Source organism: Heteronotia binoei, chromosome 14 (assembly GCF_032191835.1).
Source record: "Heteronotia binoei isolate CCM8104 ecotype False Entrance Well chromosome 14, APGP_CSIRO_Hbin_v1, whole genome shotgun sequence".
In the NCBI taxonomy this organism is placed as follows: domain Eukaryota; kingdom Metazoa; phylum Chordata; class Lepidosauria; order Squamata; family Gekkonidae; genus Heteronotia; species Heteronotia binoei.
In genome coordinates, this window is record NC_083236.1 from 46647574 (window position 1) to 46766106 (window position 118533).

Sequence of the window (118533 nt, forward strand, 5' to 3'; positions counted from 1 at the left end):
TACTCACTCAGACAGGGGTCTATGAGTATGGAGCACAGGTCAGAGTAAAAAGTACAGTTTAGGAACACGTGTTCTAAAGTTTCTATCTCTGGACATGAACAAGAGCACAATCTGTTGGCATAGGGAGTTTTATGGAATCTTCCAAGAAGTATCACAGATGGTAGCACACTCCCTAGCTAGTGAATAGGCTTTGTGTTGCCAGGGGGCCGTTAGGCAGGTGAGATATTCACCCCTTTACCCAGGAGGTAAAACCCTAGTTTGAGGTCTTCAGTATCCCCATGTGGATATGAGAGCAGATGGGGAACTGGTCACTTGATGCTTCCATCTTGTATGGGAAAGAGCATTTGAGTAAGTGGCAGCTTCTGTTCCTAGGGGTCGCAGCTCATTTGTCAGGTGTTCAGGTGGAAAGCAAAAGCAATAAGAAGCAGCAGCCACTGTTCTCCTGACTCTCCTCTCTCTGTGTGTCGTGGTGATACCAGGAAGGGGTTTGCTGGACTTGCCAAAGGCCCACACAATCTAGAGCTCTCCCCACTTTCCTCTAAGCCGGGGTGGCCAAACTGCAGCTCAGGAGCCACATGTGGCTTTTTCACACATATTGTGTGGCTCTTGAATCCCCAACACCCCATCGGCTGGCTTGGAGAATGCATTTTAAGTTGCTTTCTTTCTACCTCCCTCTCCCATCTATTTGCCTGCCTTCCTTCCAGTTCTCAAACACCTGACATTCATGTCTTGTGGCTCTCAAACATCTGACATTTATTCTATGTGGCTGTTATGTTAAGCAAGTTTGGTCATCTTTGCTCTTAGATCACTACTTCATATATAGTTTTAATCTATGTGTGTGTACACATGCCCAGATACATATGCAAACAGCAGAGGTTAAAGGAATTAAAATGTATGCATCCCCTCTGCATCAAGTAGATAATGTATATATGTAGCCAGGGCTTTTTTTTTTTTTAAGAAAAAGCCCAGCAAGAACTCATTTGCATATTAAGCCACAAACCTGGCATCACCATTGTTTCACATGGGGCTTTTTTGTAGAAAAAGCCCAGCAAGGACTTATTTGCATATTAGACCCCAACGCCAAGCCAGCCAGAGCTGTGTTCCTGTGCATTCCTGCTTTTAAAAAAGAAGGGGGAAAAGCCCTGTTAGCTAAAAAGAGCATATTTGTGTGTGAGTGTATTTATATACATATTCAAGTAAATTAATCAAATAAAAGGTAAAGGTAGTCCCCTGTGCAAGCACCAGTCATTCCCGACTCTGGGGTGACTCAACGTTTTCACAGCAGACTTTTTATGGGGTCGTTTGCCACTGCCTTCCCCAGTCATCTACACTTCCCCCCCAGCAAGCTGGGTACTCATTTTAACGACCTCAGAAGGATGGAAGGCTGAGTCAACCTTGATCCAGCTATGTGAACCCAGGTTCCGCCAGGATTGAACTCAAGTTGTGAGCAGAGAACTCGGACTGCAGTACTGCTGCTTTAATCAAATAGGCTTGTGCAATTGCTTAATAACAGAAGACTGTCCATCATTATGCTGAGCAAGATAGCAAAGAGTTAGTGCCTTACATTTAGTTACAGGATCCTGGTATACAAGATATTAAATTTCAAGCCAATCAACTAGATTTTAGAACTGTTCTTTCTCCTGGGGATTACAGTTAGCTAGTCGACAAACTGAAAACAGCCTAGTATGGATTATGAAAAGCTGTGTAATTGTATTTTTTTTAACAGTGTGAGGTTTGCCATGGTTGAAATGCACATTTCAGCAGCAAACTTGGGCCATAATGAACAGCTAACATACTGCTGGCATGGTTTCATTTCATCTACCAATTGCTTGTTCAAGTCACGTCAAATCAGAATAAAAAGGATCATATACTTCAACTGTAGACTGTGTTTATTTGTCTGAAAATTCCCCCAAGGAGCGCAGTGTGATATAAGTGGCTCTTCCCCTTTCCACCTCAACAACCACCAACCACCCTGTGAGATACCTCAGGTTCAGAGTGTGTGAGATCACCCAGTAAGTACAGCTGAAAGGAGGGATCTGAACTCTGGTCTTCTTGGACCTAACCCAACACTCTAATCATACACTGCACTGGTTCATTGTTTGATAGACACCCCACCCCCCGGAATTTTCACACCAAAATAATTACATCCTCTGATATTTTTACTAGTGAGGGTTGATATCCTCTCAGCTCAGATCTAAACGAGACACCAATTATGAGCAGCATCCGCAGATGCTAAGTTCACCGAAAATTCTTATTCACATTTCTTCCACATGCACATTCTCACGCATGGGGGAATACGTCTTGTTTCTAAAGTCACAAGGGGGGCTGCCAGGTCAGCTTGTTTACACACCCACCAACCCCAGTTGATCTCTCAAGACTGAAGGGGGTGTAGTATTCTTGAAGTGCATGCTTAGCCATTTTTAAAAATTGGTTTGTAGGTTTGTTGTTCTGAAGGAAAGATTCCCCCCGCCCCTAGAGATATAGAACAGCCCTGGGGATACATGACTTCTGTGACCTTGATGATGACACAGTTGCCGGATACTGTTCTGTAAATTACATTCCTGCTTACAAAAAAAAGAAAAGTAAAGCTCAAGACGCTTTTGGCAGTTCCACTGAGACCTAACAGAGGCTACCAGCTGTTCACTGCCTACTCTGGCAACAAGAGGCAACCACACAGCTGCAAGAGCAGCACATGAACTCAAAATACATCCAATGTTATAAAAGAACACAGTAATAAGGAAAAGAGGGCCAATTTCTGATACAAACCAAGTATTACAAGCTGGAGAAACTTGAAGAGGAGGAGGAGGACGACGAGAAGAAAAGAAAAGAAAAGAAAAGAAAAGAAAAGAAAAGAAAAGAAAAGAAAAGAAAAGAAAAGAAAAGAAAAAGAAAGATTGGATACCCCACCCTTCACTACTCAATGGAGTCTCAGAGCAGCTAACAACCACTTTTCCCTTCCCCTCCCCACAACAGACACCCTGCGAGGTAGGTAGGTCTGAGAGAGCTCTAACAGAAACTGCTCTTGAGAGGAACAGCTCTGCAAGACCTTGTGATTGACTCCAGGTCACAACAGCATGTGCAGGAGTGGGGAATCAAACCCAGTTCTCCCAGATAAGAGTCTGAATACTTAACCACTACACCAAACTTGCATTGTGGCCCTGATCTATTACCACTTCAGTATCAGTTGTCTTGGCAAGGTTTGTATTGCTCATACTATAAGATATGTCATGATTTAGCACCTCCTGTTTATACCCAAGGATATAGCGCACATCTGAAACTCTGCACGTGCCAGTCTGTGCAAGACAGACCTGCTGATTTCCTCCAGAGAACAGCTAGACAACAGCTCACTGTGCTCAGAGCTTTTCCACTGTACCTCTACAGAACTTCCTGACCACAAAAAGGAGGCAGCGTGTGGAGCTCCATACATAAACTGAAGCCCCAGAGGCCTTTGTATTATGGTTGTTCTACAAAAGTAATTTCCCACATGGTCAGACTCCACTCTGCTTAGTATCCAAACTCCATAACATGTACAACCTTGACCAAAGTAATTTGGTCCAAGTGGCTCAACTGACGCCACTATTTTGCATGACTCAAAGTGTCTGCTGAGTTTGGATAAATGTGTCCTGAGAGAACGCATGCCTGAAGAAGCCTTTTGGGAAACGGCACGGTACTGATAGCAATCTGTCACATTAATTTTGTGTACGGGGACCATTAAGATATTACATCAATTTCAACGTCAGCACATTGAAAGGAACAGGAGTTCCATGGAATGGACTAATACATTGTGTGTGTTATTGAAAGTACATTTCTTTTCAAGTCTGCAGTGGATTTCTATAAGATACAATATATGGAGTTTGATTGTGTATGCTTTGAAATTTTTGAAGAATCTTGTTAAAAATCTTATACATTGTTTCTTTAATTTCTCATTGCAAGCAGTTTATTACAGTTCTTGTTACCGTGAGCTTTTTTCCTTTTCACAAAAAGGCAGCAGCCCAATGTGTGTGGAGCTCCATACATAAACTGAAGCCCCAGAGGCCTTTGTATTATGGTTGCTCTACAAAAGTAATTTCCCACATGGTCAGACTCCACTCTGCTTAGTATCCAAACTCAATAACATGTACAACTTTGACCAAAGCAATTTTCATTTTCAGAATGGCAGTGCAAAGTGCAGCATTTCACAGGGCACTAACCTCTTACAGCTGTGGGACTGCAAGCTCCACTCCTGTTCTTTCTCCTTTGCCTACATGAGGAAACGCAGAAGTTATCACAGGGAAATGAAAGGAGAAATGAATTACAAATGATGCAGTAACTCTGCCTAAAACTGCTAACGCTTTCTTGTCAGCACAGCAGAACCCACAAGAGCCAATTCCAAGAAATGTAATAAGTGTAAAAATCTGATGGCAAACCCAGGTGCCACATAACTGAGCTATATCCAGTAGCACAGAGCTGGATTCAGCCAGGGTTTTTCCCACTCAATCTCACCTAATTCTCCTCCTTACTACACATCCCATCCCACATGGCTTTTGTCCATGCAAGTCCCATGATCCCCAGTATAGACTTTTTGGATGGTCAACCTTTTCACCAGTGGGAAAGCTAGTTGAATCAACCCAGCACTTCTCCTTTCTCCATGGCACACCAAGCGGATTGGAGTGCTTTCACCAAGGTTGTACACATTCACTGGCAAGGTGGAGGGACTTCAGATTCCCACCCTGTGTTGAGCAAAAGAAATTATTCAAACCAAATACATGAAAAATTGGCATTGCTTGCAGAAGCCACAGAAATCTCTTTTCATTGGCTTATATTTGGGTTAATTTGATACAGAAATTGAATTCTGCAGGGCCCATCGATACTCAGCCCCAACTATATTTTAAGTGTTGAAAGACTCCAGCCTATCTACTTACCTCTACCTGTAGTGCATACCAACCCTCTTTTTACCACAAGCAATGGTTGACTCATGGGAACAGGGAAAAGATGCAGTGAGGCAGTGATTAAGCAAAAGCCAATGGGAGATTTTATTCTTGGGCTTGCTGTCCTCAGAAATGACCTGCAAAGTTGGGATCGCCTGGCCCTGACAATAAACAGGAAGCAGTGGACTGAACCATTCTCGAGTGGAAAATTTTCCAAATGTTGAAAATGATTGGGGCTGGAGCCAGGAAAATTACAGCTCCTCAGCTGTTCTTTTTTTTATAGCCAGAATCTTGTTATGCATGCAAATATCCGTTTGCTTTACATGCTCGGGATTACCAAGTGTGTGGTCAGGAGTCTGAGGTTGCTAAGCGTTGCTTGGCAACACATGCCACATACTGCCAGCTCTCATTGCTAGATATATCACCCTAGAGAACCACAGAAAGAGGCAAGGACCCCAAAAAACTATGGAAAATTAATGTATACACAAGAAATAGCTACTATTAAACCTAATTCCAAAAAAACTTTCTTAAAAGTGAAACAGTTTGTGGACTGTTGGTTGTTATCTTGTTTGATTGTGAGAGTTTACTGTGATATTTATGAAATAGATGTAATACTGAATATGAATCCTATTTTGGACTGTTTCACTTTTAAGAGTTTTTTGGAATTAGGCTTAATAGTAACTATTTCTTGTGTATGATACTTCGTTAATTTTCCAGGTTTTTGGGGTTGTTCTCAGCTCTCAGTGCTAGCCTTATCCCCACATGCTTATTTGACAGGGTGGGTTTTGGGGAGGCGATCATCTCACCAGCTGCAACAGTGTCCTGCCATGCAGTGGTTGTCTTTTTAAATGTAATACTTTTAAATTTTAATAGGGTCGCTAACGCAGCAAGCACAGTTCTCGGTAACTTTTCAGCAACCAATAAATTCCCACTGCCATAAAGTTTTCCCTTCCACTAAGGTCTGCATGTAACGAAAAACAAAAAATGCTGAGGAATACCCTACAATCCTAAACACTTACACCATAGAAGTCAGTGAGCTTAGAAGGGTACCAAATTCTACTGCCTACGAATCTTGGTGCTTTCATTTACTCCCCAGCCCTCCGTTTTCTTACCTTCATGATTACAAAGATGTACTTGAACTAACAATGCCTGGTGAAATCTCAGAAGCCAGCAAAGTGGTTGAATACTCTTTCTAGAGCCCCATCAGCAGGGCTTCAATTTCCTGAACCTCAGCATTATGAGCAGATGCAGAATAAATCATGTTAAATAAGCAAAATTGTGATATTAGATTACCGGTAAGTTCTCTGATTTATACAAACAACAGAATTCAACTCTTTCAGACAGCAGAACTGGAATAACTTTGGTGCAGAATTTTGATTTTTAGTCTATAGTACACCAGAAGTTTTGGTTCATGCCTAGTTTAGATGTAAGTATTCCTTTTTGAAAAATTCTTAGGAAAAGACCTAGGAACCCATCTCAACAGCAACACTTTAAAAAAAATAGCAACAGAAGACCAGTCAACTGTGCTCAAAGGTGCCTACCCTCCTCAAGAGTCCCAATTCACAAAGGAAAAACAACTTTAGGTTAAATTTTTATTACATTTTGCTTTGACCTTTTACAGAAGGACTGTTGACACCATTTTTTAATTTCCTTGGTTAATCATACAGTTTCCAATAAAAAGTATTTTGCTGATACAGCACATTCCTATTTATACCAGCCTTGCTGAGTTCAGCCAGCCACGTAGCCCATCGAAACTCCAAACCCATTTTCATTCTCCTTAATTTTGATTCAAGAGATGCTAGGGAAATTTCACATTTTCAGGCACCCTGGACTATTCTTGATGTCGTCTGATCGCTGCTCCTAACTTGGCTTACACTAGAAAGGTACTGGAGTGATGGGATCTTGGAGATAATTTCATAAAGCAATCAGCGCTATGGGAAGCAGATGAAAACTGTTTACATTGGATGCAATCCTGCACGCAGTCAGGTATGTACAAGTCAGTGTTCTCCCTCTAAGCTGAGTTAGTGTGAGCTAGTTCACAATTTTTTAGCTTCCAGCTGTCTCAGCTCAGGAAAAATGGCCCTAGAGCAAACTGATTTATGCAGGAGCTCACAAAGCAGAATTTTTGCTCACAAGACTCCACAGCTTAGAGGGAACACTGGTGCAAGTCCCTTTGATTTTAAGGAGTCTTCCATTCAGGTAACAATGCACTGTGAAGCAGCCACAGAAAAGACACAATGAATGGGCTGAAAGGGAAAATTACAGGGAGGGCGTTGGGGGAAGATTGTAATGAAGGGTTAGAGCCAGTGTTCCCTCTAAGCTGAGTTAGTGTGAGCTAGCTCACAGCTTTTTAGCATCCGGCTCACACATTTTTGTCTTAGCTCAGGAAAAATGGCCCGAGAGCAAACTGATTTATGCAGTAGCTCATAACTTTAATGCCAGTAGCTCATGAAGTAGAATTTTTGCTCACATGACTCCACAGTTTAGAGGGAGTATGGGCTAGAGCACATTTGAGACTAATTTATTGATGACTGGAGCAGCGTGGCAGCCATGCTCCCCCCACCCCGTCATAGGATGGATCCAGCACTAACATGAGGTGACTTCCCATGTCAATGTCACTTTCTCCAGAAGCTGGTGATGTTGATGTGCGAAGTGACGCAATAGAGATGCTTTCAGCAGATGTTATTGGAGCAGTGGTGGGGAGGGACACAAGCTTGGGGGAGGGGCACAAAGGGCAACACTATCAGAAGCAAAGAACAGTCCACAAACAGGCAACTCAGTAGTATGTTTTTAAATGAATGTATCAGACCAACACAACTTTATCGACTGTCAATTGTTTGTGTTGTACTCCCTTGGAGGAGCTGTCATTCAAATAAGAGTCACAATATTTTCTTTTTTAAAAAGAAATTAAAAGAGAAAAAGGCACCAATCTGCACACAGTACTTAAAGCCCACAATGGCAACCGTCAGGATAATGACGGCTATTTTCAGTAGAGAAACCATCACACATTTTTAAAAATTGTGCACCCACTAGTCTAAGGTACCAGCAGCCTGGTTTCAATTCTGCCGTTACTAATGTGTTCCAATGCCTTGCAAACATTCTGCCCTCAAGGAACCTGTTCTACATCCGCTTGTTGGCCAAAGAACCTCAGCATCTCTGCCACGGAGCCTCCATACACCGCAGAAAATTCTACAGCAAGTTCTCTGGGCACAGTATCAGGTCACAATGGGCACCAGCAGGACCTCTGAAGTTGTATTAGAATAGACCAAAACTCTTCTGCATACTGTGAAGGAAAAGGTCAACTGCAGTAGACAAATTCTGGGGGAAAGCTATTGGATCCTCCCTGAAGAACTCTGGATAAGCACCTGATTCATCCCAGAGTTCCCCGTAACACAGTTTGAAAATCAACCTGGTAACTGGTTTTAAGGATACAGTGCTTACTAATCCGTGCTAAAGCTTATGGGAATCATGCATCCTTTGAAGGCTGATGATTCCTGTGCCAACACTGGGAAGCTTCTTGGAAGGCAAAACAAATAAACAAATAAAAAAAGATGGTACGTGAAAAGCAGCTCAATGCACAGCCATGAAAAATTGATACAACAACATAAGCCAATGTAAAACCACCACTGAATAAAGGGGCTTCGCTGCAATCCCTCTGTAATCAAAATTTGACTTCTTTTGTTATTGGAGTGGCAAAAAGACCAGAAAAGGCAATTATTTTTTTCTCTGGCTGCAATAGGCAGAGAATCTTTAGTTGTTACTGGCATTTATTGATATCTATGGCCAGGGCTCTTTGTGTAGCAGGAACTCCTTTGCATATTAGGCCACACACCATGATGTAGCCAATCTTCCTGGAGCTTACAGTAGGCCCTGTACTAAGAGCCCTGTAAGCTCTTGGAGGATTGGCTACATCAGGGGTGTGTGGCCTAACATGCAAAGGAGTTCCTGCTACCAAAAAAGCCATGCCTATGGCCACCGTCACAGAAGGGGAAAGCAGATGAGAGCATGGAGCTTTTAAAAAAAGTAATGAAAGGAAGTGATGCTACACGGCCTTGGTTTTTTGTTAAAACAATTTACCCGGGGGCAGTGTAAACATAGCTTTAATTTAAACAAATATTCTAAATTGGCAATAATTGGATATTTCCAGTTGAGCAGTCACAGTAATAATTACTTGTGTCTGGTGCCTGTTTGCCTGCCAGCTGAATCCCCTCTAGAACATGAATGAAAAAGCTAAAAAGCTTACTGTTGATCTCAGAGTGCAGAGAGAAGGGGCTGTCACAAAATAGAACAAACCAAAGGATTTAGGGCAGCATCATCTTGCGACAACCAATCCGCTCTCGGGGTACGAGAGGCCTGCACATCCATGGGTCAAGGATCAGGACTTCAGGCTTTTGGTTCAGTTCCCCGTTGGGGGCTGGAAGCGAAGTCTACCTGCTGCTTCTTACCAGTGTAACTGCTACGAGGAGTTACACTGTGATGCCATGTAAGATCCCCTGGGTTCCTTCTCTCCTTGGTAACTGCACAATAGACTGTGAAGTGGGGGCACCAGAGAGGAATCCTGGCGGATGTAATTATAGTTACTGGAAGAATCACGGTTGATGTGAACAAGAACCATGAGGAAAAGCACCCATTTTCCTCACAGAAGACCGTAAATTTATACCCTGCCCTTCTCTCTGAATCAGAATCTCAGAGCGGCTTACAATCTCCTTTATCTTCTTTCCCCACAACAGACACCTTGTGAGGTGGGTGGGGCTGAGAGAGCTCTCACAGAAGTTGCCCTTTCAAGGACAAGCTCTGCGAGAGCTATGGCTGACCCAAGGCCATTCCAGCAGCTGCAAGTGGAGGAGTGGTTCTCAAACCAGGTTCTCCCAGATAAGAGTCCACACACTTAACCACTACACCAAACTGGCTCTCAGGGAATTAGCTCCTCTACCTGCTTTTTCTGCACCCATATGCAAATGTATCTGCCAACTGAGGGTAACACTTCATGCACCTCACAAAGCAGAATGAAATTTGCAAAAAGTTTATGCCACAATAAAACAGTTGCTCTTTCATGTGCCACGGGAACTATCTTTTTATGACAATGGCCCCATAGCTAGAGATCTTCTCAGGACAGTAACAAAGGAACATTATAAGACCATAAGACGTTTCAGATTGTAAGCCCTTTCGGAAACAGTAACTGAGTCTTTAGATAAATCATGTTTTAAAACTAAACTCTTTTTAATGTGATAATGTGAAATACACTCTCATTGGCTCCAGGTACTGATTTTATTTAAATCTTGCTGTCCGTTTTTAGCTCCCATGGGGATTAATGACCTATAAGAGGCAGCAAAGGAGGCGGATTCGGTTTCTGTTGGGTTATGAATGGTGTGCATCACAATATAACTGAAAATGGTCACAAAAGCCTGTCAGATTCCGACACAGTCCTGTTAGCAAACCAGTAAAGATTCATCGTCGCTGGGGCTGATCTCTGAGAGGGGGGGAGGGGATTCTAGTATTGGCACTTCCATGGAATGGCAACAGGCCGGGTGAATGCCCAGTGGTTCTTCGTGATATGCATGTGGACAGCAGCAGTGCTGGCCCTCCGCCTGCACGGGAACATTCATCGGGCCATCAGAGTACATGGACTCCCACTTTTTAAAGGGCAGCCTACACGGCTCCTCGCTCAGCAGATTACTCCTGTTTGAACTTCGGTTCTCTGCAACTGTCCTTCTGGTTACTAACCCCCCGTGCGGGTGCATTTCTGTAACCCTTTCCGACAAGGGGTCTCTAAATGTTTTTCCTGAATCAACTTTGCTGGTTTGTCTAGCCTCACTGCTAGAGGCGGTGTCAGCGCCCACAGGCTTGTCGCCCTGCCCGTTCTCCGAGTCTACCAAGGCAGCCGCGCAAACGTCTGTCAACGCATCTGAGGGCGGCAGCTCGGCAGCTTCCATCCCTGACCGCAAAGCGTTGCTTTCGGATTCCTGGAGTTCCTGATCCGGGCTGCAGGTCTCCATTTCATTGTTAGCTCCTTCGGGAGAGGGTGGCAGGCTCTGTGCGGTCCTTCCATTGGTGTGGTGGATGATTCCATCGCCCAGCACTGTCTGCGAGGTGTGGGTGGGGTTTAAAAGCGGGATCTGACCTCTCGCTCGTGGCCTGTGGAAGAATCTGTTCCAAAGCCTGCCCAGGCGCCGGCGGGAGGAGTTACGCCTTGACGAGTGGCGCCTCATCTGTCTCCTCATCGCTGTTCGGATGTTCTGCAGAACAGAGACCTGTAAAGATAAATATAGTGGATTTTTCCCCAAACCTTAGCTTCCTCTGAAAGGTATTTGTAAGGCATCCTGGCCAATGCATTTTCCTGTATGGCACCTTGCAAACAAAGTCTTCAAAGCTTATTTGCAGTGTCTCAGCGGGGTTGTTGCGCTATATTTTATATAAACTATCAGTATCTTCTTTACAGTAATTGGTATATAATCTGACACACGTCTAAGGAAAGGAGCTCCAGCCCCAGAAAGCTTATATTGAAACACATTTTATCAGTCTTTAAGGTGCTATTGGACTACTGTGTATTTTGTTACAATGGACCAACATAGCTACTCCACTGGAATTACTGTCCTACTATCTGTACGTTATTTAAAGGTTAAAACGCCTGGGGCTCTTTAGCTTGGAGAAACGTCGACTGATGGGTGACATGATAGTGGTTTACAAGATTATGCATGGGATAGAGAAGGTAGAGAAAGAAGTACTTTTCTTCCTTTTTCACAATACAAGAACTGGTAGGCACTAAATGAAATTGCTTAGCAGTCGGGTGAGAATGGATAAAAAGAAGTATATCTTCATCCAAAGGATGATTAACACATGGAATTCACTGCCACAGAAGGCAATGGCGGCTACAAGCTTAGACAGCTTCAAGAGGAGATTGGCTAAACATATGGCACAGAGGTCCATCAGTGGCTATTAGCCACAAGATATAGATGGAACTTTCTGTCTGGGACAAGTGATGCTCTGTATTCTGGGTGCTTGGGAGGGGGGAGAAACAGTGGGAGGGCTTCTAGTGTCCTGGCCCCACTGATGGACCTCCTCATGGCACCTGGGTTTTTTGGCCATTGTGTGGCACATTGCTGGACTGGATGGGCCATTGGCCTGATCCAACATGGTTTCTCTTATTTCCTTAACTACTACATTTTGTACTTTTCGTTCATTCTCTTACAAGCAGGGATTTCATGTCCGTGATGTTTTATGGAGAAGAAAAACGAAAACCTAAACAAACAGTAAAATCCATCCCAATATCCAGAAAGACCCATCTTCCTAAAAAAATGAAGATGTGAAAGAAGCCACACTTGGAAATCAAAGCAATGAGACAGCTCAGCCTACATTAAAATACTCTTTACCATCATGGTCTCATCACCTCATAGTCTCATACATTCAAGGATTATCATGATTACAGCATTGCAAGCCCTCAGTTTCATGCTTCTTGCAATGACAAAAGCTAAAGACCAACCCCCCCACCCCCCCACCAACTAAGCAAAAACATCGGGCACATCTCCTCAATGCTTGCATAATTACAAACAACGCATCAGTGTAATAGGATCATGCTGCAGAGCTGGTTATATTTAGCTGTGCTGGGGGCAAAAAAGCAAATGTAAGTCAAAAAACAATCATTCATGAAAAGTGTATTTGTAACAGTATTTTAGTTGCCTGTGTGATATCTGACTATATTAATTCACTTTCTGCTGTCACTGTCTTTCCCAACTTCATTCTTCAGAAACCCGGGTGAAGGCTGAGGTGGGGGTAGCGGTGGGGGCAGCAGTGCAAGGCACTTTGTGAAATCTTTGGGTTTTTCCTATGCCTTGGAGCACCACGGCCACCTTTTTTCTTTCCTACAATGAGAATTTTACCAGTTGATGGCCATGTGTCCTGACTGACGCTTTCAGAAATAAATGCAACAAAAAAACCTTGAGCTACTATTTTCAAAGCTGATTTATTCCCGCCCCATTGCATGGTTTTGAAGAATGAATGCTGGAGTATGTGAAAACTCTAGCAGCCTGTACAATTGATAGTGGCGTAACACGCAATCAAACAAGCTTCGCTCTTTACCAATACGAAGGACCAACCCGCTTCCTTTCAACAAAGAGTGGGAGGTGAGAATGACACATCCCTCACTTTTATATAAAATGGTTTCCATGGCGCCTGTCCACTGAACCATCCGCTTCCACCCAGAGCTTTCTTCTAAAAATTAAAAACTGTTTTTCTCCAGCACAAAGGTCATCATTTTCGAAATATATACTCTTAAAAGCACAAAATATATACTTTGGAAAAGCACAACTTAAAATACATGGAGCTAGCCTGTAGTAAGTGGAACAAAATGAAGGACTATCTCCTTCCATTTGTCCCTGTATGCCAAGTACAGTCATTAGGCAGCCATCTGTTGACTCTCCCACCCTTGAGGGTGACCCATCTGGTGTCAACCAGAGCCTGGGCTTTTTCCATCATGGCTCCAGGTCAGTGGAATGGGTCCTTCATGAGGTAAGGTGCCCTACTCCTTGAAGATCTTCAGAAGGCACTGCAAGGGCTGCCTGTTTGCCAGAACTTTTGAGGGTTTTTCAATAACCGGGATATTTTTTAACGAGAGGGAGAGATTTGGGGTTTGCTATTTTATTTTTCGGAAGCAGCCCCATGGCCCAGAGTGGTAAAGCTGCAGTACTGCAGTCCAAGCTCTGCTCATGACCTGAGTTCCACCCCAGCGGAAGCTGGGTTCAGGTAGCCAGCTCAAGGTTGACTCCGCCTTCCATTCTTTTGAGGTAGGTAAAATGAATACCCAGTTTGCTGGGGGGTAAAGTATAGATGACTGGGGAAGGCAACAGCAAACCACCATGTAACAAAAAGTCTGCCAAGAAAACGCTGTGATGTCATGTCACCCCATGGGCTGGTAACAGCTTGGTGCTTGCACAGGGGACTACTTTTACCTTTATTTTATCTTTGCCCTGACCTGGATGGTCCAGGCTAGCCCAATCTCAGAAGCTAAGCAGGGTCAGTTCTGGTTAATTATTTGGATGGGAGACCACCAAAGAAGTCCAGAGGCAGGCGATGGCATACCACCTCTGAACGTCTCTTGCCTTGAAAATCCTAAGGAGTTGTTGGCTGCAACATGACGGCACTTTACATACCTATTTTATCTTTGGTTTTAACTCTTATTGTAATCTGTCTTAACCATGAGGAAAGGCAGGATATAAATGTTTTATTAATAAATAGATAAATCATCAACCAGAGTAAATCTGATCGCAGCACCATAATTTATGTTTCAGTTCCCAAGGGTCTAATCAGAGATGCAGGTTTGCACAGCTCCCAGCATTTTTCAGACTTAATCATCAGGTGAGTGGGGGTTCCAATTTGGACTGGGACCATGACCAAGGGTTGAGTCTGCCTCCTCAAGGACGGAAAACTTGTGAGTACTCCTACCAGCTTCCCCAGCAGGGGGGGGGAGCATTTTCCAATTCAAATTCTACTTATGTTGTGATGTATACATAGTGATTATAGAGGGTATTTTTTACTTGTGATGCATTGTAAACGGGGAAGTCTTCCACTGGCGGAATGAGCCCCTGTGCAATCAATTGTCCATAGGAAGGTGGAGCTTCACGTCTCACGAACTCCGCCTCCAGACGGGTCATCTGGGTTTCAAATGCCCTTGAAGAACAATAGAAGATGTGAGAGTGGAAAGCAAGGGTGGGGGGGGGTTGAGAAATAATATAAGATTGACGCAATGAATACTGGTTTCTGTCTCTAGTTTTGCATTTGCTGACACAAAACTGCATTGCGAATGTCTTATTACAAAAGTAATCATAACATTTTTGGCATTCTGACTGATTTATATGGCAGAAGAAAGCAGGTTCATTGTCATTACACAATCAAAATGAGCATCTGCTGCTTCAACTTTACTTGGGACCCTCTCTCCTTCTGGCACCTTCCCCTTTACTACAAGATAAGTGCTATAGAGCTAAAAACGACCAGTTTAGCCCATCCCTTGAGAGGAAATCAAGTCATCTGTTTATTCGCTAGAATGCTCAGTGTGACAGTTTGAAAACTCAGGCCTGCTTACACTATACTTGAAAAACAACAGAGTAAAGACAAGAAGAAAATACAAAAAGCTAATTGTGGGGAGGGTCATTTCTTACAGATGACTCTGAAGAAACAGACATTCTCAGGTACCGAGCAAACCCACTTGGATCCCCATGTTACCCTCGCCCAAAAATCCCTATTGAAAAGTTAAACAGAACAGAAACTTGGATGTAACTTAAAGACTAACAAAATGAAAACAAAGAAGGAGGGGGGAGGGAGAGACGGAGAATTGGATTTACAAACTGCCCTTCACTTAAGAGTCTCAGAGTGGCTTAAAATCTCCCTTCCCTTCCTCATAACAGACACCCTGTGAGATAGATGAGGCTGAGAGAGCTCTTTTGAGAACTGTGACCAACCCAAGGTCACCCAGGTGGCTGCATGTGGAGAAGTGGGGAATCACACTCAGTTCTCCCAGATCGGAATCCATGCATTTAACCACTACACCAAACTGACTCTCCAGCATAAGCTTTCACTGCATCGAACGTAGCATTCCAGCATCAGCTTTCGCTGCATCCAATGAAGTAACTTCTGCCCTATGAAAATTTATGCTGGAATAAATTTCTGTTAAGTCTTTATGGAGCCCCTGGATGCCTGTTTTATTTTGCTACACCAGACTAGTACAGCCACTGCTCTGGAAGTATTATCTAATAAGTGAACAACGCCCCCTTGATCTTCACCTGTATTCTCTGGTTCGTAAGGAGTATAGCTTGAAGGCACATCCCAAAGCGATCACTAAGAGCAACCCACAGACCAGGCTCCCTATGAGAGCTGCCGTGATGACCTTCCTGGGCACAATCACCAGGCAGTTGTGTTCGTCACTCCCGTCTTGGCAATCCTCTTGGCCGTCGCAGCGCCACGTCTCGAAAATGCACAAGTTGGTGCCGCAATGAAAGTTGCCCGGCTGGCAAGTGAAGCAGTTCTTCTCATCCGAACCATCAGGACAGTTCTTTTGGTTGTTGCACCGATCGAGTAACGAATAGCACAGCCCGCTGTTTCCCTCGCATGGGTATTCGTTCTTCTGACAGGCGGGGCAGTTCTCTTCGTCTTTGCCGTTGGGGCAATGCCACCAGCCGTCACAGCGCTGTTTGTCAGTATAGCACTCCTCATCGTTCCCACAGGGATGCTCCCAAGGCAGGCAGTAACCTTTCACCTGATAGGTTGCGTTGAAACCATGGCCGGTGCTCTTTGAGCGGGCGTGGTATGCTATGGTCAGTTGCCCCTTGGAAGACTCCAAGCTTACGGAGCGCCTGTTGTTGTGATACGAGAGGGTCTGCATCAGTTTGTCACCCCTCTCCCCTAGCCCATCGTACACCTTCACGTAGTCGTTGTACCCCAGTTGCAGATCGAGCTGAAGGAGGACATGGCGGTTGTCTTGGGTGTCCACATACCAGGTGCAGCGGAGGTCTGACCGGCTGTGATCCGACCGGAACAAATCTGGGGAAGCGAAGGACCCGTAAAAGTTGCCGAGCCTTTTGCCGCAGGAAAGATCGGGGCAGTTTTCTTCGTCGGAACCATCGCTGCAGTCTTTGATGGTATTACATTTTAGCTCGTTTAACAAGCACTTGGTGGAATGGCCGATGCTACACTGGAATGTTCCTAACGGACAGATGCTGGATTGGGGTTCAGTTGGGGGAATGGTGCAGTTTTTCTCATCTGAATTATCACCACATTCATCCATCGAATTGCACTTCCAAGAACTGGGGATGCATTTGCCGTTTACACAATGGAATTCATCCGACTGGCAATTAGCCAGGCCAGTTTTTCCTGCGAAGGGAATGAGAGGCGTGGTTACAAACTTTGGGAAGCTCTTATTACTCAACACTAAACCCAGCAGAAAGCCAAGTCCTATTTGGAAATGCTGGTTTTTCAAAACTTCGGAACAGTATGCCTGCAGCGCTCAGAAATTCTCTCTTGCCAAATAAAAGATTCTTCTGCCAACAGTCCCAGCTTGCTCCAGGTAAACTCTCCCCCATGATCACCTGCAGTTTTGACCACCTTTGTTCCAAACAGAATTTTGTAAACAACCTATCTCCCACTATTCTGGGAGATGATGGGAGAAGTCAATTATGAGGCTACAGAGGGCTATCTGGTTGAGAATCAAGTGTGCACCTGCTAGAAAAATGCTCTGCCACATTGTTTGCTGCATGAAAAGCTCGGACGTTTGGCCCAGATTCAGGCCTCTCTCAGGGCTCTGAAATCTGGCCTCCTGCCCTAATGTAGCTAGGACTGCAAACAGCACAGGCACCAGTGTTCCCTCTAAGCTGCAGAATCTTGTAAGCAAAAATTCTACTTTGTGAGCTACTGGTATTAAAGTTGTGAACTACTGGCATTAAAGTTGTGAGCTATTGCATAAATTATTGTGCTCTGGAGTCATCCTTCCTGAGCTAAGACAAAAATGTGTGAGCTGGAGGCTAAAAACCTGTGAGTTAGCTCATGCCAACTCAGCTCAGAGAGAACACTGGCAGGCACTCTGCCTGTATCTTCAATACAAAATTTTCAGTACCTTGAAAGAAGACCTAAATGTTATTCTCATATCTGGATCCATGGGCTGGATTAGAACAGGGCAATATCATCCTGATCTCACCACCACAAACAGATTCATACGCAAAAATAACTGAAAAATAACTGAAAGGGATTGTGGGAAAATAAAAAGGTAAAAAAGGTCCTTTAAGCGGACAAAATGTATGATCCTAAAAAAGAGAATGAGAGGAATAAGTCATAATAAAGGGGGGGGTGTTTCAAGCAATTTTCATGTGGGGATGTGTGAGGTGAACTTTTGACATCTGGGAACTCAAAGCAAACATCCAACTTTAAGCAGCTAGCTGTTTTGAGATTCTCTGTAAAAGCAAAACCCTTCCCCCACCTTCCTCCCCTTCCTTCTGCCCCCAAATTATCTTGACAAAATTATGGCTTTTTTTTTTAAATAAACCAAGAGATCTGTCTACAAGGAAGCAATCCAGAACCAAGCGAAATCAAATCCTTTGCTAAAGACAGGACATCTCAGTGATATAATCCTTTCTAAGAGCTTCCGCTAGAGCTCAGGTTTCCTGGCATCCAATCAGAATCATGACTCTTAGCATTAGAAATCACAAGAGGCTTAGGTCACCTAACCAGACTTCCATTTAGAGCTGTTGGCACCCACAAAGAGCACCCATGGAGTGTTCCAAGTCTCCATAATTTTCAATGGGAAGGGCAGGTGACAAAGAAAAGAGAGGGAAGGGTTAGAGCCTTTTGCAAGCACACAACACCATTTCCCTGGCATTTATTTCTTGTTGGACAGAGTATACTTGCCAACAGCCAGTACCAGTCACACAGACTGGCCTGAAATTTCTGTCCAGGCTGATGTTCATCAGTCTGGACAGAAATTCCAAGCCAGACCACATGATTGGCAAAGCTCATGGTGGCTGCATTTTCCTTCAGCCTGCAGCTTCACCCTTCTTAGAGCAACTGGCTGTCCAATGCATTCACCACAAACAGCAGCCACCAAGTTTAACACGGTTAGAGAAACTCGCATACTTTGGGCCAGCATGCAAACTGACAGCTTCTACTTCTGGTGAACCAGTCAGGATTACAATGAAGCAGAGAGTATCCTCATGGACTGGGAGGCGAGGGGGCACCCAGCTGCCACACTCCAAGTATTCAGCTGAAACACCCCCACATTGCACTGACTGTCTTACTCAAGCTGTCACTTCTTTAAGCCATGCACCTTTACATGCAGGTCTGTCCTAGCCATGTGTAAAGGTGCATAGGGGAGGGAGAAGTGGCTGAGACTGAAAGGGCCAGTGGGGGGCTCAAGAAAAGCAGATGCTGTACACACATCACACCTGTGGCATTACCTGCACCCTTAGTCCTTCAACTAGACACTTTCTTCTTGCTGAGTTCGTTTATGTTACTGGGGCCTGGCTACCTACAGGGACAGATTGCGGGGGGAAAGGCATGGAGAGAATTCAGCCTCACCATCTGGCCCAAGGAAAACCAGCCTTCCTGAAACCATGTTCGCATACATGAGCTCGATACCATCACATATCATTTGGCGCAACGGTCATTTTGTAGAAAAAGAGGTGCCGGAGCTCATTAGCACAACTCATTTCCATCTGTCTGCTTTATGTGTTTTGGTTATTTTCCTATTTTTTGTGGGGGGAAATATTAGAAAGTTTGTCAAATCATAAGAGTTCAGCAAAATTCTCATGGGGGGGTTGAACAATCGAGCCCAGAAGCAAGTACGGAGTGGGGAGGGGTAAGAAAGAAAGTGCACAGTAAAATTTAGAGGCTCTGGAGCTCTGTTCCTGTGAGCTCCTGCCCAAAGTAAGGTCTGGTTTGAAGTCAATTCATGTAAATGGTCTAGTTTGAAGTCAATTCATGTAAATGGTGCAGTAAAGAGTGTGTTCCACTTGGACCAGAAGAGGCAGGTTTGAATTCCAGCTCTGCCATGAAGCCTGTTTGCTAGCTTTGTGTATAACCTGCCTGTCTGTCTGAAGCACACAGGGGGTTCCTAAGAACTCTCCCATTCACACACTGACCACACCCAGATCAGCTTAGCTTCAGCTAGGAGATGACATCACATACCTTCAGACTGTGTCCTGAAACAAGCCAGTCTCTCGGCCTAACCTATCACACAGAACTGTTGTGAGGATAACGTGAGGTTAATACCACCCAACCAGTGTTCCCTCTAAGCTGAGTTAGTGTAAGCTAGCTCACAATTTTTTAGCCTCCAGCTCACACATTTTTGTCTCAGCTCAGGAATAATGGCCCTAGAGCAAACTAATTTATGCAGTAGCTTACAACTTTAATGCCAGTAGCTCACAAAATAGAATTTTTGCTCACAAGACTCCACAGCTTAGAGGGAACTTTGCACCCAACCCAACATATAAACATAACAAATGAGGTGAATGAAAGATGCTTGGTAGCCAGAGCTGATAATTCAGCAAACTAATAAGAACAAGCCAAGCTCTTACCTCGTATGTAAGACAAGCGGAATCCCTGAGCTTGACCTGAACTTGAGGGATCTGTGTGGAAAACTATCCAGACATGATCCCTGGCAGAGATGAAAGAAGGAGGGATGAAGGAGCCACACACTCTGTATTCCTCCCGCTTGGAAGATGGTCCAATCATTAGCCAATCTACTGAACACTTTGGGGAGTCCTCCAAATCAAAGTTCTTAAAACTGCCAAGAGAAGAAAAGCAGCACAAATGAAGGGAGATGCACTTGTACTGATTAGAAATACAAAAGAGAGTCACTCTTGTTTGATTGACTTTATTGAACTGAAGTCCAGAGGCACCTTATAAACTAACATTTATAAATGCAGGATGTAAGTTACTTGTCCTCAGAGGGCAGACTTTGATGGAACTTCTATAATGTGCAGACCACCGCAAAGTAATAGATGTAGAAACTGTGAATGGGGCAAATGATTTTTTGGGGGGTAAAGCTTCTTAGAGTTCTAACATAAATCACACAGAAGCCGTCATTCATTGTTAATAAGAATGAGAGAAGGAGATTGGATTTATAACCCACCCTTCGCTACCCGAAGGAGTCTCAGAGCGGCTTGCAATCTCCTTTCCATTTCCCACCTCACAAAAGACACCCTGTGAGGTAGGTGGGGCTGAGAGAGCTCTCACGAAATTACCCATGAGCAGAACAGCTTTGAGAGAACTTGTGGCTGACCCAAGGTCGCTTTACTCTGCTCTGGTAAGACCTCATCTGGAGTATTGTGTTCAGTTTTGGGCACCACATTTTAAGAAGGCTATAGACAAGCTGGAACAGGTCCAGAGGAGGGCGATGAAGATGGTGAGAGGTGTGGAGACCAAGTCCTATGAGGAAAGGTTGAAGGAGCTGGGCATGTTTAGCCTGGAGAGGAGGCGGCTGAGAGGTGATATGATCACCATCTTCAAGTACTTGAAGGGCTGTCATATAGAGGATGGTGTGGAATTGTTTTCTGTGGCCCCGGAAGGTAGGACCAGAACCAACGGGTTGAAATTAAATCAAAAGAGTTTCCGGCTCAACATTAGGAAGGACTTCCTGACTGTTAGAGCGATTCCTCAGTGGAACAGGCTTTCTCGGGAGGTGGTGGGCTCTCCTTCCTTGGAGATTTTTAAACAGAAACTAGAAGGCCATCTGACAGCAATGAAGATCCTGTGAATTTAGGGGGAGGTGTTTGTGAGTTTCCTGCATTGTGCAGGAGGTTGGACTAGATGATCCTAGAGGTCCCTGATTCTATGTGGAGGAGTGGGGAATCAAACCCGGTTCTCCCAGATAAGAGTCCATGCACTGAACCACTACACCAAACTGGCTTTCAGGAATAGGAAAAGCCAGTCTTTTCACTCAGTCAAATGGCCCTAAAATTTGCCTGCAGCCCAGTCAATTAAAATTAGCCTTGCAAATTCATCAGATATACACTTTGGTTAATTAAATCAATCAAGGTTCTCCATTGTGGACTTCTCAAAATCAGTAAAAATAATGTTTTTCCAGTGGGCTTTTAATGAAACTAACAATTCACTGCTCGGCTTTGATACTGTCTCTGGATAATTTAATTTTGATTCAGCTGGTTTTGGCTGTGACTCTCTTTTTTCAGCAGCCAGGAGGGGGGTCTGTATAGTTATTTGATCTTTTTCAGCAGTCAGGCTGAGGTTTGTATAGTTATTTAATCTTTAATCTTATGCCTGATTTATTATTTTTATCTGCTTTGTTGAGGGTTTGGCTTTTTATGGGTGTGTTGTGGTGTTTCTGCCATTATCTGATTGTTTTACTACTTTGGGGAGGTTGTTATATTGTTTTAATTTGGTAAGCCACTCTTGGTGCCATTGGGGCAGGAGGGCAGAAAATCCGTATCTTCAACAAGCAAACAAGGTGTGTTGTTTTTTTTTAAGTTAGCAGCTCTAAATGACATGTTTGGGAATTGGCAGAAGCTGGATGTCTAACTTGGCTCCCCTATGTGGGGGAGGGAATTATTGATGCTATCAGTAAAGCAACTGTATCTCCCAATTAAACAAGAGAAGTCACTGTTGTCTGCTAGTCTAAGTAAGGGCAGGCTGTGAATACAGCTGAAAATTTAATTGGCTCATTAAAAATGTTCTGACTAACTGTTTAGAACAAGGGAGTGGGAAGTTAGAAAACCTTGGTTGTATTCCCAGCTCAGCTACAGGCATGGTGTGTAACCTTACGCCAGGCACAAAGAACCTGATTTGCAAGCCTGAGGTACTTGAAACTTTTACAGAAGTCCAAAAGAACTGGTGTAAACACAGCACCAGTGTCTGTCTGTCTGTCTGTCTCTCTGTTAAAGTAGTATGGGACAGAATCCTCCAGATAGTTTGTCCAAAGATATCAATGAAGTGAATGACAGCTGCGTAACAATTTTTTTTTAACTGAGAGGATTTTTCCAAAGATACGGTACGATGATTGGGGAGGGGTTGTCAACCATCCCATGGGATTACCTAAAAAGCATTCTTCTGTTCCAATCAATTAACAGCCAGGTACGCAAACAATGAGCTTTTTCATAAAAATCCAATCAGGTGGTTTTAATTATCTGATTTGGATCATTCTGCCATCTCTGCATTAAAAGTTATAGCAAGGAAATGTTTTGGTTAAGGCCTCCTTGCTTAGGAGAGCAGTTCCAGGAAATAAGGCAGGACAACATCAGGAAGTTAGCAGTGATATGTCATACAAAACTATAACCAAGACTGACTATGATTCAAACTGTGGCTTCAATAATACTTCAATATACTGGTATACTTCAACTGAGTATACTATACTATAATTGAGTATACTTCAATATACTCTTAACAAACCAGTCAGTGGAGCATCCCAGATTTGGATGATCACAATAACCACAATTAGTTTAATTAGGGCATGGTATGACAGAAAGAAACAGACAAAGCAACGGGGGAGCCAATGCAAGTGAGGCTCCAGCAGCCTAGAGGACTGGGAGTTAGTTAAGATTTTTACAGCTGCATTTTGTCAGTTGAGCACTGCAAGCTGGCAGCTAGAGGAGACAGTCTGGTGAAAAGGATTACCACAATGAGACAGTGTGCTGAGTACTGTGTCCTGGAACTGTCCTGGAACATAGTTACTTGAACTGAGTATTTTGGATGAATTATAACATTTAACAAGAGTATAACAGAAAGAAACTTGCTTGGAAAGGTTAAAAACTGCAATCCCACTTCTCTTTGTTCATTGTTTATATTTACCTCAGTTGCATTATTTTAAATAAACTCCTGTCTCATTCAGTTTTAAAAAGAAGACCATCACTGCTCCCCTCATCCCTCACTTAACAGTCCAGTCTTGGGTAGGGGGTTTTTTGTACCCAAAAAAGAACAGCCATCTTTTAAAACTTTTATGGAATTCCTTTCTGCTGTGGGGAAGGTAGGAAAGCGATGGAAATCCCAAGGTGGTTCTCACACATAGTTTTGTTATGTCTGAACCAAACAATTCTCCCTGAACCATCAAACTATGGTTTGATCTTTCCCAGAAAACCCAAATTCCAATCTGTAGTCTAATTCAGGTTTAGAATCCTGGTTTGAAGAGGTAAAGTGTAAACTATTCAACTTTAACAGCAGCTCACCACAAAAATAGGCACCTCTAAAGACCATAGAAGAAAAAGAGATTGGATTTATACCCTGCTCTTCTCTTCGGAGTCTCTGAGCAGCTTACAATCTCCTTCCCTTTCTCTCCCCACAACAAACAGGTAGGTGGGGCTGAGAGAGCTCTTTCAAGAACTGACCCAAGATCACCCAGTCAGCTGCATGGGAGGAGTGGGGAATCAAACCAAATTCTCCAGAGTAGAGTCCACAACCACTATACCAAACTGGCTCTCTGGTGAGAGGAGGTGGAGGAAGAACCAAACTCAATTGGTTAGCTCTTAGCGCAGACCTTAAAAAATTTAACTTCACTAATGAAGAGAAATATAAAGTTCCCTCACACATATATATAACGATGTTTTTAATACCAATCAGCTTTTTAATGTCGTTTTACCTGTTTTTAAGTAGACTGTTATTCCTTGGTTTTACTGTTATCTGCCTTTGGTATTATTTAAAGAGAAAGACAGGCTATAAACCAACAGGTCCATAACTGGGCCTGAATCTCCACTACAGAGAACTGTTCCCTCTAAGCCGAGTTAGCGTGAGCTAGCTCACAGATTTTTAGCCTCCAGCTCACATGTTTTTGTCTTAGCTCAGGAAAAATGGCCCCAGAGTACAATAATTTATGCAGTAGCTCACAACTTTAATGCCAGTGGCTCACAACTTTAATACCAATAGCTCACAAAGTAGAATTTTTGCTCACAAGACTTTGCAGCTTAGAGGGAACATTGGTGCAGAGGACTTTGAAAAAAATAAACCAGTCACTGATCTTACCTAATAGTAATCACATCACCCCGATCGCCTTGGATGTACCAGCTGCAGTTGACATCTGGCGGATAGTTTAATGGCCAGGAAGGGCTGTAGATGACTCCACGTCGTTCAGTGTGCTGTTCAGGTTTTCCACTGCAAGCTAATGACAGCAACAAAAATGCTCAGTGCTAAAACTTTAATGCATTTATTGCCATCATAGCTTTCATCAGTCTTTAAAAAATTTTCAGTGTTAGCTTTTTATTATTCTTTCATGCCTTTTTTATTTTTTATAAAGTATCTGTCCTTGATGCAGTTCGACATCTTCTAGAAAGGGATCAATCACCCCAAAGGAGCCAGTCAAGCAAATATAATAATTTTTCACAAACCTGCCAAGAGAAAAAAGTGCTGGAAGCCCACTCATAAACCCACTAGAAATGCCTCCTAGCAACCGGAAGAAATTCATAGCCAACCATGAAATAATGTTGATTTCTAGCCTAGTTCTTCTGCAAAGAGGTTGGTTTTCCTTGTTCCTAAATGAGGGCCTTCAGACTTTTTTTATCAATGATATTCTAAAATTACTTTCAGATGCAGAACTTTTGAGATCTGCTGCTATACTGTTGCTTCTGAATTTAGGGATGGGTTGCTGTAGCTCAGTACTGCAAAACATGCTTTGCATGCACAAGGCTCCAGGTTCAAGCCCCAACACCTCTAATAAAAGGATTTGCTAAATTAGGGAATTTCTCCTTTCTGCATGCTGATGCAGTTGCTACACTCAAGTGGACAGTGCCTTTCCTGCTTCCTCTGCGATTATATACTTACCATCAATAAATAGATGTAGAGCCTAAAATTAGATTGCTGTAATGAAAAGAGTTTCCAGAGTCAGTGCTTGGCTCTGGCATCGCTTACTGCATATTAATTGGGGGTTTTTTTTCAGAACAACTAATTAATTTAGAGGAGTTTCTCTTTTTTAAAGTGATGTGAAAAGCAACAGCACTGCCATTCTGAAGCCGCACTCCACTGAAAAAAGGAATTCACTTAATTCAAACTTTGTTCTGCTGCTTCAGACCAACACAGCTGCCCAATGGATCTGCAATACCAAAGTCATTACACAGGTTTAAAATTCCAGAGATGCCACCTTCTCTACACTGAAGGAGATTTATTAGTTATCACTAGCAAGTGATATCGCAAACTTGCTGAAGTGAAGCAAGTCCAAATCTGGCCAAGGTCTAGTGAGAGGCAACCCAGGTAACCTTAAGGTAAGCCGCCTTGAGTTCCAAGGAAGAAATATAATAAATAGAAACTAGGTATATCCTACCTAATGAAGGTACAGCACTTTCAATTTTCCCAGAAAAGAAGAGATTCACTGTTTTCGAAATACACAAAAAAAAGAAAGAAAGGGGGATTTGTTAGAAATTACAGAGACAACAGCAAAAATTAGAAATATTTTTCAAATTATCAGCAACATTTTAGGATGCAAAGGCACAGGATACAACAACTCTGCTGAAGATCAGTGAGTTTGGCTTTGGTTGATACCTCAATCGGAGTCTTCATGGGAACTCTGGGTATAGTGTCTTCAGTTCTATAATGGCACAAATGTGTAATAGAAATGTAAAAAATAACCATATTCTTCCAACAAGAATTGGCATTATACTCCTCACATGGCCTTTAGAAAAGAATGTATCTGTATATATGCTACTGATGAGACAAAACAACTAATTAATTTTTAATACTGCTTCCTAGATATAGGACAGAGAACAATAACAAACAGTGTGTTCTTAAGCACAGGTACACCCTTCTAAACACATTGCCTTCTCTGGGTTTAGAAGAATGTAACTCAGCTTATGATCACACTGGAAAGGTAGCATTTGCCCATTTAAACGGCCAAAAGTTGAGGCTGATGGTTTGAGTGAGCTCTAATCTACCAAACATTTACAGAGGAATAACATTTTTAGCCTATTTTTTTTTCCAACGAACTAAGTCTACAATTTATTTTTGTTTCAACAAACTAACCCAGCTACGCACTTGCATAGGCTACTTTGCTAATAGGGAAAGAACTGGTTGGGGAAAGTCCATGGTTCGAGAACATCTTTTTAGCAATAAACTCAAAGTAGTCTTAACCAGGGCTTTTTTTTAAAACAGGAATGCACAGGAATGCAGTTCCAGCTGGCCTGGCATCAGAGGGTGTGACCTAATATGCAGATGAGTTCCTGCTGGACTTTTTCTGCAAAAAAAGCCCTGTGTGACAGCGTGGTGATGTCAGAAAGTGTGGTCTAGTATGCGAGTAAGTTCCTGCTGGGCTTTTTCTACAAAAAGTCCTACTGCCAGGGGGTGTGGCCTAATATGCAAATGAGCTCTTGCTGGGCTTTTTCTGCAATAAAGCCCTAGTCTTAGCCAAGCCACTATTTCCTCAGCCTTAGCCACCTTCCCACTCCATTCCCCAATCTGACAGGGAGAGTAATAACCACCTACATTATAGGGTTGTTGTAAGCTTATATGATGTGTTCTGAACACTAATAATTAAAATACTGCATTAACATTAAACACTACTGAGGCACAAAAGGTCACTGCAATTCTTTCTTTCTCGTGTGGGCCCCACTATCTCTTCAACAAGTGTAGTCCACAAACCAAAGATGAACGTAAAATAAATTTTTAAAGCCATACTGGTATATGCATGACAAAATCAAGCATGGTAGAATGCAGGTCTGTATTTTACTAGAGTCAACACTATTTGTAGCATTTGCCCTTACACAGCATGCAAAAATTCAACATTTTTCACATTTGAAACGTCCAACAAGAATAATGACTACATCCACAAAACAATGCCTACTACAATCTCACTGTAAGCATATTATGTTATATTAATACATAATGCTGTATTATAACCAACATAGTATTTTATTATGTTAACAAAAATAATTTGCTATGCCAGTTGCTGACAGATCTGACCACTGGGACAACGCAACAAAAGGATTTTTTAATTCCTCCACAGGATCATATTTATATAAAAGGAAGACAACTTTGAATGTAAGACAACCCGTTCTAAAAAATGTTACCCACAAAAAGTTTATTATTGGACATAAATGTAACTTGTATGCAAATTTAAGACACTTTCTTTTTATGATACACCTTGTAAAAAACCCTAGTTTTGCATCTGAGCAAATACAGTAATTTAAAGGACCACTGCATAGTGCAACCTCACAGTATTTCAGCCCCTATAAAAGAAGACAAGATTTAAGAACTGGCGACATTTCAACAGACAGGGCAGGAGGAGTTGGAAGAGTTGAGGTTGTGAAGTACTAAAATTGCCTTTTGCATTTTCTAAGCAGTCAAGAGATGGAAAGGGGATACAGCAGTGGCATTAGAGTGAGCTCTACATGTTTATTAATTAGTATTATCCATTAGCATATTATTTTATTAGGCAGTTAATGCATATGCTGATGCTGAGCAATTATTTCATTAGATTCACAGCCTATGCTGAGGTTTTTCCCCCTTTAATCACAGCCGTGGTGCAGACTAATAAACCTCTATCCCGGTGAGCCACACTACATGAGATACCCACTTTACTCAGAAATTCTCCAAAAATAATCAAGTCTGCCATCCTTGATCAAGCCTTCTCTCCCAATATCACAGATTTCCTAGGCTAATCAAGTCAGAATGACTCCCTGGTGGTGGAAAGTGCTGTCAAAGCCCCGCTGTCTTATAGCAACCCTGTACAGATTTCATGGCAAGAGACATTCAGAGGTGGTTTGTCACTGCCTGCCCTTGTGCTACAACCCTGGCCTTCCTTGGTGGTCTCCCCTCCAAGTGCTAACCAGGGCTGACGCTGCTTAACTTCCAGTTTCTGACAAGACTGGGCTAGCCTGGGCCATCCAGGTCAGGGCTCACTAGGTTTGATTACTCACTTTCAACAACATGCAGGGGTCGTTTTGTAGAAAAATAGGTGGTGGAGCTCATCTAGGGATTGATATGCAGCTACAGCTATTATTCAATGGACAAGGTGGGGAGGAGGAGGTGGAACCCTCAGAAAGGTTCAGGAGCTGCGCTTCTGTGAGCTCCTGCTGAATCCGAGGCCTGACAAAATGGTTCAAGTGTTAAACAAGAAGGAAGAGGCAAGACCCACTAAGGCTGAAGAAGAAAAGGGGCAGGGTCTAAGATGGTGTAAGGAATGTATCTGTAAATGGTACAGATCCTGTTCAGACACTACATTCTGATCCAAGCATGGTTTGGAGGATCAAGAACATTTTGTTGGCTCACATCCTCTCCCCCAACACACATTCTGCCTTCTATTTCTCCCCTCTCACATGTGGATTCCCTCCTCCTCCTCCCATTTTAGTTGGCCTCCAAATTATGGGAGTGGATCCAAAGGTGCTCTTCCACTAATGGAAGGATTTCTTCTGTGAATCGAAGGGCACCGCTGAACCCAGCTCCACAGTTTTCACTGAAGATATGGTCTGTAAACCTACTTAAAACCACAGTTCCAAAACATGCTTTGGAGCAAATTCTTAGTAACAACTCTTGTTTACTCAATTTTGATACAGAACGAACCAGGAAAAACAAGAGGAAATCAAAAAGTGAGAGACGATTAGGGTTGGTTAGAGATAGTGCCTTGGCCTACAGCACATTCCCACAACATGATAACTGAACTAAGCTTTCTGAACTGAGTTCTAAATTTTTTGGAAAAAATGAGAGAGATCAAATGGGTTGGTTGGTTCATTCTCTGTAGGCATATACTACACGTCTGGAAATTTTTACTCAGTAAATTTTGTGACAAAACCATATTTAAAACAAGATTATTTATAGAGAGGGAAAGGGGGAAATAAAGTTAAATAAAACTCTTTTTTTACTTTTTTCAAAGTGAGAAGACTAGAGAGAACGGGTTTGAAGCCAGTCACAGCAAACACCATACTACTTGAAAACATAAAAGATGGAAGGATCCCCCAAGCAGTAGGTGGCGTCTGAATTCAGACAGCCCACTTGGGTGAGATTCCAGGGGAAGTCCTCCAAGAGTGTTATGCCTACACTATTAGTACAGTGTACAGAAATCCTGACTGTCATTTGGAATAAAAAGAGAGCTGTTCCTCGAGGACAGAGTCAACCATGCTTTGCTGTTATGTATGAATGCAGCTAAAGGACCATTTGCAAAGGTGGCATTGATGTAAAAATTCCCCCATCTACTGACTATTCCATAAGATGTCCCTTAATCTTGAAACCTATATTCGAAGCATCTCTGCTTTAGATGGTGGGAAAGTGGTACACTGTAGGAGGGCACTAGAGCAGAGACACTGTACACATCTTGTTTTTTGACCTCTAAAATACCAATGAAGGCTAGATACTTGCCCATTTATAATGCGGGACCCAAATTCTCCAGTCTCCTGCAAATGCTACTGTTATTTTAGAAACTAATGTATTAGGTTTCTTCTTGCTCGCCATGAACTGGATCCAAAGATACCTTTCTATCAAGGGAGGAAATTTCCACTAGAGAAAAAACTCCTTCCACCAACAGAAGAGTCTTCTACAATAAACTACTTCATCAAAGCAAAAAGGAGATAAAAATTATTAGCAAACACCAATTGTCTTTTCAGCATCTCTTCCAATCTAGTATGTCTATCTTCATGGCAAAGGGAGAGATAGTTAGATAAGAACATTAAGAACTTCCTAGTATATTGGAGGGATTCCTTGTCTCAAAAACAAGAACATCACCAAGAGGCATACAATAAAACAATCAGAAGCTGATAATATATACACTGCATCTTCATTTCATAACTAAAAACTTGCTGGGAACGTAAAATGGAGATTGCTGTAGGCAAGAGGGAAAGTGGGGAGGTAAAACACCCAAAGCAAAAACAGGATTTCCCCCCCATCCTGGTCTACTGAACCATCAATGAGACTAAAACACTGGTTAAATATCACACATCCCATCTTTTTCTAGAACAGAAGATCCCAAACAAAAGTAATGACTAGGAAAAAGGTCCAACTTGCAAAAACTGGGTATAAACTACCTAAGATTTCAGCACTATTTTTATCAACACAATGTCTTTGTTGCCAGCCACCAAGAAAGAAAAAAAATGCATTCTGCTTAACAACTACATATACACTATGATAATCAATGTCCAGTTGCACAAGTTTAACAGACACACTAAGATTTTAGGGAAACATGAAAGGCAGTCTTTGCAAACACTCTCATAGCCATGAAGTCTGGGGACCTTCTTTTTAGATGCCTCCATCCAATTTCACAGGTGACAAGTGACAGAAACCACATTTTTAAGCTGCCAAAAACACATTTGCTTTATTACCTCATGACAGCATTATCAAGAGGCTTTCCTGTGAACCAGCAAACCATTTCCATTCCAAAATGCTTCCGTCTGAGAAATAAATACTATCAGTGTGCATTTCTATTACGTTTAAATGGGCTTGGGGACAATGTTCTATTATAAAACCCTTTTTTTCCTCAATGGATTTTATACAGTGTTATGGGCGCCACATTGAGAAGGCTGTCAGGACAAAGCACACAAACTTGCTTGCAAGACAGAAGTGAGCAGCAACCACCCACCAGGCTATAAGCTACTAACTTTGCAAGATCTGCTATCTCCAGCTGCAACAAGATTAAAAAAAAAGAGCCTCAGCAGTCACAAGCAAAAGCAAGGATCACTAAATCACTAATGCAATGACAGCCACTGTCCTACTGAGCCATTTCCATGCTGAGCATAATCTGAGTGCAGAAATCTACGCTTTCCGTTGAGCAAACAGGGCTGATGTCACTTCATTCTGCAGTATCCTATCATGTGGCAGAGAAAAAAGCAAAAATATTCAGTATGGCCAATGTATACTGAATGCCTGCCCCTGCACACTTTGTGCGTGCACTCTGCCCTATGTGCATATGTACAGCACATCAAAAGACTTCATTCAGGCACCAAACACATTTCTCTTAGCCGGGTGTTATGTGCACCTGTCAATTTATTTATTTAGAGGACTTTTATACCATCTCTCCAGGGAACCTGCCTGAGTCAACTCCCTTTCTCATTCCCAGTTTGTGCGCCAGTCCCACTCCCACCTGCCTTACAGCTCTTCCTCTGGGCTTATGTACAACACTCATCAAAGGGTTCAATTTAAATCCAAATGCATTTCCCTCAGGTGTTATGTCACCCACTTCTCTATGCTCAGTTTGCATGCTGAACACTCCATACAGTATTATCATTTGTAGTCTGCTTTTCTCACTGAGATCCAGGGCAGATTACAAGTACGATATATATATTTTAAAAACTTTTCAGTCAATCGGTAGGTAGATTACACAACAGGATCACAACATATGATAACATCTGAATGCAACCACCAAGATTCCTTTCCTTGTTGCACCAATCATTTAATATTTTTTTGCAGGGCATGAGCTGGGGGTTCTTTGGGGCGGAAGATGTTTCTTTCTCCCAGTCCCTAACTGGGCAGCCAGTAACAGCCAGTCCCTTGGGAGAGCATGCATTTGCAAGCTCCCTCTTTCGCTCACTGATTCTATCTTTCCCATCTCTCTGCCTTCAGCTTGCTTACTTAGGAGTAAGCCCCATTGATGCACAGCCAGCGGGGCTTCACCACCCACCACATGTAGTCATCATGGGCTTGCTTGTGCCAAAGGGGAAGAAGCCATCCTTCATCGCCTACCCCCCTCCAAGCCCTGCTACCGGGACTGTGTGGGAGAGAGAAGAGGCTTCGTTCGTTCTCCCCCTTGCCCGGGGGTGGCCCTGACTCACCCAGGCAGATGGCAGCCAGCGGTCCCAACGTGCCCGGTGGCCGAAGCTCTGCGGACGCCGCGTCCATGGCGGGTCCCTTTGCCCTTCGCCAGGGGAAGACGAGGAGGAGGAGGAGGAGGAAGAAGAAGATGCGTTGCGGCGGCTACGGCCGCTTCTCCCCCCTCACGGCGCCGCCGAATCCGGGGAGGAGGAGGAGGAGCCGCCGGCCCTTGTCCAGGCTGCGGGGCGGCGGCGGCGGCGGAGCACCTCGTCGCCTCCCCATGGCCGCCGGCCTCGTCCCGCCGCCACGGCTGCTGCTGCTTCTGCTAGTGGAGACGGGACACGACCGAGACGCCGCCGCCGTTGCTTTGCCGCTGAGGCCCAGCCCTGCATGACGCCACGGCTCTGAGGGGCCGGCGGAGGGCAGGGCCGGCCGGGGAAGGGGCGGGCGGGAAGAAGCGGGAGGGCGCTCGAGCCGGCTGGGCCTGCTGCTGCTCCGCCCTGCCAGGAGGGCTCAGGTTAGGGAGCACCTCTGAAGGGAAAGGAAAGGGTGGGGTGAAATTTTGTCATGATCTTGTTTTCTTTTGGCTTGCCTGATGTATATAAGCACCGAGTAGTTATGTATTTCTGGGAATGCCTGCTCTTCACAGTTAAAAACAGAGTAAGATGGTTTGAAATTGTGACTGTTGGTACAGATCTGCTTTACAACTACCGCGCTATATTTCCAATTGATCTTGTATTGGCTTTTATGCTTCCGGAGAGATCTTGCTGTCTGTCCCCTGTATGGAAATATTGCTGTCTCTCTGTTGTTTGGTATGGTTTTGCCTATTGAAAAAAAATTGTGATAATAATATTTATGTCTTCATTGGCAGGCTCTCCCTTAAGTAATATCAGCATTCCACAATTAAGAAGAGTACATCTACCCATCAGCCTCCAATTCTGAGATATTTATTTCCTTCACTATGTTTTTTTTCACTATGGTTACCAATTATAAACTAAGTTTATTATTCTTGTTTGGTCCTTGAATCTGTTAAACAGCTTCATTACGTTGTATGTCAATTTGCTGCTCACCCTCTACCTCAGGGGGTCAAACATGCACGGGGGGGGGGGATCAGCTGTCACCTGGCTTCCTTCTCCCGCTCTTGCTTTCTTTTGCTTCACAGCTTGCTTTACCAGGCTTACTCAATCGCACAGCAGCTATAGAGCAAAGCCTCTTATTTTCTTCATTGGCTGAGGCTCCTCCCTTGGGGAGGAAGGGGGGGAGGCAGAGCTTGCTTTGCCAGGCTCTCTCAATCTCACAGCAGAGCTACTAAGCCATGCCCCTCTTCCTTCTGTTGGCTGAGGCTCCTCCCCCTCCTAGTCCCCTGGGTAAAGAAGGAAAGAGCCAAATTCCTTGGATCCCATGGGAGAGATACAAGGAAAGCACCTTCTAAGACCAACAAGTGCTTATGTCCTAATGTTGTTTTTAAAAAAAACAAAACCAAAAACCATTTCATTGTGTTTGTCTGTGCCCTTTATAAAGTTTATATCTCTGCTATCTGCCATTACATTTTTTGACGCACATGACCCGACAAGGTCCCATTCATGTCAGATTCGGCCCCCATAATAAATGACTTTGACAGCCCTGCTCTACCTATATGTATGGACTGGTAACTTCCATTTCAGTGTATCTTAAGAAGTGTGCATTCACGTGAAAGCTTATAGTTTGAATAAAACGTTGTTGGTCTTAAAGGTGCCACTGGACTCAAATTTTGTTCACCTGAACTGTTGTTGCTAGACTTCACTAGTATGAGGTAAATTTTGTTTTAAAAATATCTGGATTGCCTCAGAACACCAACAGATTGGCCCATCTCACTTGGATGTATTATTTGTATATATTATTATATATGTGCTGCCTCTTCAAAGGCCCCCTCGACTCAGCTCAAAGAGTTAAAAAAAATCAAACCATTACAAAACTGGTCAGCATTAAAACAAGTCATAAAAGCAGATATAAAACAACCAAAAATTATATCCTAGACCTAAAATAGTCTTATTGGCTAGAAGAAACCATAAAATTAGCTTTAAAAAACAAAGGTGGAATCACAAATTACATCTTGAGGACACCATAGTGAGCTGATCACCTCTGAGGGGGAAGTCTCAAAGGAAGTGAAGGTTAAGACCCAGGAATTAATTATGCGATGGCGGTTGCTACTATTTTTATTGTCAAGAGCTCAGCTCGCTCATGAAGTCATTTTTAAAAAATCTGGGTTGCCTTTCAGCATGTACAGAGTGCCTAACCACATTTTTTTTAACTTGGAAAATATATACAGTGACTCTCCAGAGGCCTGAGGCAGCTGACAGTAAAACAATGCAATCTAATAATAATAAAAACCTACAACACCATAAAGTTATCACTATCAAAACAAGCCAACATGGGTAGCAGCCTATTATTATATCCATAAAACAGACTGTTGGGCTAGAAGTAGACCATAAAAACAGTTTCAAAGGGGGGAAAAGATGAAATCATTCATTTATGGCTTGAGGACACTTTCATAAGTACTTTTGAGGGGGAGGGCTTGAACTGACCTAAAGGTGACTCCCGGGAACTGCTGCTACTGCTTTTGTTTGTTTATTACCAAAGCTCATTTGTATTAAATAATTTGTTAAATATTTGAATAGCCTTTAAGCATGTACAGACTGCCCACCATAAAAGGATCAATATTAAAACAAGCCAACATCGCATGACCAAATGAAACACACCCTCAGGTTAGAAGCAGGGCATTAAAACAGCTTTTAAAAGATAGAAAGAACTCTTCAGTTAAAATCATGGCTAAAGATACTGCCAAATAACCTCATGCTGCCAGTAGCCAAAGGCATCTAATATGACAATGAGGGGGAAAGGGGCTTCCTCAGACCAGCCAGGGTTATACTTGGCAGCATCTCTTTAAAAGCAATAAATTAATCACTGGCTGAAAGCTTGCCCACAGCTTCCCCATCTTCTCTTCCAAGCATGATGTTCCTTGTTTTTTATTTTGTTTTTGAAAGGGATATCACCACTCCAAAAACTACATACTGCAGACTCTTCTGCTTCTTTTAAAGTGTGTATTGTAGTACATTTTTGCAATACTGTAATAAATCACATTTCAGCGCATGCATTGCCTAATCTAATCAGCCAATTCTCAAACGTTTTATGAGCCCATGATTGTAAAATCATTGCTTGCCTGGACTTTTCAGCAGTAATCTTTAAATTATGGCCCCTAGCAGTAATAATACAAAATACCTAGAGAAAGATAGATTCTCCGTCAGTTAACCCATTAATCTTTGTTATTTATTCTTTTCTATTTTTTAAATCTTTCCTTTAAAAGAAATTATTAATGACCCTGCTATCTACTGGAGCTTTATTTTGCTCACTGGAAAACACAGCTGAAATATTGTAATCACTTGTATATCGATTTTAGCAGAATCAATTCATGTTGCTAAATTATTTACGAGACAAAAACACTTATGACCTGAACATTTCTCACACTCTAGTCTTCATCGGTTCACATAAGGTCAGTTTAAGAACATTAGAGCAACGTAAGAACATTAGGAATCTCTTGTTGAAACAACTTTGATCTGTTTTTAATACAGTATCCTGTTTCCAACAGCAGTTCAACAGACATCACAACCAAGCATGGTATTCTTTCTCTACTGTTTGACTCCAGCATCTGATTCTGGAACATCTAGACAAAGATTCTGCTTCCATGAAAAGAGGTTCAATTTAGCTCTCATGGCTAATAGCTGCTGATAGTCTTATCTTCTATCAAGGGTGTTGACAGAAATGTACTTAAAAGGCTGTAATTCTGTTTAGTATTGCACTGTAAATCACCTAAGGGTAATGGCTATTGTCCCATCTTGTGCCAGTGAGTTTCACATTAATTACACTTGTGTGGAAAATATGACTTTGGTCAGTCATGAGCTTACTGCCAGTCAACTTAATGGAGTGATTCTAACAGAACACTCTCCCAGAAGTAAGCTACACTGAATAGACCTGAACAGGATTCTGAGTAGACCTGCTTAAAATTTCCCTCTAAGGTTCTATGTGCAGTCTCTCATGCATGCTGAACACATCTAATTTTGCCACATGCAGTCCAGGTATACATGCAGTGAATGAAGATAGTTGTACATTTATCTTAATGGATGAACTACACATAGGATAATGCAGTTTTCCATATGGAAGTGACTTGCCTTCAAAGGACATTTTCATGCTTGAATCAGCTGCTATATGTTCCAATGTGTTATTTTTTTAAAAATGGCAACCATATTGAGGTGCATGAATTACTAATTATGAAAAAGCAAACATGTCTTGCGGAAAGGAAGGCATAAGGCTCAAATCTGTTTTCACTATCTATGCTACATAGAGCCAGAATTAAGATGAGCTATACTGTGGGGGTTGCACTTCAGTTAATATTATAGTCATAGAATTCAGAATGACCTTCATGCTGGTATTATTTTAGTAGTAAGAGTTTTAAATGCCAGTGTGAGGAACCGGTCAAGGTCAGCTTGGGAGGGTGACTATTATAAAATTTTCCCCAAACACCTTCCCTCAGTCTCTCAGGCACACACAGAGAAATCCTGTCAGAACTCAAATAAGCTAGGCACCAGACATGTTAAAGTTCAAAACCACAAAAGAATATTTATTGGTTCACAAAAGGTAAGGGAGAGGGATAAAAATAATATTGATTAGATCTAATCAATTACAACAAATAGTTGGCAGGCAGATGGTTACTGGAATAATCAATTACTATTTACTAGAGGTTTATCAGGCTGAGATAACATAAAAAATAAATATAACACTGGCAGGCTTTAGAACTATATAATATCCTAGGACAGGCAGGCAGGAATGCTTTGCAGTTCAGAGGATATAGCCCTCTGATCTGGCTTCTCAAATCATAAAAATAATAAACTGTCAGTTACTCTTTTTCACATACACTGAGAACTCCTAACTGGTGCCAGATTAATTCTCCCACACAGACATACACACTGGCTTCCAGGACTCACACCTCAGAGACCTAATACCAGCCCTTTACTCCTGTATGTCTCAACCCCAACTAGATTCCTTGTCTGAATCTTCTAGCCACCATAATCCAGTCCTCCCTCCAAAGTGTTTGAGTGATCTCAGTTTATACAAGGAATCTGCTTAGATGTGCTAGCAGAACTCCCACAGAGAGTTTCCCTCACAGAAGGTGCCTGGTTTTGCCCCTTCTGACTTCAAACTCTCTCTCTGACAGAAGCTCAGCCCAGCTATGTCTCCACAAGGAACTCAATCCCACTGGCTGTTCCCAGTTCTTTGTCCAGTTGCTTCACACCACAACTGACCAGCCTAAGTCCCAGTCCACACTCCAGACTTTCACTGAAGACTTCAAACTAAACTGAAAACCCTGAGGTATTCCCTGCAAGCCTCTTCCAATTTGCTACATTTCATTTCCATGGCTGCGTCCCAGCCAATTGCTGCAAGACTGTTCCCCAGCTTCCAGGCTAACTTACCTGAGTCCGTCACAGCCAGTAATAAGGTTTTTATTTTATTAGCCGCCATTGAGAAGGTATGCTGTTCTTAATTCCATGCACAGTAGGGCAGGTAAAACATATCAAAAACTTGTGAAGTGTGTCTGAGGTGTCCTGAAAGGGGTTATGCCCTCCACAGTTATGTGCTGTTTCTACACATCCTTCCTGCATTACAGTTTTTAACATGAGTATGGATTAAAGTCTTTCTATTCCTTGGCTCCATCATCAACCAAAAGGGGGACTGCAACCAAGTAATCAGAAGGAGACTGAGATTGGGAAGGGCAGCCATGAAGGAGCTAGAAAAGGTCCTTAAGGATGTGACACCGGCAACCAGGGCCAGCTCGCCCACTAGGCAAACTAGGTGGTTGCCTAGGGTGCCGGGAGGGGGGCACCGAATTGGGCTCTCCCTCTCCCTGTGGCAAATGCCTAGTGTGCCTGCCCCCCCCCCCGCACACCACTCTGAGGCTTGGCCTTACCAGCTTCAGTGCAGCTGCCGCAGCTTCTAATCCTTTGAAGAGTCCACAAGAGGAGACTTCGCTCCCCCTCACTTCTGGTTTCAGGAAGGAGGGAAAGCAAAGTCTTCTCCTGCGGGCTGTTCAAAGGATAAGATGCTGCGCTAGCCGCATAGAAGCCTGTAAGGACCAGCCTTGGCACGGGGGTGATGGTGGTGGTGATGGAGTGTGGCACTGCCTTGCAGCGCCACAGAGGGAGGGAGGGGGCAGGGGGCAGTGGGCAGGGAGCCTGATTGGGGCACCATGTGCCCTTGGGCTGGCACTGCTGGCAACCAAAATCAAGGTAATTCGTACCAAGGCTTTTTTTCTGAGGGAATATGGTGGGACAGAGTTCTGAAAACTCTTTGTGTCAACAAAATTCTCAAAAACACGTTTAAAACTTAATGAGAGGCACCTGTGTGTTTCTCTTCCAATTCTCTCTTGAGTTTCAGCACCTCTTTTTCCAGAAAAAAAGCCCTGTATTCCCCATTACTATGTATGGGTGTGGAAACTGGACAACAAAGAAAGCTGACAGGAAGAAAGTTGATTAATTTGTAATGTGGTTTTGGAAAAAGAGTTCTACACATACTGTGTACTGTCAAAAAGACAAATAAGTGGGTTCTAGATTGAATCAAGCCTGAAGTCTTCCTAGAAGCTAAAATGACTGAACTGAGACTATCATACTTTGGTCACATTATAAGAAGACAAGGGTCACTGAAAAACACAATAATGCTAGGAGAGGTTGAAGGCCGTAGGCAGAGGAAAACCCAATTTGAGATGAGTTGACTCAGTGAAGGAAAACCTGAGCAAGGCTGTTTAGGATAAGGCATTTTGGAGGTCATTAATTCACAGGGTCACTATGGGATGGAAGTGACTTGACAGCACTTAACACCCTATACATAGGGTATAACACAAAAGAATAGTTCTCTGGACTTATCAGAGTGCTCAAGGACAGCCTGGTAAGCACTGAAGGGCAAACAGGATTTATACACCTTCCAGCATTTTCTCAAACTAAAATTGGGATGTACATGGAGCACCCCTAATCTTGTACCAAAGATCTCTAACCCCCACCCCAATTACACTTTGCAAAAAGGCTCTCTACTGCACCTGCTGTATTGATTCTCTCTGCCATAGCCAGCCTTGTGCTAATTTAAAAACAAAGAGGGAATTTTTCTTTTGGTTGAACATCTATTAGAAGAATATAATTGTCCTACAGTGTGTTATGAATAATTCAAAATATTCCCTAGTAGCTGCAGTGCTTGAAAAATGGGAGAATTTACTAGGGACCAGTCCCAGAATATCCAGATTGTATAAACTCTTGGGAGTATATGGGAGGATTGAATAGGGTTGCCAGCCTCCTGGTGGGGCCTGGAGATTTCCCACTTTTACAACTGATTTTTAAGCTGTCAGGGATCACCTCCCCTGGAAAAATGGCTGCTTTGAAGCCTTGAATGGTGGACTCTATGGCATTGTACTATGCTGAGGCCCCTCCCCTCCCCAAACCCCGCCCTCTCCCAGATCCACCTCAAGTCTCCAGGTATTTTACAACACAAACCTGGCAACCTTAACTCAGAGTGGTGAATGTGGAGTGTGTATTTCATGGCAACATAAGAAAGGCACACATATGTCTCCACAATTGCTCCCTTCAAGCATTTTGTAGTCATGTACTTTAAAATACCATTGTTCAAAGCACTTTTGAAGCAACACGAGATGATATTCAAAATATTAAATGGACCAAAGGCTTGGAAATCTATTACGATCTTTGACAGTGTTGCTAGAAATATGTTTCTCTGTTTTTGTGACTAGCATTTTTACAGTTAAAAGTGCTAACCCTCAGCAGTACAATTTCTTCTACACAAGTCATAAAAAAAAAACATTCAGCAAAATAAAACAACAGGGTTGTGGCAATAAAATTAGGGATTACAGCAAGATATTATGAAAGATAGTAATTTTCAATGCAATACTAAACAGAGTTACATCCTTCTAAATCTAACAAAGCCAATGGACTTACAAGGATGTAAGTCTATTTAGGACAGTAGTGCTAGATCATTTTCATGTGCAGACATCCTTCTTCATTGCTTTATTAGACTTTCCCCTTCAAAGTCTATAACTAATTTTGGTTAAGTTCATACCAGTTTAAAACTGTTATCGAATTCATTTCCCCAGGATTCATGAGGGTGGTTTTTTCATAACTTTCCTCTTTTTCCTCATTAAATCTGTATCTTGGGGAAAGTTAGCATATATTACATTTTGGACATAAAGAATAAATCTGAAAGAACAAATATATTTAAAGCTGTGAACAGCAAACAAGCGATTGTATGGTTACAGCTATTTCACTGATAACTATTTTAGAAAAGCCTGCCATTACATATGAAAAATGCATTCTATGAGTGAAGTCAATGTGTGCGGCTTACATCAAGAGAATGAGGTGGTAGAAACAGAATGTACCTTTTTGGATTGCAGGTGATTTAGTCCAGCTTCCTATTTTCTGTTGCATTTTTTTAAAAAAAACACCTCTAAATGAGCAGAGAACAAGTATGGCAGAAAGAAAGCATCTAACCCAGGAGTCCCCATCCTCTTTGAACTGATGGGCAGCTTTAGCGTTCTGATACCATGTAGTGGCAGCAGACACAAATGGCTGCCATGATATCACTGCTGCAAGAGGGGGAGCCAGCTACAAAATGGCTGCCACAGCTTACCTTCAGCCACACAGTGAAGATAATTGTGCTGGGGTCAAAGCTGCAGCCAAAGCAACATAAAAAAAAAATCAGCCTAGCCAATCAAATGCCCCCTGACTTCACCCACTTTCTAAAAACATATGGTGGGCACCAGGAATGGTGTCAGTGGGCACCAGATACCCATGGGTACCACACTGGGAACCCTGATCTAACCTGTCCCCTCCTTCTTTGCTTGTTATGCTGTTCATTTAAAAAAAATGTAGGTTGTTTTTCAACATCCTAAAATGTGAATTTCCATTATCTTCTACTTGGAGTCGGAATTAGAGCAGTCCATTTTACCTGACGTCACGTGGCCTTCTACCACCGCTTTGGCACCTAATTCCACAGCATGTCTAAATCAGGCCTAACTACTCTGGGGTAGATTATTTATCAATGGCAGCAGGGCTTTTTTTGAGCAGAAAGGCACAGGAACACAGTTCCAGCTGGCTTAATGTCAGGGGGTGTGGCCTGACATGCAAATGAACTCCTGCTGGGCTTTTTCTACAAAAAAACCTGTGAAACAATGGTGTTGTCAGGGGTGTGGCCTAATATGCAGATTAGTTCCTGCTGGGCTTTTTCTACCAAAAAAGCTCCGAATGGCAGTAAGATTACATAATAGCTAAAGGATTGGTCCTTATTTGCAGATAGACAGTGCCCTGTCAACTGTAATGTGTTACTTTCTTTTATTTCAGCATACTGTTCGGTTGGTATCCTTACAACAGATACCAGATCTCTGCAGTATATTATTGTAAAATTTCAGCTTTGCCCTTAAAGCATTAAGTAATGAGCTCCTCAATAACCCATACTAACAATTATCCAGCTGTGACCCACTGACTTCAGGTTGCTCAGAAATCTAAACAGCCCAGCAAAATGTATAGTGATGAGCTTAACAATAATATGCTTTTTACAAGTTAAAAGATTGATCTGGACTGCCTTGCTGGCAATTAATGAAAGCTTCTGAAACCTTTCAAGGGATAAATGATCCCCCCCCCCCCCCCCGGCAAGCAATTGCCCTAAAATAATTGCTATTCTAAATTTGGTCTGCTATCATAAAGATGTTTGGCTTGGTGGTGGAACAGTATTTATTGTCCGCAAAAGGAGATGGTTAGGTTCCAGTTTGTCTGATCCAGAACCCTTCTCCTTTTTGTAGAAAAATAGGTGGTGGAGTTCATTCAGGGATTGTTATGCTGCTGCACCTACTATTCAATGGAGAAGGCAGGTAGGTGGTTAGGAAGAGGGGAAACCCTCAGAAAGGTTCAGGAGCTGTGCTCCTGTGAGCTCCTGCTGAATTCAAGCCCTGCTTCTCCTTAATTCTTGCCACATATTTTATTGATGACAGGAATAAATTCATTGCTCACCTGTTCCTAGGTCATGTATTCCAGGATTAAGTCTTGAACACAAGCTTGCAAAGGTCACTTACACCAGTGACAGAAAAAAAAAGAAAAATAAAAGAGCCAAATACCAAACTTCACCAATTCTGACAGCTTATTTATTTTGCAGTTAAAATGCATTTATTATTACCCAGTTTCAAGACCAGTAACGTGACAATACAAAGTGGCCCTGATCTTTTTTAAATTAGTATGTATTTATTGCTTTCTAGGTCCATTTGCAACCCTTTAATAACTAAAATGAGTACCCAGCTTGCTGGGGGGGAAGTGTAGATGACTGGGGAAGGCAATGGCAAACCACCCCGTAAAAAGTCTGCCGTGAAAACATTGTGAAAGCAATGTCACCCCAGAGTCGGAAATGGCTGGTGCTTGCACAGGGGACTATCTTTTTAAATAACTAATACAATAAATACAATTAATTTTTAAATTGCAAATCTTTTCTTCCTCAATGCTACGTAAGTTTTGGTAGAAACCAAACCTGAGTCACAAAAAAGGCTTTGAGTGAATGGATGGATGGATGGATGGATGGATGGATGGATGGATGGATAGATAGGCAGACAGATGGATGACTGAATGGATGGATGGATGTCTAAAACTGCCAGATTTTTGGGGGGACGCCCTGCAACAAGACACTGTTGGATGGGAAAGACTCAGTACATTGGTCCCCTTGCCCTCTATCCCCCTTTCCTCTTCCATTTCCACACAGAAGAGGAACGTCATGAGGAGTGATGCACTGATTTGGACAGTACCTGTGACATCATTAGTGAGGAACAATACACCTCTTCCCTATGGTCTTCTTTCGATAGCCTGGCAATGTTCCTGGACTTTTCCCAGGATCAGAAGTGGTGCTATATCCACTGAGAAGGGGATTGGTACAAGGTTGTTGCAAACAATGTGTTCTTTCAAGAAAATACATTCCCACAGGAGCTGACATTAAAGCAAGCTACATATTCATTGCAAAATGCAGTTAAAAATTCCATGAATAGATCAGTGCAATATATGCAAGTTGCTGTTTGCATGTTGTTAATCTCTCTCTCTCTCTCTCTCTCTCTCTCGGCTTGGCTTCGCGAACGAAGATTTAAGAAGGGTGCAATAGTCCACGTTTGCTGCAGGCTCGCTGGTGGCTGACAAGACCAATGCGGGACAGGCAGGTCCGGCCACAGCGGCTGCAGGGAAAAGTCTGATTTAGGGTTGGTCCTGTAGCAGTGCGATTCTTCCTCAATCTCCTTTTGTCCTCAAGACCAGCTATGCGTGCGTTCTCAAAAGAAGAAACAGCCTGGTGGATGGTGTGCCTCCACGCTTTGCGATCTGAGGCTATGTCAGACCACTGGTGATGGTTGATGTGACAGGTGCTAAGGGATTTCTTCAAGGAGTCCTTGTACCTCTTCTTTGGTGCCCCTCTATTTCGATGGCCGGTGGAGAGTTCGCCATACAGGGCAATCTTGGGAAGGCGGTGGTTTTCCATCCTAGAAATATGCCCTGCCCAGCGCAGCTGCGTCTTCAACAGCAGTGCCTCGATGCTGGTAACCTCTGCCCGCTTGAGGACTTCAGTGTTGGTCACAAAGTCACTCCAGTGGATGTTGAGGATGGTGCGAAGGCAGCGCTGATGAAAGCGCTCAAGGAGTCGCAGGTGATGACGGTATAAAACCCACGATTCGGAGCCATAGATGAGGGTTGTCATCACAACCGCTTTGTAAACATTGATCTTTGTGCCTTTTTTCAGATGCTTGTTGCTCCACACTCTTTTGTGCAGTCGGCCAAATGCACGGTTTGCCTTTGCCAGCCTGTTGTCAATCTCCTTGTCGATCTTGGCATCTGAGGAGATGATGCACCCCAGGTAGCTGAACTGCTGGACTGTCTTCAGAACTGATTCACCCACAGTGATGCAGGGAGGGTGATAATCTTCCTGGGGTGCAGGCTGGTGGAGAACTTCTGTCTTCTTCAGACTAACTTCTAGGCCGAATAGCTTGGCAGCCTCTGCAAAGCAGGACGTCATATGCTGCAGAGCTGATACCGAGTGGGAGACGAGTGCAGCATCATCAGCAAACAGTAGCTCTCGGATGAGTTTTTCCATTGTCTTGGAGTGTGCCTTTAGTCGCCTCAGGTTGAACAGGCTGCCATCGGTGCGATAGCGGATGTAGACACCATTGTCCTCATCTAGATCTACTGCGGCTCTTTGAAGCATCATGCTAAAGAAGATCGTAAAGAGAGTTGGCGCGAGAACGCAGCCTTGCTTTACACCTGTGCCTATTGGGAAGGGCTCCGAGAGGTCGTTGCAGTGTCTGACTTGGCCTCGCTGGTCTTCGTGTAGCTGGATGATCATGCTGAGGAACCTTGGGGGACATCCTAAACGTTCCAAGATTTGCCACAGGCCTTTCCTGCTAACGGTATCGAAAGCTTTGGTAAGGTCGACAAAAGTCACATACAGAGCCTTGTTCTGTTCCCTGCATTTCTCTTGGAGCTGCCTGAGAACAAATACCATGTCGGTGGTGCTCCTGTTAGCTCTGAAGCCGCACTGGCTCTCTGGGAGGAGTTCTTCTGCAATGGTGGGCACCAGTCTGTTCAGGAGTATTCTGGCAAGGATTTTGCCTGCGATGGAGAGCAGGGTTATCCCCCGGTAGTTGGAGCAGTCTGACTTTTCCCCTTTGTTCTTGTATAGGGTGATGATGATTGCATCGCGAAAGTCCTGTGGTAATTTGCCTTGTTCCCAGCAGGTGACAAGTACTTTGTGAAGTGAGCTATGTAGTACTGTGCCCCCATGCTTCCAGATCTCTGGTGGAATTCCATCAACTCCTGCTGCCTTGCCACTTTTCAGTTGCTTGATGGCTTTAACAGTCTCTTCTAGGGTGGGGATCTCATCCAACTCTGTTTTCACCGGTTGAAGTGGGGTGAGGTGGATTGCTGAATCTTGAACTACGCGGTTGGCACTGAAGAGAACCTGAAAATACTCCGACCACCGGTTCAGTATGGATGCCTTGTCTGTGAGGAGCACTTGGCCGTCTGCACTATGCAAGGGACTCTGAGCCTGATATGATGGACCATATACTGCCTTCAGGGCTTCGTAGAACCCTCTTAAATCACCAGTGTCTGCACACAGCTGGGTTCTCTCTGCAAGCTTGGTCCACCACTCATTCTGAATGTCTCGAAGCTTGCGCTGGAGGTTGCTACATGCAGCGCGAAAGGTTGCTTTTTTCCCAGGACAGGAGGGCTGAGCAAGATGTGCTTGGTAGGCAGATCTCTTTTTTGCCAGTAATTCTTGGATCTCTTGATTGTTCTCATCAAACCAGTCCTTGTTCTTCCTTGTGGAGAACCCGAGGACTTCTTCAGAGATCTGCAGGACGGTAGTTTTTAGGTGTTCCCAGAGTGCTTCTGGAGAAGGGTCTGTGGGGCAACTGAGGTCCTCAATTCTTGACTGGAGTTTTGCCTGGAAGGCAGCTTTAACTTCGGCTGACTGAAGGCTGCCAACCTGAAACTTCCTCCGAGGGATACCTCCTCTCCTGGGTGTGGGTTTAAAGTGAAGACGGAGATTGCAGCGTACAAGACGATGATCCGTATGACATTCTGCGCTGGGCATTACTCGGGTGTGTAAGACATCTCGAAGGTCTCTCTGGCGCACCAGAATGTAGTCGATAAGGTGCCAATGCTTGGACCGTGGGTGCATCCAGGTTGTCTTCAGACTGTTCTTCTGCTGGAAGATAGTGTTGGTGATGGTGAGCTGGTGCTCCATGCAGAATTCTAGCAGGAGGCGCCCGTTGTCATTGCAGTTGCCAATGCCGTGTTTGCCAAGTACTCCTTTCCAGGCTTCCGAGTCTTTACCTACTCTGGCATTGAAGTCGCCAAGGATGATCACCTTGTCCTCTGTAGGGGTCTTCCGTACGAGGTTGCGTAGATCAGCATAGAACTTGTTCTTTTCTGCAGGATCTGCTTGAAGGGTTGGGGCATACACACTGAAGAGTGTTGCATGCTGCTTGTTTTGAAGTGGGAGGCGCATGGACATGATGCGATCTGAGTGACCTGTTGGAAGGTTTTCGAGTTTGGAGGCAATGGAGTTCCTGACCATGAAGCCAACGCCAGAAAGGCGGCTCTCAGCCTTTGACTTACCCGACCAGTAGAGGGTATAGCCAGCACCGTGTTCTTGAAGACTACCTTCCTCAGGGAAACGGACCTCACTGAGAGCTGCTATGTCGATATTCAACCTGAGAAGTTCGTGGGCAACTAGAGCAGAGCGTCGTTCAGGGCGACCACTGCCTACTGTGTCAAGCATGGTTCTGATGTTCCAACACGCAAGCTTTAGTCTTTGCACACTTTGTGAGGCAGGTGCATGCCTTTTCTTTGTTGTTATTTTTCGACCGCAAGTAAGGATGCCCGTTGACCGCGGCTAGCCAACTGGGGTGGGGGAGACGAGCTTTGTTTAGGCCACCTTTTCTAGGCCCCTCTCCGTGTGGAGCAAGCAGTGCTGTCCCTAGATAAGGCTGCTTGGTCGTTCAGGGTGCTGCCGAAAGATGCTTTCGTCTCCGGGTTAGCATCAGGCGACCAATATCCTGAACCGCCTACATGCAGGATCGGGACTGCGGCTTCCAGTGGCACCTTCCACCTGCCGTTTCGCCCCTTGCCTATCGCTGCAGGACTTGATGCGTTGTGGGTTGTGTGTGTGGATATGCCCTTCAGGCCTGCGCAGAGGAATTTTTTAGGTGAAGCGCAGTGTGCGCGGTACTGGCTCCACCCTTTCACCTGGGGGTCATCTGCCATGGCCCAGTAAGCCGGGACGCCGGCAGTGAGTCCTCCAGGTGGTAGGTGTTACATTAACGAGCTCTATCTGCCCGGGTTTGATGTTAGAGTTTTCCTTCTCTTAGGCTGACGAGGTTGGTGGGCCCAGCCTGCCCATCCGGTTATACCGCCGGACAATTCGGTCGCACCATGACGTAGCAAACTCTGTGAAAACGGGGGGGACCAGCGAGAAGGTGTTGCTACGGATGCAGTAATGCAGGAGAGGCCATTGCAGTGACCATCTGCCAGGCATAGCCAGACAGTGACCACGCGGCGTTCACTACACCGGGAGAGGAGAGGCTATGTATTGCGCATGCACTTTCCCTGGGGGGGGTAGGATTCCCAGAGGGAGCCCTCCCCCCACCCCCCCCATGTTGTTAATACTTGTAGTATAAAGTTGTACCATTCTTGGGGCAAGGGATCTTTTTGATGCAAATAAAGCACTATGTATACAGATGACATGAATAATAGTCACAATGATAACCTCAGTTCCTGAACTCCTTGTGACTCTATTTATAGCATGCATTTCCCTCCTATGCAATTCTGTCTATTTTAGGAACTAGATGGTGGATTGTACCCCAATGTTTTCTGCATTATCATGCTGCGATATCTCAGTTTTGACATTTTTCTGTAAGATATTTTCTGAGAAGCCACTCAGTTCTATGTAAACACTCCTGAACGTTTTGTATTCTTAAGTGGCATACCTATGCACAATCTAACTTCAAAGGAGTCCTTGAAATTGCACACTGTTTCATTCAGCCAAATACAATAACAATTAGCAGCAATTTCTATCCTATGTTTCTCTCCCTTTGTTCTTGGTGCATATTCACAGGCAATTGATCTTTGGCTCCTTAGCAAAGGAAATTAAAGTCCACTTGAAAAATGCTTGCAAAGCTGTTCTTAATATGCTGAAACACCGATTTGTTTTACAAAACTTGAACAATGCTTCTGTGAAGGTGATCTGCAGGAGGGCCAGGAGCTTCATGTGGACTTCTCAAAAGCAACCTCCCACATTTTGTGTGGTTCTCATAATGACTACCACTAGTCTTTGGAACAACCACAGGTTTCTGAGGAATTCTTTATCTGGATTAAACAACAAAAAATGCATTTTTAAAAACTAAATGTATGCAGAAGGGCCTTGTTAAATGGTCTGACGGTTTTAGGGTTGCCAGTTCTGTGTAGGGTTGCCAAGTCCAATTCAAGAAATATCTGGGGACTTTGAGGGTGGAGCCAGGAGCAAGGCTGTGACAAGCATCATTGAACTCCAAAGGGAGTTCTGGTGATCACATTTAAAGGGACCGCACACCTTTTAAATGCCTTTCCTCCATTGGAAATAATAGATAGGGGCACCTTCTTTTGGGGCTCATAGAACTGGACCTCCTAGTCCAATCCTTTTGAAACTTGGAGGGTGTTTTGAGGAGAGGCATCAGATGCTATGTTGCAAATAGTGCCTCTGCCTCAAAAAAACAGCACACCCCCCCTGAGCCCCAGATATCCACAGATCAATTCTTCATTATACCCTATGGTCTTTGATGACACTGAAGAGGGGGGAGGGCCTCCAAACCACTGGGATCCCCTGCCCCTACCTGGGGATTGAAAAAACAGGAGAGAGGTCACTTACAGATTGAGAAAAAATACAACCACACGGTTATAGTGACCATTTACTCTAGGGGTTCTGTAGGGGAAGATCTTGCCTCACCAACCTGTTACATTTCTTTGAGGGGGTGAACAAACATGTGGACAAAGGAGACCCGATAGATGTTGTTTACCTTGACTTCCAAAAAGCTTTTGATAAAGTTCCTCATCAAAGGCTCCTTAGAAAGCTTGAGAGTCATGGAGTAAAAGGACAGGTCCTCTTGTGGATCAAAAACTGGCTGAGTAATAGGAAGCAGAGAGTGAGTATAAATGGGCAGTCTTCGCAGTGGAGGACAGTAAGCAGTGGGGTGCCGCGGGGCTTGGTACTGGGTCCCATGCTCTTTAACTTGTTCATAAATGATTTAGAGTTGGGAGTGAGCAGTGAAGTGGCCAAATTTGCGGATGACACTAAATTGTTCAGGGTGGTGAGAACCAGAGAGGATTGTGAGGAACTCCAAAGGGATCTGTTGAGGCTGGGTGAGTGGGCGTCAACGTGGCAGATGCGGTTCAATGTGGCCAAGTGCAAAGTAATGCACATTGGGGCCAAGAATCCCAGCTACAAATCCAAGTTGATGGGGTGTGAACTGGCAGAGACTGACCATGAGAGAGATCTTGGGGTCGTGGTAGATAATTCACTGAAAATGTCAAGACAGTGTGCGTTTGCAATAAAAAAGGCCAACGCCATGCTGGAAATTATGAGGAAGGGAATTGAAAACAAATCAGCCAGTATCATAATGCCCCTGTATAAATCGATGGTGCGGTCTCATTTGGAGTACTGTGCGCAGTTCTGGTTGCCGCACCTCAAAAAGGATATTATAGCATTGGAGAAAGTTCAGAAAAGGGCAACTAGAATGATTAAAGGGCTGGAACACCTTCCCTATGAAGAAAGGTTGAAACGCTTAGGGCTCTTTAGCTTGGAGAAAGGTCGACTGAGGGGTGACATGATAGAGGTTTACAAGATAATGCATGGGATGGAGAAAGTAGAGAAAGAAGTACTTTTCTCCCTTTCTCACAATACAAGAACTCGTGGGCATTCGATGAAATTGCTGAGCAGACAGGTTAAAACGGATAAAAGGAAGTACTTCTTCACCCAAAGGGTGATTAACATGTGGAATTCATTGCCACAGGAGGTGGTGGCGGCCACAAGCATCTAACATGGCTTCTCTTATGTTCTTATTTAACAAAATAATATTGCTAGGTATAATAACAACAAAAATTGAAATTGACAACAATAGGAGTCCCAATGAGAAGGGGGTCGACCTGAAACTTCCTCCTTCACTTAGTCATCATGCATGGAGTGCTCCAATAAAGTTAATTCAAAAGACTCCAGTTCAAATCAAAATTAACACTGATATTTCCACAGCATTCCATGACCGCAAGTGACTAATTCTTCATAAGGACACAAAAGTGTTTCCAACAAATTTCAAAAACCGGCACTACACTCACACTGGCTCACGACCCTCTGCACATTGGGACTCCTATTGTTGTCAATTTCAATTTTTGTTATTATACCTAGCAATATTTTTTCGTTATATGGTCACTATAACCATGAGGTTGTATTTTTTCCCCACCTGGGGATTGGCAACCCTAGGTCTGTGTTGGAAAATACCTGGGGACTTTGGGGGTGGATCCGGGAGAGGGTGGGGTTTGGGGAGGGGAGAGGCCTTAGCATGGTGCAATCATGCCCTAGAGTTCACCTTTCAAAGCAGCCCCTTTCTCCAGGGAAGCTGATCTCTGCCATCTGGAAATCAGTTGTAAAAGAGGGAGATCTCCAGGCCCCACCTGGAGGCTGGTAACCCTAGGCCCTTTGAGGAAGTTAGCCTTCTTATATCTGAATGAATTTTGGCATATTCTAACACATTGCAGGGCTTTTTTTGTAGAAAAAGCCCAGCATGTACTCATTTGCCTATCAGGCCACACCCCCTACCACCAAGCCAGCCAGAACTGCGTTTTTGTGCGTTCCTGTTCAAAAAGAGCCCTGGATTTCAGAGATATTCTATCCATTAAGAAAGGAGATTCTTGCATCTAACAGCTAAAAACGTGCCAACCTAGAACATTCTCTCCAATGGGAATAGGTTTACTGAAAGTGCAATAATGCAGCTGGAAACAATTACATCTCCTTGTTTGCTGCAATGCTCACATTTTCCTTTACAGCTCTCTGTGAATGGTGTATTTCAAGAAAGCAGTCTCATTCATTAGTGTTCCTACCAGACTCTAAAATGAATGAGCATATCTGAAAACAAGTACCATTTAGGAATTTATAATGCACAGAACAATGTGCACAAATGATCTCACCAGTTATGACCAGTGCTACCCTCCAAACATCCACTATTCTAGTAATGCAAATGCATAGTGTTGGATTTGATTTGAGAAGACCCTGATTCAACTGACTTTTCCTGAGCTAGCCTGATCTCATCAGACTAGCTAACCAGGGCTGGGCCTGATTAGTACTTGGATGGGAGCAGGGGTGGAATTATAGCAGGAGCTCCTTTTCATATTAGGCTACACATCCCGATCTAGCCAATCCTCCAAGAGCTTACAAAAAAGAGCCTTGTAAACTCTTGGAGGATTGGCTACATCAGGGTTGTGTGGCCTAATATGCAAAGAAACTCCTGCTAGAATTCCACCTCTGGATGGGAAAAAAAGAAGACTGCAGATTTATACCCTGTCCTTCTCTCTGTATCAGAGACTCAGAGCGGTTTACAATCTCCTATATTTTCCCCCCACAACAGACACCCTGTGAGGTGGGTGGGGCTGAGAGGCTGGCAGCAGCTGCCATTTCAAGGACAGCTCTGAATGGCTAACCCAAGGCCATTCCAGCAGCTGTAAGTGGAGGCGTGGGGAATCAAACCAGGTTCTCCCAGATAAGAGTCCGCACACTTAACTGCTACACCAAACAGACTACCAAGTAGGCTTCCCAACCCTCCCGCCCTGGCGGGGAACACCAGGATTTACACCCTCTTCCCCCGCTCTCCAGAAAAACGGAAGCGGGGGGAGGGGGGGAACGGCGCCAAGGAGCGTGGCGAGCCGCCCCATCTCGGAGGAGTAGCTACGGTGAACCGGAGAAGAGGCGGCAGCAGCGCAGCGGCATCGCCCACTCCGCCTCTGAGGTAAAATCAGAGAAGGGGAGGGTGGAGGCAGGCCAGGAGCGTGGCGAGCCACGAATCTGGGTCCTTCTAGGACCTGGACTCAGCCTGAGCCCATCTCGGAGGAGCAGTTACGGTGACGCGGAGAAGAGGCGGCAGCCGCACAGCAGCGTCGCCCGCTCCGCTCCGCCTCTGAGGTGAAATCAGAGAAGGGGAGGGTGGAGGGAAGGAAGGGGTTCAGTGATGCTTGTCACACCCTTGCTCCTAGCTCCACCCCAGTGTCTCCTGGCTCCACCCCAAAGTTTCCTGGCTCCACCCCCAAAGTCCCCAGAGATTTCTTGAATTGGACTTGGCAACCCTACTACCAAGGAAGTCCAGAGTTGCAATGGAGAGTCAGGCAATGGTAAACCACCTCTGAAATCTGTTGCCTCAAAAATCTTTATGGGGTACCACTATTCAGCTGTGACTAGACTGTACTTTCCACCATCTGGTTCAAATGCTTGCTCAAATGTTCAGCTCATGTGATGTGCCAATCTGTCAAGGCCTGCAAAGAACACAACACTGTCATTCTTTCAATTTAATCTATTTTGCAGGATTATTCTAGGAATGCAGTAGAATCATTCTATGCATAATATACCTTGGCCATATTCCCATGGATATTAAAAACAAACAACCCCCCAGGGCTTTTTTTGAGCAGGAATGCACAGGAACACAGTTCCAGCTGGCTTGGCACCAGGGAGTGTGGCCTAATATGCAAATAAGTTTCCGCTGGGCTTTTTCAACAAAAAAGCCCTGCATGAAACAATGGTGACACCAGGAGGTTTGGCCTAATATGCAAATGAGTTCCTGCTGGACTTTTTATACCAAAAAAGCCCTGCAAACCCCTAATGATTTTCTTCCATAACATCCAGGAAAGGCTATTGGAATACTGCATGAACTCAGTAAAACCTTCTTGGATAGATTATTTTCCTGACCAAATCAACAATACAATGCCATACTCAAGGTAGTATAAGGGGGGTGAGTGGCATATAACAGTATCAGAACAGCATGACATGCAAGAACTAAAGGGTTACATCATTATTATGCAAAAATAAAATGTGATTGATAATTACACTAACCATTCACAGTAGCAGTAACTGGTGATACCACAATAGTTTTGCTCAGGGCTTTTTTTGCAGAAAAAGCCCATCAGGAATTCATTTGCAGATTAGGCCACACCCCCTGATGCCAAATGAGCTGGAACTGGGTTCCTGCTTAAAAAATAAAGGTCTGGTTTTTCCGAACAGATTAGCACCCATCATGGCTGAGAATGAGAAATCCAAGCTTGGGGACAGGCTGTCCGATTTCATGATGAATTCTAAAGCAGCAGTTTCAGAAATATCACGAAGATGACCACATTAATATTCCTTCCCCAGCAAAGTCTGAGCAGGTTAAATTATCAGGATTTTGCAAAATTAAGGAGTGAAATGATGCATATTTTAATGTTTAGAAAAACTGGCAACTGAGTGCCAAGACACTATGGCTTTTCAAAATCTCTTTCTAGCAATATACAAACGAGTTACAGTATCTTCTAAACATTCTCTTTGCACTTATGAGTTGCAGAAATGAAACACCCAGAAAATTAGAATTTTGCCAGGACAGGTAGAGGGACTGAATTTTTTTTAAATAACAACAACCTATCTTCATTTTTATGCCAGCTATAATATTAGAGGAAAACATTTTTAGTATTAAAGAAGCTAGCATAAAATACGTATGAAAACGCAAACAAAATAGCCACGATTCAGTCTTATTCTTTAAAGGGTATTTTCTTTGCAGGACATAACACATGCATTGACAAAATAGGCAGGGAAATCGCAAAGGTTCTGCCGAAGGTTCGAACCCAAACGAAGATTGACTTGATGCCTCAAATAGTTGTAGATATTTGGAAACGATCTACGGATGCACATGTGCAGGCTTGACACCATTCTTATGTTTTCCCCCCGTTTGATGTTTGTAATTATTAAAACATTTTAAAAACGACTCGGCTGCGGACTGAAAGAAACCAGCTTGCCCTAGGAGGCTGCACATGTCTCTAGGACAGACCCAGAGCACCTCACGGAACTTTGACCCGGGGGAGGGGTCTCTGCAAGAGAAAAACAATCCGTGATCTGCCCCAGGAAAGAGCAGAGGGTGGTGAGCATAAATAACGCCCACTTCTGGACGTAAAAGAGAAGCAACTCAACCGAAGGCACCGCTGGGATTCGAACCCAGGATCTCCTGTTTACTAGACAGGCGCTTTAACCAACTAAGCCACGGCGCCAGCCGCTGGAAAGAGCCGCAGAGCAGCCTTCCTGTATCTTAGAAAGCGTCCTGAGTGCCGATTTATATTTTTTCTTTTCTATCCGGTGTCGTACCGCTGCTTGAAAAGCAAGGGAAAGGAGGAGGGACCCACATTTTCCTCTAGGAACGGCGTCGTATCAGTGCCCCGAAGCCTTTCTTTTCCGCCCCGCAAAAAATGCTTTTCACTTTACACAGACGCTTCCTCGGGTCGCATTGATCATCCGGTACCTTATTTTATGGAGCAAGCGATTTCCTCCCCGGGCTTCTAGTTTTAAAAAACAACAGCAGACAGCAGTTAATTTGCAAAATGCATTATTCCTTTCGCAACACGCTGAGCCCCTGTGCTGCAATTTAAACGGAAGCTCAGCGGTGAAGGCGGCAGAGTTCATGCGTCCTTCCTAAGAGATGTAAAATTTCTGGAAATTTTGAAGCTCGGAAAACACCCCGGTTTTTTTCCAATTCTCCCCTCCTCCCGGAAAAAAAGGGAAATTTTTTGAAAAACTGAAAAAAAATCTTACTTTAGCACTTGTCATTACTTTTCCAGATTGAAAGTCATTCTGTTACCGGTAGTTTAGGAACATAACATATGACTATGGACAATTTTACTTGGCATGAAATTATCACAGCTAACACATTGAAAATATACTGTATCCAATTAGAATTTACTTTTAAAATAATATTTATTTGTAATTGTAACAAATGGAGCAACAATCTCCTGAACTGTTAACTGGTTTATGTGGAACAGACAAAAAAACCTCCACAAAACAATTTTTAAAAATCCCAAAGTAACAATTATTCATATTTCCTCTCCACAGTAGTAACTAAAAATAAAAAACTCATTCTCATAAAAAGAATTGAAGAGGGGGAAGTGTATAGAAGAGGGGGGGGGAGTGTAGGAAGTTTCAATGAATGGGCATGATCTAGGACTTGCTTGTCCTCTGCACAGAAATTAGAATAATCTGATACCATACATATTTTTTTAGAAATGATTTATGCTCCATAATCATTTTTTTTTAATTTTTCCAATTTTTCAGAAAAAAACAAAAAAGGCTTCAGGGAAAAAAAAATTCTGACTTTTTCAGTTTTTTCCCCAGGCCTTCACATCTCTGCCCCTGCGATCATCCAGCCAGCAGTGGCTCAAAGTGCATCTCCTCCCACCCCCCACCAGCCCTCTGAAGGGTTTGGACCAGTGTTCCCTCTGAGTTAGCGTGAGTTAGCTCACAGATTTTTAGCTTCCAGCTCACACATTTTTGTCTTAGCTCAGGAAGGATGGCCCCAGAGCACACTCATTGATGCAGCTTACAACTTTAATGGCAGCAGCCAGGGCTTCCTTTGTAGAAAAAGTCCAGCAGGAGCTAATTTGCATATTAGGCCACACCCCCTGACATCACCAGTGTTTCACACAGGGCATTTTGCAGGGAAAGCCCAGCAGGAACTCGTTTGCATATTAGGCCACACCCTCGGACACCAAGCCAGCTGGAACTGCATTCTTGTGCGTTCCTGTTTTTTTTTTAAAAGCCATTAAAATAAGGCTGCACTGAGTTGATGATCAGACAGTCCCCATCTGCAGTGCTGCCCATCGGCTCTAACTTTGCAGGGCCTTAATCCGAATCTTTCCTTTAGCAGTCGTGTGGTCGCTTGCTTCTTCCTTTGGGGGTCCCCAAAAAGATGTTAATCGAACAAGAAGGGGGAGGCTTTTAAAAGATGTTAATCAGACATATAGCTGCTGTGTACAACTGGTTTTCACAGTCTTCTGCCTTTTAAACTGAAAGGGGGCAAGCTCATTTGCTGGTAGCCTAAAATAGTATTGCACAGGGATGGCCAAACTGTGGCTCAGGAGCTACTTGTGGCTCTTTCACGCATATTGTGCAGCTCTCAAAGCCCTCACCACCTGGCTTGGAGAAGGCATTTATATCTTTAAATCACTTCTCAAAGCCAAGCCACCTGGCAGCTTGGAGAATGCATTTAAAGTTAAAGTTGCTTTCTTTCTACTTCTCTCCCTCCCTCCCTCAACTATTTGACTTCCTTCCTTCCTTCCTTGTGGCTCTCAAACATTTAATGCTAATGTCTTGCGACTCTCAAACATCTGACATTTATTCTATGTGGCTGTTACGTTAAGCAAGTTTGGCCACCCCTGGTATTGCATCAACTCAATAGCATTGGATCAACTCAAAGAAGGGTTCCCAACCTCCAGGTGGAGCCTGGCAATCACCCACTTTGACATCTGATCTCCAGTCAGCAGAGATCAGCTCTCCTAGAGAAAATGGCTGCTTTGAAGGGTGGACTCTATGGCATTGTACCCTCCCCTCTCCAAACCCTGCCCTCTCCCAGGTCCACCCCTAAGTCTCCAGGTATTTTCCAACACATACCTGTCAACCCTAACTCAAAGGGAATATTTCCTCAAATTTGTTCATCGCTCTCATCATGCTGGCTACAACTGATTAAATCTGGAACAAATTATGCATGTTTTAAATAAGCAACAAATTTACTTCATCTGTCTTTCTCCCCAAGACAGCTTACACATCGTTCTCCGCTCCTCCATTTTAACTTGAAGTGCATGCTTCACCTATTATCAACCTGCCCTCATTCCGAGATAAATGAAAGCTGCTGTGCTGGGGGGTGGGGTGGGTAACCAGAGTTGGGCTTGTTTGGGTGTCCACATCAAGGCTTTCTCAACACCTTCAATCTTTGGATCCCTTCCACTGGAGGTGGACAGATGGTTGCCAGATGCAGCATGAGATCTGGGGGGTGGGGTGGGGCCAGATGTGGGGTGGTGGGGCCAGGGAAGAGTAACTCAGTGGGGATTTGATGCCACAGGGACCCACCCTCCCAGGCTGCCATTTCTTCCAGGGGAACTGGTATCTATAGTCTGGGCTTCACATCAGTGGTGATTCTAGGAGAATTCCAAGCCCCACCTGGAAATTGGCAATTATTCAGCAACCCTGGCAACCCTTCTGTGAACTCCTCATAAAACATGTTAAGAAAATGGATTTCTGAGAAATGATCCCCATTTTTTTAAAGCTTTTATTTTCCATTAAGCAATCCTAAGATTTCTAAAAGAGGCCGCATCCATGCTGGTACTCAGAATATTCAGTTCTTCTTAATTGTTTTGTATGGTGAAACATTTCCTTGCCACCATCATGTATTATTACAGATGAAAAGACCTGTAGTAGATCATTTAAAAGGGAAATTTTTGGCAACAAATATGTCCCACAACGTTTGATGTTGTGAACTGATAGAGAAGGAAATTCTAAACCAGTTCAAAGTGGAGCTTCAAGTTTGCAGTTAAAAAGGTGAAAGCAGTGACTGCTGACTTCATGTCAGACTATTCCGTCTCCTTCATACACACATATGCAAATTCAGCAGAATAGGAACATATTTCAATAACTTGACCTAGTTCTCAGCTGAAGCCTGCACTAGGTTAACACTGTCAGAAGTGGTTCACATATTACATGCTGAATTAATACAGATTCACATGACATTTTCTTTCTCCCATTACCACAGTGACTTTTTCAGTTATGCTTGGGAGAAAGCCACACGGTATTTAGTTGTGTGACAGTATTTTAACAGTTATTTTTATGGCTTCCACATTTATAGGACATCACAGACGACCCCCTTCTACAGGGATCCCAGCATAAAGGGACTTGAAAAACCGTTGCTGCGCAGTTGGGCAGAAAAGTGTTCCCACTAGTCAGTATCCCTTGGATTTTCCAATGAAGATTCAGCTAAAGTTACATTTGAAACATGGTACAATAGAATTTGGGAAACTTTCATTATGTTGGTTTATGGATACATATGTTGATCTCACACACTAATTGCTTGTAATGCTTGGAATGAAACCATCTATGTTTGTTATGTTTGTAATGTCAGTTATAGGCAAAGAAGTCTCAGAATCATGTTCTGAACAGAAGCATTTTAAACAACTGCTACATAGCGCAACCGTTTTAACATCAATTCATTTAGAGATCAGCAGGCAGGGAAGGGGGCACTGGTAAAACACTCTTGTGAGCTTTCAGTCGACAGAAAACACATCTGGTTTCCACTCTGTCTTCCTTTTCCTGGAAGATTAAGAAGGGCTTCTCACATTCTTCACACTAATTTAAAAAAAGAGACAGAACAGTGATTCAAATGCAGTAAATATTTTCAAGAACACACTAAAAAGCAAATATTAAATGCATCAATTTTAGAATTATTTTGTGCTGCTGTTGTTATGCCTTGGCTTGTTTTAATGGCATTGGCTTAGTTTTTTTTTATGGTTGTGTTTCAAGGGCTTTGTTTTTAATGGGTGTGGTTTAATGGTTTTCTATTGCTATCTTAGCCACAAAAACACCTGGAGCAAGTCTCGAGAGGCAGCACATACATTTAAAATTCCTCAAAAAATAATATTGAAGTATAAGCAACAGTTTATACCAGGAAATCCAGGGTTGCAACCAGGAAGTCTATGTAGCAACCAGGAAGTCCAGGGTTGCTACATAGAGACAGGTAGGGCTTTTTTGGTAGAAAAAGCCCAGCAGGAACTCATTTGCATATTAGGTCACAGCCCTGATGTCACCATTGTTTCACATAGGTTTTTTTGTAGAAAAAGCCCAGCAAGAATTAATTTACATATTAGGTCACACCCCCTGACACCAAGCCAGCCGGAACTGTGTTCCTGTGTATTCCTGCTCAAAAAAAGCCCTGGAGACAGGCAATGGCAAACCATCTCTGCTTGTCTCATGCCATGAAAAAAAAACAGGGCTTTTTTTGTAGCATGAACTCCTTTGCATATTAGGCCACACACCTCTGATGTAGCCAATCCTTTGAGAGCTTACAGTAGGCCCTGTAAGAAGAGCCCTGTAAGCCCTTGGAGGATTGGCTACATCAGGGGTGTGTGGCCTAATATGCAAAGGAGTTCCTGCTACAAAAAAGCTTATGGAGTTGCCATAAGTCAGCTGCAACATGACAGCACTTTCCACCACCATAAATAGACCGTCCTCAGTACAGCTGATGTTGTTTTGAAAGTAGGCTAAGTGGGCAGGATAGCATGGGAAGATGAGCTAGATCTCCCACCCACACCCCTGAAGAAACACTTGCATGAAAGGAATCATGATCTTTCAGTACCTATAATTGCAGCAAATCCCTACCTGATTTTAAGAGCAAAAATGAAAAAAAAAAAGTTTTTCTTGAGGTACACTACTTTGTTCTGTTCACACATGCTCAAGATCACAGTGCAGCAAAAGCTGATGAGTTTCAGCATATCTTGTAGAAATAAAAATATCCTTAAGTTGAGGGCCATTAGAGCTAAATGGCAGGTTTTAATTTCTACAAGGAGATTTGCTAAGGGCTATAAACTTTTGCTGCATCCCAGGTGACTGTCTGGTTGAAAGATAAGGTTACTCCATCATATGGAAACTGATATTCAGAATAAGTTTAAGGCTGCTTTTTGGTGCAAATGAAGCTATATTGGTCTGAGATGGGAGCAGATGACATATGACCATCACCAGGGTCCTGGAATTCAGTTAAAGGAGGGAGTCTGAATATACTCACAGATGGAAGTGGACCTAATAGTTCAGTTATGTGAATATACTGACCTTGGCTACCTTTGAACCTCTTGCTCTTATGGCTTGTATTACCACAGGGATCTCATTGGCGTTTTCAATGTTCCATAGCCTCAGAGTACAATCCTAAAAAAATAAGGACTATTTCAATCAATTAGCTGAATTACAGTCACTGTCAGCATTCTGAGAAACTGATTTGCTGGGTCATACCCAAAACCTTCAAGCTTGTTTTCTATTAAAGGTAAAAGGTAGTTCCCTGTGCAAGCACCAGTCATTTCTTACTCTGGGGTGACGTCGCATCACAACGTTTTCACAACAGACTTTTTTACGGGGTGGTTTGCCATTGCCCTCCCCAGTCATCTACACTTTCCCCCCAGCAAGCTGGGTACTCATTCCACCGACCTCAGAAGGATGGAAGGCTGAGTCAACTTTGAGCCAGCTACCTGAACCCAGCTTCTGCTGGGATCAAAAGCAGGTCGTGAGCAAAGCTTGGACTGCAGTACTGCAGCTTTACCACTCTGTACCACGGGGCTGTTTTCTGTTACTGGTTTTTAATTACGGTTGCTAGGTCCTCCTGGGCCACCAGCAGTGTTCCCTCCAGGCTGAGTTAGTGTGAGCTAGCTCACAGATTTTTAGCCTCTAGCTGACACATTTTTGTCTTAGCTCAGGAAGAATGACCCCAGAGCACACTAATGTATGCAGTAGCTCACAACTTTAATGCCAGTAGCCCACAAAGCAAAATTTTTGCTCACAAGACTCTGCAGCTTAGAGGCAACACTGATCACCAGACAGAGTCCAACATTCAAAATGGAACTGATCTCCATAGTATGGAGATGAGCTGAAATTCCAGGAGATTCCCAAGTCCCAGCAGGAGGCTGGCATCCTTACAAATCGATACCTTTGACGAAGTAACAATCAGCTTCTTGTTGCCACTAATTGCAGCATCTGTCACCCAGTGATCATGACCCTGCAGAGAAACAATTTTTCAGTGGTAGGATAAAAGCAAAGTTTCCTGATGTATTTTAGCTTAGTTTTTAAACCAGGACCGCACTCTATGCCGCTCTGATATTCCTCTTTTCAGCATGGCGTCCTTCCGATTTCCAACTATCTGCCCCGGGGCTTTAGCTTGCGTCGGCGTTTTTGCACGGCAAAGAGAAACTGCTAAAACCCAGTTTCTCTTTGCCGTGCAAAAATGCCGATCAGAGCAGCATAGGGTGAGTGGGAAATCAGTTCAGATCTTAACATAAAATGTAATTCTTTCTATTTTCAAGCTCTTTTTTTCTGAGCAGGATGCTATCTTTTGTATGTTAGATTCTGTCTCAGTTGTTGAAATACTTTGCTTCTCTCAATAACTGTTTAATAACTTTTTAAAACATTATTTTAAATCTGGAATTTTCATAGATTTCATTTAGATGGAACTTTTTACAACTGTTAAGAAAAAAATAATATTTTTTTACATTCTTCCAGTACAGATATTCTCATGCCCAATGACCCAGTTCTGTTTTCCACTGTAACAGATGGATGGTGAAAACAGGGAGGTCTATCTTTGTATATGAACATTTGCAAAAATTGCTTACTGGTCCTCAAGTATAAGCAACATGAAATTCACACATCACTGGATAGTCTTGCTTAGTGTTATGGTTATGTGAGGGCTATTAAACAACTGCAACAGGTGATCATGAAATACCTCAGGAATTATGTTCAAGTTACTTAGCAGCAGGGGTCATTTCATAGAAAAAGTGGTGCTGGAGCTCATTTGCATACGCCACACACCCCTGACATCACCGGAAGGCGTACTAAATTATATCAGCTCAGCATCGACCATAAAATGCTTCTTGAATTATAATTGTCAAAATAAAACCTTACTTCCATAAGCTTTCTGCTTGAAAGCGGCCAGGCGCTGCAGGGGGAAAGTGGCGGCACGGCAGCATTCTTGTGCGCTGCCTGTCGCCCTGCACGATGATGTCACCAGTGACATCATTGTGCCGCATGCGTGTAGCACGTGTGGGAAAAAAAACACAAAAGGGGCTTGGGGTGTGCAGTGCAGGGGTCTGCCGGTAGCAGCAGAACCCCTAGTACCAGGCCTGGCGGCCACAGTAACATAATAAAGATTTCCATCTGTCTGCTTTATATGTTTTGGTTTTTTTCCCTTTTTTTGTGGGGAAAAAGATTAGAAAGTTTTTCAAATCTTAAGAGTTCAGCAAAATTCTCACAGGGAGTTTGAACAATGGAGACCAGAAGCAAGGTTTTTTTTTGGGGGGGGGGGTAAGAAAGAAAGAGCACAATAAAATTTAGAGGTTCAAGAGCTCTGCCCCAAAATGAGGCCTGCCAGCTACAATTAATTTTCTGTTTGTTTCTACAAGCCTGGCTCAGTGATTGGGTAGACTGGGGTTACTGGAAGTAGCACATTGGTAGATTATCCAGAAAACATTCTGATGTGCACTATTTAAAGAGTAGACAATGGTGAATGGTTATATGAACTATAAAAGACGGAAGGACAGCTTTTGTCTTTTTATACATATATATAAGCATTGGGATATTAAAAACAGCGCATGTAAGAGTTATGTGACCCTTTATTGTAGCAATGTGAAGGAGGGAAACAAAGAGATTCCTAAGTGTCCATCCCATCATTCTTGCAGCAAGAACTTTTGTAACATGTTCACCGCTAATTGGCAGACTGCTTTTGCAGTGCCCCATTAGATGCATACTTCTGCAGAACCAAAACTAAGTTCCCCTTTGGCACAGCGAAAGCTTACATACCTTTAAACTTATCTTTTTATAGGCTTGGTTCAAATCCCAGACGACTACAGTTTTGTCAAAACCACCTGATACCAGAAGTGATGCTGAAATACAAAATTAGAAAGTCATCGCTACTGCTTTGCATTCTGACTCTGCAGAGGTGCATTCAGGCAAGGAAGCCCTGGCCATTAGCACAGCTTATATACGGCACTGAAAACAATGTCATCATACAAAGGCATTATCAGAAGCTACTTTCTGGAAGGCTTTAATGGGTACAAAAGTGGAAGCATGTATTTATAGATGATCTACACATTCAGAATAGTTTTGCGGTGCACCTTTGCTGGGAATGCACGGCTTCAGACAGCAGCTGCAGAAGTTGTGTGCTTCCTTTGTGAGGTCAAGCACCCTAACTTCCTCTCACGGGTTAATATGAACATGAGAAGGCCTAGTCCAGTTTGCAGGTGTTTGTGATCTCAATGTATCTGTAGCTACCATCCTTATCTTTTTTAAGGCTGGACTCAAGAATGTAGTAATTGGTTAATCATGGAAAACTCTGCTCAGTTATATCACCAGATGGGAGCAAGGAATCAGGAGTAATTACCAATATCCTCTGGAACGTTCCTATGAAGACGAGTCTTGCTTGGACCTAAGAGACCACCGAATGCCAGAGGGCAAGAAGCAATCATAAGGTTTAAGTTACAGAGGGCTAAATTCTAATGCTATGTTCCTGTGCTTAGATATGTTATGCTTTAGCATGATGGACTGTAATGTATAGATTTTATGCTGTTGCATGGATTTTCTGATGCAACAGGTTGGTTATCTAATACTAAGATACTAAAACAAAATAGGAGTCGATTGCACCTTTAAGACCAACTTAGTTTTATTCAGAACTTAAGTGGAACTTCTGATGGTGTGCTTAGAGAGCACACGGAAACTTACGTTCTGAATAAAATTAAGTTGGTCTTAAAGGTGCAATCAACTCCTATATTGTTCTACTACTTCAGACCAACACAGCTGCCTACTTGGATCTAAGGTACTCAAAGTATTAGATAGAAAAGCCTCTTTGTTTTCATGTTGCTAAGCCATAAAGTCCAAACTGTATAGTTTATACACACACACTTCTAACCTTGAGGACCCACAGGTCTGGGAAGTTGTTCAGGGGTTCCCACAGGGGACCTGGAACAATAACCCCGGGAAGGGGTGGAATTCTAGCAGGAGCTCCTTTGCATATTAGGCCACACACCCCTGATGTAGCCAATCCTCCAAGAGCTTACAAGGCTCTTTTTTTTGTAAGTTCTTGGAGGATTGGCTACATAGGGGGTGTGTGGCCTAATATGCAAAGGCGCTCCTGCTAGAATTCCACCCCTAACCCGAGGGGGACTTATAAAGCTAGAACATTACTCCTGTGATTTAAAGCAGATATGTTTCAAGTGTGTGAGCATAAAATGCAATGTCACAGTAGCTGAAGAGTCTTGCAACCCTTCCAGAATACTGGTTTACTTTTCACTGTGTCGTTTGTTTTAATGCTTTTTATGTGTGCTGGCTTGAGGACCCTGATTGTGTGGAAAGGCTTGATAAAAATGTTTTATATAACTAAATTTTGCAGGATGCTTTAAAGCATTTAACTCAGCCAAAACAAATCAAGGTGGCCCTGATATGATGTTGTCAATAACTCATCAAGCAATGCATGGTGTCATGATCCCAAGCCTAGTGAGGCCTACAGGCTCCAGGGAAGCCTGTGTTGGAGTATCTACAGGGCCTACATTTCTCAGAATCCCTTCTGTCCCTCTGATTGGGTGGACAACAATTTTGGAGGGAAAACTTGCCCATTGGAGACTAGAGGGGTGGGACCTGAAAGGAAGGAAATAAAAGGCCAAGCTACAGAGGGTCAAGTGTTCTCTCTGGAAAGGCTGCAGTCAGGAAAGTTCTCTCTGAAAAGGCTGCAACAGGAGGGTTTCTTCACCCAAGGTGTGGTGGGACTGCTGACATTAGAGGAACTGAAGGTTTAGTTAGTCATGTCAAGGCTGTTATTTTCTTTGCATCACCTTTATTGTTTCTACCTTTCACTGTTGCACTAATAATTAAAATTCACTTGTTTATTCTTGAGTACTTACAATAAAATTGTTTTTGTCATACTGCCTAGGTCCTCACATCTCTTCAGTCATGGATAGAGGTACTTGCTGAGAAGGAAGGAAAATCAAGGTGGCCCTGATATGATGCTGCTAATATGATCAGCTAATGATCTTGCTGAGCAGGGACAACTAGTCCATTAAAGGGCCAAGGAACAAGCCAAGTGGTTTATCAGCTTGGACCTGGCTATGCTGCTGGCAGCTGAGTCCAATCTGAGCAGCCTCAGAAGAAATACGACATTGCCACAACTGGCTAAGTTAAAGCCTGTAGCATTGCCTGTGCTGTTGAGAGTCAGCTTGGCTTGCTCCTGGCCAGCAACAGCCTTCTAGGGCAACCACCAATCAGCGACATTCCCAGCAAGTGAAAGGGCTGATCCCTTCCCATTGTTGAGTCTCTCTAGGATGGCTACAAATCTACCTAGCATTAAGTCAAGCCTGAATTGTTAATGATTCTGATCCTTGGGTTACTCAGCATGGAATGAATGAATATAACAGAAAAAATCAGCAAGCATTCAGCATATTATATGGCTTGGCGTTTATTTCTCAGCTCAGTTATGTCCTCTTGCAGTGAACTTTAATGTGTATATCAATTAAGGAGTGTTTTAGAAGGCTGATTAAAGAGCAGTGCAAGCTATCAAGTTCAGTTTACCTCAATTATACAAGTAACTATTTAATCAAATGGAAAATCAGTTTTGTTCTGAAAGTGAGAACTGAATTAGTCATGTGGGTTGAATGGAACTCTTGTGACTCATCTGGAATAAATATGCACGTTTGTGCAAAGACATCCTAAAAATGGTGTTTTGTATAACTCACCGTCTTTACTGAAAACGCAGCAACCAATGATACCTATATGACCTTGTTCCAAAACAATGGGTCCGTGAGAACGAAACTCCCCTGTTCTGACATCCCATAATTTTAAGACTTCATCCCAGCCTGCTGTGCACAGATAATGACCATTCAAGGAGAAACAGCAATCTGAAATCGCATTGGTGTGTGCCCTGAAAGAGAAGGGTTTTTTTTTTTAATCACTGCAACAGGATACTGGAATGTTTATTGGGGTTACCAGTCAATATGACATATCAGAGATTTAACCTGGACAGTCTAGGCTAGCTGTTTTACAAATCTCAGAAGCTAAGCAGGGTTGGTCCTGGATAGTACATGGATGGGGGACCACCAAGGCCTTTGGTGCTGGCGCCGAGGGTGAAGAGTCTGGGGATTATATTGGATCCCTCCCTTTCTATGGAGGCTCTGGTTGCCACTGTTGCTCAATCGATCTTTTATCATCACCAGGTGATCGAGCAATTGGTCCCCTATCTCACTTCCCAGGACCTAGCTACAGTGATCCATGCAATGGTCAATTCCAGACTTGGTTACTGTAACTCGCTCTACATGGGGCTGCCCTTGAACTTGATCCAGAAGCTGCAGCCAATGCACAACATGGCAGTATTTATGCTGATGGCTGCACCTGTGCAGGCATACATTCAGCCGGTGTTCCGTCAACTGCACGGGTTGCCTAAAGAGTACCAGGTCCAGTTGAAGGTTCTAGTGTTGACTTTCAAAGCCCTATGCAGCCAGGAACCTGCATATTTTAGGGACCATCTCCCTCTGTATGTGCCCCGCAGAGCCTTGTGCTCGATTGATCAATATCTTCTGGTTGTCTCTAGCCTGAAGGAGATCTGGCTAGCCTCAACTAGAGCTAGGGCCTTCTTTGCCCTGGCCCCAGCCTGGTGGAATAAGCTCCCATCGGAAAACAGGGCCCTGCGGGATTTATTGCAATTCTGTAGGACCTGCAAAATGGAGCTATTCCGCCGGGCTTTTAGTTGAGGCAGCAAGAGTCCAAATTCCACTCATGGCCTTCCGTAACCTAGTAGTTAGTGGCCTGATATCCCACAGACACTGCTCAGAAGGTTTCCCATTTGAACCTGTTGCATGATTTTTTTTTAATTTCAAAATTTTAAATATTGCTTTTTAAAATTGTGTTTGACCTTGTAAGCTGCCCTGAGCCCTCTTGCAGGGAGGTCGGGATATAAATCAAAATCGAACAAATAAGGAAGTCCAGGGCTGTGATACAGAGGCAAGCAATGGCAAATTACTTCTGTTTGTCTCTTGCCTTGAAAACCCTGGAGGGCTTCCATGTTGGCTGCAACCTGCCAGCACTCTTCAGACATGCAGAGGTTGCAGAGGATATCAATTAGCCAACTACTGCTCTGCCTGAGAGTTCTTGTTGCCAATGATACTATTATCCCCAGGCATTCAACTGCTTGCTTGCTTCTCCCTTATCTCGGCCAATATGGCTGATATTAGAGAGCCATGATAACAAGAAGAGATGTAGCAGCAACACAGAACTTAGCAAAAGAGTATTAGCTGTGGATGTTTAGGGGCATATCGATGTGCCTTTTTTAAAAAAAGCAGTCAATGCAATCTTTTTCCCTACAGTACAAGTCCATCTTTCATACCAATATTGCTATCCTTTGTCTTTTATGGTTAACCATCATCTGTTTTTTGTGCCTGCCTTCCCATATTTCCTGGTAGGCTGTCTGCCCTTTTTTAAAGTATTGCTTGCAAGATGATCCAATGTGTTTGCAAGATGATCCAATTTAATGTTAGCCTGGCACTTTTTTAAAGTGTCAGTTTGCAGCTTTTGGAGAAGAAGGATAACATTACAAGTCTCCAGAGCCAATCAGTGTAAGGCAAATATTGCCTCTGTGGCAAACACAGAGAAATGGTTTCTTCTGAGTACAGTTCTGGGTAGAACACTGTATAAATGAGCAACAGATAAAGGCAGCATCGAGCTACTAAATTATAAGCAACATTTCTTTGCGCACCTGGCCACTCTTATTTTATTACCTGGACCTATGTAGCTAGTTTAAAACTTACACTGAGTGAACATAAAAACAATAGATAATTAATAGAATAATAAAATCCAGTGCTGAGAACAACAGTGGTGTTTAAGAAAGAACATTACCAGCGTCTGAATACCGTAGGCCTATGCTCTTTGATGTGGGGAACTGTTATAAGCATGTCAGTGGACAAGAAAGCTGAACACGTTATGATTCATATTCAAAATAGGATTATCCAAACGTTCTGTGTTTGAAGTGTGAAAGCTAAACACATTTCCCATCTGTTTTAAGAGCAGTTCTAACAGCACTGGTGTTTTGATTGCTAATGTTTGCATGATTCAAAAACCAAATGCTCCAATCTTCACACTGTCTGTTTTAATGCCTGTAAAGCTATACATAGGACTTCACCACTGTAATCAATGGGCGGTGAAAAGGTTTTGCTTTAGCTGGATTGTGCACCAAGTTTTTGTCTTTGGTATGACTCTAGGGCTTGACTGAATAAATTCACTTGCTCCTGTATACATGTGGTAACAATTTCCTCTCTGCCCATTTTACATGATAAGAAAGTGCTTAAACAACAGCCACATCCTCAGCTGCCTCAGTGCTTCTTACTTTTCAACACTGATTGTGGTGGACTGGGCTATGATATCCCAGAATTTTATAGACATGTCAGATGATACCGTAGCTATTCGCTGGTTGTGAGGATCAAAGCGACATCTTCTCACTGTGCTTCTGTGGTGCCCTGAAACAAACAAAGTCCTCATAAGCTTGCACCTCTGAAAATGTGAAGAAGTTATGAGACAGGGGTGTTTTGTTATACACAGGCAAAGCTATAGGCTATTTTTGATGGCTACCAGTGTTCCCTCTAAGCTGAGTTGGCATGAGCTAACTCACAGATTTTTAGCCTCCAGCTCACATATTTTTGTCTTAGCTCAGGAAGGATGACCCCAGAGCACAATAATTTATGCAACAGCTCACAACTTTAATGCCAGTAGCTCACAACTTTGATACCAGTAGCTCACAAAGTAGAATTTTTGCTCACAGGATTCTGCAGCTTAGAGGGAACACTGATGGCTACCCACATCTTGGTTTCAAATCCCTTTTCATCAACTGCACATCTAAAAAAAACCAATTTGCTGTAGTTCAGAAGCAAAAAATAGGAATTTAGGCCCTACTTTTTGCCTTTAGTATTGCATCTACAAGCAAAACAGAATAGAGTGTAGTTTCCCAATTCCAAAGAAAACAGATTTGACAAAGAAAAAGGAAGAGCAACAATAAACAAAAACTACAGAAGCTGAAATGTCAAAACAAAGAGAAACATGGCAATGCAGCAGTGCTAAAATCATGAAAGCATTATTGCCTTGGGGTTTTTTTTAGTTTGTTTACCTACCCACCTACGACTTGATTTTTGCAGTTTATAACCACATGTTTATGAACTATCAAGCTGAGTCACACATAAAGAGTCACTGACAGTGCAATCCTTAACAGGGTTATACTCTTCCAAGTCCACTGAAGTCAAGCGTGTATTTGCATTTAGGATTGCCCTGTGAGGTTCAGATGCAGTCTGCACTACATTATCTTCTATAACTAATCAAAAAGAAGAATGGAGAAAAGTAATAGCAACGTTAAACAATCTGAGTTTAAACAGTATGCACACTGATCTGATCCTTCCAAGAGGATGAACGAGGTATCTGGTCGCAAGAGATCCATCACGGGCTCTGGTCTATACAAGGGGACTGAAGGACAGTAATTGGTGATTAAGTCAAAAGGACACAGTCATGGACTGCTAGTCCAGTGAAACTGATTTACTGAAATAATCTTTAGATTAAATTTATAACTCATTAGTTTTCCAGGAGCTTTCCTTGCTACCCAGGAGTAGGAGGTGCCCTTGGGAGTTGCTGGTAGACTCCTGCATTGAAGGGTGACTGAGCTACTTAGCAATAGCAGTCAGCAGGGGTGGAATTCTAGCAGGAGCTCCTTTGCATATTAAGCCACACACCCCTGATTTAGCCAATTCTATCTTACAAGGCTCTTTTCTGTAAACTCCTGGAGGACTGGCTACATCAGGTGTGTGTGGCCTAATATGCAAAGGAGGTCCTGCTAGAATTCCACCTCTGGTGGCAAACATGGAGCTCCAATGATCTAAGGATCTCAACTTAATTCTTTCAAGGGAGTGGTTTATCTGTCCCCCTTGAACTGTCCTTTCAGCAACAGCAATAAACTGATCACAAGTCCACAAAAGTTTCACAGCCTGTGTTCTAGTTTGCTTAGTTTCAGATGAGCCTGCTTCAGCGGGGAGGGCGGAATATAAATAAAATGATGAATGAATGAGGATGTGGTGGGACACTTACTCATCTAGCGCACTTTTATCCCACCTGTTCTCCAAAAGGCATACATTATTAACTCGGTTTTTTTCCTCCTGATAACCCTGCAAAGTAAATCAGGCTGAGTGACAATGACTGGCCCAAGGTCATGTCCTGAATATCATACTGTGGAACTTGTCATGAGTTCTTGGTACTACCACTTTACATAGCCTTGGTCCTCAAGTCATTTCCTCATGTCACAAAGACCATTGTCTGCTGTCTCTTCGCTCCCAAATGGCTAGACACAACTTTTGCTGTGCTGTCCCATCTCTCTAGAGCAACACAAGAGGAAGCTGTATATATGACTGGAAATGGAAAAGGCACTAGGCTAAATACTGCAAAGAATAAAATAATTTATGCACTGTGTATATGAAAAACTGAACCCAAACAACAATTTACATGCACAAAAATGTTGCAAAATCACAATGCTGACTCGAATCAGAAAAGTAATTTCATAGTGCTGCTCCACTGGCAAGAAGCGAATTTCCCCATAATTTAAAGAGCAACCGCTCTATTCCTTTTCCTTTTTGCTTGCGTCGAGTCAATGGCAACTGGATATACAGTTCTTTTTAGCAGATGATATACTCCAATATTGTTGTCCCTAGGATGAAAACCAGCACAACAGTGAACCGTTTCCCAAGCAGTCCGTTTCCCAAAATGCTTCGTCTGGTGCAAACAAAATAAATGGGACTATATTTCCAGCAATACAATTGCACTAGTTCTTCAAGTCAAACATGCATTGCTGGCGCTCCTCCCCCATCTCTCTAGAGCAAGAATCATTTCGTAGAAAAAGAGGTGCTAGAGCTCATTAGCACAACTCATTTACATATGCCACACACCCAGCATCACTGAAAGGTGTACTAAATTATATTAGTTCAACATCTACCTTAAAATGCTTCTCGAATTATAACTGTCACAATAAAACCTTACTCCCATCATACTTTTTAAAATTACTTTCTCCTATGTAGCCACAGTGGCATGAGGAAGATTTCCATCCGTCTGCTTTATATGTTTTGGTTATTTCCCCATTTTTTGTGGAGAAAATATTAGAAAGTTTGCCAGATCTTAAAGAGTTCAGCAAAATTCTCACGGGGGGCTTGGGCAATAGAGGCCAAAAGCAAGTATGGGGGGGGGGTAAGAAAGAAAGAGTGCAATAAAATTTAGAGGTTCCAGAGCTCCGCTCCTGTGAGCCCCTGCACACAAAGAGGCCTGCTCTAGAGAAAAGTGGTTTTTTCCAGCTCCTGAGCTCCAGTTCAGGCTTTTACTGAAAGTAGGCTGCTGAAGGGTAAGAGCTGGAGTGGTTTCCTATATCCAACCATATGAAAACGAGACAAGAGCACAGCATAACAGTCCTGCTCATAATCCCTCCAAAATGAGAGCAAGAAGATGAGTCCTTCCCTAAATATAAAAAAAGGATTATCAATCCAAGTTACCTCTGATGCATGCCACCTGTTCAGCATTCACCGCATCAACAAGGCATATAGCGTTTTCCATATCAGAACCAGAGACAACGTATTTACCATCATGAGAAATGTCACATGACGTTAGAAGACCATCCTGCTCAACAGACCACTGCAGAAGACCATAAAAGCTGTTGAAATAATGCTTTAAGGGTTAATGATCAGCCAAGGTCCAATCCCATAGACACACATTGGTTCTGCTCTATCCAAAGTCAGTGATTGCTGAGATTCACTAAGGGCCATGGGACTTGGATTAATCATGAGTTAATATATTTCAATTGGACTTAGCCATGACTATGGGTGGAATTCTAGCAGGAGTTCCTTTGCATATTAGGTCACATGCCCTTGATGTAGCCAATCATCCAAGAGCTTACCAGACTCTTTTTTGTAAGCTCTTGGAGGATTGGCTACATCAGGGATGTATGGCTAATATGCAAAGGAGTTCCTGCTAGAATTCTACCCCTGGCCATGACTAGCTTTAATTTTAAAGCAAAGAATCCTGGCTGTTGCAAGACAGCATGATCTATCTCAGATTAAATGTTATCTTCCATGTACTGAGAACTTAAACCAAGTTATAATGATGCCATATTTACAGAATCTTGACAAAGCTGATTATAGATGAGCATTTACCCTATTGAGAATGGATGTGTTACCCTCAACGGTTACAGAGGGCAAACACAAAAAATGTCCCTATGAAGAAAGACTGTATCTGTAATGAGGGGAGGCTAGAGACAAGGGAACATGTGCTTTTTGAGTGCAAACTTTACCAGAACATTTGAGTGATTTATACAACACTGATTTGTAGCCAGTTTCCAGGGAGAAACATAAGATTTTATTTAGATAAGCTTTTAGCGGATAGAGACCAGGAAATTTACCTTAAAGGTGTTATCATTTACAGTACAGGCCATAAAATATTGGAAACAGCTGATAGGTGGAAATACTTAATTTTTTAAGCCTAATATTTTAGACCTGAAAATTTGCCCAATTTTAAATTATGTTTATCTTGAGTTGTACATTTTGTTATATGGATGATAAGCTGCTTTGTATGTTATTCGATGGGTCTTTGACCATATGAAACATTGACGATGATGACTAGCTTTAATTGGGCTGAAGGTATAAGACATATGCGTGAAACAGAATCAGAATAACTAAGCAAAGAATTATATTATCTCCAATGTTCACTCTAAGCGGAGTTAGTGTGAGCTAGCTCACAGTTTTTTATTCTCTGGCTCACACATTTTTTTCTTAGCTCAGGAAAAACAGCCCCAGAGCAAACTAATTTATGTGGTAGCTCACAACTTTAATGCCAGTAGCTCATGAAATAGAATTTTTGCTCACAAGAGTCCACAGCTTAGAGGGAGTATTGATTATTTCCAGTTTCAATAAGGGCCAAAAAGAAGAGTTGTAAGAGGTATGTGAGCTGTTTTTGTTTTGTTTTTTAATTTGAAATGCAGATGTGGGTGGGTGTTTACGAATTTGCCTGCAGCAATGGCAGGAGGGGAGGGTGTGTGCACAATTCCCTCTCTCCACTTGCTGTTCTTCAAACAAAAGTTATCCCTCGTCTTCTTTTCCCCTCACAAGAATAAAATAGAGCTTCAGTGCCTTCTGTATCTTTTCCCATCTGGACCTGAGAATTCATAGTATTCTTGCAAGACAGAAACTTTTGCAATGCTCTTTTTTTTTTTTATCCTTGACCATACAAGTATTATGTGAAATCCAACTGGAAGGAAAAGTAAATAAATGCCCTACAGTGCAATCCTAAGAACACTTTCCCAGGAATAAGCTCCACTGAACAGACTTGAGTAGAAAGGATTCTGAGCAGATCTGCTTTGGACTGCTTTCATACTCTAGTGTATTCTTGCTCCCTGGATATTTTTCATTTGAATGTCTCTGAAAGGCTTAAAGAACCCCAAGTCTCCATCAATTTCTCTGGGTAAAGCCTGTAACAAAATTTTTGGTTCACAAAAGTTGAGGTTCAGGAAACAGACAGTGAAGTCTGAAGTCTTTCAAAACTGGACTTGGCCTCATAGCTATTTCTTTCTTCACCTCCTGAGTTCCATGAATAACAGATTAATCAAGAAAGCTGTTAGGCAGACATTATAAATTCATTTTAAAGAGTAATTTTGCTTTTGTTCAGACAAAGAAGGAGACAAAGAAATTCAAACTGCAAAACAGAATTTCTAAGCACCTCTGTCTGCAAAACTGCAACATCTTTGAGATTTTAAACTTTTAGGGCATAATCTGTCAGCATCCTCCCTTCTCCTTGTGCCATTCCTGTGTACACGGTTCTCTGAGAGCCAGTTTGGTGTAGTGGTTAAGTGTGCGGACTCTTATCTGGGAGAACCGGGTTTGATTCCCCACTCCTCCACTTGCACCTGCTGGAATGGCCTTGGGTTAGCCATAGCTCTGGCAGAGGTTGTCCTTGAAAGGGAGTTTCTGTGAGAGTTCTCTCAGCCCCACCCTCCTCACAGGGTGTCTGTTGTGGGGGGGAGAAGATATAGGAGATTGTAAGCCGCTCTGAGTCTCTGATTCAGAGAGAAGGGCGGGGTATAAATCTGCAATTCTTCTTCTCTGGGTGGCTTCCTTCCTCATCCACCTTCCTCCTTGCTGTGCATGAGCTCTAGAGCGTGCCTAAGGGTGCACACAGGGCATAATGGATTGTGCCTTTTGTCCAAATGTTTATGTACTTTATGGTCCTCTTTAATCATTAAGTTATTTACGCCTAAGAATGTTCTAAGAAGGTATTATACAAGATGTACGTTTTTTTCACCCATTCTGTTCAATAAGGGAACTAAAGTCACTTGCCCAAGATTAATTCTGGTTGGAGCGGGAATCAAATATAAAAGCAACAGACAGAACGTATTTCTGCCTTTTTACAGTTGGGACAAAAACTTTAGAAAGTTAATAAAGCCTTCAGAGCAACTTGCTTTAGGGCAGGAGGGAAGTTCGATCTTTCCACACATATCAATTTCTAATTTCAATCACCACTTGAGCAGAGGCTGAGCACCAATTCTCTGGGCCCTGTACAGACTTGTTATAAGCCCCTCCTCCTGCACAATTCTATCCCATACATATAATGTCAATTAATTACAACAGGGAGGAAAGTAACCTACACTGTATCATGGCAATGGTCTTACATCTTGGGGCTGGGCCCTTGAATTCAAGGGGCTGCGGCTCAGCAGGTATAGCACATGCTGTGAATACAGGCCTCAGGTTCAATCCTGAGCAGGACAGGGCCGGCACCCCCCTATCGGAAATGTCACAGAGTCACATGGGGGTACCCAATTTGGTGCCCCCAGAAGGCTGGTGGCCCTGGTGATCACCTAGTCTGCCTAGTGGCTAGGCCAGTCCTGGTCCTGGGCATCTTCAATTAAAGGATATCAGGCAGCAAACAACAGGGAAGACTTTGACTGAGGAGTGGGAGAGCTACTGCTAGGCAGACTAACAGGCTGATAGTATAAGGCAGCTTCATATGTCCACGTGGTAAGCAGTTAGGGTTGCCAATCCCCAGGTGGGGGCAGGGGATCCCCCTGTTTGGAGGCCCTCCCCCCGCTTCAGAGTTGTCGGAAAGCGGAGGGAGGGGAGGGAAATGTCTGCTGGGAACTCTATTATTCCCTATGGAGATTTATTCCCATAGAAAATCATGGAGAATTGATCCACGGGTATCTGGGGCTCTGGGGGGGCTGTTTTTTGGGGTAAAGGAACCAAATTTTCAGTATAGCATCTAGTGCCTCTCCCCAAAATACCCCCCAAGTTTCAAAAAGATTATCCAGGGGGTCCAATTCTATGAGCCCCAAAAGAATGTGCCCCTATCCATTATTTCCTATGGAAGGAAGGAATTGAAAAGGTGTGCCGTCCCTTTAAATGTGATGGCCAGAACTCCCTTTGGAGTTCAATTATGCTTGTCACAGCCTTGATCTTGGCTCCACCCCTAATGTCTCCTGGCTCCACCCCCCAAAGTCTCCTGGCTCTACCCCCAAAGTCCCCAGATATTTCTTGAATTGGACTTGGCAACCCTATAAGCAGTGGAAGTCGATTTCATTTAGGACTGCATTTGATTTGGTTTTTTTATTTGTTGGCAGTTCTAATTGAGATTTCAAATTGCGGTCTTTTGAAATAACTTTTATTTCCATTGTACGCCACCATGAGTTCCACAAGGTAGAAAGGTACCTAATAAATGTTTTTTTAAAAAATAAATGGTAAAGTGGACCCATGCTTATAGCCTGCAACCAAGCCGCTTTCTCTCCAAGGACTACCCCCCAACATGGGATCCCCAGGTACATGTTTCCTAAGGTAAACTTTTAGCTCCACCCTAGAAGGAAACGAAAACTTAGTTTGTAGTTCAGCAACAGACTTGCTGAGAAATCAATACCTACCAGCACTTTCCCGGTTTCTGTATCCCAGGCCTTCAGCGTTTTATCGTATGATGCTGTTATCAACCTAAGAACGATGTGCAAAAGAGCAAAATCAATTCTTGATACATGTGCTTCACGGGGCTTTTGTTGTAGAAAAAGCCCAGCAGGAACTCATTTGCATGTTAGGCCACACAACTGATGTCGCCATTGTTTCACATAGGGTTTTGGTAGAAAAAACCCAGCAGGAATCCTTTGCATATTAGGCCACAACCCCTGGCACCAAGCCAGCCGGAACTGCATTCCTGTGCATTCCTGCTCAAAAAAAAAGCCTTAGTGCTTCACGTTTTCTTCTGTTTGGGGGGCTGTAGTGGGAGAATGAAAGTGCCAGCAATTGCTGCAGATCTCGTAAGACCTTGGAAGCTAAGCACAGTCAGCATGAGTTAGATGGGAGACCACTAAGGAAGTCTAGGAGAGGCAAGCAATGGCAAACAGCCTTTGTTAATCTCTTGGTTGGAAAACCCGATGGGGTTGCTTCAGGGGTTGTTTTGTAGAAAAATAGGTGGTGGAGTTCATCCAGGGATTGTTATGCAGCTGTGCCTTCTATTCACTGGACAAGGTGGGGAGGAGGAGGAGGAACTGTCAGACAGGACCGGATCGGGGGGGGGGGGGAGGCAGAGGGGGGTGCTTGCCCTGGGCACCGACGGGGGGGCACCAAATTGGGTATGGAGTCCAATGTATTCTATGGGACTGTAAGATAGAATAGCCCATAAGGGGGCATCATTTTTTAATTTTGCCCCCTCTCAAAAAACATGTAGATCCGGTCCTGCCAATGTCAGAAAGGTTCAGGAGCTGTGCTACTGTGGGCTCCTGCTGAATCCGAGGCCTGGGTTGCTTTAAGATGGTTTCAACTTGATGGCACTTTACACACACACATTCAGACTTAATTGCCCTTTTACCTGTGTAGCAGGACACAGACCAATCCCCCCCCCCCCCATTCTGCACAGACTACCAGCTAGGGTTGCCAGGTCTGTGTTGGAAAATACTTTTGAGACTTTGGGGGGTGGATCCGGGAGGGCAGGGTTTGGGAGGGGAGGAGCCTCAGCATGGTACAATGCCATAGAATCCACCCTTCAAAGCAGCCATTTTCTCCAGGGAAGCTGATCTCTGCCGGCTGGAGATCAGTTGTAAAAGCAGAAGATACCTGGAGGCTGGAAACCCTACTACCAGTGAAGTCAACAGCAACAATAAGGGGGAAGTTCTGCCACCTTTTATCTTCCCTGAATGCCTGTGTCTTTCCAGGATACATGGCAGGCAGCAATGAAACAGGTGCCATGGGCAAGGAACGAGATGGAAAGCTGCCCGTTACTCAGCTGTCTGCTACATAGCGATCACACCTACAGGCACCCTGGGAGGACAAGAGAAACTGCTTGCAAAATTTGGTGTATAACTGAGCTTGCTTAATAGATCCTGTGATCATTTCACTTGGGTGTTTAGTAAAGTTTTAGCTGATAGGGAACCTCAACTTGTCACTCACTTTAGCTGTCTTCACAATGGGGCAAAGGTACCAGAAGTAGGGTTACCAAAGCTGAGTTAGCATGAACTAGCTCACACCTTTTTGTCTTTGAAGAAGAATTGCAGATTTATACTTCGCCCTTCTCTCTGAATCAGAGACTCAGAGCAGTTTACAATCTCCTTTATCTTCTCCCCCCACAACACATCCTGTGAGGTAGGTGGGGCTGAGAGGGCTCTCACAGCAGCTGCCCTTTCTAGGACAACCTCTGCAATAGCTATGGCTAACCCAAGGCCATTCCAGCAGGTGCAAATGGAGGAGTGGGGAATCAAACCTGGTTCTTCCAGATAAGAGTCCACGCACTTAACCACTACACCAAACTTAGCTCAGGAAAAATGTCCCCAGAGCACAATAGTTCACAACTTTAATGCCAGTAGCTCACAAGACTCTGAAGCTTGGAACATTGGTTACCTACAGTTTGGGGGGGGGGGGGGGGAGAATTCCTGTCCTTCAATGGGATGTTCTATACCAGGTGATGTTACTTACCTCCATGCCATGAAAAGCTTCAGTTTCTCATTTCCAGATATTAAGGCCTCTGTTAAAGGGGCAGGACACTTTTTTCTCCAAGTTGTTGGCAACCCTGAGTGGGAGGGAGGGGGTTCTTCATCAAAGTGGAGGGTTTGCATGATCCAAGGCTGTGCTATTTCAAAGGGAAGGTTTTAACAGCTCACTGTTTTCCTGACTTGAAAGTGGATTCAGAGTCATTATCAGTAACATCTTAATAACACTTTCCTAGGAGAAAGCCCCACTGGATTCAGAGTAGAGATCTCTTTAGGATCGTTCTCTAAAGTATGTATGCAGTCACAGATATGAAGACCGGGGGGGGGGGGGGGGGGGCGTTGTGTGTGTGTGTAATTTCCTAATAGCTAATGTTGCTTGGTAACCCTTTTATCATTTACACAGCAGTAGAAAACCACAAAGTCACATTATACAGTAAAACCATTCAATAGCATTGACCAAAGCCTAGAAAAATTTCTTTGTAAGAGGTACTTATATCTACTGTAATAACAGTTTATTTTTAAGACCGAAATAGCATTTCTTCCTGAAGTTCCCAGATCCTGTGTATCAAAATAACCTTTTTAAAAAAAACCCAAACTAGTATAATAACATGCCTATCACTGTATACACATTTTTCATAAAACAGTTAAAATCAACTGCAATAATAAACATCAGGAGGCAAGAAATTTCAAATACTGATTTCCTGACAGCCAGAAAGGCAATTTTATTATGACAAGTTTTTGCAAGCCCTCAAATTTATAGCTCGATTAGGTTGCTAAAGTCTCTTATATTTCAATTAATATGTCATAATGCAAAATTGCTGCGGTCATGTATGTGTGCTGATATATTTTTTCATTAAAAGCAGTTTAAAGAGTGCTTTGCAGAAACTAAACTTAACCCTCTCCTGACTCTACCAAAATTTGCCAGCAGTTCTACAGATACCAGATTTTTCAGCAGCAAGGCAAATAAGTGCAAAGTACTTCTTCACCAAAAGAGTAATTAACAAGTGGGGTTCACCGCCGCAAGAAGTGGCGGCAGCTATAAGTACAGAAAGCTTCAAAAAGGGACTGGATAAACATATGGAGTGACTATTAGCCACAATGTATAGATGGAATACTATTCAAGGGGCAGAGATGCTCTATATTCTTGGGGGTTGGGGGGCAACAGCGGGAGGGCTTCTGGAGTTCTGGCTCTACTGGGAGACCTTCCAATGGCACCTGGATTTTGGCCACTGTGTGCCACAGAGTGTTGGACTGGATGGGCTGCTGGCCTGATCCAGCTCTTAAATTCTTACATTCTAAAGGCAAAGGAAGATCAGCTTCTTACAAAGTACGCAATCCAGCCTGCCAGTGCACCCAAGTCCAGACATTACAAGGCAACAAATGTCATGCCAGTCCCTGAAAACCATGACCATGTAATTTCTTTGCTCAGGTACTGATTCCTGTAGTTCTGGTTTGCTTCCTTCTCTCACTTTTGGTTTCTGGCTGGAGCACCAAACTGGGACAAGGAGGATATAGCTCTGCAGACACAAGGTCTTTGTTCACTGGCTTGCACACAAGCTGCAATAAGGTAAACTGCCAGAGGGACTTTATTACCCTACTAACATGAAGAGGGGAGTAGATGTAAAATTTGTAAACTGGGACAGATCTGCAAGTGATGCTTATTTCTTTCCTACCTGCCACAAGTAAACCTGTACAAAGTTCTGGGATTATTATTATTTTCCTTTGTATTATAGGCAGCTTTGCCTGCCTCTCCATGTATCCTTCCAACTTGTTCCAGCCTTCATCTCCTCTATACATACTCAGTATCAGCATGTGTTTGGCAAGCTTGATGTCATAATGCATGCTGATCATGGAACTACACAAAACTTGTCATACATCCCACACAGATTACTTTCCAATGGAAAAAAATGCATGAATGTCCTCATAAAACTGTAGGCCTAATGAATGAAACAGGGATTTTCTTATAAATTTTGCTGGGCAGGGTTATATTTTTATTTTCTAAGGCTACATAAAGTCCTTAAGGACACTTCCCTGGGAGTAAAAGCCCCTCTTGATATAGGATTTATTTCCAAGGAAACTTGCTTGGGATTGCTACCTTTTGTAATCATTTTTCCTAAAATCTGGTAAAAAGGTGCAATTCAGTTCAACACATAGCCATTACTGTTGCATTATTCATTCACCTTTTGTTATCCGGACTAAGGCAGCATTCTGAAATGGGTCCCACATGTTCTTCCTTAAAGGACTGGATAGGGACACTTTGAGTGATATCCTTCAGTAAATTTAGAGAGTCTTTATTACAATCCAGCATGTTAAGATAATAAAACAATAATCACTATAAAATACTAATTAGCAACACAAGTATCTCATTAGAATATTCCTAACAGCTCAGCTTATAAAGGGAGTACAGAATTGGGGGCTTTGAATGCCAAAATTAATCCGAATAGTGTTTTCTCTCCAAAACAGACCAATACAGGATACTTAAAGGAAAATGAACCACATACAACACAGGTGTTTTTTATTCCCTACCATCCACTCCAGTTTTCCAGTATCTTGGGTCCAAGACCATAAATAAAACAAAACTGCATATTTTTAATGGATAATCATTAATACCACCTGCTAAGAACTTGTCTAGTCTACTTTGAATACAATGACCCATCATTAAATTTTCTGCAAGTGAGATCTGCAAACCAACTGTTAAGAAGTAGAAAAAGCTGCCATTTCAATTAAGCAAGTGCCATGGTTTCAAATATATTAAAATAATCTGTTTTCAACTTTCACTAATGACTCACTCAACCTTTGTTTAGATCTGATAATTATTGCTGAGAGTTTAAAACAGTGAGATTCATTGCTTCAGGTTTGTGACAGCTTACCCAGAGTTTCACCGTACCATCGCAGGAGCCTGAAATAATTTTTGTATCATCAAAACAGAAATGACAGGAGGTCACGGCATCTGAGTGTCCTTTTAAAACCTTACAATGAATCTAGAAATGAACAGAACAAAGACTTCATTCTTATCTGCCCTGCTTTGTTTTTAGATACATGAGTCTAAAAGCGCATTATTAAGTTACAATAACCTACGTAATTAGAAATAACTTCTGTTCTCCTACACAGTATTCATGCCTGTTCTCTCTCACGCAATCTCACATGAAACCTGGATGCTGCCTGCTTCCACAAAACATCCATAAGTCTGCATAAAATGCTACCTTACTAGGGAGATGTTTTACATAAAGGGTTCTCCAAATCGAGTTTCCTTGTTGGGGCAGTTTTTTTGGAGAGAATTATTTCTTATTCAGAGGGCCAGCTATCAGCATTGTTACCATATCCGAAGCTTACCCAGGAGAACAGAACAAAAAAAATGGTTTGTTACTTTGAACACATGAATTTTCCTTATACTGAATCAAAATCCGTTGATCCATCAATGTCAGTATCATCTACTCAGACTGGTAGTGGCTCTCCAGGGTCTCAGGCAGAAGTTTTTCTCATCACCTGCTTTAAAGCAGCACACATCTCAACTTGATTGAAATATGTCAAAAACTAACCATCCCCTTCCAGCTTGAGGTTAGGCCCCCCCAAAGCAGGCTGAGAAATAGTGTAGGTACAGTGGTTAGACTAGGATCTGGGAAACTCAGCTTCAAATGGCCAATGCCATGCTGGGAATTATTAGGAAGGGAATTGAAAACAAATCAGCCAGTATCATAATGCCCCTGTAGAAATCGATGGTGTGGTCTCATTTGGAATACTGTGTACAATTCTGGTCACTGCACCTCAAAAAGGATATTTTAGCATTGGAAAAAGTGCAGAAAAGGGCAACCAGAATGATTAAAGGTTTGGAACACTTTCCCTAAGAAAAAAGGTTAAAACGCTTGGGGCGCTTTAGCTTAGAGAAACGTCGACTTAGGGGTGACATGATAGAGGTTTACAAGATTATGCATGGGATGGAGAAAGCAGAGAAAGAAGTACTTTTCTCCCTTTCTCACAATACAAGAACTCGTGGGCATTCAATGAAATTGCTGTGCAGTCAGGTTAAAATGGATAAAAGGAAGTACTTCTTCACCCAAAGGGTGATTAACATGTGGAATTCACTGCCACAGGAGGTGGTGGCAGCTACAAGCACAGCCAGCTTTAAGAGGGGATTGGATAAAAATATGGAGCAGAGGTCCACCAGTGGCTATTAGCCACAGTATATATATGTGTGTGTGTATTGGCCACTGTGTGACACAGAGTGTTGGCCTGGATGGGCCATTGGCCTGATCCAACATGGCTTCTCTTATGTTCAAAGCCCCACCCTTCCATGGAAGCTTGCTGAGTGGTCTCTCTCAACCTAACCTACCTCATAAGGATATTGTAAGGATAAAATGGTGCCTCTGGCTACTTGCTGGGGATTGTGGGGGGGGGGGGGGAGTTGCCAGATTCAGGTTGGAAAACTCCAGATTTGGGAATGGATCCTGAAGAAGCCAAGGGCCTCTAGGGTACAACCTCATAGAGCCCACCCTCCAGAGCGTGCATTTTCTTCAAGGGAATTGATCTCCATAATCTGGAGATTAAATATAATTCCAGGGGATCCCCAAGTACCACCTGGAGGCTGGCATCCCTACCTGTGGGCTATAGTACAGCAATAGTGTAACAGCCAACCATATGTTCATCCCTTGGAGCATCACCCCCCTCCCCCGCCCCTCTTTAGGTGTAACTTGACCCCCTAAATTCCACTTTCTCACGCACTGAAGCAGGCAAAGATTTCTACTCCTGGATTCTAACTTGTTATATTTTGCATACTTAACCCCTGCCCGCCCGCTATATGTGCTCATTGTATCGTCTGATGAAGTGTGCTTACATTCTGAATAAAACTTTGTTGGTCTTAAAGGCGCTACTGGACTCCAACTCTATTGCTTCAGACCAAGAGGGCTGCATTTTCAGATCGAGCTCTGGTCTGGGACCTGATCCAATATCCACTCCCCCCCCCCCCTACATTTCCCTCTTCCCATTCCCCCGTTAGTTGGTTGGTTGATCCTCATAGAAGAATCACACAGCTACTGTTTTGGGCGGTTTTCGGACCAACGCGGCAGGTTGCAGCCTCCCACCCCCGGTCTCTTCCGCCAGCGGCTGCTTCCCCACTCCTGCACCTTAGCGAGCCTGGCGTGATCCCTTTCTTCCTGGCGCGGCGAGACGGCCAAGGGGTCGACGGTGGTTCTCCGGTGCCTCCCCGGCGGAGCCATCCCTGCACAAGACCCGGCCGCAGCCTCCACCCGTCGCCTCGGAAACCCTCGGCTTCTTCCCCACAGGCCGCCGCCCCCTCGCAGGCCCTTAGCAACAGGCCGGGCGGGCTGCCTCGCTGCTCCTTTCGCCCCGCAGGCCTGACAGAAATTAACCCCCCTGTGCCTGCTTCGCGTCTTTTCGTTCTTCTCCAGTGAAATGTATTCATCACCCCTCCCCAAAGAAATCCCAAGGCACGATTCTGAGAACTATATAGCTCTATCCTAAAAGATTCGGGTGGATCGAAGTGGGCAGCCTCGTTGGTCTGAAGCAGTAGGAGACATTTTGAGTCCAGTGGGATCTTTTAGATCAGGGGTGGCCAATCTGTGGCTGAGGAGGCACATGTGGCTCTTTCATACCTATTGTGTGGCTCTCAAAACCCCACCACCGCATTGGCCAACTTGGAGAAGGCATTTGTCTCTTTAAATCACTTCTCTAAGCCAAGTCAGCCAGAGGCTTGGAGAATGCATTTAAAGTTGCTTTCTTTCCACCTCTTCTTCCCTCCATTCCTACCATCTATTTGCCTGCCTGCCTGCCTTGTGGCTCTTACACATCTGATGTTCATGTCTTGCAACTCTCAAACACTTGGCATTGATTCTATGTGGCTCTTAAGTTAAGCATGTTGTTTGGCCACCCCAGTTTTAAGTCAACGAAAGTTTATTGTGAATTTTTGTGTGCAGGCACACTTCCTCAAATACATTCAGAGCTTTTTTCCCCTAGGGAACACCCTGGAACAGAGTTCTGGAGCCTCTTTGTGGAAACAAAATTATAACAAAATTATCTAAAAGTTCATGAGGGGCACCAGGAAAGCATGACAGCCTTTGATCCAAAAAAGTATGTTAAAACACGGTTGTTTCAAGGTCATCATTCAGTGTTAGTCACCAAAAAGCAACCCCCCCCCAAAAAACTGAGGAAGTTGGTGACATGTCTAAAGTTTGGAAACTGTTTTAATGTAGATATGAGTCTATGGTGTATGAAAATTATAGTTTCAAAGAATCCCATGTGCTTCTACTTTATTTCTCTCATGACAGTTCCAGCACCACTTTTTCCAGGGGTGGGGGAAAGCCCTGGATACAAGTTCACGGCTAGTTATTGCAGTTTAGTCTTTGCATATGTCAAAACATCTTCATTGAGCTGTATGTTAGTTTGCTGTTCACCTATGTAGATACATCTGCCTATATATGTATGAACTCTTAACAAGGCTGGTGTGTGGGAGTAGGCCATGTAGGCGGCTGCCTAAGGCGCTGCATGGCCTATGGGGCACCCTAGGTGCCCTCTCCCCACACACCAGCTGCCCCGCAGCGTCTTTCCCCTTGGGTGGAGGAAAAAGGCAGCTTAGCCTTGCTCCCAGGCTGCCTTCCCTTGCTCCCAGGCTGCCTTCCCTTGCACGCTGGGACCCCACGCTGCCTCTTTCCCCGTCTGAGACTTTCTTGTGCTGTGGGAAAAGTCGAGCGGGGGGTGGGCATTTGCATGGAGGGCTCAAGAGGAGCCCTCCGTGCAAACCAGGCCATTTGGCCCCGCTGGGCTTCTCCATGCTGTGGGGAGGTCGAGTGGGGGGGAGGTGTTTGAGGAGCCCTCCCTGCAAACGGCCCACATTTGGGTGGGTGCTGAGGGCCCTCCCCCACTGGAGGAGGGGGGGGTGGAGCCTTGCCGGGGGCAGCAAAAGCCTAAGTTTCATTTCTATGTATCTGAAGAAATGTGCCAGCACATGAAAACTCATACCTTGAATAAACTGTTGTTGGTCTTAAAGGTGCCACTGGACTCAAAATTTGCTAAGATTCCATTGGGGAGCTTTGCTGGTCTAAAACAACACAATGAAGTTTGTGTCCAATGGCACCTTTAAGACCAACAAAGTTTAATCCTGGGTATAAGCTTTTGTGTGCATACACAAGTCTTCTTTATTACCTGAAAATGCATGCACACTAAAGCTTATACCCAAAATTAAACTTTGATCTGGACTCAAACTTTATCCTAAACAAAGTTACACACTTCTAAGCCCACCTGACTTCTATGAACTTGGAAGGGTATACCTCTGCTTAGGATAACACCAGTGTTCCCTCTAAGCTGAGTTAGCGTGAGCTAGCTCACAGATTTTTAGCCTCCAGCTCACATTTTTGTCTTAGCTCGTTAAGGATGACCCCAGAGCATGCTAATTTATGCAGTAGCTCACAACTTTAATGCCAGTAGCTCACAAAGTTGAATTTTTGCTCACAAGATGCTGCAGTTTACAGGAAACATTGGATAGCAGTTTTATTTTTGCTCTGCTGGGCTAGTCGCCAACCTCAAGTTTGGACCAGGAGACCGCCAAGAATTACAGCTCATCTCCAGCCTTGAGAGATCAGTTCCCCTGGAGAAAATAACAGCTGTTGAGAGGGTAGAGGCTGCAGAATTATAACCTGCTGAGGTTCCCTCCCCTCTCAGGCTCCATCCTGAAAATCTCCATGTATTTACCAGCATAGTTGGCAACCTAATGTTCTGCCCCAAATGGCCAACATCAGCAGAGGAAAGATTTTGAGGCTGAGTAAGACTTAACAAAGCAGTTGTGTGGGGAGTGGGAGGTATATGGCAGGTGTCAAAACAGCCTCCCCACTGAACAGGAGGCTGGAAGAGTATAACCCAACTTTCCTACCTCTCCCCTTGGAATGCCAGCCTTCAGGTGGGGCCTGAGGATCCCCCAGAATTGCAGATCTGCAAACTGCAGAAATCAGTTCCCATGGAAAAAATGGTTTGCAGAGTGGACTCTGTTGCATTGTATTTCAGTGAAGTCCCTGTTCTCCCTAGGTTCCACCTCCAAATCCTCAAGAGTTCCCCAAACTGGATCTGGCAACCCTCCCCCTCCCCCCATCACCGCTGGTGACCAGAGGGGATTTGGCAACCCTACTCTCCCGCCCCCGCCATCATTTCCCCTCTCTCAGTGGATACTCAGGAACACGATGAGGCTCAAAGTTGTTGGTAGGCTAGAGTGCAGATTCCCCACAAACTACCACTCGAGTCTCTTTTATATGATATACTGCTTTTGTCTTTTAATCCTTTTAAGCTAAAGATTGCTGGGATCTCCGCTTGTTTGTCCTGTGGTAATATCTTGCTCCCACTCACAGACCTTTCTATGGTATTATACCAATCCACTCTCTTGTAGCAATTTCTCCCATCCTATCTTCCTAGTCTTGAGGTCCACCACAAGCAATGTATCAGTTACACCACTCTGGAAACCTTTCAAGTACAGATTGGCTTTATTAAAACATAACCCACTGGCACTTTCCGCTACAAAATAAGGCAATATAAAGCAATGCTATTGTTGGACCAAGCAGCAAGTCCGCTGGTCTAAAAGGTGGTTTAACACATGATCAATCATTCTTCCAACAAAGAATATTTGCTATAAAATGCATTTAATTTTTCTTCAGTTTAGCAAACTACATGCAACAGACTTGGAAGGAGAATCAAACATGAAAATCTCAACGGAAACACCAACAGTGCCACTCTAGGCAAAGTTATACCAACTACTGTATTTAGGGTGTTTTTACATTCAGTTTGATCCAGAGTTTTAGTTTTCAAATCGCCTGTCACTGTTCTGCTTTAATGATTTTTCTTTTACATTTAAGTGTTTCAATTGGGGGGGGGGGTGTCTCTGATCAGAGGGCAGCCGGAATACCAGTGCTTAGTTAAATGTATAGGATTGCTTGGAAATCATGTCAACACTGCAAAAACAATACAAATTTAAATTACTAGATGAGGCAAGTGATGATCAATACAAGAGCTCCTGGGCATTCAATGAAATTGCTGAGCAGTTGGGTTAGAATGGATAAAAGGAAGTACTTCTTCACCCAAAGGATGATTAACATGTGGAATTCATTGCCACAGGAGGTGGTGGCGGCTACAAGCATAGCCAGCTTTAAGAGGGAATTGGATAAAAATATGGAGCAAAGGTCCATCAGTGGCTATTAACCACAGTATATATGTGTGTGTGTGTATACACACATATATTGGCCACTGTGTGACACAGAGTGTTGGACTGGATGGGCCACTGGCCTGATCCAACATGGCTTCTCTTATGTTCTTATGAGAACGTTAGGTAATGTAAAAGGTGAGTTTCCAATGCAGTGACAGAGAGTCACAAACTGTCAGTGTAAAAACACCCCTAGATAGTTATAACTGTGTTTACAATGGCACTGTAAAGCCCCAGACCAGAGAAAGCTGGTCACATGTGAATAATAATTTAACTTGTTGAAAATAATACTTTTTCTGAGCTTCAGTATTCATTGTAAAAAAAATACTGCTGAACTAGAATTACTTGAACAGACAACTTTGTTTTCCCAAACAGGTTTTATTTGTTCTGCATGTTTTAGATTTTTTTTTTTTAAATTAGATGCCTTGGAGGTATTCTCCCCCCAACCCAAAAGGTGGGATATAAATATTTTAATAAAATGATTTTTCTGGAAATAACTTTTAAGGCATTAGACATAGGATTGGTAAATTCCTTTTATTAAAATTTACCCATGCTCATCTTCATTAAAATGCATACCCTGCATGATTCTTTTAATATTAGAATATTTAAAGTCAGATGAGAAACTGAATTTTTCCCAACTTTCTGTATTTCATCTGGTTTTTAATTAGGAAATGTCACAAAAGTAGCATGTTTTAATGCTATCAAATTCAACATAAATACAGTATTTACAGGACATTAAATTGTTGATCTGCCATCACAGAGGAGATCTATTTTGATCAAAGATGTATGATGTCCAAAATCCAAGCTAGTGTTTGACCAGGGGAAGATGTTTAAGCCTAAAAAAGAAAAGGATGGAAAATATTTGAATGACAATTGTAAAAGCTACATCCATATAATACCCTCTGGCCAAAAGTCAAGGCCCAGCCAAAATTGCCAGCTGAATTATGCTTCTGTTTCCCTATCAGGCAAAGTAAGATGATCTAAATACTAAAGTGTATTCAAAATACCAGTTTGAACTAGTGCAGGCATGCCTATCTACACCTAAATATATGAAAGTATTTCTATTGTTTCTACTGTGATTAGGCTTTTTCTTCAAGCAAATTTAAGCTCCGACGTTCAGTCAATTAATTGCCTGGTTCTTACTCAATGACTACACAAATTAGCTTGAGAGTGTATATTCAGCTTTGGAGCACAACCATTATAATGGTAAGATCACAATCTTCTTGATTACATACCTAGTAATTATGGATGCAGAGAAGTAATTATGCTGACTCTCCAAATAATGTCTTCAGCCAATCTTTGTGAAGAAACAAAATTAAGCTGACCTAATATGGGAACTGGAAGTATAGTTTTGCAGCCAACTATACTTTTGCAGCCAAATATCTGCAAACATCTTTATCCCTATTTTTGCAGGCAATTTTTTTAAGGTGGCAAACCGGTGAGAGAACTTGAAGTCTTGCCCCTTGCAAATGTGTCTGAAATGTTATTGTAGAGGAAGGGTTTGGAGTAACATAGTAGCAGTTGGAAGAAAGCACTTCCCTTCTCACTGTTTTTTCAGCTTCAAATTGCGCTACCCTACATCAGAATCTTGCAGAATTTCCACAGGTATGTAATTATCATTTAGAACTTTTTCACTCATTCAAAATTCATACAGTGAATGCACAGAGGCAGAAGCAAATTGTGGCTACACACTCCACCTCTGATCTACTAGAAGAAGCATGGCATAGCTGATAGATTGGGGGAGTAGGATCCTGAGACACCAGGATATGAACCCTTTTCTTCTACCAAGGAAACTTGCTGAGTGACGCTGAACCCTTCATGAACTTTCAGCAGGGCCTACCCCACAGGTTGGTGGTTGTGAGAAAATGAAGCAGACAAGAACAATGCCCTAAATCACCCTAAGTCCAAAATGGGGGAGAAAAACTGGGATATAATAAATGCATCTGACCTATGTCCCAGAAGGTTGGACCAGGACCAATGGATTGAAATTAAAGCAAACGAGTTTTTGACTAAACATTAGCAAGAATTTCCTGATGGTTAGAGCGGTTCCTCAGTGGAACAGGCTTCCTTAGGAGGTGGTGGGCTCTCCTTCTTTGGAGGTTTTTAAAAAGAGACAATCTGACAGCAATGTCGATTCTGTGAACTTAGGTAGATCAGGAGAAGGAGGACAGGAAGAGCTGCATCAGAGCTTAGTTCTCATGGCACTTTCTTATACACCCAGGGAAATGTTGTTCGCCACTTTAGGGTCAGGCCACAATTTGTCTCCAGGCCACTTTAGCCAGGGATTTGCTGAAGGTTTGTTGTTACTGGTTTTGCCATCTTCTGGGCATGGAGGAGGTGTCAGTGGTGGTGTATGGGGGGAGATATCTGTGAATTTCCTGCATTGCTCAGAGGTTTGGACTAAATGGCCCTGGAGGTACCTTCCAACTCTATGATTCTGTGATGTGTGGGCTTTCTGGGGTGACAGAAAAGTGGCATATACTCTGATGAAGTAAATCTGAAGGGTTTTTTATAGCACTGATGTGCACACAAGTGAGCTTTGACAAAGTTATCTCAATGCAAATGGAAACCTCAGGGGCCCAACTGCATAAAGGCAGCCAAGCTGTGTTTCTCGCGACAGCACCTGGTTTGGGGCCACAGTGTGACACAGAGAGTTGGCTTGGATGGGCCACTGGCCTGCTCCAACCTGGCTTCTCTTGTATTCTTATGAACTGCTACCTTCGTAAAAGCTCCTGTGGGGGTATATTGAAGGTCTCTTCTTCGCTGTGGCTTTCGCTGCTGTTGGCAGAGTCTGAACCACTGGTCTTCTCAGATTTCTTATTCTTATGCTTGCTCTTATGTTTGTGTTTCTTGTGTTTCTTTTTCTGCAAAATCACATTTAGCATTAGTTTCTATAAGGCAAAGAAAAAAACAAGGAAAAGCAACCTGAAATATGTGTAAGATAGCCAAATGGCTATACCAAGATACAAAACTGAAAGTGATTTATTCCCATCATATTAATATTTAGTATTCCCATCATAATTCTCATCTCGTAACCCTTTATGATACTGAAACCAAAACACCTAAATCCATGTCACTCCTTGTATTAGAATCAATAAAAGGTATAACATGGATCTGGGGGTTTTGTTTTGAACTTTGCACAGGTCAATGTGGTTGTTTACAACATTTTTCTAATCCATGATACTTATCCATTGTAGAACTCCTCACGCCAAGAGTGGGATTTAATCAGGATTGTGTACATACTTCTACCTTCTGCACACTCAACCTTACTCAATGTTTGCACAGGCCCCACGCATGAAAGACCAATGCACACAAGCTCTAGCCATGCAGCCAGTACACTTCAAAATCAAGATGTTCAGATTGAGGAGGGATCAAACTTGCTTAATATGAAAGCCACACAGAATAAATGTCAGATGTTTGAAAGCCACAAGACAGGAAGGTTATAAAGGTGGATGGAAAGCAAATAGATGGGGGAGGGAGAGCTGGAAAGAAAACAACTTTAAATGCATTCTTCCAAGCTGCTGAATGATTTAAAGAGAAAAATGCCTTTTCCAAGCCAGCTGACAGGGCAGTGGGGGCTTCAAGAGCCATGTAATATGTGTGAAAGAGCAACATATGGCTCCTGAGCCACAGTCTGGCCACCCCTGGTGTAGACAGTGGTCTAACAATGCAGACCTCTGAAAATCTGGAGCCCAGTGCACAGACGCCTGCCAGCATGCTTTTTGTTAAGTGGATGAATTCTACACAGTGCTGTTAACGTCACAAATAATGTAACACTGAATTTCACCTTTTCCTTCTTGTGTTTATGCTCTCTTTTGGTCTTGTGTTTCTCTTTGTTCTTTTTAGGTTTCTCTTTCTTGCTGGCTTCAGAACTTGTTGGCTGCATGTCCTCATCTTTCAGCAGAGTTCCTGAAGCACAAAATCAGATGCAGAGAGTACAGTCATAATCAATGTTCCCTCTAAGCTGCAGAGTCTTGTGAGCAAAAACTCTACTTTGTAAGCTACTGGCATTAATGTTGTGAGCGGCTGGCATTAAAGTTGCGAGCTACTGCATAAAATAGTTTGCTCTGGGGCCATCCTTCCTGAACTAAGACAAAAATGTGTAAGCTGGAGGGAAAAAATCTGTGAGCTAGCTCACGCTAACTCAGCTAACTTAGAGGGAACACCAGTCACAATCATGATAAATCACATATATTATGCCAAATCACTTCTGGTTACTTAATCTTAGATATTTAGTGTTCTAGGGGTTGGATTCAGTAATTGTAAACAGAAGGCTTTCCTTCATGCCCCTCTCCCCAGCAGCACTTTCTGACCTTGGAAAGGTTTATTCTCATATGAATAAAGGAAAAAGAGTGACTTTTCTCACCTCCCTTCAGTGTGATCCCCCTAACCTACATGGCCATTAGTCCACAGTGGTCCCACAACCACAGGTTGGAAAGGTTTTCTTGGATCCTACTTAGCATATTTAAATCTAATTGGGGCAGATATTTTAAAGTCCCCCCCAATCCAGTTAGAAACTCTGTTGTATTTGGCACTGCTCTTTGTGCAAACCTATAAATTCAGAATCTGTACAGAGTTTCCACAATAGCACTGTCAACTAATCCTTCAAGTATGCTTCTTTTAAACAATAGAAATAAGCTTTCCGAACAGAAGCAAGCATTAGCTTGCAAGATTATTCTTGACAAAAGGAAAACATATTAACATCAAACAGGACCAAAGCAGATTTTTTTAAAAAAAACCTATTCTTCTACAGAAACAACATTAAATTTTCCCTCTCCAAATATACAGTAACAAAATTTATATGCAACTAAAGTATGCAGAAGTCTTTAAGGTGGTTCCCCTCATCAGAGGTAACTAGTTTAAGGATTGGTTGAGGTTCGGGGGGGAGGGGGAGTCACTTACAATTAACAAGACAAGCTTTATGACTAAATCCCAATCTAAATGCATAATTAACTACAATGCTAAATGCAGTCCAGAGTTACAGTCTTCATTAGCAGCCTGATTCAAATGCCTACCTCTGTAGAGTAATTTTAAAAAGACCTTCCTATACAGAATTATGCTACTCAAAGTTTAGAACCCTGCAACGTATTCATATGCTCACAGTAAAGAATTCACATATTAATCCAGAAAATATTAGCATTTACCAGACCCACCAGCTGGAGGCAACCTTGGTCCAAATTCTTCTCCTTGATCAACAACTTCCATTGAAGGTGGAGTTATAGTAACAGAGATCTCAGGAGCAATAACTTCGCTTTCTTTAACTAAACAAGCAAACGAAAAGAACAGTATCGAAATGATTAAACTGGTGCTCAAAACACAGCAGCAGCCTGAATAGCTCAGTTTGGCCCAGGCAGGGTTGGCCACAGTCAGTGCTCGGAAAATGGAGGAGTATTATGTAGGGGAAGGCAATGGCAAACCACCTCTGCTCATCTCTGGCCTTGAGCACTCATGGCTGAGGCTGCCGTGAATCAGTTGTGACATGATGGCACCTTCTTCTTCTAAACACAGCAAACATCACCTTGCCAAGTCATAGATACTGCCTGCCAGGGCTTTTTTTGAGCAGAAAAGCAGTTCCGGCTGGCTTGGCATCAGGGGTGTGGCCTAATATGGAAATGAGTTCCTGCTCCCTGCTATTCATGATGTCATTCTAAGCAGACTTCAAAGTCTATAAATTTTGACAGCCGTAACACCACTTCAGAAGGTAGGACCCTGCCTCTGATACGGGTGATGTAGCAAAGGCTGGAACAACCTACAATACACATGTATAAGCTTACATCACCTATGTGAGTATTCAGAGCAACTTTTTTGCTTGATAAAAAGAGTTGAGGGATTGACAAGGTTTCTTGCAACAGTTTTTCAATCCGCTGTCAATTCAAAGCTAATTCTATGTCTTTTTACAGGATCGTTCTTCATTTATTCATAAAAAGGTAAAGGTAGTCAGTCCCCCGTGCAAGCACCGGGTCATTACTGACCTATGGGGGTGAAATCACATCATGACATTTTCACAGCCATTGCCTTTCCCAGTCATCTATGCTTTACCCCCAAGAAAGCTGGGCACTCATTTTGCTGACCTCAGAAGGCTGAGTCAACCTTGAGCCGGCTACCTGAGCCCAGCTTCTGTCAGGATCAAACTCAGATCAAGAGCGGAACTTGGACTGCAGTATTGCACTCTGCGCCATGGGGCTCCATAAAAGGTAAAGGTAGTCCCCTGTGCAAGCACCAGTCATTTCCGACTCTGGGGTGATGTTGCTTTCACAACTTTTTCACGGTAGACTTTTTATGGGGTGGTTTGTCATTGCCCTCCCCAGTCATCTATGCTTTACTCACAAGCAAGCTGGGTACTCGTTTTACTGACCTCGGAAGGATGGATGTCTGAGTCAACCTTGAACCAGCTACCTGAACCCAGCTTCCACCGGGATTGAACTCAGGTTGTGAGCTTGGACTGCAGTATTGCAGCTTACCGCTCTGCACCACAGGGCTCCATAGAAAGCCACAAAAAAGAAAATAATCCCTCACCTTGTCCTGCAGATGGAAGGCCACCTGGCTCACCAAGGTGCTTTGAAGTATCCAAGTCTGGTCCAGGCACTGCTGCTGGCTGCTCCTCCTCCTCACTCTCTGCTTCAGAAGATGAGGATTTTTCATCCGAAGAGCTGGCAAAGATGGCTTTAAATAAATCCATTGATGGCCTGCTTTCTTCCTCGTTTATTTCTTCATTTAGACCTTTTTTTTCATGTATCACCTGCATGGAAAAAACCAAGTCAATGAAATCACACAGGAGAAGTCCAGTAGCACTTTAAAGACTCACAAGTGGGAATGTCCGCAGAAAATGTAAGAAGGCCCTAACACAAAATAGGATGTCACTATATTACTGCTATTGCCAATAACATGCCACACAGACGGTACTCCAGAGAAAAGATGCTCTGAAATTAGTTCAGGCTAAAGAACGAGCAGCCAACCATTTCAAGGCATTTAATGACAGCCTGAATGATTTATATGTAAAAGTGGAGGATAACACAACAGTTCCAAATAAGCTTTTTAAAAATTCTATTACATTTTGTTCAGCTATTAGATTCCCCCCTCCACGAATCTGAAGCCCAAACTGTAAAACAGCTGAACTCTAACAAAAGAAGAAGAAGAAAATATTGGATTTATATCCCACCCTCCACTCTGAAGAGTCTCAGAGTGGCTCACAATCTCCTTTACCTTCCTCCCCCACAACAGACACCCTGTGAGGTGGGTGGGGCTGGAGAGGGCTCTCACAGCAGCTGCCCTTTCAAGGACAACCTCTGCCAGAGCTATGGCTGACCCAAGGCCATGCTAGCAGGTGCAAGTGGAGGAGTGGGGAATCAAACCCGGTTCTCCCAGATAAGAGTCCGCACACTTAACCACTACACCAAACTAGCTCAAACTGGGTTCCCTCCAGTAGAGCTCAACAGCCATCCTTTACTTTTTAGAAGGTTTACACTAAAACCTGGCAACAGGTTTGTGAGAAATGTGTGGTTCAATCTTCTTCAGATGTAATTTAGTGTTCGGTCTAGTTTAGGGCAGATTCAGACATGCACTTTACAGTCATAGCAGTTTTCTCTGCTTTATTAACAGGGCTTGTTAATGCAGACACTGGTATTGCCAGTAATATTCCAGACACAGAAAAGTAAATAATATTTGGTAAATAATAACGTGAAAGGTAGTGGGATGCAAAGTTACTATTCCTGCACATAAGAAAAAAAATTAACCCCCAGAGATGGGTTGTGTGTTATAAACTTGATGGAATTTATCAGAAAGGGATTCAAACTCTTCTCTTGGAAAGGGGCCATCAGCTAATTCCAGATTGGTGTAGTGATTAAGTGTGCGGACTCTTATCTGGGAGATATAGGAGATTGTAAGCCGCTCTGAGTCTGATTCAGAGAGAAGGGCAGGGTATAAATCTGCAATCTTCTTCTTCTATATGGCCCTTTCACTCACTAAACTATGGATTACAACAAGTTAGCAGCTTGTTCTTGGCTCTTGTGGGGTCTGGGGATCCTTCCATGTTATATTCCTTCAACTGTCTGTATGTTGAGGAGCCTCTGAAAAAGCCACAGCAGACTTCTGTCTCCTGGAGCATAGGAAAAACCAAGATCCTGAGAACATGGGACCACTAGGGGCATACAATCTTGCAAGTCTATAGAAACCTGTGATGGGAAAAGGAGAAGATAGTGCCTGTTCACAGCACACAGGTGTGCACAGGGAATGGTTTAAGTGACATCAGTCACTGATAGTATTCATTTGGAAAACTTGTTTTTCCTCCTTAAACACCATATCCATGGCAACATAAGGAAGGGAAGTAGCTTAGTTCTAGTCAGGAGTGGAATTCTAGCAGGCGCTCCTTTGCTTATTTGGCCACAGAGCCCTGAAACAGCCAATCCTCCAAGAGCTTACAAAAAAGAGCCTTGTAAGCTCTTGGAGGATTGATTACATCAGGAGTGTGCAAAGGAGCTCCTACTAGAATTCCACCCCTGGTTCTAGTGAAAATATTCTGCAACCCAAAGGGATAAAGGGCTGTAAGGTCTAAGTATGTTTTACTGGAAGTGTCAAGCAGTGGGAGCCACTGTACCTTACTGGAAGCGGCTTCATTTGTCTTATTGTTGTCCTTGGATTCTGCTGGGAGTGGCTGTTGCTCCTTAATATCAACCTTTGATCTAGCCAAACTTATGAACTCGCTAATGGCATCTTTTTTCTTCTTCTCTTTGTCAGAGACATCCCATCTTGAAGGCTTTTTTGGCTCTTAAAGAAATAATGCAGGGCAGTTTCAATGTTATTTAATTTCCTCAGTCAGATCAAAAATGCATCCAACACTGACGGACCTCAATGCATCATCATAAGAACATGAGAAGCCATCTTGGATCAGGCCAATGGCCCACCCAATACAACGCTTCGTGGCACACAGCGGCCAAAACCCAGGTGCCATCAGGAGGTCCACCAGTGGGCCCAGAACTCCAGAAGCCCTCCCACTGTTGCCCCCCAAGCATCAAGAATACAAAGCATCACTGCCCTAGACACAGTGTTCCAACTATACATTGCAGCTAATAGTCAATGATGGACTTCTGCTCCTTAAGTTTATGCAGTCCCCTCTTGAAGCTGTCTATGCTTACGGCAGCAAAACTTCCTGCAGCCGTGCATTTGCTGTGTTAATTACTCTTTAGGTGAAGAAGTTCTTTGTTTTATCTGTTCTAAGCTTACTGTTCATTAATTTCATTGAGTGCCCACAAGTTCTTCTACTGTGAGACAGGGAAAAAAGTACTTCTTTCTCTACCTTCTCTATCTCATCCTGCTGTGCCTCTTAGCTTGATACTATTGCTGTCTATGCATGCACATAAACAGCAGGGCCTTCCAACAAGTAGCAAAAACTGTGTGTTGGGGGAGAGAGCTACTTAGAGGCTTGCAACACCACAAACTGCGCTCTATGATCCGGGTGAGTACCTCCATCCATGAGTAGAATCACTGCACTACACCCTACTGTGCCTCCACAATGTCAGCACTTAAAATCTTTTAATGTAAGAAAGCAATTTGACCACTTACTATTGGGTGTATTATTTTGCTGCACCGCTAAATTTGCGGGCTGACTCATCATCTTTGGTGTTGGCTCAGGTACAGTCAAGAAATTAAATACAGAATATTTGTCACGTTTCACTTTGGGCAACCCAACAATATTTGATCTGATGGAAAATAAAAACAGGGGACAAACTCTTGTTAATTTGTTGCCATCACAGAGCTAAGATTGTCACAAAAATAAGAAACCAAGAATGCTATTAAGAAAAGGGAAATATAACCTGATACTTTATTTGTAGTCAAGAATTCCAAAATTTTACATGATAAATACAACTATCAAGAACTGTTTTCATCTATTCCATGGCTACTCAAAAGTATAGGTTTTTAAAAAAAAAATGTTGAATATTTGATCCAACTTACTCTGAATAGGGATCAGGAACATTAAACCTTTTGCAAAGTAGTTTGTCCGGGTGCCACTCAAACTTCTCTCTTGTGAGCTTACCAAACATCTTAATCTTTGCAGCAGCCTGTTTGTCATCAAGGTCAGTCTAAAATAACCACACAGTTATTAGTTTTCCCAGTGCTGGATCACATAAAAGATATAGAATCTGAGTTGGAGTGCACCCCTCCCCCCACAAAAAAAATCTATGCTGGAACTCATGGGGCATGCATGGACAAAAGTCATGTTGGTCAAGAGCTGCTGTAAGAATGGGGATAACATAAGAGTGAAAGTGATCCAGTGTGATGTAGCAATCAAGAGTGTTGAACTAGGAGACTCAGGTTTGAATCCCCACTTTGCCATGGAAGCTTACTAGGTAACCTTGGGACAGTCACACACTAAGTCTAACATTCCTCACAGGACTGTTGTGAGGATAAAATGGAGGACAAGAGAAAGATGAAAGACAGGTGCGGTATAAATAAAACAAAACAGATAGAAATATAAATAGACGATAGATATCGTGATGATAAGTAAAAAGATGATAGATCAGGGATGTCAAACTCATTTGTTACATGGGCTGGATCTGACATAAATGAGACCTTGTTGGACTGGGCCATGTGTCTCATAAATGTAAGGCCAGGTAGCAGAGACAGATGGTCTTAAAGGTGCTTTCTTTGCGCATCTCCCATGTGATCCAGGGGACCGGGCAAAGGAAGCTCTGGCTCTTTCCTTCCTTCCCCAGGGACCAGAGGGGGAGGAGCCTCAGCCAATGGAAAGGAGAAAGGGCTTGGCTCAGTAGCTCTGCTGTGCAATTGAGAGACTATCCCTCCCCCCCAAAGGAGGAGCCTCAGCCAATGGAGACAACATAGGCTTTGCTCTGTAGCTCTGTGTGATTGAGCAAGTCTGACAAAGCAAGCTGTGATGCAGAAGGAAGCAAGAGAGGGAGAAGGAAACAGATGACAGCCAATTGCTCAGGGGGCCTGATAGGATCCCTCCAGGGGCCTGATTTAGCCCCTGGGCCGCATGTTTGACACCCCTGAGATGACAGCAAGAATCTAACCCACTGTAAATTCTATTATTATTTATAAAAACTATTATTTTTATAGACATTACTGAAAATATGAACAAAACATCACAGTGATCCCAAGGACACACCTCCTGATCTCGAGCAACTTCTACTTGGTCAGTGTCATCCTCATGCTTTGCGTGAGTAAATCTAGATGACAAGATGGAGCTGGAGGGTTTGTAGAGCACTGCAGCACGAAGGAACTCCTCCTGCTCCCTTCCACGCTCCCATTCTGTCAGACTTTGATCTGAACAGCTTCCTAACACATCTAATTAAAAAAAAAACCAGAGGTAATTAACAGCCCAAGAAAAGTAAGCTGAAATATAAACTGTGAACATGAATACATATGCAAAAGGAAGAACACATTATTGGGAATTGATTATATACTTTTACCAATGAAGAGTAAGAGAAATTTCAGAATAAACCAAGAGACACTGCTACATTATGGGAAATGGGAGAATCATGAACACAGTGTGACATAGATGCAGCATCTGTCTCACAGTGAGGGAACAGGAGCTGTGTGGACCTTTGCTAATTACCTTTCTTTCCCTGTTTAAGGCTTTCAATGTAATGTTCGTATCTCTTTTGCTTTTCTGGATTGGATTCAAAAGGTTTGAAGTCACTGCAACCAGAGGTGGCTAGCTGGGCCCCCAACACTGATGGCCACCGCTGTGGAGAGTCATGTAAGGCGGGTGTCTGGAACTGGTTTTCCAAGGGTTGATGAACAGGTGTCTTTAGCTGCTGGCCTGCTGCCTGCTTCACTTCTTTGATTCGCTCTTTGTCTTTATCTGACAGATACTCTAGAACAGAAGTTGTTGGACCTACCAAGGAAGGAAAGTTGGCACTGTAGCATCACAACAAAATAAAAATGAACACTTCCTAGTTTAAAAATAAAAATAAGACTTTACAGGGTTTTCTTGATTAAAAAGTATATGATTGAACATATCAAGAATATAGACCAACTTCACCATTACTGAAGGGAGCACCAAAATATTAAGTCATTTCCACAAAAGGTATTATATACAGGGCTTTTTTTGTAGCAGGAACTCTCTTTGCGAATTAGGCCACACACCCCTGATGTAACCAATCAGTTACAATTGTAAACCAACTGTAAACCTGTAAACTCTTGGAGGATTGGCTACATCAGGGGTGTGTGGCCTAATATGCAAAGGAGTTCATGCTACAACAAAAGGCCTGATTATATTCTTGATTTCTATTCCACTTTTCTCCCTTGTAGGAACCACATAGTGGCTTACAACATTCTCCCCTCCTTTATGATTCACTTGACAAAGTTGTACAAGAGTGGAAGTATGAAAAATGAGATATAGTTAATATATTTTTCTTACAACAAAAATATATGTAGTACAATTTTATACTGTTTTTATGTTATTGATAGAGTTTTTATGATCTCATTCTCCCCCTAAAACTTCCTAAGATATTTTTAATGTTATTAAAGAATTAGTGGGGCTTGTGTTAATCAAGCATTTATTTATTTATTTATTTTTATTTATCTCAGATTTAATATTTCTGTTTAAACAATTTTATTGATAACATATGGTAACAATATCTAATTATATCATTACTATCTCTAACCCATATGATATTTTCCAATCCCCCCTCCCTCCGTTATTAGACTCCTGCCGAGGTTATATACTTAAGTTCAGTTATAAAGGTACCCTTAACCAATCAAAATTCAATATCTTTCTTTTCTCAAATTCATATTAAAAAATTGTCCAATATCTTTTTACATTCCACTCTTTCTCTATGTATCCTCTAAATTTCTTCCACTCCTTTTAAAACACATCCAAATTATAGTCTCTTAAAGTTCTTGTTAATTTGTCCATCTCACTCCACGATAAAACTTTCACAATCCAATCCCATTTCTCTGGTATTTTTTCTTGCTTCCACAACTGCGCATACAATGTCCTAGCAGCTGAGAGCAAATACCAAATTAGAGTCCTATCTTCTTTTGGAAATTTTTCCATTTGTAATCTCAGCAGAAAAGTCTCTGCAACTTTCTTAAAATCGTATCCCAAAATTTTAGAAATTTCTTGTTGTATCATCTGCCAAAACTTTTTCGCTTTTTCACAAGTCCACCACATATGAAAAAAAGAACCTTCATGATTTTTACATTTCCAACATCTATCTGACATCTTTTTACTCATCTTTGCCAGTTTTTTCGGAGTCATATACCACCTATAAGCATTCAATATTTTAATCACCCTCAGATCAATATTATTTGAGGTTTGGTAAACTGTTAATTTTAATTTATCACAGTCCTTACTATCTATAAGTTATATAGCATAAATGGAAATTTAAATTATATACCGTTCGTTATTGTTTATTTTTTTGTCATTATTTTTCTGCCCTCTTGAGGTAACTGTAATTGCAAATGGGAGAAAAATATTTTTATATACAATATGTATACTATGGGCATCCTAGATAAGAAGAGGAGACTGGATTTATACTCTACCCTTCACTTGGAGTCTCAGAATGGTTTACAATCTCCTTCTCTTCCTCTCCCCACAACAGACACGTTATGAGAGAGCTCTTTCAAGAACTTAACTTGAGAAAACAGCTCTGAGAGAACTGTGACTGACCCAAGGTCACCCATGTGAAGGAGTGGGGAATCAAACCCAGTTCTCCCAGATTAGAGTCCATGCACGTAACCAGTACACCAAACTGACTCTCAATAAATGTAAATATTCTGTACAATCTTATTTTCTGTTTCCTGACTTCCTTTTTATTTTTGTACCCTTAATATTCTTTTTAAAAAATTTAACTCTTCCCTCTTCCATTTTACCCTAACAACTTAGTTTTGGCTAAGTGCATGTCTGCCCAAAGGTCTGCAGCAACTTCCTATGGCATGGGGGGTGGTGGTGTTTGAAATTGGGATTCCCAGATCAGACACTCTAACCACTACCCCACTCTGGCTCACATTTGGGTCCAGTCTCCCCATTATTTGAAATGCCTGAATAATGGAAGTGCCCCACCCACCCACCTTGAACCATGGCTCGTAACAACAGGAACTACCTCAATACAGAACAACCCAAGGGACAAATAAGTTGAAACATTTGAAAGCAGGGCACCACATCATATGCCACTGACAGCTTGGCTTATCGCGGTTGACCAATGGGAAAGACAATGAATTCAAGCAGTCAGCTAACTTTGATCATCAACATTCAGATAAGACACGGAACTATGGTATTATCAAGACATGAGTATTCTTCCCCAAGAAGTAGAGGCCATTAACAGTATGAGCAAAAATACAATACAGGTTATACCAATGGAACCTGCATAATAACAAAGCAGCGTAAAGTATGAGGAGGTACCTGTCAGAGCTGTCTCGCCTAGCAGTTCCCTCCTCTGAGTAGCACTTTTTTGATGTCTGCTTTGTAGTGTTGTCTCGCTCTCAAGCTTCCCAGTAGATTCTGCTAATGTCTGCATTAAGTGGGTGTTTCCACTGCTAGCATTTATCACGGGTCTAAAATAATGGACTGGTCTGTAATCCCTCGGTAGATCAGGAGGCAGATAAATCTTCTATGCACACACACACACAAAAAACCAACCCAACTCAGATTGTTTGGAACAGTCTCATGCTGATTAGATAAATGTTAAATACACCCAACACAGCTATCAAAACGTCATTAGGCACTATCATTTCATTACGTTTTAAACTATGTCAAACATTACAGTGGGAGGCTTGTGCCAATCACAGAAGCAGAAAACCAGGCTACCCATAGACAAGGTAGGGGTTTCTGCATACTCAAGGGATTCCCAGTGCAATCCTAAACAGAGTTACACCATTCAAAATCCATTAATCAATGAGCTTAGAAGAACAGTGTAAACACTGCTTAAGACGGCAGTATCTGTAACCTAAACCACCCCCCACCAGCAAGATGATAACCAAGCAAGATCCAGGAAGCAGTAACTGTTGAGAGCAGCCAGAAGTCAGTCGAAATTGTAGGAGGAAGGGAGGGAAAATTGGCTTACTCAATCCCTCAAGAGTTTAGAAAAACCTGGAGGAAAGATTTGAATAATGGGGAAGGTGAACTTTTCCAACTGCTGAAGCACATCCCCCAAGATTCCTTAATGACCCCCAAACTGCACCAAATTCTGTAATCAACTGAATACATAAAGCAATACATATCATTAGGTCCTGAAAAATTAGCACTGCCTGCATTCATGGAATCCTGTAATGGCCACAGAATGTCAAGTACCGTCCTCCATTTATTTATACAAATATTTTTATCCTGCTTTTCTCCTGCAAAGTCAGACTAAAAGTGTCTTAGGAAACCCAAAAGAGAAATACACATGGACAGACACACAAGAAAAACAGCCAGGGGGATGGGGGCCTGAGTTGGTGAAAGGATTCAGCCCTGGGTGGAATATATTGTCTCCCTTGATAAGAGGTAGCAGGTTACCACTAGTGCTCCATGCCGTTCCACCCAACCATACTCTCATTCCCACCCCCTACTACTTCCCATTTCTTACTCTTGGCAAAAAATTCCAAACTTCTACCACATAGAAGGGCAAACACTGCAGCCAGAATTACTGGTTAATCCACAGAGGTTTCACACTTGAACCTCCCCTTTCTATTCCACCCCCTCCCCCCAATTGTATGCACCAGGATCATTTTAGGGCAGGTAGCTCTCCAGATGGTTTTTTTGCCTACAACTCCCATCAGCCCCAGCCAGCATGGCCAATGGCTGGGACTGATGGGAGTTGTAGGCATAAAACATCTGGAGAGCTACCGTTGGCCACCCCTGTTTTAGGGCAGCTAACCACATTCTCCCCGCTTCCCATTAGTGCAAAGGAGGAGATATCACTCCAGAGTTTACAAAAGTTTGTTAGACTTATTACAACCTTAAAAAGATATAATGTATTCTATGTAGTTAATTTATTGTTAGTTCTTCACTTTTGATGGTTATTCTCCAGCAAGATTGTACTGTAATTGTTGATTGTTAACCTGTATTATTCTTGTAAATTTGTTCAAATAAATGAAATTTCCCAAAAAAAAGGAAGTTTGACATGTGTCACATCAGTGATATGTATTTAGAGAGGGGCAGAGACTCAGTAGTAGAGTATCTGCCTTGAATGAAGAAGGTCCTAAATTTAATCCCTGGTATCTCCAGTTAAAAGGACTGGACAGTGGGTGATGTGAAAGATCTCTGCCCAAGGCCTTGGAGAGCCACTGCCAGCCTGAGTAGACAATACTGACCTTGATGGACAGATAGTGTGATTCAGTATAAGACAGCTTCATGTGTTTCAAATTCCAGGTTGAAAACAGATTTAATAGGTGAGTGTGTGAAAGATTTATTTTATTAATCAGCCCACCTTTCTCCTTCTTGGCCCCAACACAATGAATCAACAGTAACATTAAAATTATGATACACTGAACAGGCTGAAGAACTTATACAGCTGCCGCAAAAACTACCATTTATGTTTATAAACATTTATTACTCGGGCATCCATAGAGAAAGGGAGGAAATGCAAAAATAAATTACAAATAAAACTTCTTCAAAGGAAACCACCAATGTGACTTTGCCTCTTGCAAATTCCAGTACAATTCTGCAGGCGTCCATTTGTTTAAATGTAAGAAAGAAGGGAAACATTCAATGATCTGGTCAAAGAAAACAGAAGCATCTTGCTTACCCTCTGGGAGGATGTCGGCTTAGAGGCTAGAGTGAACCCATCCAAAACTTTCCCAATATATTTCACTTCTTTTTCTACTTCTGTAAAATAATTGGGAGAGTTGGTCAGTACTTCCAAGGCAAAGAAACATAACAGAGTTAAGTAATATACGGCAATGTAGTAGAGAGCCACCTTCCAGGTAGTCACAGGTAACAGAAGATAATATCTCTGAATTGCTAGAGCCACAAGATCCCTCACCTGGCTTGCTTTTATACTGCTTAGGTGCTGTCCATCCATACAGCCCATCTCCAGGCTCTTCATCTTTCAGGACAGTATCATATTTGGAAAGTGATTCAGTAGCATAAATATCATCATCTTCCTCTTCCAAAGCTCCTACACCAAAAGCCTATAAGACAAAACATAAATGATCACAACCAAAGACCATTTTCATAAGCCCAATAACTGTGTTTTGAAAAAAAGGACAAATGATTGATTTTAGACTGCTAAACCTAAGAAAAGTGGGCACTGCAATGACTTCCGCTTCCTGAGTAACTCATAGCCCATCTTCAATGAGATGGTAGATATACTCCTAGACCTTTCCATTTGAGACAGTATTTGGGACTCACATGACTGAATACTTCCATGTAAAACAGTTCCCTCTCAATAGAAAACCGTCATGTCAAGAAGAAATCTAATCTTGGGATTTTCCCCTTGACTTGCTAGTTTTCTACATGAAGGTGTACCAACCTCCAGATGGGGCCTGACGATCTCCCAGAACTACAGCTGATCTCCAGACTACAGAAGCCAGTTCCCCTGGAGAAAAAGTGGCTTTGGTGAGTGGACTGCAAGGCATTATACCCTGCTGAGGTCCCTCCCCTCCCCAGGCTCAACCCCCAAATCCTTAGGAATTCCCCAACCTGGAGTTGGCAATCCTAAACCCATCACCCTTGCTGCATGATGCTGCACCCTTGCCACAGTTGATTACGTTTTAATTTGTAAGAGATAGAAAGGCCCAAAATTGTAATACTGATTTAACTTTATATTTAATTGTTGGAAGCCACTATGAATCCTGCTTGCCAGGGAAAGGAGTGAGATATAAGTTGAATGAATGAGTGAGTGAGTGAGTGAGTGAGTGAGTGAGTGAGTGAGTGAATGCTGCAGACCACTTGAACCAGACTTCAGTGTGTTAGGGTAATCACTGAAGACACACCTCTTAGACTATCGGGAAGTCTATTCAGATGCTCCTTGAAAATCCAAGATTTCAGCAGGCTCCACCCATCCATTTAAAAATGTATCAATCCCTACAACTATTAAGTATAAAACACATTTATTGCTAAATGTTTTTACCTGCCCCGAGATACCAAGTTTTCGTCCTTTGCTGTGCCTCAGATCACCTATTAGATTTGCATTTTCAGAACCAGGATTGAAAAGGTTTGTGTGTTCCTCTGAAACTCCAAATAAGGCTTTAGAGGGATCCAGGCCTTTATAACCAAGCCCATGGACATTGTCTTTAGGAGTCAGGTCGACAGGCATCACATCTTTGGGTGCAAACGTCACATTTTCTGGCTGATATTCATCCTCTTCTTCCTTTAGGAAATTAAGAATGGTTACCCATATCTTTTCCCCCACTGGCATTAATTACTGTAATCACAACGTATGTTTATTAGTAGCTAGAACTCTTAATTATATAAGATAACAAAGTATGGAACATTTGTTGTTAAACAATACCTCAGACTCTTCAGATCCTGGGGGCAAAGCACAGCCATAGATTTTCACACCAGGTTCTGCAACAAGAGAGGTAGAGAGATTAGAAATGTCATAATTCTTCAATACATTTTCCATTTAATAGTTGATTCACTTCTCTGCCTACACTTCTATGGTTCACTGAAGAGAGTCAGGCAAGCCCAGTGTACACGGTAACTATATAACATGAGGGGAAAAAACAGCTATGAAAGTTATCCAGATGTCTCCACACAGCATAGTAAAATAGGAGACTCTGCTCCATTTCTACTTATTCAGAATCAGGACCGGTCTTCCCACTAGGCAAACTTGGCGGTTGCCTAGGGCGCCGAGAGGTGGGGGGCAGCAAATTGGGCTCTCGCCTCCCCCCTCCAGTGCCCCAAGCAAGCGCTTAGCTTGCCTCCCTCCCCCCTCCCCGCCGCTAGCCCTCTCCGGGTCGCCACCAGCCTGCCCACCTCCCCGCAGCGCGGTGTCCTGACCACTCCCACCCCTCCAGGTGCGGCGTCCTGACCACCCCACCCCAGGCACTCCACTCGCCTGCCCACTGCCACTAAAAGCGGCGGCGCTCCACTCACTGGCTCCCTTCCCCCTGCTCGCTGGCTAAAAGTAAGCTTAGCCGGAAAGCAGCTTGTGCCTGCCTGTTTTGTCTTAACAAAACATGCAGGCGCAGGCTGCTTGCCAGCTAAGCTTACTTTTAGCCTGCGCGCCCCAGAGGGAAGGAAGTGAGCAGAGCGTCGCCGCTAAGCAAGCGGAGCACCGGGGGGACCAGGCGGGACACTGCGCTGGGGGGGCAGGGGCGTGGAGCCGTGGGGGGAAGCCATGTGGGGGAGGCGCCAAGTCTGCCTAGGCCGCCCCAGGGCGTCGGGCCAGCCCTGTTCAGAATCTATGTTTAATGGAAATATACCAGGTTTTTGCTTGCGTGGTTTTCTCTTTACTCGAGGTCCAACTCCTTGTCCTTCTTTCCAGCCCATTTTTCGCAACAAATCAATACCAATGGTTATCCTAAGAGGAAATTTATAAACAGAAAGTTACTGCAACTGTGCATGTAGTGATTTTCATAACAAAAGTCTAGCTGTAGCCCCTTGCATAAGGATAAAGGTAAACGTTGCCAGAATGTTTTCAATGCCAACTTCTACACAAAGATTCAGCCTTTAAAAGCATGCCAACAGATTTAAGACTTTTACTTTTTAATATAAGTCTTTACTCAGCAATGTAACAGAAGATAAATGTACTCACTTTGCAGGTGCTATATATTCATCCAACAATGCAGCTCCAGGAATGGGGGCAACAACCCCTGCAATTTGTCTGGCTTTCTCCTTTATTTTATCTGTGCTTTTGGAAGCAAATTCATCTGAAACTGTAATTTTCTTAGGTGCTATTCCATGTTCACTAAGATCCTTCAAAGGAAGAGAAAAGGGTAGATGAATGGAAACAGGCCCTCGTCAAATCCACATAAGTATTAAACCAGTAACCTTGAAACAAATATATAAAGAGAACATGTTATATTGTCATTAAAGACACTGTTTCCTAGCTAAGTGATATCATTGTTAACCTTAGATGTTATCAGGGTTTTTTAAATAGAAAAGGCCCACCCGGAACTTATTTGCATATTAGACCACACACCCCTCACACCAAGCCAGCCAGAACTGCATTTCTGTGAGTTCCTGCTCAAAAAAAGCCCTGGATGTTATATATGTACTTAAGACTAATAAAGAGCAGGGAGGTAATGCAGCATGGTATAGCCCAGGGGTGGCCAAACTTGTTTAATGTAAGACCCACATAAAGTAAATGCCAGGTGTTTGAGAGCCACAAGACATAAACGTCAGATGTTTGAGAGCAGGCAGGCAGGCAGGCAACCAAATAGATGAGAGAGAGGTAGAAAGCAACTTTAACTTTAAAGGCATTCTCCAAGCTGCTTGCTGGCTTGGCCTGGATAAGTGATTTAAAGAGTCATATGCATTCTCCAAGCTGTCCAACGGGGCAGTGGGAGTTTCAAGAGCCACACAATATGTGTGAGATCCACAGTTTGGCCACCCCTGGTATAGCCTTATCTTGTCAGATCATGGAAGCTAAGTAGGGTCAATATTTGGATGGAAGGCCACCAAAGAAGTATCTACAGAAGAAGGCAATGGCCAATCACTTCTGTTTTCATTTGCCTTGAAAGCCCCTTACTGGGGTCTCCAAAGTCAGCTGCAAATTAATGGCACTTGTGTACATAAAAACAAACAAGAGGTTTACACAGATATGATTATACATCTACATACCATATTAATACACATATATATCCCCCTGGAATTAATAATAAATGTCAAAGAATTTAATTTTGCATTATTTGAGCATGGTTACCTCTTCGTCCATAAAGTCTTCTGGGCCCAAGACTGTTTTCTCTGCTCTCTTTTGGCGTGATGACACAAAGGTTGATGGTGCCCATCCTTTAAAGAAAGCAATTTATCTTTGTATTAGATTAAAAGTGGAACTGAAAGGTTGGGTTTAAAATTAGTTATATTGCACTGGTATGTGTGGGCTTTCTAGAACATTCAATATAAAATTCAAGCTGATAGTTTTAACCTTGTTTTGTTGTTCAGTTGCACAGTCGAGTCCGATTCTTTGCAACCCCATGGACAAAGTCACGCCAGGCTCTCCTGTCTTCTACCATCCTCCAAAGTCTGCTCAAAGTTTTAACTTATAGTTTTAACCTATAAAGCCCTAAATGATTTGGGCATATTGCAGGAAGTGCTTCTTTTTCTTTCTGCAGTAAAGCACTGCTTCACACCAGTGCCTTCTATGTGCCAAGTCACAAAAGCACTTGAGAGGTGTTTTCTAGGGCTGCCCCATCATTTTGGAATTCTCTTCTCCGATAGGTGTACATAAAGCTTAAATAGAAAACTACACACTAAGCAGGAACAAAGCCATAAAAAGTAAAATTAAACTTTTACACAAGTACATCAGGCATTGTTTCAATAACTGAGCACTCCACTGGATCCACACAATCCCAACCATTTCCCTTCCATACTATGGCTGACATCTCACATAGCTTTTGTCCATGCTGCCCCATGATTCTCTGCACAGCCTTTTTAGATGGTCAAAGAATATATCTCTGTACCTCTTCACCAGCAGAAAAACTGATGGAATCCAACCCCAAATCTGTTTCAGATACAAAAGATGACTAACCTTCTTTAGAACCCACAGTGTTAAAATAGCCAGCAGAGAAACCACCACTAAATGCTCCATGGAAGCGTTTGTATCGTCCTTTTTCATCTCTGACAGTCTGATCTTGTAGAGGAACTGGCTTCTTAATTCGTTCACCTGCAATTGTTTAAAAAGTAACAGTTAATCTGAATAAGAGGTGGAAAAACCCAATAATATAGGTGCACATGTCTGGTATATAATCTACTAACTTGAAAGATGTGAGAATTGTTTCACTCCATGCCCAATGATGTCAACAGTGCTACTTCTCCAACGCTGCCCTTCCCCCAGGTTCTCTAGTCTAGACCACAGAATTAAGCAGGTAGGGACTGGAACTCCATCAGCCTTCCACCCTCAGTACATACTGATACATACAAGCCAACTCCTTCCAATTAAGTTATGTGATTCAGGAGCCAAGAAAGTGAGCTAAAAGGTTGTTGAGACAATGTCATATGAGATTTCCAGTTATATCCTACTACACTGGCAAGGAACTTTGTGGTGCAGAGTGGTAAGCTGCTGTACTGCCATCCAAGCTCTGTTCATGACCTGAGTTTGATCCCAGCGGAAACTGGGTTCAGGTAGCCGGCTCAAGGTTAACTCAGCCTTCCATCCTTCTGAGGCTGGTAGAATGAGTACCCAGTTTTCTGGGGGTAAAGTGTAGACAACTGGGGAAGGCAATGACAAACCACTCTGTAAAAGTCTGCCAAGAAAATGTCCTGATATGACCTTACTCCGTGGGTCGGTAACAACCCAATACATGCACAAACGACTAAAAGACAAGGTCAGCAAGAAGCAACAAAGGCGTACCACTGCTAATAATTGGAATTTGTGCAAATGTGCAACTTGTCAAAGAACCCTCAACCTGGAAAGAAATAAGTCAAGGGTTCTTTGGCAAGTTCCACATTTGCACAAATTCCAATTCTTGCCGGTGGTACACCTTTGTTGCTCCTTGCTGACCTTCTCTGTGTAGCTTGGAGCAGTACCTTTTGCTCTTAGGTATATATCAAAACCAGCTGATAAAAAGTCTGCCAAGAAAACATCATGATGTGACATCACCCCATGGGTCGATAATGACTCAGTGCTTGCGCAGGGGACAACCTTTACCTTTTTTTCAACCTTTAACTTTATGTGTGTTAGCACACAGGACTCAAAATAGCCTCCACCCCAAATTAAGCTTCCACTTTGGAGCACTGAGTATTAGGTCACAGTAAGGTAAAATTACCGTATATTCAGTCAACTGCTGTAATGTGTGAACCAGAGTGGAAGCTAGTTCACACAACACAGCAGCTCTCCAATAGTAGCTTCAGAAGTTTGCAAACTCTCATTTCCACAAAGGAGGTGTGAACCAATGCCTTCATCCCACTGCTGAGACAAGCAGCTTTTTGCCATGGTGGCAGCATGTGGGGGTGGGGCATAATGCATGAGAGATTAATTAAAGGGAGAAGGAGGTAAAGGCATGGACTTCTCTTTAAAGAGGTATGTGTATAAACTCTATGCAAAAATACTTATTTAATTGAACTTTCATAGAATTCCTAGCATCTACAGCTAAAACAATCAGGCAGTAGGAGGTGACTGAAAAGACATCCCACTGAGAGCCACTGCCAGTCAGTCAGAGTAGACCAGGGGTCCCCAACATCGTGCCCAAGGATGCCATGGCACCCCCACCAAGTGCTTTTAGAAAGTTGGTGGGGCCAGGGGTGGCTTTCACCCAAGCAGGCTTCTGACTGGCTGCACAAATTAAAAGGCATCCTGTTAATCACAGCTTCTTCCAGAAATTTTGATGAGTTACTATTAGAGTTATATATCAGCTCTCACTGCGACATTTTACAGTTGGCTCCACCTCAGGTGATAAGTAATTTCAAGGCAAGTGAGAAACAGAGGTGGTTGGTTTATTGCCTTCCTCTGCAGAGACTTCCTTGGTGGTCTTCCATCCATATACCGACCCTGCTTAGCTTCCGTGATCTGACAAGATCAGGCTATACCAAGGGTGGCCAAACTGTGTGGCTCTTTCAAACATATTGTGTGGCTCTTGAAGCCCGTACTGCCCCTCTGGCCGGCTTGAATAAGGCAATTGTCTCTTTAAATCACTTCTCAAAGTCAAGCCAACTGGCAGCTTGGAGAATGAAGTTAACGTTGCTTTCTTTCCACCTCTCCCCCATCTTTTTTGTTTCCTGCCTGCCTACTCTCAAACATCTGATGTTCATGTCTTGTGGCTCTCAAACATTTATTCTGTGTGGCTCTTATATTAAGCAACTTTGGCCACCCCTGTTCTACAAACAGAGTGAATACTATACGTTTATTCTGTGTGGCTCTTGCATTAAGTAGGTTTGGCCACCCCTGTTCTACAAACAGAGTATACCACCAAACACATGAACCTGACTTCTGAGTCAGACCACTGGTCTATCCAGGTGAGTATTGCCTACTCCGACTGGAGCAGCTCTCCAGAATCTCTCCCATCTCCTGTACAAAAATACCAGGGACTGAACCCTGACAATGTCTGCATGCAACATGGATGCTCTACCACTGAGCCACAGCCCCATTAGAGAGCCAATTCAGTCCTGACACCTCTTCTCAGGACTCGACCCCCCCCTCCTCCCAAAAAGGAAAAGAGCATTCTGAGGTCCCCTCCCAATATGCTCCTGGCTCCCTCTGCCTGCCTGCTGCTTCCCCTTCATTCATTGCCCCCCCGCCCCATCCTTCCCCACTGCAATGCTTACTCAGAAGCCAATCCCACCAAAGTATGCATGACTTTTATTTTCAACTAAACACAGGTTAAGGAGGTGGGGTCGCACAAGGAAATTATATCTCATACAAAGAAATTATCTCCCCCGGAACGAAAGAAAGATGGGGCTCCCGATATATATATATAAACACGCCAGAGCCTCACCCTCTTCCAGGGGCTCCAGCGGGGCGCCATAGCTCACCAGGTCTTCCTCCTCCTCCTCGCTCTCGCTGCCCGCCATCTTGGCAGGCCTCTAAAGGGGCGGGAGGCGGAGGCCGCTTAGGCCCTCCTCCCGCTCCTCCCTCACCGAGGCGGGATGCGAAGGCTCGGCGCCGCTTGTGGTGTCACGCGAGCTCGGTGCGCCCAGTCAGCGGGAAAGCGGTTGCGGAGACAGTTAGTTTTGGCTTACTTGGCGCCTCCCGATGTTATAAAATGAAATGCTTTGCCGTACATCGTTTCTTCTGCTTGTGGAAGGGGTTATTTTTTTTTCTCTCTCCCCCCCTCCCCCCCCATTGTTGAAATTTTAGCAAGAAACAATCGAGCGCGAGAGAGAAAGAGCGGGCGTAAAACTGAAAGGTCAATTTCCCTTGATTAGATTTTAAGCTTTGCATCATTGTATCTCACTGGAGAAGAATCTTGAGAGTCCCTTGCACTGCAAGAAGATCAAATCAGTCAGTCCTAAAGGAAATCAAGCCTGACTTTTCCCTGGAAGGTCAGATGCTGAAGCTCAAATACTTCGGCCACCAAATGAGAAGGGAGCACTCACTGGAGAAGACTCCATGGAGCAAGTCATAGCAGGCCCTCCTGTCTTCCACCATCCTCCAAAGTCAGCTCAAATTCATGTTAGTTACATCAGTAACGCTGTCCAGCCATCTCATCTTTTGCTGTCCCCTTCTTCTTTTGCCTTCTGTCTTTCCCAGCATCAGACCAAGACCAAATCAATCCTGACTGTTCCCTGGAAGGTCAGATGCTGAAGCTGAAGCTCAAATACTTTGGCCACCAAATAAGAAGGGAGCACTCCCTGGAGAAGACCCTGCTGCTGGGAAGGACAGAAGGCAAAAGAAGGGGAAGGCAAAAGATGAGATGGCTGGGCAGCGTTACTGATGTATCAAGTAACTAACACGAATTTGAGCAGACTGGAGGATGGTGGAAGACAGGAGGGCCTGGTGTGACATGATCCATGGGGTCGCAAAGAGTCAGACTCAGCTGTGCAACTGAACAACAACAAATCTTACTGGTGCGTTTCCTGAATTTTATAGCCCTTTCTGCGTGTTTCTTCCTGCCGAAAAACAAAACAAATCCTCCAACCTAAGATGACTGCATAGTGAGGATCCATTCATAGCATCTGAAGACCTGAAACATAGTCCACGAAAACATAGGGGGTTTTCTCCCCCCCAGATCTGTGAAATAAAATGACTGCATGGCGAGGATCCACTAATAGCATCTAGTCCAAAAAATCTGAGTCATTCGCTTTACTCTTCCACCCAGCAATGTTCCAGGAGATGATGTGGATCTTCCTTGTGGCTTCCCTAGCTGGTAGTCAATCGATAATGGATATCCTTTCTAGAACCCTGGAGTCATCAGTGAAAATACAACCATTATGTTGGGGTGCCCTTGAGCCAGTTAGAGAGAGTTCCATAGACAGATCAATTAAGTCAGCTGATGGGGGACAAGGGGGCAGGGGGTTGCTTGCAGGATCTAGGTTGATTGAAGGAACTGATTTCCCCGGCTCTAAAGACCTTTGCAGCTGCAGCTTAGTACCTTCAAGTCTTATGAGTATCGCCTGTTGATCTTTTGCTGGAAGACTCCCAAATGACTGCAAAAGGTCATCTTCTAATGAAACATTAAGGGGACTATGCGTCACATCCATAGAGGGCTGCACTGATGACTCATTATGCAACTCGGGGTTTGCTTGGGACTGACCAGATCTGGATACCTTAAGACACATTGCAGCCTTATATTTTGCCGCTGAAGATGATGCGTTCTTCAAGAGATGGGGATTACTTCGTGTCCTGACCCCTGCGGACAGGTTAGGCAGCAGAGCATTAGTTTGAGAGTTAATAAAAGATCGAACAGGGAGAACCCCCTTTGACCATAGGTAATTCTTTCGCCTCAAAATTAGTGAAGGAATGTTGGAGGATTGAAAGGTAAGCAGAATCCTCTGCATTTGAGACTGATCATTAAGAGATTCAATGGTAATCAAGTCAATTTTGTGATAGTTCAGATGAAGAAGTTCACAGAGATGGGATTTAGCTAAAAGTTTACTTCTCCAGCATGGGGTCTTCCTGCCATAAGGACAAACAGTGATGCAAACCTTATTGGGCTGTAGAACCAATTGTTGCACGTTCCTTTTAAGGCCCACGCTGACCTTAGACTCCGTAAAGGAGCTCCGGGGATCAACCTCCTGAGTTGCAGACGGACATCGCTTTAAAGGGGCTAGAGCTCCAATAGAGGTATCATCCAGCTGGGCTAAGTAGACTTTATCCATTGACACTGATAGTCTCTTTAGTTCTAAAGAAAGGTCAAGAATTTGGCCTTCTAAACTCTTTAACTTTTTAAAGATACAATCCACTGTGCTTGCAATAAGGGTAATTGGGGCAAGTTCGTCAGAAGACATGGATCTTTCTTCATTATCATGCTGACTCTGCTGCACCTTTAAAGCCCCCACCCCAGACAGGAGTTGAGAGTCAACGCCATCCTCGTGATCAGACTCATTAGTCAATTCATTAGTCGGTTCCTCCTTTTCAGCAGGCTCTACCTCGTCTTCTAAAGAGGAGAAGCGATTCGATGTTTCAATAGCAAATGATGGCAGAGCAGATTTGGACTTATTGTTTAAGGTAAAAAAGTCCTCTATCCTGAACTGTTTGCAAAGTGGCAAAGAAGCAGATTCCTCCTCCACTTCTCTTGGCCGCTTGCCTGATGCCATTAAGAGGGTTCTGTTGGGTGGCAATTAGCCCTGTCCTGATAAAAATGAATAAAAAAATAAATAAATAAATAAAACAAATACCAAACAACTAATGTCTTAAAACTTACAGATAAAAGCCACAACATCTGCTAAGAATATCGTAAAATATCTTTAAAAGCCAAATTTGTCAGAGCCAACTCTGTAGCCGACTGCACTCCGCCTTGTTGCTTTGCAGGAGTTGACTTAATTTCAACCTTCAGTTCAAATTAAAAGATTCTAAAAAACACACAAAAAAACCAAAACCCTGTCTTTGAGAGACAGGCTAAGACTGTGTAAAACTTTATAAAACTTTATAAAACTTCAGCTGTAGGTCATTAGCTGCAGCAGCTTCTGATTAGGAAAACGAAGGCAGAGGCTTATTGACTAATTAAACAACCAGAGCTTGGGAAAGACAAAACAGAGGCACCAAATATCAAAAGTGAGGTGATGGGATAAGATTATTTAAAAACAATTCCTTCCATCAAGGCAAGATAAAAGTTAAAAGATTAAAACAACTTAGCGTTAGTAGGAGCGAAGAGACAAGCGGCTGCCTTCCTCCGAGTCTGCGCAGAATCCCCAATAGCATCTAGTCAACAAAGGCCTATTGATGCCCTTGTGTAGTCCATGTATGTCATGACTATCAGAGTTCTTTGCTGTCTGACTGAATTGTTTTAAATGTTTTGTAATCCACTTTCACTCTCAATTAGAAAGGTGGGCTATAAAAAGAAGTTAATAAAGGTAAGGTAAGGTAAAATTTTATTTGTATCCCGCCCTCCCCCGCCAAAGCAGGCTCAGGGCGGCTAACAACAACAGAAAATAACAATACATTAATAAACATGAAATTAGCCTTAAAACCAATTAATACATTAAATTAAGAACCATTACTAATCTAATAGCATTGAATTAAATCTAACCGTAATATTATCATTTGACGCTATGCCTGTCAGTATTGATGGCGGATCTCCAGACTGGGAAATATGGTTAGACTTTAAGGCTAGTTTATAATAGCAGCAGTGGGGGTTGGGCCATGACAATTCTAATGTATAAATAAAATAAATGCAAAATGTTGCCCAGTATATATGAGGTGGAAACTTAAAGATTAAATAGTGCATTCCTATTCATTTACTCCTGTCTGCCTGGATTTACACTGGAGTAATTCTGCTTATGTCTGCACTGATAATCAACTGATAAAACTATAACCTTGTCAAAGATATCTTGTTTTTTAAGCGCAGAAGGGTTAATGGGCCTTAATATTAGTACAAATTAGGGGGGTTTGTAAGCAAGTATTTTGTAGAAATGTCATTGTTCTTGCTTATTAACAGGACACTCTGTCTCTTACGGAATTGATTTTTAAATTATGGTATTGCTTTTGATGCAACCTACCTTAGATCAGAGTGCAACTTACCTGTGGATGCCCAAACATAGACCAATGCTTGAGAAGAGACAACATAATGGATGTCTTTGCAGCCACTGACACAAAGGGGCCAGCTCATATGGTAAGTATGAGGTGGTGGGTAGAATGTCAGACTACAAGTTGATCACTGTTCAGATTTGCACCCCACCATACAGCTTGATCTAACCACTGTCTCACAGCCTGCCTACCTCACAGGGTTGTTGTGTGAGAATGAAAAAGGATCAGATATGCCAGCCTGAGTTCACTGGCTTGTGAGTGGGATAAAAATTTAATAAGTAAGTTTGTTTGCATTAGGCTACAGCATTTACCATCCCCTCTGTGCTCCTGATATATGTAAAAGTGCAGTAGGCAAAAGGTAACCAGTGAGCTACTGGCTATTTCCTTCTTGCTGTGATTCTTGCAAAGATTTCAGTTGACAGGCATTGGTCTGATCCTGCAAGGTTCTTAAGTCCTTAAGCAAGAATGCATACCCAGGATTGCTTATCGCAGGTTAACAAAGTTTGAATCCAGTAGCACCTTTAAGACCAACAAAGTTTTATTCAAGATATGAGCTTTCATGTGCATCACCCATTGATGTCTTTTGGAGACTGTAACTACAGTACGTTGGCCAGAAGAGGTCACTCAGGGCCTAATGCACTGGAGTTAAAGAAGCTGTAATCGCTGCTGTTTTCTTCATTTGCTCCAGGACTGCCGCAAACCTCCATAGGCCACCAGGCATTTATTCCCTCTGGGACCTCCCTCACACCCACCCAGATCCAATCCAAATATTGTAGGTAAATAATGCAGCTTTCTGAGCAACACTGGCATCCAGGGTCTTTAGGGTTCTGTAAACCACCACCAATCAGTCAGTCCTAAGGGAAATCAACCCAGACTGTTCCCTGGAAGGTCAGATGCTGAAGTTGAAGCTTTGGCTACCAAATGAGAAGGGAGCACTCCCTGGAGAAGATCCTGATGCTAGGAAAGACAAGGCAAAAGAAGAAGGGGACGGCAAAAGATGAGATGGCTGGACAGTGTTATTGATGTAACGAACACGAATTTGAGCAGACTTCAGAGGATGGTGGAAGACAGGAAGGCCTGGCGTGACTTTGTCCATGGGGTCTCAAAGAGTTGGACTCGACTGTGCGACTGAACAACAACAAACCACCACCACATGGCCCCAGCTCCCTTTAACCATGAAAAGTCATCATGTATCCAGGGCTTTTTCTAAGCTACTTAGAGATGAAGAAGGAAAGGAGATAACGCAAACTGACGAGATGAAAACAATAATTCAAAATTTTTACCAAAAATTATATAAAGGTCAAAATATAGATAAACAGAGGCAAGATGATTATCTGATCAAGACTTAACTTTAAAAAATTGGCAACCTTAAGTGTTTAGTATTATGCTCACGCACAACTTTTACCATGGAGGTAGATAAGTTGTTAAATTCATAAAACCATATATGCTTATGATCATCACAACAACTGCTGCCAGTGCATCCCACAATTTAATTAATCAAGTAAGGAAGTTGTTTGTTCCCTTTGTCTGTCCTGAACCTAACAACTCCATTGGGTCCCCCAGAATTCTAGTATTATAGGAGATGAAGATACAATTTTCCATCCACTTTCTCCACCCCATGCATAATATCATTCCCTCTACTCGATCACCTTTTTTTTTAACTGAAAAGTCCCAGTCTCCTTAGACCATCATCATAGGCAAGGTGATCCAACCCCTTAATTTATTTTATTTTTTAATTTCGATTTATATCCCGCCCTACCCCACCGGAGCGGGCTCATCATTTTGCTTTTTATAGATCTGCAATACCCTTCTTGAGATATAGTGACCAGAACTGTACACAGTATTCCAAATTAATTTATATTGTAAAGGCTTCAGCTGCTACACTGGCTTGACTTGAAGAAGTGATTTAAAGAGACAAATCCCTTCTCTAGGCTGGCTGATGGGGTGGTGGGTTCGGGAACCACACAATATATGTGAAAGAACCACATGTGGCTTCCGAACCACAGTTTGGCCACTCCTGCTTCAGACCAAAACAACTACCCACCTGGATGTAGTTTCAGACAGATCACCTTTAACTGATAATGCAATCCCAAACAGAATAACTACAATTCTAGGACGACTGATTTTCAAAGAAGGACATAATTCTGTTTCGGATTGCACTGTGAGAGGTCTTCTAAGATATTTATTTTCTTCATTTATTTAACACGCCTTTCATTCCAACAGGTACTCAGACCTTGCTTGCTCCTCTGTTTCATCCTGGCAACGACCCTGTGAGGTTAGATTAAGCTGAGTGCGTGACCCCAAGGGTCACTCAGTGAGTTTCCGTGGCAAAATAGGGATTTGAACCTGGATCTCCAGATCTGAGTCCAAAACTCTAAACATTATGCACCACTGACTGATTCTAAGCCCATCCTATTTGGAGTGAGAATATCCTCTGGATGCAAACATATTGGAACATCACAGCTGTTCACATCTTAGGAGAGGCATTCCCTCCTGTGTGAAAGGAAACAGGAAGGCCTCTTTTTACAAAATTAACATCTTAAATAACTCTACCACTTGCTCAGTTTGGGAGCACCTTTTAACTGATCACAACATTAAAAATCCATTAATCTAACACAAGGGTCCCCAACCCCCGGTCCATTGACTTGTCCTGGTGCATGGCCTGTTAGCAACCAGGCCTCAAAGTGAGGCAAAAACCTTTGCCTACTCCTCATTTAAAGACCTCCATGGGGGACAAGGATGGGGTGGGGGCAGCCTGGGGCAGCAAAACCCCCAGCACCCCCACCTTCACTGGTCCATGCAAAAATTGTCTTCCACAGAACTGGTCTCTGGTGCCAAAAAGGTTGGGGGCCACTGATCTAACAGACTGACTGACTAACACTGTTTCAGAAATGGCACTCAGGATATTTGTAGCTATAGCTTCAAAGGCCTCCCTACCTATCAGTTTACTTTAATAAACATTTTCCACCAGCACTGCCCACTTTCCGGAACACTGCTGATTGTCCAAGAATGTTGGGTGGGTGGGAGAATGTTGCAATTTGTCCAGGGCCTCTTTCTTGAATGAGCAGGACTCTGAAAAGACTCCCTACACTAAGAGGAATGACTCAGTCATGAAGGAGGGAGGAGAAGGGAAGCAGAGTGATCACACTATCTCTCCCCTTGCAGAAGATAAAGAGGAGGAAAATTCCTCCCCAGAAAGAGAGACTAAAG

At 43.1% G+C, this 118533-nt stretch overlaps 3 protein-coding genes and 1 non-coding gene across 8 annotated transcripts; all 4 read right to left on the reverse strand.

Annotated features, from left to right (window-relative positions):
- Positions 1 to 10103: 10103 nt before the first annotated feature.
- LRP3 (LDL receptor related protein 3) lies at positions 10104 to 32396 on the reverse strand. Of its 2 annotated transcripts, XM_060254117.1 has the most exons (7): positions 32063 to 32396; positions 25639 to 25686; positions 24348 to 24483; positions 19958 to 20166; positions 15680 to 16766; positions 14438 to 14570; positions 10104 to 11158 (listed from the first exon to the last, which is right to left on the reverse strand). In XM_060254117.1, exons 1-7 carry the CDS (start codon positions 32127 to 32129, stop codon positions 10337 to 10339), a joined length of 2502 nt encoding a protein of 833 aa, XP_060110100.1. In that variant the 5' UTR covers positions 32130 to 32396; the 3' UTR covers positions 10104 to 10336. The 2 variants fall into 2 exon arrangements, with proteins under 2 accessions (XP_060110100.1, XP_060110101.1); XM_060254118.1 differs by lacking the exon at positions 25639 to 25686 and having other exon boundaries at positions 32063 to 32347.
- Positions 16987 to 111293, reverse strand: GPATCH1 (G-patch domain containing 1). 3 transcript variants are annotated; one of them, XM_060254113.1, is made up of 21 exons: positions 111134 to 111283; positions 108232 to 108366; positions 107407 to 107492; positions 106297 to 106457; positions 105965 to 106062; positions 105049 to 105104; positions 104668 to 104907; positions 103579 to 103726; positions 103342 to 103421; positions 101019 to 101226; positions 98226 to 98507; positions 97776 to 97954; positions 96602 to 96729; positions 96212 to 96348; positions 95247 to 95416; positions 93170 to 93392; positions 91798 to 91908; positions 90441 to 90562; positions 89372 to 89517; positions 87432 to 87489; positions 16987 to 16996 (listed from the first exon to the last, which is right to left on the reverse strand). In XM_060254113.1, the coding sequence occupies exons 1-20, from the start codon at positions 111207 to 111209 to the stop codon at positions 87459 to 87461; spliced, it is 2817 nt and encodes a 938-aa protein (XP_060110096.1). In that variant the 5' UTR covers positions 111210 to 111283; the 3' UTR covers positions 16987 to 16996; positions 87432 to 87458. The 3 variants fall into 3 exon arrangements, with proteins under 3 accessions (XP_060110096.1, XP_060110098.1, XP_060110099.1); XM_060254115.1 differs by lacking the exon at positions 16987 to 16996 and having other exon boundaries at positions 87172 to 87489; positions 111134 to 111293; XM_060254116.1 differs by lacking the exon at positions 16987 to 16996 and having other exon boundaries at positions 87172 to 87489; positions 97776 to 97945.
- TRNAT-AGU (transfer RNA threonine (anticodon AGU)) lies at positions 53874 to 53947 on the reverse strand. The gene has a single exon. It is a non-coding gene; the product is annotated as a tRNA-Thr (tRNA).
- WDR88 (WD repeat domain 88) lies at positions 56974 to 82794 on the reverse strand. 2 transcript variants are annotated; one of them, XM_060254394.1, is made up of 11 exons: positions 82581 to 82794; positions 80331 to 80441; positions 79641 to 79702; positions 75412 to 75475; positions 71009 to 71147; positions 67825 to 67954; positions 65186 to 65370; positions 62265 to 62347; positions 60403 to 60471; positions 59538 to 59630; positions 56974 to 58061 (listed from the first exon to the last, which is right to left on the reverse strand). In XM_060254394.1, exons 1-11 carry the CDS (start codon positions 82671 to 82673, stop codon positions 57927 to 57929), a joined length of 1164 nt encoding a protein of 387 aa, XP_060110377.1. In that variant the 5' UTR covers positions 82674 to 82794; the 3' UTR covers positions 56974 to 57926. The 2 variants fall into 2 exon arrangements, with proteins under 2 accessions (XP_060110377.1, XP_060110376.1); XM_060254393.1 differs by having other exon boundaries at positions 79641 to 79729.
- Positions 111294 to 118533: the final 7240 nt, after the last annotated feature.

What these genes read in the sequence shown, in the direction of transcription:
- GPATCH1 (XM_060254113.1), bottom strand. Translation starts at nt 111,209, where the DNA reads ATGGCGGGCAGCGAGAGCGAGGAGGAGGAGGAAGACCTGGTGAGCTAT. An exon ending in AGGCGAGACAGCTCTGACAG is followed by an intron (nt 98,508 to 101,018) that starts GTACCTCCTCAT and finishes CTTCCTTGGTAG; the next exon opens with GTCCAACAACTTCTGTTCTA. An exon ending in CCACAGGAGCTTTTACGAAG is followed by an intron (nt 87,490 to 89,371) that starts GTAGCAGTTCAT and finishes TTTCTTTTTTAG; the next exon opens with GCTTAAACATCTTCCCCTGG.
- LRP3 (XM_060254117.1), bottom strand. Translation starts at nt 32,129, where the DNA reads ATGGACGCGGCGTCCGCAGAGCTTCGGCCACCGGGCACGTTGGGACCG. An exon ending in AAGTGCTGTACCTTCATTAG is followed by an intron (nt 24,484 to 25,638) that starts GTAGGATATACC and finishes TGCTGTCATTAG; the next exon opens with CTTGCAGTGGAAAACCTGAA. An exon ending in TTACGAACCAGAGAATACAG is followed by an intron (nt 14,571 to 15,679) that starts GTGAAGATCAAG and finishes TTGTTCTTCAAG; the next exon opens with GGCATTTGAAACCCAGATGA.
- WDR88 (XM_060254393.1), bottom strand. Translation starts at nt 82,673, where the DNA reads ATGGCTCCGCCGGGGAGGCACCGGAGAACCACCGTCGACCCCTTGGCC. An exon ending in CTGCGTTTTCAGTAAAGACG is followed by an intron (nt 62,348 to 65,185) that starts GTGAGTTATACA and finishes TTTGTATTTCAG; the next exon opens with CATCACTTCTGGTATCAGGT. An exon ending in ATAAAAAGATAAGTTTAAAG is followed by an intron (nt 60,472 to 62,264) that starts GTATGTAAGCTT and finishes GTTTCTCTGCAG; the next exon opens with GGTCATGATCACTGGGTGAC.